Source organism: Hemitrygon akajei, chromosome 14, assembly GCF_048418815.1.
Source record: "Hemitrygon akajei chromosome 14, sHemAka1.3, whole genome shotgun sequence".
NCBI lineage: Eukaryota > Metazoa > Chordata > Chondrichthyes > Myliobatiformes > Dasyatidae > Hemitrygon > Hemitrygon akajei.
This window is the reverse complement of record NC_133137.1, coordinates 19,975,121-20,119,299: the sequence shown is the minus strand read 5'-3', so window position 1 is coordinate 20,119,299 and position 144,179 is coordinate 19,975,121. Positions and strand designations below refer to the sequence as shown.

At 39.5% G+C, this 144,179-nt stretch overlaps 4 protein-coding genes across 7 annotated transcripts in view; all 4 read left to right on the top strand.

Annotated features, from left to right (window-relative positions):
* The window catches only part of LOC140738353 (C-signal-like), an 18,930-nt gene extending 18,205 nt beyond the window's left edge, over window positions 1-725 (top strand). For both annotated transcript variants that reach the window (XM_073065576.1, XM_073065575.1), the window contains exon 6: window positions 445-725. In XM_073065576.1, coding sequence (XP_072921677.1) covers window positions 445-558 — 114 coding nt within the window. In that variant the 3' untranslated portion in view covers window positions 559-725. The remainder of the gene's footprint in view (window positions 1-444) is intronic.
* Window positions 726-6,540: 5,815 nt separating this feature from the next.
* psmd9 (proteasome 26S subunit, non-ATPase 9) lies at window positions 6,541-24,069 on the top strand. Its single transcript, XM_073065573.1, has 6 exons — window positions 6,541-6,714; window positions 11,754-11,856; window positions 12,685-12,878; window positions 14,359-14,460; window positions 21,658-21,746; window positions 23,288-24,069. Exons 1-6 carry the CDS (start codon window positions 6,604-6,606, stop codon window positions 23,313-23,315), a joined length of 627 nt encoding a protein of 208 aa, XP_072921674.1. The 5' UTR covers window positions 6,541-6,603; the 3' UTR covers window positions 23,316-24,069.
* A 4,591-nt stretch (window positions 24,070-28,660) lies between these two features.
* cfap251 (cilia and flagella associated protein 251) lies at window positions 28,661-99,750 on the top strand. Of its 2 annotated transcripts, XM_073065571.1 has the most exons (23): window positions 30,408-31,594; window positions 32,650-32,860; window positions 34,397-34,939; window positions 36,989-37,240; window positions 38,578-38,718; window positions 40,386-40,495; window positions 49,103-49,211; window positions 55,295-55,375; window positions 61,735-61,812; window positions 64,935-64,979; window positions 65,900-66,108; window positions 68,903-69,097; window positions 72,474-72,724; window positions 73,720-73,871; window positions 76,284-76,449; window positions 78,360-78,540; window positions 80,054-80,168; window positions 81,579-81,742; window positions 88,593-88,683; window positions 91,920-92,063; window positions 92,696-92,924; window positions 95,475-95,576; window positions 99,078-99,750. In XM_073065571.1, exons 3-23 carry the CDS (start codon window positions 34,406-34,408, stop codon window positions 99,218-99,220), a joined length of 3,492 nt encoding a protein of 1,163 aa, XP_072921672.1. In that variant the 5' UTR covers window positions 30,408-31,594; window positions 32,650-32,860; window positions 34,397-34,405; the 3' UTR covers window positions 99,221-99,750. The 2 variants fall into 2 exon arrangements, with proteins under 2 accessions (XP_072921673.1, XP_072921672.1); XM_073065572.1 differs by lacking the exons at window positions 30,408-31,594; window positions 32,650-32,860; window positions 64,935-64,979 and adding exons at window positions 28,661-29,032; window positions 65,046-65,090.
* Window positions 99,751-109,047: 9,297 nt separating this feature from the next.
* Window positions 109,048-142,143, top strand: bcl7a (BAF chromatin remodeling complex subunit BCL7A). 2 transcript variants are annotated; one of them, XM_073065570.1, is made up of 6 exons: window positions 109,048-109,213; window positions 116,206-116,287; window positions 117,256-117,352; window positions 124,644-124,811; window positions 134,387-134,511; window positions 137,043-142,143. In XM_073065570.1, the coding sequence occupies exons 1-6, from the start codon at window positions 109,179-109,181 to the stop codon at window positions 137,115-137,117; spliced, it is 582 nt and encodes a 193-aa protein (XP_072921671.1). In that variant the 5' UTR covers window positions 109,048-109,178; the 3' UTR covers window positions 137,118-142,143. The 2 variants fall into 2 exon arrangements, with proteins under 2 accessions (XP_072921671.1, XP_072921670.1); XM_073065569.1 differs by having other exon boundaries at window positions 109,048-109,224.
* Window positions 142,144-144,179: the final 2,036 nt, after the last annotated feature.

Here is a 144,179-nt window from a genome sequence, read left to right as displayed (position 1 = left end):
TCAATTTCCTCTGTAATTATTTTAATATTTGCCAAGCTTGAGTTTTAATGAAAGTTGTTACATCAGAAAATGAACTTTTTGTTTTTGGATTATGCAGCATTTTGTCCTTTTAACCCCCCCCCCCCCCCCCATTTCACCATCAGTGAGTTATGTTGCCATATTCAAAGTAGTTCATTGCAGTTCATCACTTTAATTAGGCTTTTGCCTTTGGCAAACATCACGTTTGTTGTCGTATTGTCTCCTGCTGTCCAGGCTGCCTCACTGAGGCCACTGATACGAGGGGTCTGCAAGTTCATTCCAATGCAGATTTTTCCCCAAGGTCCGGCAACTAGTTTGGATATTGATTCAGAGCTGCCCTTGCCGGACAAAATACCTTCATGTCTGGGGATCTTGGTCTTTGTACTTTATTTCTATCTAATCTTTTATTTTGTTTGCTTTCACCAGGCACCACTAACCAAAGAAGAAAGTATACAAGGATTACTCAGGGTGTTTTCGAATCTGTCAGACAAAGACAATGGATCGTTTATAGACTGGAGAGGTGAACGTGTACCTTGGTGAAGACTAACTTGCACGAATTAACATGAAATAGAAGTGGAATTTAATACCACTGATTTTTGAATTTATAAGTTTAATATTGCATATTGGAAGTAATGAACAGTATACTAGATGTACTTAACACTTTAATAAATATAAATTCTTAATAAAGTTATCACAATTTAACTGAATTACGTGTATTGAATTTCTTGCACTTCATTTGAATATACACCCAGTGGCCACATTATTAGGTAGCTCCTGTACCTAATAAAGTGGCCACTGAGTATACGATCATGGTCTTCTGCTGCTACAGCCCATCCACTTCAAGGTTTGATGTGTTGTGCCTTCAGAGATGCTCTTCTGCACGTCACTTGTATCACGTCATTATTAGCTACTGTTGCCTTCCTGTCAGTCTGGCTATTCTCCCCTGACCTCTCTGTTCCAGCTGCTACCATCTGGGAAACGGTACCGCAGCATTAAAGTCAGGAACAACAGGTTCTGGGACAGCTTCTTCCACCAGCCCAACAGACTGATTAATTCATGCTGATACAATTGTGTTTCCATGCTGTATTGTTATACATACATTTATTACAAATTACTATAAATTGCACATACAGATGGAAATGTAAAGATTTTTAGTCATGTATATGAAGGATATTAGAAATAAAGTCAAATATTCAATTCATTGACAAGGTGTTTTTGCCCATGGAAATGCCTCTCATTGGATGTTTTTTGTAATTTATCTTTTTATTGAAGTTCATCATCAAACAAACATTTCCACAAGATGTATTTCAGAAGTTGTACATATCTATCATATAATCATATATATCACAAATCTCCACAAAGTATTTATCTGAGGTATACACATAGAAAAGAGTGGAAAGAAAAAACAAGCAAAAGGAAAGAACTATGTACAAGTAGGGAGTGATCCTTTTTTTTACAACAGATTCATTGATTTGTGAGAATAAAATCAGGCCTATGAGGCATTATGTAGTTAAACCATTTTTCCCAGTATGAATCAAATTGTTCCAAATTAGATAAAATTCTCTTACGTTTGATTGGATTTAATAGCCCATTGACATTAGAAGAAATGAATTTTACCTTGTCCTTAGCCATCTGTATTTATCTGTCAATGTACCATTGAAATTAGAATAAAACTTGATTGATCTACTCCCTGAACAAATAAGAACCAAGAAGTGCAAATAACATCAAAAATGGCAATGAATGTGTGATTCCAAGGCTGAGGTCTCTAGTAGATGACCCTGCGTTGAGCTACAGGAAATGTCTAGCTGTGGGGGATAACCCCTCCTACTTGTGAGTTGAGGGCCCCCAATGCAGTATTCATAAAAGTCAGTGAACAAATCCATTACACAGAAAAGATTTCCCTGTGTACTCCTCCTATATATATACATACACACACATATACATATATATATATATATACACACACACACACACACATACATACATACATACATACATACACACACATTACATACACATATATATTCTCATTTTGGTGGGGAAAAAGGTGTAAGTGAGAGAATAAAGAATAACAACTACCGTAAGTAATATAAAATCCACATTATAATAAATATTTCTCGAGATAGGTATATCACCGTGTACTTTTGCTTCCATTTAGCTTCTCAACATTTTTAAAGTTAGCCAAACCTTATGGCTCTTCTGAAGGGGGTGAGGACTGTCTTTGGGAAACTCCCGGTCTCTTCCTGATATATTTCTCTCGGCCTCCTTCTGTCTCCTGCCTTCTCGTTTCTCGCTCTATTTCCCAAGCGGAGCGGGATAATTCCTCAGTCAGGCTTTCCCTCGTTTTGGTGACACTGACGGGCAACCCTCTTGTCTTCATGACTGTAGTCGCCTCTTCCACCGTCTGGTACAACCACGTCCCGTTGTCATAAAACACTCGAAGTTTAGCAGGGTACGGAGTTTGAAATCTAATCTTGTTTTGGTTTAGTACTCGCTTTACTTCAGAGTTTTCTTTGCGTTTCTGCAGAACCATGGGGGGGGTAATCTTGGTCGAGATATATTAATTTATCGTCATAAAACACTCTCTTCTTACCCCTGGCCCTTTGTAGAATCTGCGCCTTGGTGCTGTACTGCAGGAATTTTATTATTATTGAGCGTGGCTTTCTATCCTGGGTAGGTTTCAGAACGAACGCGCGGTGGGCTCTCTCAACTTCCAGCTCCATAACCGAGGGAAGATCCAGCGCGTCCCGCAGTAACTTTTCGACAAATTCCGTCATAGATGAGCCCTCCGCTCCTTCGGGAACGTTGTAGATTCTGATATTTCCCCCGCCGTGATCTTCCCTCCAGGTCAAGCAGTTTATCTTCTTGGTGATGTATTATTTTTATTGTCTTGCTCAGTATCCACTCCACGTTTTGAACGCGATCTTCCACCTTCTCAATGCAAGTTTCTGCCACCGCTATTTTTTGATTAACGCTGGCGAACTCTGCCTTAATATCACGGAGCTGCTGCTTTATATCTTTCTGGACCTCCATTATTTCTTTCAGGATTTCGAAGCTGTTCGCCACTTTGCCTGAACGAGGCCCAGCAGCCGCCTCGCTAGCACGCGGTCGGGTCGTAGAGACGCTCGCTGCACTCCTCTCGGACGCAGGCTCCGCAGTGTCGCTTTTTTTATTTCCATTTCTTCTCCCCATTCTTGCCCCCCTTTTCAGTTCAAGTATTTTTCGAAAAATATTATATTTGATGGGTTATTGGGGCTTAATACGTGCTTTTCCGGAGGAGCTTGTGACTTAAGCTGCCATTCTCGATGATGACATCACCGGACTCTCGCCTCTGCTTCCACATTGGATGTTTTTTGTTTTTCTCAGTATTCTCTGTATAGTTGAGAGACTGTGTGTGCAAATCCCAGGAGGTCTGCAGCTTCTGAGATACTCAAACCACCCCATCTGGCACCAATAATCACTCCACAGTCAAACTCACTTAGAGCACATTTCTTCCGCATTCTGATGTTTGGTCTGGGAAAAAAAACAACTGAACCTCTTGACCATGTCTGCATGCTTTTAAATACTGAGTTGCTGCCTTGCGATTGGCTGATCAAATATATACATTAATGAGCAGGTGTACTGGTGTACCTAATAAAGTGGCAGCTGGGTGTAATCTTCAGCGGCATTGGCAATGTAGTGAAATCAGATTTTTTTGGTATCGATAATTTGTTTATTATTGTCACGTGTGCCGAGATAGAGCAAAAGCTTGTCTTGTATACAGTTCATACGAATGAAATGATCATCGGGAATTGGGGGAGATTGCAAGTTGAAGCAGAGTTCACGATTGGAGAGTAATAGCCAGTAAGGATCAATAATAAACTAACATTCAGAGGGCAGTTACAAACTCAGTGAGAGGAACGTGGGTAAAGCAGATGCAATATATAGACAATAGGTGCAGGAGTAGGCCATTCGGCCCTTTGAGCCAGCACCACCATTCAACGTGATCATGGCTGATCATCCACAATCCCCGTTCCTGCCCTCTCCACATATCATTTGACTCCACTATCTTTAGGAACTCTATCTAACTCTTTCTTGAAAGCATCCAGAGAATTGGCCTCCACTGCCTTCTGAGGCAGAGCATTCCATAGATCCACAACTCTCTGGGTGAAGAAGTTTTTCCTCAACTCTGTTCTAAATGGCCTACCCCTTATTCTTAAACTGTGGCCTCTGGTTCTGGACTCCCCCAACATCGGGAACATGTTTCCTGCCTCTAGTGTGTCCAATCCCTTAATAATCTTATACGTTTCAATCAATAGCCTTATATGTTTCAGTCATTATATATAGGGAAACTTGTCTGGGGGAGTCAGCAAGAGATGAGAACAAATTTGATAGTTGGTCTCTTTAGTAGTGTTATGATCCCAGCCCCCTCCTTCCTGAGAATCGCAAGATCGCTATTAATTCGGGTCTTGGACCCAGGAAGTGAGAGAGAATCCTCAGCAAGACAACGCAACGGATTTTGACCATTGTTTCTTGGAGACACCTTTGTGGATTGCGACCCTATGCTACGTGCCAGCTCTCAGGGCTACGTGCACACCCTCAGGCAATGTGGTGTGGGGATTGTATCACCCCACCTTGATTGACATCTACAACTCTGCAAGTTAAGATAAAAGAGGGGTGGCAGGAGGCAGTCCCCTATCGACGCACCAGAAGGAGACACCATCGCTCATCGCTCCCGTGATAACGGGAAGATATTCGGAAGCCACGTGTGGTTCGTTTCCCCTTTGCCTGGGGAACGGGTGGCTGATAACACTGAAAAGGACTTCGAACTGACAACGGGGAACCCACGTTCCCGATTCAACGGTTTGCGTCCAAAAGACTGGCAAGTTTATTTTCTCACCAAAAATATCTCTCTCTCTCCAACAAGTGAAACTCAGCGGTCCCCAAAAGGCTAAAAGCCTGCATGAACTTGAAAGACTCTTATATTTCCATCGGACAATATTTTTACCCCTAGACAAAACGATAGAGCTACTTCTTATTGTTGATTATTACTATACCCGCGCTTTAGATTGAGTATTGACGACGTATATTATCTGAATGTTTGTATTAACCTTACTTTTGTGCCCCTTTATAAATAAAAACGTTTAAAAATAGTACCATCAGACTTCAACAGACCTCTCTATCTTTGCTGGTAAGTGACCCAGTTACGGGGTTCGTAACAGTAACATGTATCAATAAACTGTTAACGTGAAAGGATTTCTCCAGCAGGTAGCCCATCATCCAGTTGGGAAACTGTCCAGAGGCTGCTCTATGCAAGATATCAATCTGTGGGGGAATTCTGCAGGGTTTATAATCCAAATATGCAAGGACTCTCGCGCCTGAACATTATTTAGTGTATAAACTAGCGAGCCTCCTTCCCCCTCCCGCCACCTTTTCATTCTGGCCTCTTTTCAGACCTGAAGAAGTGTCTTGGCCCGAAACGTCGACTGTTCATTTATTTCTATAGATGCTGCCTGACCCGCTGGGTTCCTCCAGCATTTTGTGTGAGTTACTTGGATTTCCAGCGTCTGCAGTTTTTCTCGTGTTTTGTCTTCCACCAGATTGGTAGTTACGCCAGGTTCCTGTGTTTGCAGCCTCTTGTGTTTCACTTGATCACACACTCTTGTTGCAATTCCAATGCAGTACCGACGAAGGGTCTCGGCCCGAAACGTCGACAGCGCTTCTCCCTATAGATGCTGCCTGGCCTGCTGTGTTCCACCAGCATTTTGTGTGTGTTGTTGTTCCAATGCAGTACTGTTGTTTTCTGGGTGAAATGTTTCATCTGCTCTTTGAAAAGGATCTAAAGATTCAAAGGCACTATTTTGAAGAGTAAGTAATTTATTCCTTATGCCCCTCAAGTAACTTCATTGAAACTGTTTATTACAGTGCTGTTTGTGGGAATTTACAGTTTGATTAGCTGTTATGATTCCAGCATTACAATAGTTAATAAATATTTAACTGCAGAATGTTCTGGAAAACCCAAGATTAAAAAGGTATTGTAAGAAACAAAGGTCTTTTGTAAACAGTTTATGAATTAATAATGCAGTGGTCACATTATATTTTGAAGTTATCTGTTAAGTCAGTTGTCATAATGTAAAAAAATACTCTCCACAGCCTTAATTGAAAACCAGTGGATCTTTTAAGCTGGAGAAAAAAACGTGCAAAAATGCAAGATGCAAAAATAATTCGACAACCCTTAAGTTTACGTGAAAATTGACCAGGAAATATGGTTAATGTTGAAATATTGAGACGCTGTTCCGAGAGTTTTGCTTCAGTTTAAGATGCACGGGTGAGTAGAACATTGAAATTAGGTGAAAAAGGATTCACAATCCTGTGGCGTTGGAATCTTGTCTAGTTGAGTGAAGGCTATCAATAGGAACAGAGCCGGGTTCGATAAAAATGAAGCTAGCGAATAACGTCAAGGTTATTTAACTGGAGCCGGTCAGTGACCCTGTCCTGATCGGGTCTGGCGCTCGCATTTTGAATTACGCGGTTGTGTTTTGAGGCGTTGTAACGAGGAACAGTTTGACAGCTGCTGAGAGCCGTACCCGATCAGCGGCGGGGAAGATGTCGGACGAGCTGATGCAGAGCATTACAATCGAAGAAGTGCTTCAGCTGGTGAAAAAGAAAGATGCTATCGAGGCGCAGATCAAAGCTTACTATGACATCCTGGAGGGGGTGAGTGATTTAAGGGATGTCTTGGACCGGCCGTTGGTATCGGAGGTTTTAGTCTCCATCGGGCTCTAAATCCTGTTGTTAAACACTAACTCTGACTACAATTCCTTGGTTTGTTCAAATATTATAACGTTATTTACTCTCTTTCTGGAGCGTAATCCAGCTCCCCGCAGTGGTTTTGTGAGGACACTGAATGACTGTGCATCATGTAGTGTAGGTGACACATTCCACTTTTACTGAGAAGGAAATAAAGGCAATGGTATTTTTCACCTTTAAATTTCTGCCTTTCTCATTTACAGGATACTGTCATCTCAATTCCTGACACAGTAAGCTTGCAGATGATACAAAAATTGCTGGCATTATGGATTGTGTAGACAATTGCCAAAAGATAAGGCACGATGTAGATCAGTTGCAGAGATATGAATTCATTTACTATTTTATTAGGTACAGGAGGTACTGAGTGTATGCTTGTGGTCTTCTGCTGCCTGCTGTAGCACATCGACTTCAAGGTTTGACGTGTTGTGCATTCTGAGATGGTCATCCGCACACCACTATTGTAAAGTGTGGTTATTTGAGTTACTGTTGCTTACATCAGATTGAACCAGTCTGGCCATTCCCTGACCTCTCTCATTAATAAGGCGTTTTTGCTAACAGGATTGCACCTCACTAGATGTTCTTCTCTCATTATCCTCTGGAAACTTGAGAGACTGTTGCTTGTGAAAATCCCAGGAGATCAAGCAGTTTCTGAGATACCACCCCCCAACGGTCATTCCATGGTCAAATTCTCTTAGATCACATTTCATCCCCATCCTGATGTTTGATCTGAACAAGAACCAAACCCTTTGACCATGTCTGTATGTTTTCGTACATTTGAGTCACTAACACCATGATTGGCTGATTAGATATTTGCATTAATGAGCAGGTGTACCTAACAAAGTGGCCACTGAGTGTGGGTGGAGAAATAGCAGACGTGTGAGGTGTTGAGCTTTGAGAGATCATATGTAAAGGTGCAGTACACTGTTAATGCTAAGACTCCTTAACAGTATTGATGTACAGAAGGATCTTGGGATCCAAGCCCATAGCTCCCAGAAAGCAACTACATAGGTTGATAGGGTGGTAAAGAAGGCATTTGGTGTGTGCTTGCCTTTATTAGCTGAGGAATTGAGTTCAAGGGTTAGGAAGTCACGTTGAAGCATATTAAACTCTGGTTAGGCCCCATGTGGAGTATTGCATTCAATTCTGGTTGCCCCATTGAAGGAAGGATGTGGAAGCTTTGGGGGGTGCAGGAGAGTTTATTAGGATGCTGTCTGGATAAGAGGGCAAGTATGATGAGGAGAAGTTGGACAAAATTTAGTTGTTTTCTCCAAAGTGGTGGAAGTTGAAGAGAGAGGAAGGGCACAGACATAATGTCTTTATTTGTCAAAATGTCTGAAACTGGAGATCATGCTTTTAAGTTGAGAGGGAGTAAATGCAAAGGAGATGAATGGGTCATTTTTTTTGTACAGAGTGATGGATATCTGGAATGTGCTGCCCGAGAGAGGTGGAAGGTGGCAAATGTGACAGAGGTGTTTAAGAGGCTTTTTGATTGGTAAATAAATATGCAGAGAATGGAGGGATATGGATGTGCAGGCAGAGGCACTAATTTGGTTGTGTTTTCATGACTAGTTTAAATAGTTCAGCATACAACATCATGGCATGTCGTATGTTCCATGTTCATTCGTTCGTTACATGCTGCGTCATATGACGTGGGTGATCATGGTCTTTCCATGGCCATGACTGTTCTTGGCAAATTTTTCTACAGAAGTGGTTTGCCATTGCCTTCCCCTGGGCAGTGTCTTTACAAGACGGGTGACCTCAGCCATTATCAATACTCTTCAGAGATTGTCTGTCTGGCATCAGTGGTCGCATAACCAGGACTTGGGATATGCACCAGCGCTCACACCACTGTCCACCACCTGCTCACTTGAGTTCACTTAACCCTGATTGGGGGCTAAGCAGGTGCTGCACCTTGCCCAAGGGTGACCTGTGGGCTAGTGGAGGGAAGGAGTGCCTTACACCTTTGGTAGAGACGTATCTCCACACTGCCACCCATCAGTGCTGTTCAGAAGCAAATAAGTATAATCTGGCAATCCAGTTATCAACGGAATTACAGGATTTGCCTAAAGTTTTAAAAAAATGAACAGAGGGAATGTGGGCTTTATTTTTTTCTTACAAGGAGCTCATCGAAATGGAAAACAGCAATGTAGTGCAACTAATTGAATATCTTGAGAATTTTAAGGAGAATCAGGTTTATTATCATTGGCATATGTCGTGTGAAGTTTATTAACTTAGCAGCAGTTCAATGCAATACATGATTATAGAAGAAGAAAACAGTAAAATCAATCAAGCAATCAATTACAGGATATGTATATTGGAGATTAAAACTCGTGCAAAAACAGAAATAATACATATTGAAAAAGTCAGGTAGTGTTCACAGGTTCAATGTCCATTTAGAAATCGAATGGCAGAGGGGAAGAAACTGTTCCTGAATCGCTGAGTGTGTGCCTTCAGGCTTCTGTACCTCCTTCCTGATCATAACAATGAGAAAAGGGTATGTGCTGGGGGTCCTTAATAATGGACGTTGCCTTTCTGAGACATTGCTCCTTGAAGATGTCAAGATGGAGCTGACTAAATTTACGACCCTCTGCAGCTTCTTTCAATCCCATACCAGGCAGTGATGCAGCCTGTCAGAATGTTCTCCACAGTACATTTATAGAAATTTTTGAGTGTTTTTCTTGACATACCAAATCTCTTCAAACTCCTAATGAAGTACAGTCACTGTCTTGCCTTCCTTATAGCTGCATCAGTATGTTGGGACCAGGTTAGGTCTTGAGAGATCTTGACACCCAGGAGCTTGAAGCTGCTCACTCTCTCCACTTCTGATCCCTCTATGAGGATTGGTATGTGTTCCTTCGTCTTACCCTTCCTGAAGTCCCCAATCAGCTCTTTCGTCTTACTGACGTTGAGTGCAAGGTTGTTGCTGCAACACCACTCCACTATTTGGTACATCTTGCTCCTGTACGCCCTGTTGTCTCCATCTGAGATTCTACCAACAATGGTTATATGATCAGCAAATTTGTAGATGGTACTTGAGCTATGCCTAGCCACACAGTCATGGGTATATAGAGAGTAGAGCTGTGGGCTAAGCACTCACCCCTGAGGTGCACCAGTGTTGATTATCACCAATCTGCACAGATTGTGATCTTTCGGTTAGGAAGTTGATCCAATTGCTGAGGGAGGTACAGAGGCCCAGGTTCTGTAACTTCTCAATCAGGATTGTGGGAATGATAGTGTTAAATGCTGAGCTATAGTCGATGAACTGCATCCTGACGTGGATGTTTGTGTTGTCCAGGTGGTCTAAGGCCGTGTGAAGAGCCATTGAGATTGCGTCTGCCATTGACCTATTGTGGCGATAGGCAAATTGCAGTGAGTCCAGGTCCTTGCTGAGGCAGGAGTTCAACCTAGTCATGACCAACCTCTCAAAGCATTTCATCACTGCAGATGTGAGTGCTACTGGGTGATAGTCATTAAGGCAGCTCAGGCACTGATATAACTGTTGTCTTTTTGAAGCAAGTGGGAACTTCCGCCTCTTAGCAATGAGAGGTTGAAAACATCCTTGAATACTCCTGCCAATTGCCAACCAGGTACTCCATTGGGACCACCTGCCTTATGAGGGTTCACCCTCTTTAAAGACAACCTAACGTTGGCCTGCGAGACAGAGATCATGGTCACCGGGTGCAGCAGGGATCTTCACAGCTGTAGTTATATTCTCCCTTTCAAAGCGGGCATCTGGTAGTGAAGCGTGGCTGCCATTCATGCTATTGGGTTTCGCTTTGTAGGAAGTAGTGTCTTGCAGACCCTGCCAGAGTTGTACATCCAATGTTGCCTCCTACCTCGTTCAAAATTGTCTCTTTGCCCTTGAAATAGCTTCCGCAAGTCATACAAGAGGTGCTAGAATCATTTACTTTCATCAATGCTGCACAAACACTGAAAATGTGATTGCCTTTGAAATGAGAATGATTAAAATATTAAATATCAATAGCATCTTCTCGTCAAATTGTTTAGGGTTTTGAGAAGTTAAATTCATTATGTCTCATGTATTGAAGCACATTCTCTTTGATGACTGTCAGAAAGCTTTGCAGCCCATTGCTGTTCGATTCATCGATGATTTAGAGGTCATTTTAGTTCAGCCACAGACAGGGAGATTATAGCACATTTTTATTTGGCACTTACATTGATCTGTTGTATCAATGTGGTCATACAGGGACAAAGAGAATATGTCCAATTTTGTGCCTATAAATTATATGGATTCCTGATCCCTGCACAAGGATTATAGATGTGGGGTTTTGATATATGCTTTGATGGTGTGTTTATGTATCTTCTCTTGCTCAAAGTACTTGATTATTCTGAAAAAGGACCTAGTGCTTTCCCAGTGTTTACGACGAATAAACCCTTCTTGGGTTTCCAGACTGGTACAGATTTTGGTTTTAAAACTGATACCTATACCTGGCTGGAAGCCCGAGAAGAGTTTATTCGAATTGATTTGATTAATCTGTCTGGTGCTGCAATATGTTCAATAATGATGAAAAATAATAATGTAGACATAGAAAATTGCTTTACCAGTGGTAGCATTGCAGTTAGTGCATCGCTTTACAGCACTAACATGGGGTTCCTCCCACATTCTAAAGAAGTGTGGTTAGGGTTATTAAGTTGTGGGTATGCTATGTTGGAAGCAGGATGACGCTTGCAGCTGCCCAGCACAATCCTCACTGATTTGATTTGATGCAAATGATGCATTTCACTCTGTGTTTTGATGTACAGGTGACATATAAAGCTGATCTGTCTAATCTCTCTTTAGATCTTGTTGCACAAGTTAGATTTGCATGATAAAGATTAATACAGATTTATCCTTTATGGATTTTTGTTCCATTTTCATATGTGATTCTGAAAGATATTCAATGTCTTATTTGCATTCTAACTAATTGTACTTGTTGCTGTTTTAGCAAAGCCATGCTGGAATGGATGAACCACTAGTTGATGTTGAGGGATACCCACGATCAGATATTGATGTTTACCAAGTTCGAACAGCTCGACATAATATCATTTGTAAGTATTGTTGACAGTTTTAAAATGTTTAAGTGTACTAAAGGAAAAGATATTTCTTCTAGCTTCTAATACATTGCACTGTCAATATACTTTTGCTGGTTGTATGAACATTCTGGATGCATAATTATTAGATAAACGAGTTTACTATATAAACAGTTCTTTCGGTTAGTCCTGACGAAGGGTCTCGGCCCGAAACGTCGACAGCGCTTCTCCCTATAGGTGCTGCCTGGCCTGCTGTGTTCCACCAGCATTTTGTGTGTGTTGTTGTCTGAATATTATGGTTAGGCTAATAGATTCTTTTAACATAAATAGGCGTGATTGTAATCAAGACTTTTGTTCTTGGTGGGGCTTGCAGGATGTTCATTTAGTCAAGATCTTCAGTCCTTCCTCACGAGTGAAACACTTCCTCCAAATGGCACCATCCTAGTGAATCTCCTTTGCAGCTTTATGAAATCTATGCTTCATCTTGGATTAAAATTAAATGACTGATCCTCGTCAAAAGATTTCTTTTCAGTTTGATTGTGGTTGTGGAAAAGCAATTGTTAATGATTGTATTTGAAGATGAGGTTTAGAAGGTGGCAAAGGGGGTACATTTAAAAATGTTCACATTATGCCTTTTTTTTGTCTATTGAAGATTGGAGAAAATTAGGCTTAGCTTTCCATCTTCTGCAGGAGTCTTTTATTTTGCCTTGTGTTGATGAGAAGCCTGAAAGTTATGTTGAAAATGCCTTCACACCTTTTACAATGGGTTGGGTATGGCAGTTATTGTTCTGACCAGTGCTCCTCTGGCTTTGTAAAAATGTGATGCGGTTTTTTTTCTTTAAAAAGGTCTACAAAATGATCATAAGGCTTTGATGAAACAGATTGAAGAAGGGCTGCATCAGTTGCATGCGCGTGACAGGGAAAAACGCAGGCTTGATGAGGCAGAGGCTCATCAAGAAAGACTGCAGCAGGAAAGTCGAGTATTACCTGCTTTTGCCAAAGTAGACACTGTTAGTCCAGGATCACCAGCCAGTATGTCAGTAAGTATGTAGAAGTAATCAAGCTTATTTTTCGATGTTTGATTAAATCCCTTGTGTTATTTTCTATGCTGCATTTCTCAGTGCAGATAGCTGCTTGCATGGGGAGAGAGATACTGTAGTATCTGGCTCTTGCCAGTGCACTGAGAGCCATTATTTCGGAGAAGGTTGCACCCAGGATTACCATAGAGTAAATGGCTTGGTCTAGGGTGCACACGTGTCTGATCTCGACTGATTAGAACTTCCCTGCCAATGACCTTGGTCTACGCTGTTTAATGCATGGAAATTATTACTCAAGACTAGCTGTTGGAAAGCAGTCTATCAGGATAATGGCAGTGGAGTGCTTGAGGTTGGATATTAAAGTTACACCTGTATTTCACCAACTTGTATATGGAAGTTGACCCCTTTTCTTTGGATAATTTAGGTAAGGGAGAATATGTGGATGAGAAATAACAGGAGCCAGAGCAAGTTAATTAGGTAGTTCCAGAAGTCAAGTTGGAAGGAGGATGAGGAGCCCTTGTTGAACATCCTCTGGCTATGGGCCATAAAAGGTGAATCATGGAACTTTTGTAATGTGAAAGGAGGCATTCGTCATACCATACCTGTGCTATCTTATACACTAGATAACTAATGTCCTGAAGAAGGGTCTCAGTCTGAAACATCAACTGTTTACTCATTTCCATAGATGCTGCTTGACCTACTGAGTTCTTCCACTATTTTGTGTGCATTGCCTAATTTTATTCCACCTTCCAGTACTAGGTCCATTGTCCTGTTGAGCACAGTTTCTCAAGTATGAACCTAAATCCATTTTAAATGTGAATAAGGTTTTCTGCTGCCACCACTCTTTCAGGTAGTGAGTTCCAGACCCCAGCTTTCTGGAGAAAACTTTTTCCTCATCTTCCCCCCACTCCTTATACTGATAATTTTCTAATTAAGTCTCCTCTTTATGTAAAATGTAAAAAGAAAGGTCCTATTTTGATCCCTCTTATTCAGCTTAATTAGGTCTCACTTAGGTCTCCTATATTCTAACCAATGCAAGGCAATTCCGTTGATCTGAACAGTCATGGAGAGATATTAAAATAACCTGGAGAATGGTCATGGAGAATGTTAAATGGAATATTGCATCACAGAGATTGTCGTGGGTTTGTCAGTGTAAATGTGTTTTGAGAGATTTAGATAGAGGTAGTAATAAATATGAGAAAGGGGTGACTAGAGATGGAGAGAAAAAAATCATAGTATGTAATGGTATGGTTTTCCAGCACTTTATATGACTGGAACAGAACATAAGGTTTGGTCTTAAAGCACAAATGTGATTGAGAATGAGATGAGGTCGTTGTAGTCGAGTGCCATTACTTTGTCAATCATTTTTTAAAAAATTGTTTTTGAAAAACTGCTGCACTAGCCATCCAATGGCTATATATTACAAATACATTGGCATTTGTAATGGGAGGCATTTTATTCATACATAATATGTCTCTTCTAGGGTTTGCAGGTTGGTGACGAAATTGTGGAATTTGGTTCTGTAAATACACAGAATTTCCAAAACTTGCAGAATATTGCCAAAGTCGTCCAGCATAGTGAAGGGGTGAGTGGCTGCATCCTTTGATGACAAACACTGATTTGATTGTAATTTTTGAATATATTCTGCAAATATATTTCAAGCGGTCTCTCCTTGTGTGCTTCTTTGAAGGTTATTTGTTTTTCATGTGTTATATTGAGCCTGAATCATTATCTGGATGGGAAGGATGAAAAGGAATCACAAACACCTGACATAGTTCTCTTGTATTTTGCCCAAACTTCTCTGCAACCAGCTTATAGAAAGTGTTTTAATTGCATCTTTTAATCTCTAGTCTAATGAAAAACCTTCAGAATCATCTCTTGCCTTTCCTGTTGCATCCTGATAACACTCCCCTCCTATATAGCTAGACAAGATTATAAAGTAGAATGTAAAGTGGGAGTTTATTTTTGCATGTAAGATCATGAAGTTATCTGTTACAATACAGTGGTTGAATGTAGGATGGAGGTGTAAAGAGGTTGTACGTCTATGGTATAGGTGAGCCTGTTGAGGTCAAGGAATTGAAAAAATGGTCATTGTGGTGGAGGGCATCAGAGATATCACGGATGTAAATGGGAAGGGACAGGATCAGAGAAGAAAATATAGACTAAGGGTTGGAAGAAATAAGTTTGGGGCAATGACATTCTGCCAGGCGTCTTTCTGGACTTTGGGCGGGAGATAGAAGTGCATTTTCTCTGCTGGGACACCATAAGGCTGAAATCTGCGGAGAGATCTGAGGATTCAAATGTTGTTTCCTCAGGCTGAAGACTAGAGTCATCAGTGTATACTCAGGGCATGAATCAAGATCACTATTCATTTTCTAAACTCCAAGCAGAGTAGGTCAGTCTTACTCAATCTGGTCTCATAGGACAACATAGTCATCCCAAAAATCAATCTAATTAATTGACAGTACATCCCATCTAAGACAAGTATAACTTCCCTAGCTATTCAGTCCACTCTAGCATTTTCTGATTTTAATTCAGATTTCTAGCATTAGTAACATCTGCTTTTCTAATTAATTTATTTTCAGATATGGGAACTTGAATTATAAAATCAGTAAAGCATTACATAAATGCAAATATCTATAAGGAGTTTATACTTGCTCCCCGTGCCTGCGTGGGTCTCCTCTGGGTGCTCCAGTTTCCTCCCACTCTCTAAAGATGTACCAGTTGGTAGCTTAATTGATCATTGTAAATAGTCCTGTGATTAGGTTAATGTTAAATCGGGGTTTTCTGGCTGGTGTGGCTCAAGGGCCAAAAGGGCCTGTTCTGCGCTGTCCCATTAGATAAATAAATAAACAAATTATCCTCATGATTTTCAAAGTTTAAGACTAAAAAAGATAGAAATTATTTCAAGTTATATTGATAACATTTTTAAAATTGAATTCAATCTATAGGTTAAAAAATGAAACATTCACCTAGTAATGTTCTCCCGTGACTGGGTTAAAGAACCAGCAGAAATAGAAAATACATTGGAGTCTGGTATTACTATGAACTAATAGTGTTTATTAGTAACTAAGCAATACAGTAATATAAATGCAAATATATTGAACAGGTTAGCAATGATATATATATATGTGTGTGTGTGTGTGTGGAAATAGGAACAAAACTAGGCTCTTTCAAATCTAGGGGTAAATGGGTACAGTCTTACAATGTGATGAAGAGAGTTCTGTTCAGTTTGAGATAGTTAGTTGAGTAACGTTGGAGAGAGAGAGAGGTGAGAGGTGATGCCGTCGATCTTCCCGTTGTCTTCCAAAGTCCTGTTGTGGTCACCGACTATTACCATAACACGTATGACCTCTTCAGTGGTGGAATTATCACCCAGGCAAGGATGGACACACAAGTAATTCCCCACCGGTCGCACCTTTTCACACTCTGAGCCAGTGATCGATTTCCCCCAATCAATCCTCCAAAACCCCACCTTCATGTGGGTGCAACAAAATTTGTTCAGTGTCCGAACCTGTGTGTCTCGTGGTGTGTCTCTCTGTGTAACAGCGGACCTGGCTTTTATCTCCACATGCTGGACACCAGCTGTCCATCAACCTGCTCCGCCCTGCTCTCTGTGCAGGAACTTTAACAAGCAGGCAAGTGACCTCGGGGAAAAGGTAAACAAGCTGGCAGGGAAACCATAACATCAATCTTTCGAGTAGTTTCTGTCCCTCTCTCTCTCTCTCTCTCTCACTGCGCTGGTCGCCTTCCTCTCTCGCTCTCTCTCTTAATAGCACAGTTCATAGGGTCTATTCTGGACCCTGTTTCAAACTAGGTTTTCCCATGACACCCCCTCCCTTTTAAGAAATTTTTATGAAGGAAAAATTTTAAGTTAGCTGTATATTACAGAGTTTGAAACAATACATAAGTAATCATCAGACAACAGTAAAACGGGTACAATTTTGAACTTAACATCTAGATAAACAATCGGCTATAATGTTGTCAGTACCTTTGACATGTCTTATTTCTAGGTCATATTCCTGCAATATCAGACTCCAATTCAACAACCTTCTGTTCTTATTTTTCATATTTGTCAGAAATACCAACGGATTATGATCTGTGTAGACTATCAGTGGCTTCTGGGCAGGACAAATATAAACCTTGAAATGTTGTAACGCCAGAATAAGTGATAGTAACTCTTTTTCCACAGTGGAATAATTTTTCTGGTGTACATTAAACTTCTTTGAGAAATAAGCCACTGGGTGTTCAATGTCATCCACATCCTTTTATAGCAATACTGCCCCAGCAGCCTCGGCACTAGCGTCTGTTGCTGTAGAGAATGGTTTTGAAAAATAAGGTGCTTTGAGCACAGGATGATAACACAATATAGTTTTCAGTCGTTCAAATGCCTCCTGGCAAAGGTCAATCCATACAAATCTCTCACTCTTCCCCAGGAGTTTTTTAAGGGGGAGAGCGCTATCTGCAAAGTTTTTACAGAACATCCGGTAATACCCCACCATTCCTAAAAACCTTCTCAAAGCTTTCTTGTTAGTCGGAACAGGAACCTCAGCAATAGCCTGTACCTTGGCTTGTACAGGAGCCAGTTGCCCCTGACCTACCACATACCCCAGATACGTGACAGTAGCGTGGCCGAATTCACTTTTAGCGAGGTTCACTGTTAGATTGGCCTCAGACAGCCGTTTGAACTTTTTTCACAGCCACAATGTGCTCTTCCCACGTGTCACTCCAGACCACTAAATCATCGATATAAGCCCCTGTGTTTTCTAAATCTCTAATTACTGAGTCGATCATTCTTTGAAATGTCCCAGGAGCATTTTTCATTCTGAAAGGTAAAACATTATATTCATACAGCCCTGAAGGTGTGACAAACACCGAGATTTCTCTAGCCCTTTCAGTCAAAGGAACACACCAATATCCTTTCAGCAAGTCAGTTTTTGTGAGGTATTTAGCTTTTCCCACTTGATCAATACAATCATCTACTCTCGGGATCTGTCTTAGTTACTGCATTAACTTTCCTGTAATCGGTACAGAATCTCATACCCCCATCCGACGTAGGGACAATCACGCACGGTGAAGCCCAGTCTGAAGTGGTGGGCCTAATCATGCCAGCTGCTAGCATGTATTCAATTTCTTTTTCCACCAACTTACTTTTCTCTAAATTCATTCTGTAGGGATCTTGTTTAATGGGCTGGGCTGAATTTACAATGACGTCATGCATCGCAGCCATACACGGTCTTAGAATGTCAGGGAATAAACCTTTATACTTGTTAATTAAACTCTTAAGTTGTTTTTGCTGCTTTGACTGCAAATGTTGAATCTTCCCACCAAGATTTTTCAAAACATCAGACTTTCTGAGTCTTGTGAAAACTACAGGGAGTTCATTAAAATGATCTAGTATTTCAGTACCAGACACTACAATCTCCTCCGTTGTCGTAACAGTACTCACTGGTGCAGGGTCGGGGTCATGATAACACTTGATCATATTTACATTCTGATCTGACCATTGCTCTCTGAGTAAGGTCAAAAGTGACACAATATGCTTAGCTCTCAACTCTTTAACTATCCCCTGGATTGTTTTCCAAGTAAAGTTACTACCCTGGACAGATTGGATTTCTTTAGGTAGACCTACCAGTGCGGAAAATTTGATAAGTGCTTTTACCACAGTCTTGGCCTTGATGTTCCAGAGGGGCACCATTCCATGGAACCTAGACACAACACACATGATAGTTAACAGATACTTGTAGCCAGCTGCAGTCTTTGGCAATGGTCCCACACAATCCACTATGACCCTGGAAAATGGTTCACCAAAAGCAGGTATCGGCCTAAATGGTGCTGCTGGGATCACCTGATTAGGTTTTCCTGCACCCTGACAGGTATGGCAAGTCCTGCACAAGTTTACAACATCCTTCCTTAAATTAGGCCAGTAGAATTCCTTCATAATTCTATTTACTGTCTTTCACACTTCAAAGTGTCCACCTAAAGACATACTATGAGCCACGTTTAAAATCTCAGCCCTGTAAACTTTCGGGACCACCTCTTGATGTTCGATAGCCCAATCCTCACTTGCAGGCACAGTAGGTGGTCTCCACTTCCTCAGTAACACCCCATCTTTAAGGTAATACCCTACTGACTCTCTCTGAACCTCCTCTTCTGTGAGAGCTGTCTCCTTTAACGCAGCAATTTCAGAATCTGGACTTTGTTCTGCTATTAATTCATCCCTGGACAAGGACAAACCTTTCTCATCCTCCTTCCTGTCCTCAGCCTTACTCCCCAAATCTTGATGTGACATTAAAGGTAGAAAAGTCTCTGACAAATTCCCATAAATTAAATCCCTGTCTTTGCTAACTGCGTCAGTATCTGTGTGTGTCAGTATCTAACAAGCTTGCTTGTTAGCTGTACTGCTGAATAAACATCACCCTGGATAGGTGCCAATCTATCACTTAAGCTTACCAAACTCAGCACCATCACTAAGCTTACGAAGACCATGTTTACATTCTGAAAGCTTCCAAACAACCCATCGATTCTGTTTTTCTGACCCATACTTCGATTCATCTCCATAGTAACCCAGTCAGGTGGTCTCTCAAAACCGAAACTTATCTTTTCTCCTCACGTCAGTATTGTGAAAAACAGCTCAATGACCTTGCAGCTGCTTACTTCCAGATGCGAAAATAAAATTCAACAGAGTTTCATATACTTTCTTAACAGGCCATTGTCCTGCAAGCAGGGTCAAAGGTCGCAAAACCAGTCCAAACTTCTCAAGTTCTTTATTTAAAAATCCAGAAACAGCCCCTTTCTCACTATTGTCCATAAAATTCACATCACCAACTTTTAACTCATCACCAACTTTTAGGACTCTGTCTAACACGAATGACTGAGAATCGTCAATTTCCACTGGCACCAAGGTTAACCCTTCATTCACTGAACCAAGTCCATCTGACACAAAAAAACTGCATTCCTTTTCAACCGAGTCAGACACCTCAGACCTTAACTGAGTTTCAACACAAGTTTCAACACCCTGGAAATTCACAGATGCTTCAACAACCTGAACACAAGCAAATGGGACAGCTACCTCTTCTAGGCTTTCAATACCAGTCCCAGTTTCAAATTCCAGGTTCCCCTGATCCTCCCAGCTACTCTCTGGGCAACTCCTATCCGGAGTAAAATCAACCTTCTGGGTTAAAACAACCTCGTCTGCCAACCCAGCAGACTCCCGCAAGGTAGTGACATCCTTTTCATCTCAGAATGCCCTTACATCATCGGGAACACACTTAAATTCTTTAATTATAACCAGCTCTTTCAAGCTAAAAAAATCACCAGGGTCCAACACTGGACCTCCAGCTGCCACATCTCCCTCTCAAATTGTCTCTGTCTTTCTGCTTCCTCTCTATGTTTCCTTGCTTCTTCTCTCTGCCTTTCTGCCTCCTCAGCCTCCAGCTGTTTTACTTGTAACTCAAACTCATGCTGTTGCGCTCTTTGCTTCTCCTCAGCCTCGATCCTTAATCTTTCCATCTGAAACTGGGTCTCAAACCCGCTAGGTTTACTTTCAGGAAACAACTCCAACTCCTCTACTTTAAACACTCCCTCAGATACATAAAACTCGGCTATGACCCTCTGCATCTGTGACATCCTTATTGTCGACTTCACCTTCGAATGTTTCAACCTTTTTGCAATATTCAACAGCTCTAAATTTTTGGCGTCCTCTAATGCCTCAGAGGTTGGCTCCTCCAAAAATTTATCAACCTCCATTTCTGCTGCTTTTCCACACAACCAAATCAAATAAGGGAATTTCCCCAATCAATTCAAACAAGCCCCCACACAATTTTGTTCAAATCCCTGATGCAGGCCCCAATTTTGTCACGTACCTCATGGCTGGGTTAAAAAACCAGCAGAAATAGAAAATACATTGGAGTCTGGTATTACTATGAACTAATAGTGTTTATTAGTAACTAAGCAATACAGTAATATAAATGCAAATATATTGAACAGGTTAGCAGTGATATATATATGTGTGTGTGTGTGTGTGGAAATAGGAACAAAACTAGGCTGTTTCAAAACTAGGGGTAAATGGGTACAGTCTTACCATGTGATGAAGAAAGCTCTGTTCAGTTTGAGGTAGTTAGTTGAGTAACGTTGGAGAGAGAGGTGAGAGGTGATGCCGTCGATCTTCCCGTTGTCTTCCGAAGTCCTGTTGTGGTCACCGACTATGACCATAACACGTATGACCGTTCTTCAGTGGTGGAATTATCACCCAGGCAAGGATGGACACACAAATAATTCCCCACCGGGTGCACCTTTTCACACTCTGAGCCACTGATGGATTTCCCGGAATTCTTCCTCCAAAACCCCAACTTCATGTGGGTGCAACAAAATTCGTTCAGTGTCCGAACCTGTGTGTCTCGTGGTGTGTCTCTCTGTGTAACAGCGGACCTGGCTTTTATCTCCACATGCTGGACACCAGCTATCTATCAACCTGCTCCACCCTGCTCTCTGTGCAGGAACTTTAACAGGCAGGCAAGTGACCTCGGGGAAAGGTAAACAAGCTGGCAGAGAAACCATAACATCAATCTTTCGAGCAGTTTCTGTCTCTCTCTCTCTCACTGCGCTGGTCGCCTCCCTCTCTGTCTCTCTCTTAATAGCAGCACAGTTCATATGGTCTATTCTGGACCCCATTTCAAACTAGGTTTTCCCATGACAATTTGGAGTCTGATTTGTTCTTGCAATAATGGGTAATTTAAATTCATGTATTTCTCTGGTTTACTATAGTAATATTTTCTTACAGAAACCCATAAGCATTACAGTTACTCGAAACGGACAGAATGTTCATCTCAGCCTCACGCCTCAGCGATGGAGTGGAAGGGGATTGTTGGGGTATGTTTTTTATTACATTAATATAACTGATTGAAAATTTATAATGATTAAATGAATAAGTACTTATGTCTTTCATGCATGCAGTTTTTTAGTCTTAATGGCAGGACTGAAAGAGTGATGATTCTCATTGGTTACCTGATTCTTACTGCTTAGGAGCAAAGACACCAATAGTCAGTTCAATGTGTCTTTATATATTATCAAAAATTAATGTATACACTAAAATTCTCCAACGAACTTGGTTCTCACATAAAATGATTCCTAATCGCTAATTTGGATTTTTAATTCTTTACTTATGTGTAGTTTACTGAGAAATGACATGAAACCGAATTTAAGAACATTTCAATTGCCTTTTGTCTTTGTTCCATTTTTAAATTAATTTTAAAAGAAGCATATTTTATAAGGAACTCTTTGCTGATGATATTTACCATGTGATCACAGATGGGAAAGGATTGAGAGGATTTGTCCCCATCATTCCTTCCACTTTTTTTAGTGATTAATATCGGGGTTAGCAATGGCAAGAATTGATTCTTAAATATGGCTCCTTAAATCTTATGATGTGTGGGTTTCCCAGAGCTGAGAAACTTAGCAATGGAAAAAAATAGCTGAAACATTTAGCTGCACTGTTTAAGGCTCTTGAGACCTAAAAGACAGCTATGATTCAGCTGGAAGCACTCCTGTCCCTGAGTCAAAGTGTTATTGATTTAAGATGCACTCTAGAGACTAGAGCACTGCAGTAGCCTGCCAAGAGTATTTTCATTCAAACACTAATACCAGCTGATTGTTTTGTAATCCCAAAGCATTGTTTCAAAGAGGATCTGAGGATTTACTGCCATACTCTAGATCAGAGGTTCCCAACCTTTTTTATGCCTTTGACTCCTATTACCATTAGGAGCCCCTGTACTAGAAATGTATATATTGCTCAACCGACACCTTTAAAAATATTTATTTGTTTCTCTGTTGCTATTTTGTAAGGGTTTTCAATGTACAAATCTGTTGCTGAAGTTCATTCATTATAACATGGACCACACTTCAAACCTGTTTCAGTCGCTGTAACGTACTTTGGTATGTTCCAGGAATGTGTAAATTTGTATTTCTCTCTTGCAGACCAAGAGGATTGGGAGTATATTCCACAATCTCTCCATGAAGTGCCTGCCTTCCCTTTGCCCTTTACAATCTCTGTCTCTCCCTAGTGGTTGCTTTCTTATCCTTGCTGCAATCTTTTGCCAACATCTACTGGCCAAAATCAGTGGGTTCCTTCCCCATTTGCTTAGGTCCATCCTCTGGGTTCTTAAGTGTGGCTTCCTGCAAAATTTGTACAGTTGGTCAAAAGCTACATTGGGTTTTTGGCTTTGTGCAATATATTTAAAACTGGCTACTTTATCTTCAGCCCATCAGTACAGCACAGTTGCAATTCTGATAGCAGAGGGTAAATTTTCAAATATTTTAATTTGTATGTAAAAATGTAGGCTAAGGCAAGTCTATCACAGAAGTGTATTTAAAATTTGAGCAAAAAAATTCACAATCAATTTCTCCTTTTCCAGATGCAATATTGTTCCTTTGCAGAAGTGAATATCATTGATTCCCATTGAAAACTTATTCAACTGCAAATTGTACGCTGTTATGAAAACAGGAGCAAAGTTGGGTCTTGAAACAATAGAATAGTTACTTCTGTTATGGGTTTTGAAATAAATCCAAATTGAATTTGAATAAGAATTTTTTTTGAAACTGCTATATCTTTAACTTGTTGTATAAGGATTTTTTTCATATATTTTTATTTTTCGGATTTAATTATAAATTCTTTCATCATTTTTGTTATAATTTCATTCTTTAGCTAAGCTGGTATTGAGGATGTGTTTTATTATAATTAAACACTTGGCATGAAGTGATTGAAAAGTTAAGTTTGACTTCTGCTTGTTATTACTTTTCTTCCACTCCAATATGAAGAAAAGACAATATCTAATTCCAGTCAAGGATGATAGTTAAGCTCACATAATGGGATGTTGAGTTCAAATATTTTGGTAATTTTTGGATGTTGGTGATGATCTATTCTTGTTTTGATTAATTAAATTAAAATTTAATGCATGCACTTATTACACGTTGAAAATGAAATTGTAATTTTTTAAAAAAGAAATTGGTAATATTTAGTTTTTGGACTTTGAAATGTGTTAAGCATCACAAAAGTTTGATGTGACTACGCTTTGTTATTTTGTTTAAATGTATGGGATCTTTACACTTTAAAGTCCTGAATATTCAAGTGAATATAGGTGGTGTTGAGGAATCAAATGCTAAACAATTTAAGAATAAAAATAAATATTTATGTTAATTTGTTAGCATTAATGTCTGCCTTAACTATTTATTTGAAATATAGGGTTCTTTGGTCAGCCAAAAGGTGCTGCTAAATCATTATTTATCCAGTTATATACTGCTCTCTTTCCTTTCAATAAGAATAATATAGTTTTTAGTTTTTTCATATGTTTATAGATCTAATCTTGTTCCCCAAACTCTAGTTAATCTAACACATTGTGGATCATGTAATATCACTGTGGAATTTTCTAGATCTTATGCAGAATAATTTTTCATTTTTTTTGAGAAAGCTTAAGTTTGTTTGAGCGTCTAGTGTTTATTCACAAGATGAAACTATTCAGATCAAGGGCAATATAAATAAGGAAAAAATAGACCCAAGCAATTCTGCAGATGCTGGAAATCTTGAGAAACACACATTGAGTGCTGGAGTAACACAGCAAGCCAAGCAATATGTTTGGAGGGGAATAAACAGTCGATGTTTTGGGCAAAGACTCTTCATCAGTACTGAAAAGGAAGGTGGCAGAAACTAGAATGAGAAGATGGGGGAAGGGGAGGGGTACAAGCTGGCAGGATAGATGAGATCAGGTGAGGGGAAAGTGGGTGGTTGTGGGAGGGGGAATGAAGTTAGAAGCTGGGAGGCAGAAGAGGTAAAGGTCTGAAGAAGAAGGAACCTGATAGGAGAGGACAATGAGGAGGAGAACTAAAGGGAGGTGAGGGTAACCAAAATGGGGAATAGGAGAAGAGAGAAATGGGAGGGTGGAGTAATTACCAGAAGTTAGAGAAATCAATGTTCATGCCATCAGGATGGAGGTTATCCAGATGGAAACTGAGGTGTTGCTCTCAAGCTGATTTTGGCCTCATCATGTCAATAGAGGAGACCATGGCCAGATGCATCAGAATGGGAATGAAAGGGCAAAGTGGAGGTGCTTGATGAAGTGGTCCCCCAATCTGTGTCTGGTCTCATTGCTGTAGAGGAGTGTGCACCAGAGGCACCAGATACAAAAGATGACCCTGACATCCTCACAGATGAAGTGTCACCGCACCTGGAAGGACTGTTTAGGGCCCTGAATTGTGGTGTGAGAAGAGTTGTAGGAGCAGTGTAGCAATCTTATTTGCAGGGATAATTTCAGCATTCGATTTTATACAATCCTTGCATTCATTGTAGATAGTAAATTAGAAATAAGCATAGTTAATTTCAAACCTAGATCCCAAACATTCATTTGGACCTACTGTTACCCATTCCTTTAACTGTTTCATGAATCATATGTTTCCTAAAACCTCCCTTCACAACTTTCCTTAAGGTGCTGTTCTCAACCAGAAATTTGTTTTACAGTAGTACCAGACAGCACAACCTTTTTAAAAACTGTGCTATTTGTTTAGTGATGAGATCATGATAAGCTAGTTACTAGATTTTAGAATTTAGTTATGATTGCCAGTTCAGAGGTGTGTTTTTTCTTTTGAAAGAGGAAGAGCAAGTTGTTTACAATCCAACACATGCAAATGCTGGTGCGTTTAACTGAAGATTTCAGTTTAATTTAAATGTCTCCATTCAGTATTGATAGTGATTAGAACTGTCACATGACTGATAACATAGAAGGAGCCCGTGTGTCAACTCCTGTCTGTGGTAGCAGTTTGAAAAAGTAATCCTGTGTAATCCCACAGCCCAGCCTTTTTCCAGTATGGATGGATGGATGGTGAATGGTGATACTCTTGTTTCTCATCCAGCTGTTTGCCACTTATTTTAAAAATGAATTTCATTTTGTGTCTCCTTTCAGAGGGAAATGGTTATTACTTTTTGGTTATTAAAACTGTATTTAATTTTGATTGTGTATCCTGATGAAGGGCCTTAGCCTAAAATGCTGACTGTTTATTCATTTCCATTGTTGCTCTCTGACCTGCTGAGTTCCTCCAACACTTTGTATGTGTTACTTTAGATTTCCAGCATCTGCAGCATCTCTTGTGATTTTAATTTTGATCGTGTTGGATTTCTAAAAATGCAGCACTCCTTAGTTCAACTTTATAATTTCAATCTAGATTAATATTAAGTCCCAGGGAGTTACATTTTCTGATTGAAGCAAGGTTATGCCGACTTGTGGTGCAATGACTTATTCAAATATTTTATGGGTTATTATGAAATTTGTTGCTGTGTTAGAAATCCCCAAATTGGAAGTGGTACCAGATTTTCATCCATTTGAATTTGTGTACATTAAGTGTTTGAAGATAATATTCTGAAGTCCCTTGGAGATGCTCAGCTGCAAGATATATAAATTTATCAATTTTGACTGAAATAAGTTAAAAATTAAATATTAATTTTAACCAGACTTGGTTACCTCTGGTAATGGTTGTTTACAGTGTTTTACTAGCCATCATTTAATCCTAAATTTCCACATTGCCACTGTTAATGCAAAATTTAATCAGAATGAAAGTACTAAAACTTACAAAAAAAAGTATAGATGACCTTGTAGTTTGGCAGATGATTTATTGAAGGACATTTGATGTACATACTGTATATCTAATTACTGGATTAATTTATGTACAAATTGTTTGGTTATTTGTATATGGTGTCTCATGTGGGTAAATCGTTAACTGATGGTCAGTTACATACTGTTTCAAAGTTGCCCTTTTTTTTCAGAGGCATCCTTTGCACATCATGCAAATATAATCAAATTATTTGCTTTAATTTGCAAACGGACAATCCATTTTCATAAAAGTAGCTAGAAGGTGAAGCCATATAAATATATGTTGTATTTAAACATTAAAAAAAATATATCATCTATCCAGGAACTTGCACTGAAACATTCTTGCATCTGGTATTAAAACAGAGCCCCCTTTTAGCCCCCATTGTTAATAATTGATGGAGTACAGCTGTATAAATTGAGTCCTGTGGGACTTATTTAGTGTTTCCAGGATTTTATCTGCACATTGTTCAGTTCACTGCAGTCCTCATGGCAAAGAATTCCCTGAACCCAACAACAGAAGACTTGAGGAATACACTGCATTTACCAACACTCCCAGACTTACCCCGCCAACCTCAAGTAGGTGGATGCCCACTCAGTGGGTCAGGGGAGTGATACAGCTAAGTCAAGCCAACATTTGATCAGAATCAGGTTTATTATCACTGGCATGTGATGTGAAATTTGTTATTCCAATTAATATTACCATGACATTAGTTATCGTTAATACACAATCCTTAGGCAAACAGTTCATTGTGTTTTAACCCATTTCATCTACCTGCTACACATTGGCATGAGATTTTAAACTCTAGTCCTTATCCATAAAGCCTTTGCAGTGTTTGCATCCAAGTTCAGCGTGTCCCAGACCAGAAGACATCTTTCATTAAGTGCTCCAGCAGTCATTGATCCCTAGATTTTTCTCAGTGGCAATAAGTGTATATGGCACAGAGTTCTGTGTTAAACAGTTGCATGGACAGACTTTCCAGATCTTCTTGCAAAGTCATTCTAGAAGAAGTGGACAAAGGTTTTCTTAATTTTCTTAAGGTTTTCTTGGAATATGGCTGTTAAATGAAAGTTGGCCATTTTCAACATTAGGAAAGCAAAGTCTTGGTACTTGCTTAAAAGGTTTGCTGATGACGCGTTCTGTCAAATGAATTGAATGTCCACTTTATGATTGTGTGTGACTGGTGAAGTTTAAAGCGATGATTCACTCCTGCCCCTGCTGTCATTATATAGCGGTGGTAGTAGTGGAAAAGCCATGTGGGGTTGAATGTAATGCATCCTGTTAATGCATGTTATATTACTGCGGTTCAGTGATGACGGAAATTAATTGTTAAGGTAGCAGGAAAGTTGCCCATTTGGGATATTCCACGAAGAGAAAATCACTTGTTTCCTCACGTCTCCAGTTATGAAGAAGAGTCAATGACCCCTCTCTACGCACGCCGAGTTTTTCCACCACTTTTGTGTATTTATTTTAGATTTCTGCCGTTTGTTTAAAACGAATCAATCACTTTAATTGCTAACTGTTGTTTACCCGGTTTCTTTTACTGTACCTCAGAATCAGATTTAACATCACCGGCATATGTCATGGAATTTGTTAACTTTGCGCAGCAGTACGATGCAATACATGACACATATAAAAACTGAAATACTGTAAATATATATATATATTATATATATATAATGTATAATAAATAGTTGTTAAAATAAGTAGTACATACCAAGAACAAAAATTAAAAAAGTGGTGAGATGCCGTTCATGGGTTCAATGTCCATTCAGAAATCTGATAACAGAGGGGAGGAAGCTGTTCCTGAATCACTTTAGGCTCTGTACCTCCGACCTGATGGGTAACAGTGAGAATAGGGCATGTCCCGGGTGATGAAGGTCCTTAATGATGGATGGACACCGCCTTCCTGAGGCACCGCTCCTTGAAGGTGTGTTGGGTACTATGAAGGCCAGTACCCATGATGGAGCTGACAACTTTCTGTAGCTCCTTACGATCCTGTGCAGTAGTTTCCACGCCCCCCCCCCATACCAGACGGTGATGCAGCCCGTCAGAATGCTCTCCACAGTACATCTGTAGAAGTTTTCTAGTGTTTTAGGTGACAAATCGAATCTCCTCATACTCCTAGTGAAATATAGCCGCTGTCTTGCCTTCTTTATAGCTGCATCGTGACGTTGCGACCAGGTTAAGTGCGCAGAGATCCTGACACCAGGGAACATGAAATGGCTCACCTTGCCGAATTTGTAAGGATATCTGACTTTAACCATCACTGGAACAATGTATTGTCTGAGTGTGGCAGACCAACTGTTGGCGGTGTGTTCAGTCCAATCAGCTACATTGATACTGTGAAGCTGCTCTTCGACTGGCCTCTGGCAACCAGTTCGTTGTTACTTGTATCCTAGCAACAGCGGCGAGCTGGGAAACTGACTGAGACTTAGTGTGAGATTAGAAACAACTTGCTCCTCCGCTGCCAAAATAAAAAAAAAACAGCCTTATTTTTTGGGAGTGAACCACAGAGGTTTTGGGTAAGTAACGTTTATAATAACGCGGGAAACGGTTGGCAGTATTATTGATATCGAGATGTGAAGCAAAAACTTGGCGAGCTGAAGAATGGAGGGGAGACCATCAGAGTACCCGGGGACAGAGCGGGCTGGGGGCTGGAGACTTCCTCCCCCGGCTCTACTCGCTGTGCCACCATGAATACGACCAGACGGGAAATGATAAGGTGTCCTCGACCTGTTGTGTTTCTCTTTTCACAGATGCAGTCTGGCATGCTTCCCCCCACCCCCGTACCGTTTCTATTTCGGATCCCCAGGGTTCGGCAGATCCTTTTGTTTTAAAAAATTATTTTTGTGTGCTGGATGATTGCAATTCGAACAACTCAAGAAAATCCACGTCATCCAGGATAAAGCTGGCCTCTCGGCTTGCAACTTAACTCCCACTAACTTAAGGTTCACCCCCTCGAGACTGACGACAGTTTGTTGCGGCTGCATTAAACTGCCAAAGTTTGTTTACCACTTCTAACCCCTGAGGGGTATATGGGAACTCCTCCAAAGTTCGCCACCAATCCCATGATATTGGACATCCTTTGCTTTTCCTTTGCCACTGGGACAAATTCTCGAAACTGGGTGGCGTTCATCGTTTCTGCGTGTAGAGAATTAGTACGGGGGGGTGGGGGAAATTACTCTCATTATCACAAAACGACCACGTTCTGTACGTGATTTTTAAAAAATCGTCAGCATTGTGATCTCAGAATGATAAAAAAAAATTGGTTACCTTTTTCATGGCTATTCCGTTTGAGAAACATTTTTTCTCAACCTATATATAGTAAATTCCCAAATGGATTTTAATTAGGAATTACAAATGCGGAAAATAATCAGCTTAAAATGTGAATGCCCAGTAAAGCTTTGGTCTACATTGTTTAGCGATTTGACGATAGTGTGATGAATACCAAGAGATAGCGTACTGTGTATTTCCCTTGATCTTGGTTAATGGATTCCCTTAAACATGGTACCCTTTACCTTCAGTTTAATCAAGGCTGCTCAATGTTACACTTGGTCAAGAGCAGTAACTCTCGCCTCATCTCCAGAATTCATCTTGGTTCGTGTTCGTTCATGTTCAGTTCTGGTCACCTCACTGCAGGAAGGATGTGGAGATTATAGAAAGGGTGCAGAGGAGATTCACAAGGATGTTTCCTGGATTGGAGAGCATGCCTTCACGTTTGTAGCCCAGCGGCGGCGGTTGGTGCAGTGTGGACAGGACAAAACAATAGGTGGAGCGGCAGAGGATGAGGTGACCTGATAGATGATGAGAGGCATTGATCGTGTGGATAGTCAAGAGGCTTTTTCTCAAGGCTGAAATGGTTGCCACAAGAGGGCACAGGTTTAAGGTGCTTGGAAGTAGGTGCAGAGGAGATTCAGGGGTAAGTTTTTTTTACTCAGAATGGTGAGTCTGTGGAATGGGCTGCCGGCAACGGTTGTGGAGGCGGGTACGATAGGGTCTTCTAAGAGACTCCTGGATAGGTACATGGAGCTTAGAAAAATAGAGGGCTATGGGTACCCCGAGGTAATTTCTAAAGTAAGTACATGTTCGGCACAGCATTGTGGGCCGAAGAGCCTGTGCTGTAGGTTTTCCATGTTCTAGACGGAGGTCTTGCGAAACGCAAACAGTATTAGTGAGCAGGTTATTGGCAATTTTGAGTGTTACCTCGTAGTACTTTTGATAACACTTTTCATCACTTTGCTGATGATTGACAACCAACTGTTGGGGTAGTAATTTGTTTTTTTAACAGAGTAATTCTCCACATTGTTCGGTAGATGTCAGTGTTGTAACTGTCAGTATTGGAACAAATTGGGAGCGTCTAGTCTGCTTTGTGCCGTTGGTACAACAGCTAGGGTGCCGATGACGCTATAATCTTTGCTGTATTGTGTCCTCGGTCACTTCTTGGTATCTCTTGGCATATCTAGTTAGTTGAAGAATGGATTTAGTGGTGGTTTGGATCTCAGGAAGTAATCATTTTGGAATATCTGGTTGGCGCTGGTGAACATGGTTGTAAATGTTTCAGCCTTGTCTTTAGCATTCACGTGCTGGGCTTCACTATTGCTGTAGACCGAGATTTTCAGGGGCCTTCTTCCATCGTGTTATTGCCTGCCACCGATTCTAATTGCTAGATTAATTGGGATCTGATGTCAGAATTACTTCTTACAGTTCCTGCAAATCATTAACACCTCACATTGAATCAGGGACGATCCTTTCGCTTAATTATTCATAGCATAATAAATAGGAGTTGTGGTAGACCATTCAGCTCCTTGTTCCTGCTGCACCATTCAATAAGATGCATTGTTCATCTTTTATATCTGTGCCACATCTCTGGATCTCCTTAATATCTAAATACCTGTATCTTGATTTCTGTTTTAATTGTGCTGAGTTACTGAGCCTCTGATCTATTACGGGCTCTAAAGATTGGCTATCATCTGTATCAAGAAATTTCTTCTCTGTCCTGAATGGCTGACTACTTACCTTGGGATTTCCATCTGAACATAGAAAGCAGGAGAAACATCAGCTCCCTATCTACCCTCTCAAACCCTGTAAGTGTTTTGCGTGTTTCCATTAGGTCACCTCCCATTCTTCAAAACCCAAGACAGGGTCTGCATTATTTCTCCCCATATGACAAATCCATCATCCCTGGAATCAATCTTGTAAATTGGGAGAGTGGAGTTCGTATACTTTTAACTTAAAGGGATACAGTACACATAACTTGTGAACAATATATTAATTATTTAATTCTTAGTTATTGTGTGTTTACTGTCACAACTCGTGTTGCAGTTATCTAATCAGCCATAGCCATCTCACACATCATGCCATTACGTTCTGCTTCATTAAAATGGTTTGTTAGGAATTAAAATGGTTGGCCTCTGGGAAATTCTGCTTTAGGCGGCTGGAGCGGAGGTGCTTGACAAAGCGGTCCCCCAACTTACATGGGAATTACCAGTGTAGAGGAGACTGGTTTGGGAGCACTGAATGCCACGAACAACCCCAACAGATTCACAGGTGAAGTGTTGCCTCACTTTGATTTTGTTGCTGTTTGGGGCCCTGAATGAAGGTGATGGAGGAGGCACTTTGTCGAGCACCTCTACCCCATCGACCAAAAGCAGAATTTCCCGATAGCCAAGCATTTTAATTTTGGTTCCCATTCCTGTCCCAACATTTTGGCCCATGGCCTCTTTTTGTGGCACGATAAGGCTACTTTCAGCGTGGAGGGGAACACCTTATATTCCGTCGTTATCCTCCAACCTGATGGCATTAACATCAATTTCTCTTATTTTTTTCCCTTCCATAGAACCATAGAACATTACAGCACAGAAACAGACCTTTTGGCCCTTCTTGGCTATGCTGAACCATTTTTCTGCCTAGTCCCACTGACCTGCACCTGGACCATATCCCTCCATACCCCTCTCATCCATATACCTGTCCAAGTTTTTCTTAAATGTTAAAAGTGAGCCTGCATTCACTTTTGTTGAGTTTTATTCAGTCTTGTTGAGGACTTTTCCTCCTCCACCTAAAGAGCTTTATTTTTATGTCTGATCCCAAAGAATTTCAATTCCATGCTCACTTGAAATCATACATCTGCTCTTTGCTAAAGGAGTCAACAGCCAGCAAACAAGATTTGGTTTCTGATGCACCATCAATAACTCTCGGAGACGGGAGGCGAACGATAGGCTTTTATTAGCAGCAAGAGACCACGACACAACATCCTGGAGACTGAGGGGGGAAGCAGTGCCTCCAGTCGCCTTTATACAGGGGTCTGTGGGAGGAGCCACAGGAGCAGTCAGCAGAGGGGCGTGTCCAGACAGGTATACATAGTTTGCCACAGTTTCTATATTCAAATAACATATTATTAGATGTATAGGATTTTCCTGGCAAGTTGAGCTACAACTATCTCCCTATTTTAGACCAGAAATCCAAGGTAATGCTTTCTGATAGGTATAAATTGATACCATGCCAAGTAGTGCAGCTACCCTTTAAATAATGAGACCATAAGAATTAGGCCATTTGACCCTGCTCCGCCGTTTCAATATGGCTGATACATTTTCACTCTCAGCCCCGATCTCCTGCATTCTCCCCATATCTCTTCATGCCCTGACTAATCAAAAATCTATCAATCTCTGCCTTAAATATACCCTTCCTCCTTCCCTCTTCTTCTATTCCTCACTCTGGCCTGTTACCTCTTCTCCTCACCTGTCTATCACTACCCCTGGTGCCCCTTCACCTTTCTCCTGTGGTCCACTCTCATCTCCTAGCAGATTCCTAGTTCTCCAGCCCTTTTACTTTTCCCAGCCACTTGGCTTCATCTATCACTTTCTAGCTAGTCCAGCTTCCTGTCCCCCACCTTTTTATTCTAGTGTTTCCCCCCTTCCTTTCCAGTCCTGAAGAACTGTCTCGACCTGAAACATTGACTGTTTATTAATTTCCATAGATGCTGTCTGACCTGCCAAGTTCCTCCAGTGTTTTGTGTGTGCTACTCTGCTAAATATATCTACCACTTCTTGTTTATAACTTCTAATTTTATAATTCCTTCCATCAAGCATGGTGAGCTTGACTGTTACGTCCTTGTAATATTATTCAATGAGGCCTGGAGATGTAGGGAAGGAATCCAATGTACTGGGAACATAGTGGTCCAAGGCCGTAGGATCAAATCAACCAATGAAACACAGGAGGAGTTGTACCCACTTAATTTAATTGGTTACTCCATAGTGCTTTAAAAAAACAGTCCTCGTTTCACTCCTAGTTCTGGAAAATCACCGATATACATTTAAATGAAAGTCAAATAAATGCAAATTGTTGTTGTTATCATACATTTTATTAACTTTCTCCCAATGAATTAAGATTTGTTCATAATTATTTTGTTTAATCATGGAAGTTACAGAGTAAGCCAATCAGTTGTTTCATTCTTATTCACAGTTAATGTAAGAAATGTGATACTGTTGGTGTGAAACTATCTTCCAAAATGCTGAATGTTCTGCCTTTATAATGTCATAACGAAAACATATTTGCCTCTTATCATTCTCATTTCACACTACCTTTTCATTTTCTTGCATTCCATTATTTCCTAATTGTGTTCAAGCTTTGTAACTTCTAGTTAGTAATCCCTGTTGTCCTCCCTTTGTTTTGAAATGTTCTCAATAGAAATATTTTCCTTCCCCATCCTTGCTTTACCCCATTCTCTTGATAGCTAAAGTTCTAGACAAGTGGCCTGACCTTGTAACCATGTATACAAACCATCCGCCAATTTCCCTGTCATTTCTTTCTGCCTTGTATCTCGAGTCAGCTGCAGATGACGAAAGAGATCTGCTATATGGGGAACTATAATTTATCACATTTTCTTTTAGTGATTAAATATGGATGAAAGTGAGCAAGATCCAGCCACAAATGCATCAGAAGAAGAAGTAAACATAATCTCTGAAGAAACCCAAGAACTAATGAAGAATGTTGAAGGACATTTGGACCAGGAAGAACCGATGAAGCCGGAGAGTTTAACTCAACTTTCCTCTGAAACTGCCAATGCTCTGGAGAGTGAAAGTAATTCAACTCCTGAAGGGACAGGGCAGCTCGGTAGTGATGACGTGAATGGAAATGAAAACACTGTAAAAGCAAATGACAGTACTGATCAGCAGAATGAAATGGTCTCTGAAGATGTAGCTGATGAACAACACTCATCTTCTCCAAAACCAGACACTGAAACATATTCAGCTGAATATCAGGAAAATGCACAAGGCATTGAACTTGGAGAGCAGATAAAGAATGATGATCAATCTGATGTTAACCCAGAAAACCAAGGTCCAGCTCCAACCCCAGTAGCTGATCAACCTCAAGCTTTTCCTGACAATCTTCCAGAGACAGAGGGAGGTACAATTCCCGTGAACACAGAGCAGGTAGATGCAGAGATTATAATCTCATGTTTACTGCAGGGTTGGCTTGTTGGGAGCTCAGGGGAAAGGAAAACGTGTGGGTGAGGAGAGAAAATGGTTGAAGAGGATCATGAATGGGCAAGGGAGATCAGGGGAAAAAGATAGAAAGGGAATTAGAGATAGATAGATAGATAGATAGATAGATAGATACTTTATTCATCCCCATGGGGAAATTCAACTTTTTTTCCAATGTCCCATACACTTGTTGTAGCAAAACTAATTACATACAATACTTAACTCAGTAAAAATATGATATGCATCTAAATCACTATCTCAAAAAGCATTAATAATAGCTTTTAAAAAGTTCTTAAGTCCTGGCGGTAGAATTGTAAAGCCTAATGGCATTGGGGAGTATTGACCTCTTCATCCTGTCTGAGGAGCATTGTATCGATAGTAACCTGTCGCTGAAACTGCTTCTCTGTCTCTGGATGGTGCTATGTAGAGGATGTTCAGAGTTATCCATAATTGACCGTAGCCTACTCAGCGCCCTTCGCTCAGCTACCAATGTTAAACTCTCCAGTACTTTGCCCACGACAGAGCCCGCCTTCCTTACCAGCTTATTAAGACGTGAGGCGTCCCTCTTCTTAATGCTTCCTCCCCAACACGCCACCACAAAGAAGAGGGCGCTCTCCACACTGACCTATAGAACATCTTCAGCATCTCACTACAGACATTGAATGACGCCAACCTTCTTAGGAAGTACAGTCGACTCTACAAAGAGGATCACTTGCTGGGTGAAAGGGGATTGAATAAGGGGTAAGAAGATTGACAGAAGATTCAAAAGCTCAAAGGTTCATTTTGTTATCAAAGTACGTTTGCAGAATACATCCCTGAGATTAATCTTCTCCAGATAGCCAGGAAACAAAGAAAAACCATGGAAGTCATTGAAAGAAAAGACATCAACCCCACCCACCCCTGCACAAAAAAAGAAAAAGCAAAAACTCACAGACCCCAAACCCCCAACCTCCTCCCTTGCACAAAAAACTAACACCTCACCCACATGAAAAATGGCAGCTAGAACATCAAACCCCAAATCCCCAACCACTTTCCTCGCACAAAAAACTAATGTATCACCAACTGGAAAATGGCAACAAGACATCAAACCCCAACCACCACCCCCAACATGCCAATTGGCAACTAGATCAAAAACACAGAAAACTGAAGGAGATCCATATAAACTACAGTCCACACAAATAATCACAGAATTCTCAGAATTCTAATAACATCCTCCATCAGTGTCGAGGAGATGGCTAAAAGTACTTGGGAGAAGAGTATTGCAGGAGGATGGTATCATGAAAGAGCAACATGGTGGATAGTACAGTGGGGAAGGTGATCAGGATGGTATGAGAGGGATCAGAATGAGGTTCATAAAGGAGCCAAGATAACTAGAAAAGGGAATTGCAGAGGAATGAAAGTGAATGGGAGAAAAACATCATGAGGGAATTTTGATGGGGGCATCCTCGAGTGGAGCATTGTGGAAACTCCCTAATGAGTGCCAATGTTGGGTGGAGTGCTGGGGGAGTTCAGGCATAGAGAACATAAATCATAACTAACTCTTTTAAAATTTGCATTCAAGTGGTGGATAAATATGATGCAGATTGAGATTTTCATCATTGCACAAGTCCTGTTCATACAGTGAGAATGATTTTATTACGTCCTTAGTTGATGCATTATGTTCACTGAGAGAGTCATAGAACACTACAGCACAGAAACCAGCCCTTCAGCCCATCTACTCTGTGCCAAACCTTTAATCTGCCTAGTCCCGTTGATAAATTGTTAAATCAAAATAAAGTATTACAAACTAGTCAAAAATAATTTCAGATATTATTTTGATGACAATTGTTTTTAATATTGGGGTAAATCAAATTGAAGATAATGTGTCCATTATGAACCAATGTTTCCCAATGGTTTATAACACCAGTTACTCTGCAGAAAAAATGGATGGTTGGGACAGATCGAAATTATCTGTACACATTTGGAATTCAGATCAATAATTTTAATTTTATTTTGCAGTTAACAAAGGATGATTTAGGATTGTTTAGTCTTACAACAGAGGGACAAAGGCGGATTGTTCCAGCTTCTCCAAGACCAGCTTCTGATATATTTTGCCAAGATGAAGTAATACACAAGGATATATGCTGCCATGCAGTGGCAGTTGGAGCAGATGATACTATGGCAATATGTCCACCAGAGTCCTCTTTGGTTGATACTGCGGTTTGTGACTCTGTGTTTGAAGAACACTCCTACATTAAAAAAAATTCTTTGGTAAGAACTGCCTTTGAAATTGATCTGATCATTTTAAAAAAACATTATTTCTTCCGTCCTTCACTAATTTAATTCTTTTCCCTCTTTTAAACCCTCCCTCCCATGCTATGCCATATCTCCTTCAAGAAAGCAAACAAATCTTAATAATAATTTATTGATGCAGCTTTTTAAGATGTCATTGGGGGATGCAGTATTTGAGGTAATTGTAGATGAATGCCCTCATGACCATAACTGGATAAGATAACAAACTTATTGAACAAGCAAGTCATGTTAGAAAAGTTGATATTCCAATACACTGCACCAGCCACAACCACCTTCTATCATTTTTACCTTGTTTCTTTAGTGTGATTAATTATTAATTACATCTTAAAAATAATTCAGCCTCATTTTTCTTTTGGCAAACCTGTTCTTGATAAGTACTTCACAGAGAAAAAATCAATTGAAAAATGTTTACATGCAGTTCACGCAAACACAGGCAATATTTATTTACTTGCAGTTAATATGTGTCCATATTATAGTGACACCAAGAACAATATCTGTTGAATTATCACACCCAACACATTATATTAGATATCATTGTGTGCAAAGGAGATTGGCAGGTTTGCGTTACCGAGGAGCCATCTCACAAAGATCCTTTATATAGGTTGTACCTCTGAGTGACCGCACAGAATATTCTCCTGAAATTGACGTGTGCTACTCCTCAACACTCAAACCTGGATGATTCCATCCACAGGGATGTAGTAGATTTTAATACAGAAGCTTTTCCCGTGGTTGATGGTCTAACGTAGTACAGGCTGACAGCCACAAATCTGGAATGGTTGGGAGCTGTGCAGTGCTGGGTTAGTGATTTTGCCGATTCATAGGCGGTTAGGTTAGGAGTAAATAAATAAACACCTCTAACCCATTTGATGATCACCTCACCCTAGCCTTAAAGTGCCCTGTAAATAGTCCAAGTTGGATAATAAAGAAAAAAAGAAACGACAAGTGGAAAACAAGTGACTTTTATTGAAGTACAGGACAGGCTAAATACCTTACAAGGCATCTGTATTTACTTGCATCAGGCTGCTTATTGCCACTTCCAAAGTGAAGAGTTGGATTGTACAACCGAGCAGAGTTACATGTCTGAAAGTGGGGGGAGTCATCAGGATTGTCTTGTGTTTCATCTTAAAAGATGATTGAACCTCCATGACCTGCCACTGGCGATGAAGTTGGTGGTGATGCATTTGGAGTATGAATCTATACACTATACCTTCAAAATTATGTTATCTTGCAGAATAGTTTAATATCTGGAAAGAATGGCAACTGAAAGACAGAACAAATTTATTTTCTTTTAACAGAATTTAATATGGTCATTTGGAATTAATTCCAATACTCCAGTACATGCTCTGCATATTGACAACAGGAGGCTGATACTTTATGCTTCTTCACATACTGCAGTTATGAATAACTTTTCAATTACCAAGCAACATCTCTTGCAGGCAAGTAACTTTAGATATAATTTTGTGTCTTTAGTCCATAGAATCATAGGATAACACAGCGTGGATATTGACCCTTCAACCCAACTCATCCACGTCAAGCTAGTCCCATTTGCCATACCCTTCTTATCCTTTCCTCTCCATGTACCTGTCCTTGTGTCTTGTAAATGTTATTGTACCTGCCTCAGCCATTTCCTCTGGCAACTTGTTTGATATACAACCCCACCCTCTACAAGAAGAAGTTGCCCCTCAGGTTCCTTTTAAATCTTGCTTCTCTCATCTTAAATCTACGCTCTCTGTTTTTTGATTCCTCTTCACTGGGAAAAAGACTGTCTATACCCCTCATGATTTTACAGTTGTCTATTAAGCCCCCCCCAACCCCCAGTCTCCTACGTGTCAACGAATAAAGTCCCGGCTGCCCAGTATTTTCTTATTACGAGGCCTTCAAGTCCTGGCAACATTCCCACGAATGTTTTTGCACTCTCCAGCTTAATGATGTCTGTCTTAAAGCAGGATAATCAAAATTGTTCTCCAATATGGTGATAATCAAAATACACCAGGTGTGATTTCACCAGGGTTTTGTACAAGTTCAACATAATGTCCCAACTCCCATACTCAGTACCTTGTCTGACAAAGGCTAGCATGCCAGACACTTACCTTACCACCCTATCTACGTGTGATGGCACTTTCAGGGGGAACTATGTACTTATCCCTCTGTTCTACAACGTTCCCTGGGGCACTACTAATCCCTGTGAAAGATGTACTTTGGTTTCATCTCTCACTTATTTGAGTCATGTGACATTTATCATTCTTCAAACTACTTACCTAGCTGATCAAGATTCCCCTGTTTTATTGATAACCTTATTCATTGTCTATGATATCGTCTATTTTAGCGCCATCTCCATACTTGTTAACCATTTAATAATACAAATGATCATCGACTCAAACTTACCCTGAGAAAGTGTTTCACACAATGACTAAACAGTCTAGGTGTAGCTCCCCATCTCCTGCATTCTCAACCAAATTGTTTATATAAATGATAGACAACAATAGGACCAGCACTGACCCCTGTGGAACACCACAAGTTACAGACTTCCAGTTGAAAAAAATATCCACTGTCACCCTCTGGATTACACTATAATCAGGGTAATTATGGAACAATTTTGTTAGCTCTCACTGGAACCTTTGCAATCCAACCTTAAGTTCTTAAAACAAAAGTTTGTGATATCTCTGCTACTTTTGCTCACATTTTTTCAACAGACAAGATGTAAATTTAATGAAGGAAATGACTTAACTATCTTAAAGTACTGCTAACAATTTCATTAAGAGCCCTTTCTAAAGGCATTTCATTTGTTTCTCCTCAAGTTGCCCCGTATTTTCAATCAACATACTGCAAAAGTCCATACGCTATTTACTTAATGTGGATACCCTTTCTATTTAATGTATTTAGATTTTTTTTTGTATTCTTGAGTGATCCTACTACCTTCTATTTCAAAATCTTTTAAAATGCATAGTTAAGCAAGGGACTTCCCATTGAATATTCGAGTAACTTCAACTACAGGATTGCTAATAATAAGTAGTAATGAGTTGGTTAGTAAGTCTAAAATGCTTTGTTCTGTGTATCAGCTCCAGTTTTTGTCTCATTGTACTACTTGTAATTTGTTCCCCAGGGTCATTCTAAGCCCGTTACGTGCATAGCTGTGTGTGGCAACAGGAGATGGGTAGCGACAGCAGACAAAAGCCCAGAGAGTTTAGTCATTGTATGGGACACTTTCTCAGGGTAAGTTTGAGTATTATTAAATGAACTCTGTCTCCATTCTACTGTACATCTAACTTGCTGCTCTAAATTGTTTTATTTACATATTTCAAATAACTTGGATTTTCATCCTTTCCTATTTTACTTGGCTTCCACATTGTTTCTGTAGAATAGTAGAAGTCCTTGCCAGACTGTTAGATAACTGGGCTGTTAGATAATGTAAGGGAGTCCTTTTGGCAGTGCTATTTTCATCCTATCCACTATGGGGATTCTCACGGTCTTCATTTTGCTGCTATTGCCTGTTTAAAAAGAATGTACTCCATCACACTGAGGGTTTGGAGGCTAAAAGGTTTCTATTTAGGAGAAAGCAAAAAATAATGCTGATCTTGAAAATATATTAAGACCATAAGATATAGGAGCAGAATGAGGCCAATTGGCCCATTGAATCTATTCTGCCATTTCATCATGGCTGATCCATTTTCTCTCTTGGTCCCAATCTCCTGCCTTCCCAATCTCCATATCCCTTCATGCCCCGACTAATCACATTTGGAACAATCCTTCTGGTAACAAAAGTTGTATGAATTAGAAATGTGAACTGACATTATTAGACCAAACAATTTCGAAGTCAAATTGCTATTTTGTAGTCTTAGCAGCATTTACAAAATGTATTGTCCATTAGAGGAGAACGTTACATTGTTGTTGATTACTTGCTTGGTTTCTACATTAATTACTTGTTTACCTTTTCCAAAGCTTCAGTGTAATGTCTTCAAACTAGGTTAATGTGTAGTGTACGTGTGTGTGTGTGTGTGTGCGTGTGCCCTTAACTCCTGGTGGATTCGTCGGGGTGCCGTCATGACAAGCTTTTTGCACCGATCTTTTTGGTGATTGCTCATCATACGGCGTGTCTTGGGCATCAGAAACCTGGCGGAGCCCATCCCTCTCCAGTTAATGTATAGTCATTTCATCCAAAGAATATAGGGCAATAATAAAGATAGTTTTTTCCTGAGGTCCTCCTATCACAAAAGCCAGGCTTTAGCCAATTCTTTTTTTTTTTATTTTTTTTTATTAGTTTTTCAAAACATTTTACAAAATTAAAAACCCCAAATCCCAATGAGGAGCATTAATACAGTGCAAGATTAAGCATACAATAACAATATGCTACAAAGGAAGAGAATTTAACAAAAAAGCACCTAAATTAAAGACAAGTGAGCTTAGCGTCCTCCCCAAGCCCCACAACACAAGAAAAAAACAACAACTCCAGACCAACCACCACACAGTATAAAGAGTATAAGTCCGGACAGTTAAACTCCCAGACTGTGAATACACTTAGCAACAGAGGATAATAATGCCTACTACCAGAAAAAAAAGGGAGCTGAAAGCAAGGGACCGAAAAGAAGAAGAAAAAAAAGAAAAAAAAACCCTAGTCAAGAGGAAGGTTATGAAAGTACTCGATAAAAGGTCCCCAGACCTTATGGAACTTTAGATCCGAATTAAGAACCGATTGAATAGCTAAGGCAGATTTAGTAGGTGATCTGGTAACAGAGGACGATCGGTCCAGTTTAGGATCCAACCAACAGTTGAAGTCACCACCCAAAATAAGAGAGTATGAGTTTAAGTCTGGTAGTGAGGAAAAAAACTGTTCAAAAAAGTTAACATCATCAAAGTTGGGGGCATACAGGTTTGCTAGTGCAACTTTAGTGTTATATAGTTTACCAGAAACAATAATAAAATGGCCATTTGTATCAGATATTTTATTATGGAGATCAAAAGGAATATTTGAGTTAATAAGAATGGAAACTCCCCTAGCTTTAGCGGCAAAGGATGAATGAAAATGCTAACCCGCCCACTTTGACAGAAGCTGGGAGTTATCAAAACAACGAATATGAGTTTCTTGAAGGAAAGCAATGTCAGCTTTGAGTTGTTTGATATGTGAGCATACCTTCCTCCTTTTAACAGGGTGGTTCAGTCCCTTTACATTCCAGCTCACAAATTTAAGTGCACTAGCCATTATCAATTACTAATGCATAAAAGGCAGCAGGCATATAAAAAGTCAAGCAGTACAATAGCAGTCTGGGAGCAGAGATGTAAACATAGATTCGTAAGGTCAAAATATAAACATGTCCTAAGCAATAAAGAGATGTTGGAACTGGAAAACCCACCCCATCCGCACAACCCAAAACTAGACGGCTACCAAAACAAGTAGCAAGCTCTACCAAAAAAATTAACCCAAATACAACTTCCAGATCTGTGTCATTAACAACATTTCCATATAAATATTATAGCAAATAATAACTAGTTTATGCACTAGAAAACATAACTACAGATTAGAACACCTTCTGCAGAAATATACAACTTAATACAGAGAAAATCGGAAGAAAACCAAAACTAACCTACCCGCGAAACATTATAGAAGAATAAAGTAAGAGAAAGGGAAAAAAAAGGTAAGAAGGAAAAAGAAAAAAAGAAGAGGAAGGGGAAAGTTATAAATTCAAGACGAATGTTTATCAACCATTTACAGAGAAGGGAGAAAAAAATTCAGAGATTAGAAAAAAGGGGTGAAGAAAAGAAAAAGATAAAATAAATAAATATTTAAAACAAAGGAAAAATAAATCAGCAGTTGAACTGTGAACCGACAAGCAGGGAGGCCTTCACTAAAGACTTCGAACCTCCAAAACAAGTTAGAATTAGTTGCAGAACTCTGTGGGTAAAGTTATACAAGAATAAAAATAGATTACACACACACCAAGTCCCGGGAGAGATTGTCAACAGCCCTTAAAGTTTCAATGAATAATGTCTGAGTGATTCAAGTGAATTCCGAGTCCAGAGAAAGTAATTTTACTACGAGGAGTACTTATCCACCATTTTATGAGGTCCGATCAGATTCCGAAGATGGCTGGATAGCCGGAAGACTTGCCACAAACGCTTCAGCTTCCTTCGCTGATTTGAACCACTTATGTTTCCCGGTATTAAGCTTGATTCGTAGATCAGCAGGGTTACGAAGGGAAGGTTTGAAACCACGATCAAAAAGCACTTTCATTGTGCCTTTAAACTCAGCACGCATCTTTAAGGTCTGGGGTGCAAAATCTTCCACAAAGCGAATGGTTGTATCCTTGAAAGGAAGAGACCCCCTGCGATGCGCCTCTACGATCAGACTGTGTTTTACCTGGTATTGATGGAAACACAAGATTACTGGTCACAGGCGGGAGCCCAGAATTCCGGGGGGAACGTAAACTCTGTGTGCCCGTTCGAGCTCGGGTGGCTTCGGAAGCAAATCTTTCCCGAATAACTTACAGAGAAACTCGGCGAAAAACTTCACGGTTGATCCCTTTTCAGTCACCTCTGGTAATCCCAGAATTCTGATGTTACAGCGTCTGCTGCGATTTTTGAGATCCACCATTTTGGAAAGAAGTTTGTTAGATTTTTCCTCTAAGCTGGAACAGAGAGTCTCCAAGTATCGAACATGACTTTCTAAATCTTCAGAAGTCGAATCGATGCGCGATAAGTGTTCAGCATGTTTGTCCACTTTATCATTGATCCGATCCAGTTTATCTTCTAACTGTTTGAAAGCGGTTTTAAATTCCTTTAAGATTTCGTCTCGGAGCTTTCCAAGCGCAACCAGCGTCTCGTCCGACGGGGTCATAGCTTCTTTTCTCCCGGGTTTAAAACTCTTGCAGAAGTCCCCAGCGGTTTTAAATTCCTTTAAGATTTCGTCTCGGAGCTTTCCAAGCGCAACCAGAGTCTCGTCCGACGGGGTCATAGCTTCTTTTCTCCTGGATTTGGAACTCTTGCTAGACATTGTAAGTTAGATATATTCACAGGCAAGTAAGAGATACCGAAATAATTCCTAACTAAGGTTTAAAAAATGGAGACATTTAGTGCAAAGGTAGCGACAGTAACGGAACAAAAGTTTGGAGCAGCTAAACAATCGCCATCTTACCGGAAGTCGGCTTTAACCAATTCTATTCACTTCACGTGATATTGATGAATTGGTAAATTGATCTATTATTGTCACATGAACCAAGGTAAAGGGGTGGCACGATGGCGTAGTGGTTAGGACAACACTTATAGTACCAGCGACCCGGGTTCCATTCCTGTTGCTGCCTGTAAAGGAGCTTGTATGTTGTCCCCATGACCGCATGGGTTTCCTCTGGGTGCTCTAGTTTCCTCCCACAGTCCAAAGACCTACTGGTTGGTAGGTTAATTGGTCATTGTAAATTGTCCCATGATTAGACTAGGATTAAACAGCAGGATCACTGGATGGCGCAGCTTAAAGGGCTGGAAGGGCCTACTCCACGCTGTATGTCAATAAATAAATAAATAGATAAATAGATAAAGTGAAAAACTTCGTTTTGCATGCCATTCACACATTATGACATCATTTCTTTATAACAAATTATTTCATTATAACAGTGCATTGAGAAAGCAATAACAGGATGCAGGATTAGGTGTTACATTTACATGCAGCCTCCTTGAGGATGTTCTCTGAAGGGGAGGATTGTGCCCAGGACAGAACTTGCTGACTCTGCAACCTTCTGCAGCCCCTTGCAATCCTGTGCATTGGAGGCTTCATGCCAGCTGGTGATGCCACCAAGTCAGAATGCTCTCCATTGAAATTTACAAGGCTCTTTGGTGACACACCAAATCACCTCACACTCCCAATGAAGTCGAGATGCTGGAGTTTGAGATTGTTTGAGATTGCATCCATGTGATAGATGTTGACACCCAGAAACTTAAAGCTCCTCTCTCTTTCTACTGCTGACTCCTCAATGAGGACGAGTGTGTGTTCTCCCTTCCCAAAGTCCACAATCAATTCCTGGGTCCTGCTGACAATGAGCCCAAGGTTACTGTTGTGACATCACTCAAACAGCCAATATATCTCACTCCTGTATGCCTCCTCATCGCCATCTGAGTGATGGCATCTGCAAAGTTGTAAATAACATTTAAGCTGTGCTTAGCCATGCAGTCATGAGTGTAGAGAGTAGAGCAGTGGGCTAAGCAAGCATCCTTGAAGCGCACCTGTGTTGGTTGTCAGTGAGGAGGAGATATTATCACTGATCCGTACTGACTGTGTCAAAGTTGACATTGCAGTCGGGGGGGAGGGGGAGGAAGAGACACACTCAGGCTTAGAAACTTGGTTACTGATGAGGAGATGGTAGTATTAAACGCTGAGCAGCAATTAATAACAACGGTCCTGATTAAGCTCCCATATCTTACGGCCTAAAACATACATTAGTCCATTAAGCCCATTGAGACTGCTCTGCCATTCAATCATGGCTGATTTATTTTCCCTCTTGACACCATTCTCCTGCCTTCTCGCTGTAACCTTTGACGCCCTGACTAACCAAAAACCTATCAACTTCCACTTTAAATATACATACTGACTTGGCCTCCACAGCCATCTGCGGCAATGAATTCCACAGATCCAGCAGCCTCTGGTTAAAGACTTTCCTTCTCATGCCTAAACCACACAGTTATTTGCCAAACCACATTGTACCTTTTTACCTAACACAGGAGTTCTCTGGGGCAGGGGCGTTTCTACGGAAAATAGCGCCCATGGCAAGCACTGAAATTGTGCCCCTGTCCAAACATCTAATACCCATCTTTTAGATAACTTTACCATAATATCAGCTCAAAAATACATTGCAATTTGCCTATCACCACAATAGGTCAACAGCAGACGCAATCTCAATGGCTCTCCACATGGCTTTAGTCCACATGGACAACACAAACACCTATGTCAGGATGCTGTTCATCGACTATAGCTCAGCATTTAATACCATCATTCCCACAATCCTAATTGAGAAGTTGCAGAACCTGTGCCTCTGTACCTCCCTCTGCAATTGGATCCTTGACTTCCTAACTGGAAGAACACAATCTATGTGGTTTGGTGATAACATCACCTCCTTGCTGACGATCAACACTGGTGCACCTCAGGGGTGTGTGCTTAGCCCACTGCTCTTCTCTCTCTATACCCATGACTGTGTGGCTAGGCATAGCTCAAATACCATCTATAAATTTGTTGATGATAAAACCATTGTTGGTAGAATCTCAGGTGGTGACGAGAGGATGTACAGGAGTGAGATATGCCAACTAGTGGAGTGGTGCTGCAGCAACAACCTGACACTCAACGTCAGTAAGACGAAAAAGCTGATTGTGGACTTCAGGAAGTCTAAGATGAAGGAAAACATACCAATCCTCATAGAGGGATCAGAAGTGGAGAGAATGAGCAGTTTCAAGTTCCTAGGTGTCAAGATCTCTGAGGATCTAACCTAGTCTCAACATATTGATGCAGTTATAACGAAGACAAGACAGTGGCTATACTTTATTAGGAGTTTGAAGAGATTTGGTATGTCAACAAATACACTCAAAAAATCTTCTATAGTAGATGTACAGTGGAGAGCATTCTGAGCGGCTACATCACTGTCTGGTATGGGGGGACTACTGCACAGGACCGAAAGAAGCTGCAGAGGGTTGTAAATTTAGTCAGCTCCATCTTGGGTACTAGCCTACAAAGTACCCAGGACATCTTCAAGAAGCAATGTCCCAGAAAGGCAGCGTCCATTATTAAGGACCTCCAGCACCCAGGGTTGTCCTTTTCTCACTGTTACCATCAAGTAGGAGGTACAGAAGCCTGAAGGCATACACTCAGCGATTCAGGAACAGCTTCTTCCCCTCAGTCATCTGATTCCTAAATGGACATTGAACCCTTGGACACTACCTCACTTTTTAAAACATGTAGTATTTCTGTTTGTATACTATTTGTATCATATTTCTGTTTTTTGCATGATTTTTAATCTATTCAATATATGTATACTGTATAAAGTATACTGAATAAGATTTATTTATTTAATACTATTATTATTTTATTTTTTTCTTCTATATTATGTATTGCATTGAACTGCTGTTACTAAGTTATGTCACATGCCGGTGATAGTAAACCAGATTCTGATTCTGATTCTGATCTCCCTCCAGTTGTAATGTGCAAATTAAACAGCAGGAAAACTACTTGCTCCAGGACTGTATCATCCTTTGGAGCATTTCACACAACAGGGAGCTAATTGGAATGCCTTTCAAGCAGCAGACATTTTAAAACAAAAACATGCTCTGTGCCCATCGCGTGCAAACTTACAGTGTTCCAGCTTGGAAATCCTGTCCCAACAGTTTTCAACAACATATCACGCCCAATACCAGTACTACCACTCTGGTATTCTTTCTTTCTTTATCCAACTCTGTTTTTGTGGATAGTCTTTTACATTATACCAGTAAAGTTCTGATAATCCAACACACCTGTGACTTTGGAGGTAGAAGATCTGCAGGTTTTTTTGGACAGTTGTATGTTATTTTTATTAGTATCCAAACAATATTTTAAATGTTGTACTGTAATAAATTTTGCAGTGAGCCTTCTTTAAAGAGTGCATAGGAATCTGCCCCCTGTAAACTTAAAGGGAGTGTGGGAAGAGGGCTGTTCTGCTGTTGTCTTGGTGCTGCAAAGCAGAGCAGAGTGCCAGTAAGACTGTGTCCACGACAGAGCTGTTGTGGTGGGAGGTGTATTGCAGTGGTTCCAGGTCCCTGTTCAAGCAGGAGGTAATTCTAGCCATAAGCAATCTCTCAAAGCACTGTATTACAGCAGGTGTGAGTGCTATTGGGCAATAGTCATTGAGGCAGCTCACCCTGTTTTTTGGGCGCTGGTATAATTACTGTCCTTTTAAAGCAGGTGGGAAGCTCAGACCACAGCAGCAGTGATAGGGAGAAGATCTCCTTTCACACTACTGCTGGTTGATTGGCACAGGTTTTCAGTTTCCAGCCTGGTACGCTGTTGGGGCCTGATACCTTGTGAGAGTTGGCCCTCTTAAAGGATCATCTGCCATTGGCCTCCAAAAGGACGTCCTTTTACAACTGAGGTGCAGAGAAATTACTTTAGTCAGAGGGTGGTAAATCTGTGGAATTTGTTGCCACGAGCGGCTGTGGTGGCCAAGTCATTGGGTGTATTTAAGGCAGAGATAGATAGGTTCTTGATTAGCCAGGGCATCAAAGGGTATGGGGAGAAAGCAGGGGAGTGGAGATGATTGGATGAAGTGGATCACCCATGATTGAAGGGCGGAGCAGTCTCGATGGGCTGAATGGCCTACTTCTGCTCCTATATCTTATGGTCTAATGGTCTTATGATTGATGGTGTGCTTAGTTATCTCTGTTATCTTAGCCAATATTTATCCTTCAGGCAACCTCATGAAAACTATAAAATTCTTACTACAGTTCTGTTTGGGTGAGTTTGCTGTACACAGATCGGCAGTCGTACTTCCTACATTATAACAACAACTAAAATTCAGTAGAACTTAATTTGGTTTTTAACATGGTGGGGCTGGGGGGCATGACAAGTGCTTTGTGAGTTCAAATTTCTTTTCTCAGTAAGAGAATCTGAAAAACAGCTTTCGTGTGAGAATTAGGGAAAGTGGATATGACTGGCATCAATGTCTATTGCTTCTAAAGTATATATTTTTGCATCTTCAAAAAGATGGACTTTTCCTTTCAAGTAACTTGCGGTAACTCAATTTTCAACGTTAACTGTTCTTTTGTAAATAGTGTTATTGAACTTAGTTTATAACCACTAAATATTTACTTCTTGGCTTGCAGTATACCTGTACAAACACTCTTTGACTGTCACCCAGAGGGTGGAATTGAAGCTTTAGCTATGTCTGATGATGCCAAGTACCTTGCAACAGTTGGGACAGGCTCAGTTCAGGTGCACAACTAATAATTATTTTTCAATCCGTTTTATCTCCTTCGAATATTTTTTAAATATAATAATTTTAACATAATATATAAGGGAATATTTTAACCTGGTAAGTACAGATTTTTTTTAGTGAAGAACTCATCTTTAATTACTTTTTTAACATTCCCCAATATTGTCATAATTTTCAAGGCGTCAAGTAAGCTATAAAATTACACCAAATAATAACTGAAATCATGTACTCCAGTAGAATCTCATACTTTAAGAAGGGAAAACACAATGTCATGAGCCACTGAGAGAAATGATAGTTCAGCTAATTTTTGTTATCTTGCAATCTCTGCCAGAGAGTACAAGCACTGAGTGTTTGGATGAATACTGCTTGCACCTGGATTATTGCTGAGCTTGACTAGTCAGTTAATCCTTGATGATTAGCCACGTTTAACAAGATTTGTCTGTATAGATATGTGATTGCTGATACGTAGACCTGGAGCCCAGAGCTACTCAAAACCTTCAGGAAAACAATGTAGAGTGGACAATTAAAAGATTCCAAGTACATTTATAATCAAAGTACGTACACAGAATACAATTCTGAGATTCATCCTTCCCCAGTTAGCCATGAAACAAAGAAACACAACGGAACCTGTTCAAGAAAACTTCAAGCACCCAACGCGTGGAAAAAAAGAACAAGTAGTGCGAATGGCAAAAAGCGAGCGAACAGTGCATAGAATATCAAACATCAAACCAGGAGTGTTCAGTTTAGTTCAGTTCAGCGCCATGCTGCTAGCCCACTGCAGGCTGAAGGGCCTTTCTTCGCTGAAACGCCCCCAGTCCACATTGATCAAATCGCTCAAAAGCTGGAAAAAAAAGAGTAACCGGGTTCCAGAAACACATGCAGCAAGAACCTCAAAGCCCCCAAAACAAGTCCACAGCCTCTCCAATCAATCGTTGCAATGTGAATCCCAAGATTCCTGCACTTTCCTCCACTAGAAGCTAGCGAGAGGGAGAGTAAGACTGGTTAAATGCAGGCAGACGGTGCCAAACCCTCGCCCGTCCCCAGCTCTTGTCCTTATCGACTTCACCCTTTCTTGACTCCTCAGTCAGAGAGAAGCCATGGAATTGATCAAGCAATTCCTGGCTTCCAGACCTCACCGAACTCTCCCGGAGACAGCAAAGAGCAAGATCGCTCTATTGGCCCTAAAACATATCATCAAAATGCAAATCACGGGTTCCAATCGCTTAGTTGTAGAATCATATTTGAAAGAAGTACCGGTAGTTGTTTTGTGAACTGTCTGCAGGGCATCACCATTGGTCATGTTGTTTGCTGGTGCAATCTTGTTCTGAATTAAAAGACAAAGGATAGAATAAGTGGGCTCATTATTCTGCCTCATCTCTGTTCAACATTAGATAGATAGATAGATACTTTATTGATTCCAAAGGAAATGACAGTGTCACAGTAGCCTTACAAGTGCACAGATATACAAATGTTAGAAGAGAAGTACGAAAGAATAAAAAATAAAGTTACTTCAAAGTATAACAGGGCAGGGGGGGTCATCACTTCCCCAACTATAGGTTGACACATTATAGAGCCTAATGGCCAAGGGTAAGAATGACCTCGTATAGCGCTCTTTGGAACAGCGCAGTTGCCTTAGTCTATTACTAAAAGTGCTCCTCTGTTCAGCCAGGGTGGCATGCAGAGGGTGAGAAACATTGTCCAGAATTGCCAGGATTTACTGTAGAGTCCTTTGTTCTACCCCAGCCTCCAGTGTGTCCAGTTTGACTCCTATAATAGAGCCAGCCTTTCTAATCAGTTTATTGAGCCTGTTGGCATCACCCGTACTGACGCCATTGCCCCAGCACACCACTGCAAAGAAGATTGTACTGGTGACAACAGACTGATAGAATATATGAACTGAAGACTGCATACTCCAAAGGACCTCAGTCTCCTCAGCAAGTAGAAGCAACTCTGGCCCCTCTTGTACACAGCCTCTGTGTTGGTGCCCCACTCAAGTCTGTCACCCAGGTGCACCCCCAGGTGCTTGTCTTAGCCAGAAGATAGGTACTCTCACAGCATTTTTGATAGGCAAATTTTTAAATAGCATCTGGATGAGCACCTATGCGCTATTGACCACGTGCTGGTAATCGTGATTTGTATAGATTGATACTTTAGCATGGACGTGCAGTGCTGTGTGATTCTATGACTATATTCAGTATCTCCCAGGAATTGCTTGGTCTACAGATGACTACAGTATGTAGGAGGGTTTCAGTGGCAGATAAACCAAGATGAGGATGGAAATGGTTGATGCTATGCATGTGAAAAGAAGGAGAGTTTGTGCTGAGGTTTTGAGGATGAGGTAATTTGTCAGGGTTCACGTCAGTCTCAGTTTGATGCAGAGTCAGGTTAGAAGGATGAAATTGCAGATGAGGATCCGCAGTTTGTAGCAATTGATTTAATCTTTCCCTTATTAAGCGGCAGGTAACTGCAACTGATCCAAAACTAAATCCTGGCAAACTCGCTAATGATATAGGTAGTGGAGGAGGTAAATATAATATTGGGAGGCAGTGGTGGTTTTCATGGTTCTGTGTGGCAGCATGACTTTGTGCAATGTTGCCAAAGGGCAGCTTGTGTATAATTAAGGGGTCGGGAGAGAAAAGTCATTTTGAGTTGAAAAGCTAAAATCAAAAGGATGAGTAAAGAACTCATTGCTGGGGATGCTCTCACAATGATTTTATTTAATGAGTAGAATCAAACGCAAATTATCCACCAAACTGGATAACGTGGTTAAGCATATATTGAGTTTAGAGAAGGTGAGGAAGTATAAAGCACTCTTTGTAGAACCTTATGCATTGTTAGCATTATGCACCATAGACTCAATCGCAACCAGGGGCGTATCTAAGGAAAATAGCGCCTATGGCAAGCACTGAAATTGCGCCCCGTCCAAACATCTGACATACATCTTTTAGATAACTTTACCATAATATCAGCTCAAAAATACAAGTCAAGCTTGTTAATCTTTTAATTAACAAATTATGGCACTACATGAAAATTATAACTGCACCTTCCTTGCTTTCACTGATGCAAATTGGTCTATGATGTGATCAAAGTCAGTTTTTTCAGTTTCTTCTCTTTCTACACTCAGCAGAGCAAGATCACAGAGTCTGCCTTGACCCATGGAGGCTCTCAAATACGAAAGTATTAGTTTTAACTCGCTGAATGATCTCTCACAGCTGGCAATAGAAACTGCGATGGTTAGCATTATCTGAATAGCAATGCGAAGATTGGGGAAGATGCTCTCATCTCCATACTGAACAATAAATTCAAGAAGCTCTTCAGGTCTTGATATTTTCATGTTGACCTGCCTTGATATCAACGTTCTGCAATCCAAAATTTCTTCATACAGCTGCTGTCCATCAACATCAGAGCTGTACAATTTGCCCAAATTTTTGCACTTCTTCTTTAGGTCATTACTGTCGGCGCCGGAACACAGTCCCTCGACATCGAGAAGGAACCCAAACTTGGTGTCAGTGTTGTATAAACGAGCAAACCTTTTGTCTATTTCTCTGTGAAGATGGTTGAGTGTTCCCTTCATGACTCTTTCCATTTCCTCCTTAGCTGTTAACCCAGTGTCTCCCGAGTTCTCATCAGCCATTCGTTTCTTTCGTCTCTGACATCTTTCAACTTCAATATTCCATTCTTGGCAGAGACCGACTCTTTCTTCGAGTGACTCACTGGCCAGCACTTCCCTTTCATCATAAAAATGATCTCGGAGGGCTTTCAAATCCAGGGCAGCATCGTGGAAGTTCATCCTAGGATCCTGCAGCCTCTTTTGAATATAGTCAATGTGAATGAGTATTTTGTTCCAAAATTGTAGCAAAATCAGAAAATCGTAACTCAACATGCAGTTGTACGGCTGCCTTGCTCTTGTTTCACTGGTCTCGTTTTCATTGTCTATCATGTCCTGGAGAACATGAAATATCTCCTCAAGTTACTTGTTGACGGGCTTCACTGCTTCTGTCCTTGCACTCCACCTGGTTTCGGACTCCGACTTAACAACCACAGGCATGGCGTTTTTGAGTTTTTCCCAGCGCTGTGTTGAACGAGAGAAAAACACATAGAGAGCTTCGATGGATCCAAAAAATGTGACCATCATTGTATCCTGCTTGGCTGCATGTACACCCACCAAGTTGAGTGAGTGAGTGTTGGAATTCACAAACACTGCCAGGTTGTTTTTCTCACTTATTCTTTGATGAACATCATTTCTGTGTCCAGCCATCATAGCAGCATTGTCATATCAGTGTGACTGACAATCTTGTAGCTCCATTTCGTCCTTCTCTAGCTGTTTCAAGATGTCTTCAAACAAGCTCTCAGCATCCTTCTGGCTTATCTGGATAAAACCAAGGAAGGACTCTCTAACACGGACTGTTTTCCTCTCAAAATCAACTTCAACATACCTCACTACTTCTGACATCTGCTCACGGTGTGCCTGATCAGGAGTCGAGTTGAACATGAGATTATAGTACTTGGCTTTATGAATGCTCCTCAGTAAACTCTGGCAAATAGTGGGTGCCATCACCTGGATGAATTCGTTCTGGACACCCAGTGAAAGATAAGATGTGGATCCAAATGAGTGAGGTGTTCTTTTATGACAGGGTCAAAGATGGCCAGTGGTTTCAGTAAGCCAAGGAAATTTCCCACATTGGAGTCATCGTCTAGCTGAAGTGACTCCCTGTGTCCTCGCAAAGCCAGGGTTCTGAGTCGCAAGATATTTTATGCAGTGAAGGATTCTTGTCAAGATATCACGCTATTTCTGCTTTTCCTTCTCAATCTGTGACTGAAATACCGCGTCAATAACTCCTCTGTTTCCAGCTAAATTTCTTTCCATTTCTTTCCACTGTGTGAAGCATTCCCGATGATTCTTGGCATTTTCAAGAAAACTAATCCTTTCAGGTGCTTTCCTCTGGTTGAATCCACTTTCCTGCTCCAATGAGGATTGATGGTCTGACCAGGAATAGAGAAGACAACAGATACAAAATGCAGACTTTTTAGAAGGGGAATAGACCAGCCATGAGCAAGTCACTTCCTCACCACGACCATTTCCCAATTTCCTCTTGAACCAAGTTTTGTTTATTGGGCGGTTATTTGTTGGTAGGAAAAGCCCCTCACTGTTCTGGAAATACTTCAAACCCAGCTTTATTATTTCTGTTCTCAATGCATCAGGCAGAATTGCTTTTCCAGTATCCTTGTCGCACTTCAGAAGTCCAATGTCGTGCTGTTCAATCACTTCTGGTATGACAGTTTGAGGCTCTTTGACACCATCCAGTTCACTGGGTTCAGTGTCGTCGGGTTCAATCTCGTCAGGTAAAATCTCGTCAATAAACTCAACATCACCACCACCACCATCGTCTTCCCCTCCTGTCATGTCCACGTTCTCTGTGGCAGCCTCACTCTTAATCTCATCATACTCGGATTTATCTGACTTGACTTCCTCCTTGGCTTCTGACACAGTTGTACTTGATCCACCTTCGGATTCTAACAAACTTGTAGCAGGTGCAGGCAACTCCATGGAACGTGTCGAACTACTTGTTCCGGGCTTTTCAAAGAAGGGCATGAAGAACTTATTCGACTTCTTGGCTTCCTCCACCTCCAACTTTCGTCTCTTCCATCTTTCAGCTCTACTTTCCTTCTTCTTCATGAAGAAACGTTTCAGGGTCTTCTTACACAATGCTCTGAAATAAGGCCATCCTAGTGCTTCTCACCCATGATAATCAAGGACAGATCATACATCTGAAGAAAATTCTTTTTTCACTATCTGAGGATGGCTTGTCTGACTTTAATAGAAACTTCAAGTGGCGCCCAGGGCACGTGGCATGCCTGCCATACCTTAGATACACCACTGATTGCAAGTAATCATTTGCACACACAGTAGATTTATAATTTGTGACTTTGGTTTGAGATGTTTTAATGCTTGGAGAGGGGTCTGAACAGGGAAATAGAAATTATAAATTCAGAGCTGTGAAATTCGTTAGAAATATTTGCATCTTCTTCAGTGCTTCTTTCATTGTGACTAAAGCCATGTGACTTATGCTTTTCTTTTAAGCGAGTATCTATATGGGATTGGAGTTCAGAAAGTAAAGAACCACTTTGTTCTGTGGACCTGAGTCCTGCCTTTGGCCCTCAGGTATGCTTTACGTTATACATTACGATGTTTTTGCATCTGTTCATACAGTCACAGAGTTCTTCAGCATAAAAACAGGTCATGATGACCACGATGTCCATAATAGTGTTCTACACCAATCCTTTTTCTCCCCATAAGATCCATATCCTTCAACACCTTGCCTAACCTCTTAAATCTGATTCACCACCTTCTCTTGTAGCAAGTTCCAGACAAAGGCCATCCTTTGTGTAACAACAAAGTTCCATAAAATCCCCTTTAAAACTCCTTCCTCTGACATTAAACCTACACCAGAAACCTTCTACCATTAGAAAAAGTCTTTGAATATCTACCTTATCTAAGCCTCTAATAATTTTGTGTACCGCTATCAGGTTATTCTCTCCCCCCCCCCCCCCAACCTTAGCCTTCTGCACTCCAAGCAAAATAAGCTCACCCTATCCAACCAATCATCATAACTAAAGTCCACCAGTCCAGACAACATCCCAGTGAATCTCTTATGCACTGTCTCAAGTTCAATCTTATCCATCCTATGGTGTGTCAAACCTGAACTGCACATAATACTCCTAGTATGACCTAACTAGTGTTTTGTAAAATTGCAACATAATATCTCAACTTTTAAACTTTGTGCCCAAACTATGAAGGCAAGAATGACTTATGCCGCCTTCAACACCCTGTCTTCTTATGTTGCTGATTTCAGGAACCAATCAACTCGAAGGTCAAGGTCCCTTGTAAGTTAGAGTCATAGAACACTACAGCACAAAAGCAGGCCACTCGGCCCATCTAGCCAGTGCTGAACCACTAATCTGCCTAGTCCCTTCATCCTGCACCCAGATTATAGTTCTCCATCCTCCTCTCATCCAAATTTCTCTTAAAGGCTGAAATCAAACCCACATCTGTCACTTCCATTGGCAGCTCATTCAATACTCTCATGACCCTCGGAGTGAAGAAGTTTTCCCTCATGTTTTAATTAAACATTTCACCTTTCCACCTTAACCCATGACCTTTGGTTGTAGTCTCACCCAACCTCAGTGGGGAAAAAATGGGCTTTCATTTACCCTATCTATACCCCTCATAATTTTGTATACCTCTGACAAATCTCAAGTCAAGTCAAGTCAACTTTTATTGTCATTTCAACCATAACTGCTGGTACAGTGCATAGTAAAAACGTGACAATGTTTTTCAGGACCGTGGTGTTACATGACGCAGTACAAAAAACTAGACTGAACTACGTAATTTAAAAAAAAACACAGAGAAAGCTACACTAGACTACAGACCTACACTGGACAGCATAAAGTGCACAAAAACAGTGCAGGCATTACAATAAATAATAAACAGGACAGTAGGGCAAGGTGTCAGTCCAGGCTTCGGGTATTGAGGAGTCTGATAGCTTGGGGGAAGAAACTGTTACATAGTCTGGTCGTGAGAGCCCGAATACTTTGGAGCCTTTTCCCAGATGGCAGGAGGGAGAAGAGATTGTATGAGGGGTGCGTGGGGTCCTTCATAATGCTGTTTCCTTTGCGGATGCAGCGTGTAGTGTAAATGTCCGTGATGGTGGGAAGAGAGACCCTGATGATCTTCTCAGCTGACCTCACTATCTGCAGTAGGGTCCTGCGATCCGAGATGGTGCGATTTCCGAACCAGGCAGCGATGCAGTTGCTCAGGATGGTCTCAATACAACCCCTGTAGAATGTGATGAGGGTGGGGGGGGGGGGGTGGGAGATGGACTTTCCTCAGCCTTCCCTCAATCTTCTATATTCTAGGGAATAAAGTCCTAAACTATTCAACCTTTCCCTATAACTCAGGTCCTCAAGTCCCATCAATAACTTTGTAATTTTTCTTTGTACCATTTCAATCGTATTTACATCCTTCCTGTAGGTAGGTGCATAATACTCCAAATTAGGCCTCACCAATGTCTTATACAATTTCAATATAACATCCCAACTCCTGTACCCAGTACATTTATTTATGAAAGCCAATGTGCCAAAAGCTTTCTTTATGACTTTATATAGCTGTGATGCTACTTTCAAGGAATTATGGATCTGTATTCCCAGATCCCTCTGTCCTGCTGCACTCCTCAGTGCCCTGAGGCCCCATGTGCCACCTAGGCACTAAGGGGTCAGATGACGACGATGATTCCCAGATCCCTCTGTTCTACTTCACTCCTCAGTGCCCTACCACTCATTGTCTTAGACCTCCCCTAGTAATGAAGTGCAACACCTCACACTTGTCTGCATTAAATTCCATCTGCCGGTTTTCAGCTCATTTTTCTAGCTGGTCCAGATTTCACTGCAAGCTCTGATAGTCCTTCTTGCTGTCCACTACACTCCCAATCTTGGTGTCATCCACAAATTTGCTGATCCAGTTTCCCACATTATCATGCAGATTGTTGATTATAGATGCCTTACAACAATGGACCCAGCACCAATCTCTGCATCACACCACGAGTCACGGGCCTCCAGTCAGAGAGGCAACTATCTACTACCACTCTCTGGCTTCTTCTGCAAAGCCAATGTCTAAAATAATTTACCACCTCATCTTGAATGCCCAGCAACTGGATCTTCTTGACTAACCGCCCATGGTGTATCTTGTGAAAAGCTTTGCTAAAGTCCATGTAGACAACATCTACTGCCTTGCCTTCTTCAACTTTTCTGGTAAGTTTCTTGAGAAACTCTGTCAGATTGGTTGGACATGACTTACCATGCATAAAACGATGTTAACTATCCTTAACATCCAAATAATTATATATCTGGTTCCTTAGGATACCTTCCAGTAATTCTCCCATTACTGATGTCAGACTCACCAGCTTATAATTTCCTGGTTTATTCTTAGAGCATGTCCAAGTGGTGAAGGCATTGGTCTAGTGATCTGAAGGTCACTATTTCGAGCCTCAACTAAGGTAGCATGTTGTGTCCTTGAGCAAGGCACTTAACCACACATTGCTCTGCGACGGCACCGGTGCCAAGTTCTATCAGTCCTTGCCCTTCCCTTGGACAACATTGGCGGTGTGGAGAGGGGAGACTTGCAGCATGGGCAACTACTGGTTTCCCATACAACCCTGCCCAGGCCTGCGCCCTGGAAACTTTCCAAGGCGCAAATTCATGGTCTTGTGAGACTAACGGATGCCTATTATTATTCTTAGAACCCTTCTTAAACAGCAGAACAACATTAGCTATCCTCCTACACTCCAGCACCTCACCTGTGGCTAAGGATGTTTTAAATATCGCTGTTTGGGTATTTGCAGTTTCTGCACTAATCTCCCACTGTGTCGGAGGGAACACCTTGTCAGGCCCTGGGGATTTATCCACCGTAATTTGCCTCAAGATGGCAAACACCTCCTGCTCTTGTAAACTGTATGGGGGTCTATGACCTCACAGCTGCATTTCCTCACATCTATAGGCTCTGTGTCCATTACACATGCAAAAAATCCACTTAAGATGTCCTCCACCTTTTTCAGCTCCACATGTACATTACCACTCTGATCTTCCAGAGGACCAATTTTGTCCATTGATAATCTTTTTGTTCTTAATATTTCTGTAAAGGTATATCACCACAGTTCGCCTCTTCTGTCCCCTTCCCTTCTGAGCCACAGTGCCAGACTCAGTGCCAGAGATCAGCTCACTGTGGCTTCCTCCTGGAAGGATGTTCCCCTCCCCCCACCACCCCAGCAGTATCCAGAATGGAATACTTATTATTGAGGGGGACACCACTGGCTGCCTATTCCTATTCCCTTTCCTGACAGTCACCCAGGTACCTACCTCCTGCCACTTGGGGGTGACTACCTCCCTGTAGCTCCTATCTATCACCTCTTTGTTCTCCTGTATGAGCTGAAGGTCATTGAGCTGCAGGCTCCATTTCCTTAACACAATCCCTAAGGAGCTGCAGCCCGGTGCATTTCGTGCAGATGTAGTTATCAGGGAGACTGGAGGTCTCCCAAAGTTCCCACATCTTGCATAAGGAACATACTGTACCACTCTGGACCCATTCTCAGTGCACTAGTTATGTATTAACAAAGTAAAACTTACTGGAAACCTACTTAGCTCCTGTGTCTATGCTTGTCCAAGCCTATTAAGCCAAAGCCAGATCACTCTAAAACTGGCCCACTCCAACGATGGCCGCTTCAACAATGGTCGAACAACACATACAAAATGCTGGTGGAACACAGCTGGCCAGGCAGCATCGATAGGGAGAAGCGCTGTTGACGTTTCGGGCCGAGACCCTTCGTCAGGACTAACTGAAAGGAAAGATAGAGATTTGAAAGTAGTGGGGGGAGGGGGAAATGCGAAATGATAGGAGAAGACTGGAGGGGGTGGGATGAAGCTAAGAGCTGGAAAGGTGATTGGCGAAAGTGATACAGAGCTGGAGAAGGGAAAGGATCATGGGACGGGAGGCCTCAGGAGAAAGAAAGGGGGAGGGGGGAAGCACCATAGGGATACAGAGTTGGGGAAGGGAAAGGATTATGGGACGGGAGTACGGAGCTGGAGAAGGGAAAGGATCATGGGACGGGACCCCCTTTCTTCTCCCGAGGCCTCCCGTCCCATGATCCTTTCCTTTCTCCAGCTCTGTATCACTTTCGCCAATCACCTTTCCAGCTCTTAGCTTCATCCCACCCCCTCTGGTCTTCTCCTATCATTTTGCATTTCCCCCTCCCCCCACTACTTTTAAATCTCTTACTATCTTTCCTTTCAGTTAGTCCTGACAAAGGGTCTCGGCCCGAAACGTCGACAGTGCCTCTCCCTATAGATGCTGCCTGGCCTGCTGTGTTCCACCAGCATTTTGTGTGTAAAGTTTGAATTTCCAGCATCTGCAGATTTCCTCGTGTTCGCTCCAACAATGGTCGCTCCACTTACACTTCCTTTTTTCTATTGGTTCAAACAATGACTAACTCTGGACAGGACTTGCAGTTTTCAAATGCCTCCTGCCCTGCTATTCATCAATAGACCTTTGTCACTTGCCCTATCATTTACTGGAAGAGTCCTACCTCTACTTGACTTCCCAAAGTGCATCACTTTTTGGTGGTTGGGATTAAATTCCAACTGCTCAACTTTCCATCTGACCTGAGTCTTGCTGCAGTGTTTGACAACCTTCTCTCCATCTGCAACATCGCCTATGTCCATGTCATCCACAAGCTAATAATATAAACCAGATCACTGTCTGTACAATACAGAATGTGTAATGTTCTCAAGCCACAATTTTTGGCCAGTTTCTACCAGCCCACTACTACCATTACATAAGAAATCAGACATCTTCCAAAAAGCTTTACTTTTAAGTGTGATATCTATTCTAAATGATTAGAAATATTTACATTTCTATTGTATCTTTCATGGCTTCAGGACAACCTAAAGCACTTGACATCCAATTAAGTACTGAGAAAGTTTTGTTATTTTGGTCATGTAATATATAACAGCCAAATTGTGCAAAAGCTCTCTCATAAACATTTATAGTAAATAATACATATTTTGTTTTTGTGATATTTTTTGAAGGAAATTGTTGTCATAGGACGCTAGGGAAAACCTTTTTTCCATTGATGATTATCACATATATCTTTGTCCTATATTTACATTTCTGTATCTTAGCTATACTTTTGATTATTCTAAGGTTTATTTCCCTTGAATTAAAAATCATTCCAATGCTACGTTTAAAATATACTTCATTTATCTTGAGTAAGAGGCCAATTGGTCATAGGTTATTTATATTTTTTATTCCTATGTTAATTTTCTTTATGTTGTCTATTTTCACATCTAAAATCATTGAAAGGGATTGTTTTTGAAACTGCAAAATCTTGCTTGATCTTGCAACCATGTTTATTTTTTGTAATTGTTCCTTGGAAAGCGATTATATAACAGCACAATCTAAACATGCCTCCAAGAGGACCACACCTTGTCGTGGGGTTCAGAGGGTTGTGTGCCTCAGTGACCCTGAGTCAGGCCTCGTGCTTTGGCTCTTGGTAGGGTCACCCATGCCAAGCAGGTCAAAGGGTAGAGACCAGACTAAGAGTGGCCCACCGGCCCTCCTCGTTCGGAGGTTCAGCTCAGGGCTAACAACCCTGACTGGCCAATAAAAAATTGTTACAGAAACAGCAATGATGATTCCTTCTATGTGGCCAAGGACAGACAGAAGTGGAGGACCTTAACTGCTGCCCTACACATCAGCACTGTAATGGGCAATTATGTAACAATAATCTAAACATGACAAAAACTAATTTACATTTGAAACTGTTCAGTTGTTCAGTTATAGGGAACGAATCCACATTGGAATTGGATTTAGGGTTTTAAATTCATTTTAGTTTAAATCACATGGACTTGACTTGTACAAAACTAAAAATTAGCACGATGGCATTTTTAAAGTTACTGTTTTGTTCTTTCTAGACGTTTATAATATTTAATCCTGAAGATAATACTGAGTTGCTCAGCAATAATAAAACTGAAGTTGTATTCTATCGTTGGGTGAGTATTATAGAATATTAGTGGTGCATGATCTGTCTAGTTTCTTCAAGTATTTTTATTTTGTTTGATATACAGCGGGCCACACTCAGGTTGGAGGAGTCTGGGTAGCCTCCAGCCTGATAGCATGAACATTAACTTCTTGAACTTCTGGTATTTGCAACCCCCCCTCACCATTCCCCATTCCCGTTTCCCTCTCTCACCTTATCTCCTTACTGCCCAACACCTCCCTCTGGTGCTCCTCCCCCTTCCCTTTCTAACATGGTCTTCTACCCTCTCCTATCAGATTCCCCAGCCCTTTATCTCTTTCACCAATCAACTTCCCAGCTCTTTGCTTCACCCCACCTACTCCCCTCACCTACTACCTGGTACTTCTACCTCCCCTCTCCCCACCTCCCTACTCTGACTCCTCATTTTGATGAAGGGTCTTGGCCAGAATCGTCGACTGTTCACTCTTTTCCATAGATGCTGCCTGGCCTGTTGAGTGTGTGTTTCATGGTTAATCTGCTGGCTACTTTATACGGTAAAACACAGTATAATAATTTAAATTATTCTAAAGTTTATTTCTTTATTAAAAGTTTTACCTTAGACATCTCTCTATTTGTATTTGCAGGTTGACTTTATTTTATATATTCAAATTCATAGAATCCTACCAATGTACGACAGAGAAATTGACCTTTATGGTCCATTTCATTCATGCTGACAGAGATGCTTATCTATGCTAATCCCATTTGCTGGCATTGGTCCCTTATCTCTCTACTCCTTTCCTGTCTAAGTACAAGTCCTCTCCAGTTTACAGTTGTTAGACATATATACATCCCATACATGTGAACATTTGGGAGACCAGTGGTATGCTTTTGGAGCTGCAGCAGGGCTGTGGGCATTGTCTGCTGTGTGGGAACTCAGTGTTGCAGCCTCGATTCTGGCTTGTGGACTGTTCATAGGAATGGAAGCCCCGCTGTAACTTGGGAAAGATCTACCAGTCCAAATGCCTCTCAAGCACTGTGACGGTATCTGCCTGCTCTGCTTCCTTTGGCAGCTTGTTCCACATTTTCACCACTCTCTGTTGAAAAACAGACCCCTCAGTTCTATTTTAAAATTTATCTCTTCTCACATTAATCCTGAGCCTCCTAGCTTTAGGCTCCCCTGTCCTGAGAGAAAACTTGTGATGGTTTATCTCTGCCCCTCTTAATTTTGTAAACCTCAGTAAGATTTCCAGTCCAGTGAGAATAAACCCAGTCTCTTCAATCTCTGCTTACAATTGCAGCCCCGGGGAACATCCTGGGGAATCTCTTTCTGCATTCTATCTATTGCTACCACTCCATTCCTTTATTAATACCACAAATGATCTTATTTGTAATTGCTTACACGTAATCAGATGCATGGTGCAAATGTGCCTTTAATATCGCTGCATTTTTGAGATCAAGCTTTTCCCATGGGCCAAAGCTCTAAATTGGAAGATCCAGATTACTCTAGCCACTTGTTTTTTCTTGAGGCCAAAAGAGACATCTGTAACCTTTTATAAATTCTATCTCCAGTTCGCATACTAACGTCCTGGGCGGTGCGGTAGCGTGGTTAGCATGCTTTACGATTGAAAACTGTACCGGGTTCAATTCCCGGTAAGCAGTTTGCATCTTCTCCCCGTGACCATGTGGCTTTCAGACAGACAGACAGACATACTTTATTGATTCCGAGGGAAATTGGGTTTCGTTACAGCCGCACCAACCAAGAATAGTGTATAAGTATAGCAATATAAAACCATAAATAATTAAATAATAATAAGTTAATCAAGCCAAGTGGAAATAAGTCCAGGACCAGACTATTGGCTCAGGGTGTCTGACACTCCGAGGGAGGAGTTGTAAAGTTTGATGGCCACAGGCAGGAATGACTTCCTATGACGCTCAGTTTTACATCTCGGTGGAATGAGTCTCTGGCTGAATGTACTCCTGTTCCTAACCAGTACATTATGGAGTGGATGGGAGTCATTGTCCAAGATGGAATGCAACTTGGACAGCATCCTCTTTTCAGACACCACCGTCAGAGAGTTCAGTTCCACCCCAACAACATCACTGGCCTTACGAATGAGTTTGATGATTCTGTTGGTGTCTGCTATCCTCAGCCTGCTGCCCCAGCACACAACAGCAAACATGATAGCACTGGCCACTACAGACTCGTAGAACATCCTCAGCATCGTCCGGCAGATGTTAAAGGACCTCAGTCTCCTCAGGAAATAGAGACGGCTCTGACCCTTCTTGTAGACAGCCTCAGTGTTCTTTGACCAGTCCAGTTTATTGTCAATTCATATCCCCAGGTATTTGTAATCCTCCACCATGTCCACACTGACCCCTTGGATGGAAACAGGGGTCACTGATGCCTTAGCCCTCCTCAGGTCCACCACCAGCTCCTTAGTCTTTTTCACATTAAGCTGCAGATGATTCTGCTCACACCATGTGACAAAGTTTCCCACTGTAGCCCTGTACTCAACCTCATCTCTCTTGCTGATGCATCCAACTATGGCAGAGTCATCAGAAAACTTCTGAAGATGGCAAGACTCTGTTCAGTAGTTGAAGTCCAAGTTTCCTCCGGGTGCTCCGGTTTCCTCCCACAGTCCAAAGACCTACTAGTTGGTAGGTTAATTGGTCATTGCAAATTGTCCCGTGATTAGGCTAGGGTTAAATTGGGGGATTGTTGGGTGGGGTGGTGAAGGGCTGGAAGGGCCTATTCTACACTATATACAAAAAAACCTGATGTTTATTACTGTTGAATGTAAGAGATAAATGGAACATAACTTAGTCTCCATTTAAAGGCATCCATTCTGTCCATAGCATATGCTCTATGTTAATGTTTAAAATAGTATCTGTATTTTGTACAAACAACCCTCCTCTTGTGAAGATAAAAACTGTAAGGAGAAAGATATACTCGTAGCCCTGATTGAAAGACTCTCCTACTAAAATCTGTAATAAACAGCAATCAAAGACTGATCATTGGCACCAAGAGAATTGCATAAGGAAACAGATTTAGTTGTCACATTTTTTTGCTGATAATTTATACATATTTGAAAATGTAACTTGCATTTTTAAAATATCAACATTTTATTAATCTATGTCTGCATTGAATGACTTTAGAAAAAGAACCAGCTGGAATTTGCATCCCCAGTTCTTACAGATGAAGTAAGTATTGATAATATTTAAAATATCAATATTTTATTAATCTATGTCTGCATTGAATGACTTTAGAAAAAGAACCAGCTGGAATTTGCATCCCCAGTTCTTACAGATGAAGTAAGTATTGATAATATTTTGGAACAAGCTATACATAAGCAAGATATGTCAAGAATGAACCCAGGCTAGAATTACTAAAAAGAATACTCCCTGTACTTTCAGTATTTTTAGTTTCTGTTCTCTTTCAAAAATGTTCTGAATTTTAAAATGAACATACCTCAAATGAAACAAGAGATTAAGAGATTTTGGTTGGTGCAGGAATGTGATAATGAGCTAAAAAATCTATCATTTTATTGGATGGCAGAGTAGGCATGAGAGGCTGAAGGTCTCCTTAAGCTTCTATTTCCAATGTTCTATTCTAACTGCTCAGAACTGAGCAAAATCTTTTAATGATGTGTCAGTTAACTCACTTACGGCCCACATTGTAAGTTGGTGCAGAGGTGCTGAATGTCAGCAAATGACTGTGATTTGGTGGGAACAGGGATAGGTTTGCATCTTGCTTTGATCGGTTTCTGATCTGAAAAAGTTAGAAGACAAAGAGTCTGACCTTTCCTTGAAATGGAAATGAGAGTCAAAAGAGACAGCCAACAAGTGGTCTCTAATGCGCCCTGAGAAGCTGCTGAAGCTGCTTTGTGCAAGGCATTCAGCCAAAAGATAAGGGTTTTGTGTATATAAAACAAACATAATGTAAGCTACATGAATTACTATTAATCAGTGATACTGACATTTTGCTCAGTAATGTACCAATGACTTGCCGAGAATAAATGATGCCTGTTCAGTTCCCACGATTAGAGGAAGGATAGCATTTTCCTGTTTGTATTCATTTGTTAACTTTCCAAACTTTACCACTGTGACCTTTTTATTCACAGACATTTGACAAGGTTGTGGGACTCTACAGTCAGTCAGTTTTCCATCTTGTCCCTTCACAAGTACTCACTGCTACTTCAGCAGGGAATTTAGTTATCTGGGCCACTGTGGGTGCAACTCAATTTGATACTGTGAAATTATACAAAAAGAGACCTTTTAAACTGATGAATCTACAGAACGATAGTATTACAGTGGTTACTGTAACTGACAGGTAAGGAAGAAAGGGGTGAATTTCTTAGAGAATGCAGAAGTGCACTTAACTTTTATTGTAATCACACAAAATTGCATTCATAAATAGTAAAATAGTTTGTTTGCTTACTGTTCTCACACGCAAATTTTGAGAAAACACATATTTTGAGGCTGAACAATCCAAATATTTTTATAGTGTTATTAGTGGTGGAGAGCAGCCAATACTTCCTTTTTTTACTATTTTGGATTGTAATAATAAACTTTATTCCTTGTAGGAGCCCTAATGCATTATGGAATCTCTGATCCAAATTTTTAAAAATCAACAATATGTTTAGAATTTTGCTTCAGTAAACCAGAGAATGAGATGTACCTGTATATTTTTTCAGGGTTTATGTCAAAGACAAAATATAATTATTGTATATGTATTCCTGGAATGTCAATTTTTCTAGACACGTTTGAAAATAAAGTGAACTGCAGTAACGATGATTCCACATTCTGTTATGAGATTGTTTGGAAATTCCAATGGATCAAAGTTCAAAGTAAAAATTATTTTCAGAGTACATACCTGACACCAAATACAACCCTGAGATTCCTTTTCTGCGGGCATACTTAGCAAGCCTATAGAAAGTGTAAACAGACTGTGTGAATGTAGATTATAAATTGAAATAAATAACGAGCATGAAATAACAAGATAACAGAGTCCTTAAATGAGTGTAGTTATTTCCTTTTGTTCCAGAGCCTGATGGTTTAGGGTTAGTAACTGTTCTTGAAGCTGGTGGTGCGAGTTCTGAGGCACTTGTACATTCTACCTAATGACAGCAGTGAGAAAAGAGCATGGCCTGGGTGGTGGGGATCTCTGATGATGGATGCTGCTTTTCTACAGCAACGTTTCATGTAGATGTGCTGAACGGTTGGCCCCATGATGTACTGAGCCGAATCCACTACCTTTTGTAGCATTTTCTGCTCAAAGGCATTGGTATTCTCATACTTAGCCTCACAGGTGTAAAGCGAATAGTGCAGGGGGCTATGTACACATACCTGCGGTTCTCCTGTGCTGATGGAGATTGTGGAAGAGATGTCCTTGCCAATCTGAACTTTTACCAATTCTACCAATTACTGATCCATTGGGATTCCCAAACAATCTCATACCAGATTGTGGAATTATTGTTACTGCAATCCACTTTATTTTCAAACATGCCTAAAAAATTGTACCAGAGCTGGAGTTCACATGCCCCCTAAAATATACTGGAACTCTATTTCCCGTGATCTCTTTAACACATTGGAATCCCGTTTTCCTTCTCCCCCCCCCCCACCCTTGGCCTTCATCAGAGCCCCGTTTGAAACTTGTCCAGTTTTATTCCCTTCCCTCCCTTTAAACTTTTTTCACTGGAATAACAAAAAGAAAAGAAATTAAAAGTGTGTTAGGTTATTAATTTCGAATATCATCTATATGTCTGGGTAAGTGTTTACAGCTGCACATTAAAGACAATAATTATGTCAATTTACAAGATTATTGCAAAATATTTTCTAAGAAAATATGATTAAAATTCAGACTAATGAATAACAGAGACATTCTCCAGATGAGAAACTGAGATGTCATCATGAAGCATAACTCAACATATGTGCTAGAAACATAAAACCATTCACTGGTATCTGACACTGTTTTGTCCTGTACGATGTCTGAAACTCTGAACATCCCATGTTGTTCTAGAGTAGTTCTTTACTGGCAAAGTTTACATCAGCTGTTCAAAAGTACCACAAGTAGTAGCATACATTTCATAATACTTACCACTGTGACAATTATTGGATAACTTAACCAGTTTCCAAATTTCATGTTATTTTTAGATTTCTGGTTTACCAAAGGAAGTTGCAAAATGATCCTAAGTATCATAACATTTTTGTCGATGTACTTCTATAAGAGGAATTTGAAGAACAATTCAGCTCTGCCAATTACACCTTAGAGGAATTGACACCAAATTTATTAATTGCTGGTAACCTGTGCACAAGGTTTCAGGGAATTGAAAATGACAGGATAAAATGGGCCAATGTTCTTGACCTAGGATTATGTCAGAAATTTTAATTTCAGCATATTTTTATGACATCAAAGTACTGGGAACACCAGTTTCCTGTGGTATCAGGAATCTCAGGACAAGTAAGGCAGTTAACCTTGTTTTTAACCTCTGACTCAGGCTCTGTCACTGCTGCAAGTGAAATATATGAGAATAAATTTTGTCCGATGAGAGAGCAATTCATGAACACTAATTCTAGCCACCATCTTCAATTGAATTAGAGGACTCTTCTTTTGGAAGGAGGCTGTGGAAGGAATGATATCTTTCCCTCCCTTGTTAGTGAGAGAGAGGGTGCCTGAGGGATGTCAAACTGTTGGGAGGAATAGTGGTTTTTAATAGACTGTAGATGATGATCTCTCTTTGGGCCTTTGCTGTTGCTTGCATGGTGGGTGGTGGGTGGGTGGGGGGAGAGCTGATGCTGCTTGCTGCCACTTGTGCGTGAGAGGGTGGCAGGGGAGCTTTGGGGTTTTTCTTCTGTTACAAGGATGTCTGTGGAGAGTAAGAGTTTCAGATTGTATATTGAATACATTCTCTGATATTAAATGGAACTGCTGTGCATACAGATTGAATGCACAATGACTTAGCGGCTCCTTTGCCTGAAGGTTGAAATGACATGGTGCAATTGTTCATGGTTTTACATTTGTTATTGGGTTGTTTTTAACTATTATTTAAGGCAAATCTAAGCTAGTGATGATACTATATAAATTGTTTATGGACAGTAATTGTATCTTTTAATGTTTATTACAGGTACATAGTGACCTGTGATGTCAAAGGTTGCATCAGATTTTATGATGAACATCTTTGCTTACTTAATTGGTATAGCAACTTTAACCTGGGACCCATCCATTCAATTTCCTTCTCCAGTCAACCAGCTCCCAAAATCAGTGAGAAAACATCTTACCCATCAGAGTCTACCATCAATGCTCAACAATTTGTTGTCAGGTTGGTAATGATAATATTTTATTTAGTTGCTATCTGCTTTATCAATGTAACTTAGAATTCCCTGTCTAATAATTTCTTAATTATAGGATCCATTGCAAATTTCTAATGCATGGTAATATTTTGCATAAAACATATTAACACCACATATTAGTTTGTTTGGATGGCAGGGTGGAGATAAATCTCCACTGTAGGAGGCGCCTCTTCCCTCTGCTAGCATGCAGGTCGCCCTTGGGCAAGGTGTAGCACCTGCTTAGCCCCCTCCACTCCACCCCCGATCAGAATCACATGAAGCCATGAGAGCTGGTGGTAGATGGTTGTATGAGCAGCTGCTGCATATCTCAAGTCCTGGTTATGTGACCACAGATGCCAGGCAGACAATCTCTGAAGGGTATTGATAATGACTGATAGATAGATAGATAGATAGATACTTTATTCATCCCCATGGGGAAATTCAACTTTTTTTCCAATGTCCCATACACTTGTTGTAGCAAAACTAATTACATACAATACTTAACTCAGTAAAAAAATATGATATGCATCTAAATCACTATCTTAAAAAGCATTAATAATAGCTTTTAAAAAGTTCTTAAGTCCTGGCGGTAGAATTGTAAAGCCTAATGGCATTGGGGAGTATTGACCTCTTCATCCTGTCTGAGGAGCATTGTATCGATAGTAACCTGTCGCTGAAACTGCTTCTCTGTCTCTGGATGGTGCTATGTAGAGGATGTTCAGAGTTATCCATAATTGACCGTAGCCTACTCAGCGCCCTTCGCTCAGCTACCAATGTTAAACTCTCCAGTACTTTGCCCACAACAGAGCCCGCCTTCCTTACCAGCTTATTAAGACGTGAGGCGTCCCTCTTCTTAATGCTTCCTCCCCAACACGCCACCACAAAGAAGAGGGCGCTCTCCACAACTGACCTATAGAACATCTTCAGCATCTCACTACAGACATTGAATGACGCCAACCTTCTTAGGAAGTACAGTCGACTCTGTGCCTTCCTGCACAAGGCATCTGTGTTGGCAGTCCAGTCTAGCTTCTCGTCTAACTGTACTCCCAGATACTTGTAGGTCTTAACCGCCCATCTGGTCAAGACACTGCCCAGAAGAAGGTAATGGCAAACCACTTCAGTAGAGAAACTTGCCAAGAGCAATCATGGTCGTGGAAAGTCCATGACTGCCCACGTCATATGACTAGGCACATAACGAATGAACAAATAGTTAGTAGGTTAATAAAGGTGAAGTCCAGCCTATAATGTAAATTGGTTTATTATCAATCATCACATGTACTGAGCTATGGTGAAAAACACTATCCAGACAGATCACCTCACTACAATAGTGCATTGAATTAGTACAAGGAAAAGCAATAACAGAATAAAATGTTACACTTACGGAGTAAATGCAGTACAAGCTATTAATAAGGTGCAAGCCCAAAATGAGTTGGATTATGAAGTCAATGGTCCATCTTATTGTACGAAAGGAAATCATTCAATAGATATCAATTGGATTGAAGCTGGCCTTGAGTCTGGTGGTATGTGCTTTCAGGGTTTTGTACATTCTGCCTGATGGGAGGTAGGAGATGAGAACTTATCTAGGAGAGGAATGTTTGATACGTTGGCTGAGGTGGCAAGAAGTGCAGACAGAGTCCAAAGAAGGGAGGCTAGTTTATGTGATGTGCTGAGCTGTGTTCATAACTCTCTGCTGTTTCTTGCAGCCTCAGGAAGAGCAGTTGCCGTACCAAGCTGTGATGCATGTTACAGAGATACAAGGATTTTTTTATTTTTTAAGGATTCAGGACTGTTGTTTTTCCTTTTTCTGCCTCTTTGTCCTCTGCCTTCTATCCTGTCCTGAAGGTGATGCTTTCCTTTTTCACATGGTCCATCTGTAGTTTCTTGGCACTAGTGTCCACCAACATCATACCCTAGTGACTATTCTTATTCTCATCTAAAACAAGAAGTTCCTTTGCCATCACTGCCAAACGCGTGGTGGTATTTAATAAGAGTTTGTAAAATTATGAGATACATTACTTGAACTAGCTGATGAAAGATGTGGAATGTGTCATGAACACTCCAACCTTCAAACTAAACCCTTTGTGGTCATTAGCAAAATTACTTGTAAAAAAAATCACGGCTTTTCAGTGGCCTCTCAATAATACAAGATGAATTGGAAAGTCAACTAAAGTAATGCAGATGGGTAAGCCAATTGAAAAAGAAATATTTACAAGGCTTCTTATTGATACAGTGTGGAAATAAAGTAAAAGCAACAGTTTTAAACGTATCTTCTCAATCCTTTGCTTGTTCCCTTGGCTTCAGCTATGCATCAAAGTTAGTATTTAGGACTCCAGGAGGCAGGGTCTCTCTGATTGATCTATATCCTGTTGTATCTGTAGACAACCTTCCTCGCCATCTGCAATTATACCAATTTTATGCCATCTGCAGACTTGCTAATCATCCCTCCGCATGCACATCCAAGTCATTAATAAGCTGCACTGAGGCCTGTGATACACTAGCTGTCACAGACTGCCAATCAGATCTACCACATTCTGTCATTATTTTCTAGGTACTGTATATTTCCATACAGGCAATGCAATTTTATAACAAAAGAAAAATTGCTATGAATAAATGAATAATCACAAGAACTATTATTGAAAACTAATACATTCACTTTGAAATTTAAAAATACAACCATTCCAAGATAAGAGAAGATACTTTTTTTACTTGTAATTATCTAGCTTCTCCAAACGTTTTGCATTTTGCCAGAGCCGAACATACTACAGGGTTCCTTGACTTACAAAAGGGTTGTGTTAAAAATGTTTCCCAAAGCAAAAATGTGTAAATCAAAATTTCCAGGCAAAAGACATGATTGGAATTTTGCTGCAGTTTATTTTTATGCACAGGGAGACACACTATTTATCTTGGTGAAAAATAGTTTTTCTAACTTGAGGGCATACACCCTAAATATAATTATGGTGCAATTTTGTAAATTGAATGTTTGTAAATTGAGCAATCCCTTTATTATAGTAATAGCATAAAAGACTGTTTTAGAAGGTTCATTATCTCTTCCTTGCACTCAGTGCCCCTATTTATAAAGCCCGGGAACATGACTGCTTTTTTTAAAAAAATCCATTTTTCAATCCATCTTGTCCCTTTCAACTTCTGGGTTTTGCATGGACAGCTTCTATTGCTATTTCCTAGAGTTCCAAATTTATCATGTAAACTGGGAGATGATCATTGCTGCAAGAGGTTTAAAAAAGTTTCCAAACTTTTGATTCCCACAAGTTTACTGTTTACATGTTTGCCGTTTGCATTTAAACAGCAAAATTTCACTTGATTGCGAAAGTATTAAAATATGTTTTTATGTCTCTTTATTCTGTGAAGAAACTTTGTCATAGCTACAATTGATGGTACAGTGGCTCATGTAACTGGAGATGGGTGCAAGCTTGAAATGTTACTGCAGGAGCACTGTGCAGCAGTACAAGCCATAGCATGTCATCCCTCTCAGCCTCTCATCTGTATAGGAAGCTATTGTGGACTTCTGAAGGTCTGGGACTATGAGAAGAAGAAACCTATTTGCAGCAGGCTGTTTGGAACTGGGAACTATATTCAGTGCGCAACTTATAATAAGACGGGTATGAACATTCATTTTAAAATGTAGATATTTTAATTTTTATGATTTCAAACTTCCACAGTTAGCATCAAACTCTTTGATGTCACCTCGAGGCATAAAAGCAATGCAGTTGCATAGTTTAAATTGGCATCACGGTTGGCACAGACGTTGTGGACTGAAGGACTTGTTCCCTAGTGCTTTACTAGTCCACGTTCTGAACATTTAAATGAGAATGTTTTCTCTAAAGCAGGGTCTCCCGATCTTTATTATACCATTGGATCCCTAGGACCCCAGGCTGGGAACTCCTGCTCTACAGAGAGCTTTAGGATCAGTGTTCTGTCAGAGAACCTGCTCTCTCTCAGAGCATTCTGCTGCCATTCAGGATGATGCTAACAGAAGCTTGGCCCTTAGAACTTGCACCAGATAATTCTGGGCCTGAGATGACTGTGAGCAGCAATAGTGAATGTCAGACTGATTCTGGTAAGGTCCAGCTTCTGTCAATTGTAACTTGTCAAATGGTTTTACACTTTACAGAGCTGGACAGAGTAGACGTGGAAAGGCTGTTTCCCTTGGTGGGTGAGTCCAGGTCAAGAGGTCACAGTCTTAGAATTAGAGGGTACCCATTTAAAACAGAGATGAGGAGAAATTTTTTTAGCCAGAGGGTCATGAATTTATGGAATTCGTTGCCACATACAGCTGTGGAGGCTCAATCATTGAGGGTTTTTAAGGAGGAGATTGACAGGTATCTAATTAGTCAGGGTATCAAGGGATATGGGAAAAAAGCCGGAAATTGGAACTAGACGGGAGAATAGTTTAGCTCATGGTGGAGTGGTGGAGTGGACTCGATGGGCCAAATGGCCTGCTTCTGCTCCTTTGTCTTGTGATCTTGTGATCTTTACCCTATTTCCTTTCCACACCCTTAAAAATAAATGAATCTTTAAATGAGAATGAAAATCAGTTTTTTATTTTCATTCCAGACTATTTTCATTTGCTAAATATTCTTCCTTGTTTCCAAAGGTTCACTACTGGGAGTTGGACTTACTGATGGATGCCTTTACATCCTCGATGCACTTACTCTGATTGATGAGCGTTCAGAACCTTTCCACTATGCCAAAGATGCTATTACTGACATCGCCTTCTCGCACAACTCAAATTACCTAGCAACAATTGTGAGTTGGAAAATCCATTGAAGTAGTGGATGCTACTTCTAAATTTTATTAATCATGCTAGATATAAGATGGGCTTTCTACAATTAAATAAATATTTTAGACTATTTAGTTTTATTTTTCTCTTTCAAATAGCTTGATAAAGAAACAGGTAATATTTCTGAGCTTGCTCCCCAAAAAGTGATTTATTCCAATATCTTTTGTGCCGCTGATATAAAGAGGGGTGTGATTGGTATTGAAGTCCACGACCATCTCAAAGGCTCAAAGGTCCAGTTTAGTGTCAGAGAAATGTATATAGTGTACATCCTGAAATGCTTTTTCTTTGCAACCATCCACAAAAACAGAGAAGTGCCCCAAAGAATGAACGATAGTTAGATGTTAAAACCCCGAAGTCCCCCCCAGCTCCCCTCCCTCCTGTACTTAAGTGGCACCAAGCAACACTCCTCCCTTCCCCCACTGGTAAAAAAAACAATGGTACTGCTGCCAAACACCCAGGTGTGAGCAAAGTAACAGCAAAGAGACAGACTTGCAGTTACCCCAAAGACTTCGCGTTTCACCCGATATACAACATACCACAGGCTCTCTCTCTCTTCCTTCTAAGGAGAAGGAGGTGTCTCTGTTTTCCCGGTGAGCGGGAGGCATAACAAACAACTCGCTGGTTTACAATGTTAAAAGTCCGTTTACGTCGCTTTTTTCAAGCTCTGTGCCAGAAGAGCTCAAAGATCTCGGGTCTTTGGGCACACAACAAGCAGATATCACGACTCCCCCGATGACACATGGGTCTCCTGCCGTGACACTGACCCTCGATCTGCCCGTCTCCAGAGCCCTGAGATCCTAGGCTTCCAAACCCAAGCCGGACTCTTGGGCCGAGCCCTTGGTGTGCCGAACAACAACGGTCGGTTATGAAACCCTGAGAGCAGGTCCCATTCCTGCAAAGTGTGTAGCTCCAGGTCAGGGTCTTCAAAAGAACCCTGAAAGGGAAAAATAAAGATATTGAAGATGGCAGTAGAGCTGTTTCTGAAGATACAAGCAAAGGAGTTGTGGATTAGTGCCATCATTGCTCCACTCCACCTCTTTTGTCTTGGTGGCATTGAGGAAGAGAAATGTGTTGTTTTTGTGGCAGCACTACAGTGTAATACATAAAAAATTATATAAATTACAATAAGAAATATATATAAAATTAAATTAAAAGTAGTGGAAAAAGAGAGCCAAAATGTTGAGGTAGTGCCCATGGTTAGTTCATTGTCTGCTGCCGGAGGGGAGGAAGCAGTTTGTAAAGCTCTGAGTATGTGCCTTCAGTCTCTTGTTCTTTTTCTGTGATGGTAGTAGTAAGAAGAGAGCATGTTCTGGGTGCTGGGTGTCCTTAATGATGGAGCCACCTTTCTGAGGCATTGTCTTTTGAAGATGTCCTCGTTGCTCGGGAGGCAGGTGCCCATGATGGAGGTGGCTGAGCTTGCAATCCTCTGCAGCTTTACTGATCCTGTGCACGGGCCCCTCCATACCAGAGAGTGATGCAACTACTTAGAATGCTCTCCACAGTACATCTACAGAAATTTGTTAGCGTTTTTGGTGACATATCAAATCTTCTCAGACTCCTAATGAAATATAACTGCTGATATGCTCTCTTCAGTTATGATAGATCTTCAGAGATGAGGACAACCAGGAACTTGAAACTGCTCACTTTTTCTACTGTTCATCCCTCAATGGGACTGGTGTGTGTTCCCTCGGCCTATCCTCCTAAAGTCCACAATCAGTTCCTGGGCCTCAACTGACTTTGAGTGCAAGGTTGCTGTTGCAACGCCACTTAACCAGCCAACTTATCTCACTCCTGTACGTCTTCTCATCACCATCTGAGATTCTGCCACAATAGTTGTGTGATCAGCAAATATTTAGATAACGTGTAGAGAGAGTAAAGCAGCGGGCTAAGAATTCATTGTTGAGAAGTAATGTTGATTGTCAGTGACAAGGAGATGCCATTTCTAATGGGGAAGTCAAGGATGCATTTGCACAATCTGGCATTATAAAGGCAACTTGCGTCACCTTTCTTGTAACTAAAATATTGGAGAAGAGCAAATCTACTATTTGAAGATTTTCAGTGAGACACCACAAGTTGTGCTTAACAAGGGAACAGCAAATTTGAAGTTGTTGCATAGACTAGTTGATGAAAGTAAGATAACTAGTTGGGAGAAGTTATAGTTTAACATGGTTAACCTTTTAAGTAAAGGGCATTGTTGAGATGACTATTGGCAGCTTTACCTGATAACAGTATTAACGTTTAATTTCCAATTTCCGATACTGCTACATTCAAAGATTTCAAGATAAATTGACTAATAATTTATTTTGTCCAATGACCAATTAATTCCCGATAAATAAAAAATCTTGGATAACTCAACAGCTCTTGTGTTTTTGTTGCAGGATAGTAAAACCACAGTGACAGTGTTTCATTTCCTCAAGAATTCATGGATGTATCTAGGAAGGCAAAATGCACACTTTAAACCAATCAAATCTCTTATGTTTGGGATATATCTGGATAGTAACCAACCCAGACTATTATCTCTTGGAGAGGACAGAGTACTGGTAGGTGAATATTTAATGCTTGAACTTGGATAGAATCTTTTATGAGTTTAAATAAAAGCACACACTTTTAGATATAATCCAGAATGTTAAAGGAAATGCTAATGTGTGCAATAAAACTGTAAATATCACTTGGCTGGGAATAATTGTCTCTTGATGGCTAGCAAGTTAGAAACCAAGTAAGAAATATACAGTCCTGCTGCAAGGGTCATAAATCTGATAGTCTGGATCCCTATTTAATGAAATTAGCTTGTTTAGGCTATTTAAGCAAAATATAAAAATAAGCAGAGAAAAAATCTTTGTAAATGTTTCATCTTTTTAAAAATGTTGTTGATAGTGATATATTTCCACTATCGATTCAGTTAGTATAGTGGTCGCCAACCTGTCGATCGCGATCGACTGGTCGATCTTTTGAGACTTTACCAGTAGATCCTGAAAAAAAAAAGAAAAATAAATGCACAAATACTGTTGAGAGATTGTTTCCGGGTTGCGGGGTTTTAGTTCCGTTCTTTCTGTCCAGTGCGCATGCGTGTAGCTCCTCTGCACTACACAGTATAATTCAGTGGTCCCGAACCACTGGGCTGCGAGGAAACGATAGGAGTCAGCTGCACCTTTCCTCAGTCCCTGTCACGGCCGCTGTTGAACTTGAATGTACGCGAGGTCATTGGTCGCTGAAATGCAGTGACACCCTTACGCCAGGGATCACTGGTTGGCCTCTAGTAGCTGGCCGGCAGGAAGTGCTGTTGCTACTGGCCTGGAGTGCGGACAGATGGGCGCCGCCTCTAAACCTGTTCACCACACCGAATGTTTGTGGGGAACCCGGTGCTAAAATAGTCGCAGATGACCTAATTCGGGCTCAGCGTTTCGTAAGTAGCAGAGCAGCTAACGTGCTGCGATCTACTGAAACAAACTTTTGTCGGCCACTAGATCCTACGGGGGGGGGGGGGGTGGGCGCGTGTCCTGTCGCATTCCTTGCTCGGTTGGTCAGTCGCTCACTCCGGACTGCGACTGCCGCGGCCCCAGCACGGGGACCTCTGGCCCTGACCTTGTCCTCTCATCCCACCCATGACCAGCCGCACCTGGCCAAGGCGACTGGCGGAAGGCTGCAGTTCGTGCCCGGAGGCTGTCTAATGAGGCAATGAAGCCCTCAAAACTGCTTTGGTACCTTGAATCCAAGCACCCCACACTGAAAAACAAACCCATTGAGTTTTGTGAGCGGAAAAAACGTGAGCAAGCGGGATAGAAGCTAAGTGCTGAGAGCCACGAAAACTAAATTGCGGAATAGACTGGACATAAGGAACCCGCTTCGAATATCGCTGTATTCCCGTCGTGTTTAACACCCCCCCCACCCCCCCACCCCCGTTGGCCGGTCCGCAAGAATATTGTCAATATTAAACTGGTCCGCGTTGCGAAAAAGGGTGGGTATCCCTGGTGTTTATACATTATTTCTACTTCCGGGTTGCGAGGTTTTACTTCCGGCCGTTTCTGCCCTGGTGCGCATGCGTGTAACTAATCGATCTGGGATCGATCTCACCTTTCACAAGGCTGAGGAAGGGGATCTTGGGCTTAAAAAGGTTGGTGACCAGTAATTTAGTAGATAATGCACATCTGGATTCTTCTCAGAATTAATGTAATCCTGAGCACTGCCCAAAGATTTCATAATTAATAGCATGGATCTAACAATTTCTTATGCAACTATTCAGTTTCCAAAACTTTTAATCATCCTTAGTCATGTTTTCTACTCTGTTATTGATAGTTCACTTTGTACTTGTTGTTACCATTCTATGTCATTCATTTTTTGTTTTATGTTTACTGTTAGTTTTGTTTCTGCCATAATTTTTAAGATAAAAACACAGTGATACAAATAGTAGCTGTAGACCTCATACAATAAATTCTGTATTTTGACTCCTCAGGTAGAGTATGATCTGGCTAATAGTACTGAGGATGATCTGCGGATCTTGTGTAGTGACAGAATAGAACAGAGTGCCATACCTACATGCATGGCCTGGTATCCGCCCATTGATAAAGAGAGCTTCATTATCACCGCCAACAACCAATATAAACTAAAACTCTACAATTCCACCACCAAAATGTGCAGGTTTGTTAAAACCATTTATTCAGACGTGGCAGAATGAATCCTTTACTTAAACATGAATCCTTCCAAGGTTACTGTCCTGACAACTGGATTTTGCTGATGGTTCACTTCCAAACAACCAACAAAAGATAGATAATGTTTTGATTCAAAAGCATTTGGAATTCTCTACTGCAGCAGTCGTTCAAGGCTGAGATCATTTTTTTGAATTGAGAAACAAGGAATGTAAGAGTTGGGTGGAAAATGGATTTGAGGCACTGGAAAGCTGATTATTATTTTGAATGACAAAGGAAACTCAAGGGGCATTTAGCTTACTGCTACTACCGTAGATTTCGCACTACAGAGCGCACCTGATTAAAAGCCGCTGGCTCTAATTTTAGAAAGAAAATCAATTTTGTACTTGTACAAGCCGCACCGGATTTTCGGCCGCAGGTGTCCCACGTTGTAATATGAGATATTTACACAGAAAGATATTATACGTGAGGATTTTTTAACTTTTAATTAAATCCATATGGTAACATAAACAAATACATATTGCAAATGCTTTTTTTCGAACCGTGCCTGTAACGCGGCTACTTTTAAATATACGTTGCGTATACTTTTTTACTGAACAACATTCCAATATCTCCTAACGACTGGTAAAAAATATATATACTGCAGCCTACCAGGAAAAGTTATTGATCGCCTTTAACTTAAAAGCAGCGTTCGCTCAGATCTAATGCCGCTCGCGTAATGCGCTCGCCCCCCTCCTTCCCGTTTATCGCAAACTGGTATTTTTCCCACAAGACGCGGCGAAACCGGGTGTGACGTCATAGCATCCCGCGATGTAGTACAGAAAACAAATATAGTTAAAACACTTCTAACTTTAACTAGAAAATGAATTACTAAGCGAAAATATTATAAACTAAATAACTGCCATAAAGGCAGCACAATGCTTTTCTTCGACTGTTTTCCATGTTGATGAGGGTGAGTACAAATGACTGATTTACAATAATTTAATTGTGAAAGTGCGCTTGATTTATCGTACAATTTCATTGGACCTCTGTGAACTACTCATCAATTTTATTGGTCTACTGTTACGAGGCAAAATGTTTTTGGCGGCATGAAAAAAAATCATGCATTAGCCGCACCGTAGTAAAGGCCGCAGTGTTCAAAGCTGTTCAAAATGTGGGAAAAAAGTAGCGGCTTATAATCCGACATCTACGGTACTTCCTCTGTTCTTAATGTTATTTTATTTTACACTTCTTGTTTTGACATGTTAATTTCACCTAAAAAGAATCAATGCCCATTCATATATAATTTCAAGTAGGCTTCATTTCCTTTGTTCTTGCACTATACGAAGAAGCCAAATTTTATCTTCTTTTGTGAGTTATTTGTTAGTCAATATAAATTCCCACTTATTTGCTATGAGGTTAAATAAAACCAGATGACATTTTTTTTTACACTTAAACACACAATACACATTGGCATCTTGCAGTTCATTTATTGTGATGTGTTTAGGTTGTTTCTTTCTTCACAGGAAGACAGTACTGAGTCCAATCTATGGATCTCCTTTGAGGAAGATGGAAATCCTCCCTTTCTCAAGCAGCAGCGAACCCAACGTTGGTTACTTAGCCTACATCACAGATGACAAGGTATACATTTACCCACTATAATAACTGCCTCCTGTGATGCAATTCTCAGTTTTCACTTCAAGAGATAATATTTATAATATTATTTTTAGGTAACTGTAAGGTTTTGAAAATAATTCTTCATGAACATTATAGTTCAATGCCTAATTACGTTCATTTGAAGTGCAGTCGTTAGATCACATTCCAGATTTTTTTTGTTGTTAATTGTGCTGAGTGAACTTCAGTGCAGCAAAACTATTAATCACTAGACGGGGAGCTGCTAACAACAATAACAGAAGCCACTCTGACCTTTGACCACTTCTCCTTACCTGCCTATCACTTCCCCGGCGCCTCTCCTCCTTCCCTTTATCCCATGTTCCGCTCTCCTATTGGATTCCTTCTTCTCCAGTCCTTTGACTTTTCCACCTATCATCTGCCAGCTTCTTACTTCATCCGCCCCCCCCTCCCACCTACCACCGACCTGGCTTCACCTATCACCTCCTCCCCCCCCAGCTTTTTATTGTGACATCTTCCTGCTCCCTTTTGAGTCCTGATGAAGGGCCGTGGAGCAAGATGTCGACTGTTTTTTCACTTACAGAGATACTGCCTGGCCTGCTGAGTTCCTCCAGTATTTTGTGTGTGTTGCAACAACAATTCCCCTCCTTGTTATCATACTAGGTGACTTCTCCCAAACAAATCTGCTTTAAAAACTTGAAGGGAAATAAACCTACTAATGAAAAGCTGTTGTAAGCAAAATAATTGAAATTATTTATAATTTAGCTTATGTATTTAATTAAAATATTAATGAATCCATTCCTTTAGACTTGGATGTATTGGTATTGTTTGACAATGACAGGTATGGCTAATTTAATAATTTTACTATTTAAAAAAAGCTACCAGATATTTCTATTTAGCTCTTCTAGTGAAAATCACTTGATAAAAGGCTGAAGCATCATCCATTTACTCTAGTCTCGCAGTGTTTTCAGAGCTTTGATTTTGATTCATAAGTGATATTGTCAAAGCCAGGATTTATTGCCTTCTATAAGATGATAGCAATCATTGGAGAACACCATGGGAAACTTGGGGAATAAATGTTTTCATTTGGAGAACGATTGAGGGATTTATTTTGAGAACCTAAGCTCTTGGAGGAGATGACATACCAGTGTATTGATCTGCTGTTTGGTAATATAAAGATATACATTCCAAAGCCATAAGGGTTAGGTTTGGTAAGTTGTAGGCATGCTATATTGGGCACTGGAAGTATGGGAACCTGTGGGCTGCCCAGTGTAATCTCCATGAATATATTTGACGGAAATGATGCATCTCAGTGTATGTTCTGATGTACAGTATATATGACAAATAAGCTAATATTTTATCTTTTAAAAATATACATATGAGATCTGAAGTTGTATTTTCTTGCCTTGTGTTATCTAGGTGGGTTTACAAACCCTACCACTGGACGGAAATCCCCACAAATCCTGTGCTCTCATCTGTCACGGAAATAAGGTGTCCAATGTTGCTTGCTCCTATGATGGTTGTTATATTTTCACAGCAGGAGGAGATGATTGTACTGTGCATATGTGGAAAGTTGACCTGGTGTAAGTACATTAGTACACTGCTCCTAAGGAAAATTGTTCTTGACTATAGTGTTGCAGTTTCATCGCGGTTTGTGCGATGCCATTTCAGCTCGGGGAGTTCCAGAGTTCAGAGTTTCAATTCTGGTGCTATCTGTAAGGAGTTTGTTCATCTTTCCCATGAACCCCACCTGCATTTTCTCCAGGTGCTCCAGTTTCCTCCCACAGTCCAAAGACCTACCGTTAGACTATGAGACATACCTGTAGGAGCAGAATTCAGCCATTTGGACCACCAAGTCTGCTCTACCGTTCCATCATGGCTTACTTATTATCTCTCTCGATCCTGTTCTCCTGCCTTCTCCCCATAACCTTTGACATCCTGTCTCATCAAGAACCTATCAACCTCCGCTTTTAATATACTCAGAAACTTGGCCTCCACAGCCATCTGTGGCAATGAATTCCACAGATTAACTACCCTCTGGCTACAGAAATTCCTTCTCATCTCTGTTCTAAGTGGACATCCCTCTATTCTGAGACTGTACCCTCTGGTCCTTGATTCACTTACTGTAGGAAACATCCTCTCAACATCCACTCTATCTAGGCTTTTCAATATTCTATAGGTTTCAATGCAATTTCCCCTCATTCTTCTAAACTCCAATGAGTACAGGCCCAGAGCCATCAAACGCTCCTCATATGATGACATTTCCATTCCCAGAATCATTCTTGTGAATCTCCTCTAATGCCAGCAAATCTTTTCTTGGGTAAGGGGACCAAAACTGCTCACAATAAATCAAAGTGCAGTCTGACCAATGCCTTATAAAGGCTCAGCATGACATCCTTGCTCTTATATATAATCCTCTCAAAATGAATGCTAACAATGCATTTGCCTTCCTTACCACCAACTCAACCTGCAAGTTAACCTTTAGGGAATTCTGCACATGGGCTCCCAAGTCCCTTTGCATCTATGATTTCTGAAATTTCGCTCCATTTAGAAAACAGTCTACAGGTTTATTTCTGGTACCGAAGTGCATGACCATTCACTTCCATGCACTATCTGTCCATCTGTCACTTCTTTGCCCATTCTCCTGATCTGTCTACATCCTTCTGCAGACTCTCTGCTTCCTTAACTCCACCAGCCCCTCCACTTATCTTCGTATCTTCTCCAAGTTTGGCCACAGAGCTATTAATTCCATCATACAAAACCTTGACATATAACGTGAAAAGCAGTGGTCTCAACATCAATCCCTGCGGAACACCACTTGTCACCAGCGACCAACCAGAAAAGACCCCTTTATTCCCTCCTGCCAGTCAGCCAAACTTCTATCCATGCTAGTATCTTTCCTGTAATACCATGGACTCTTATCTTCTTAAGCAGCTTCATGTTTGGCACCTTATCAAAGGCCTTCTGCAAATCTAGGTAAATAATATCCGCAGACTCTCTTCTGTCTATCCTGCCTGTTATTTCCTCAAAGAATTCCAACAGGTTTGTCAAACAAGATTTCCTCTTAAGGAAACCATGCTAACTTTGGTCTATTTTATCATGTGTCTCTTAGTACCCCAAAACCTTATCCTTAATAATATACACCAACATCTTTTCAACCACTGAAGTCAGGTTAACAGGCCTATAATTTCCTTTCTTCTGCCCCCCTCCCTTCTTAAAGAATGGAGTGACATTTGCAATTTTCCAATCCTCCTGAACCATTCTAGAATCTAGTGATTCTTGAAAGATCACTACTAATGGCTCCACAATCTCTTCAGCTACATATTTCAGAACCCTGGAGTGTGGTCTATCTGGTCCAGGTGACATATCCACCTTTAGACCTTTCAGCTTCTCAAGCGCCTTCTCCTTAGTAATAGTGACTACACTCACTTCTACCCTCTGACACTGTTTCACACTGTTAGTGTCTTCTACAGCGAAGAATGATGCAAGATGCTTATTAAGTTCATCTGCCATTTCTTTGTCCCCCATTGATATTCTCCAACCTCATTTTCCAGTGGACTGATATCCACCCTCACCTCTCTTTTACCCTTTATATCTGAAAAGACTTTTGGCATCCTCTTTAACTTTGTTGGCTAGTTTTCCTTCCTATTTCATCTTTTCACTCCTTGTGACTTTTTTAGTTGCCTTCCGTTGGTTTTTAAAAGCTTCCCAATCCTCTAACTTCCCATCAATTTTTGCTATATTGTGTGCCCTTTCTTTTGCTTTTATGCTGGCTTTGACTTCCCTTGTCAGCCATGGCTGCCTCATCCTCCCTTTAGACTACATCTTCATCTTTGGGATGTATCTATTCTATGCCCTCTAAATAGCCTCCAGAAACTCCAGGCAATGCTGTTCTGCTGTCATCCCTGATAGTATCCACTTCCAATCAATTTTAGCCAATTCCTCTCTCATGCTTCTGGAATTCCCTTTACTCCACTGTAATACTGATACATCTGACTTTATCTTCTCCTTCTCAAATTGCAGGGTGCATTTTATCATATTATGATCATGGTTCCTTTACCTTAAACTCTCTAATTTGCTTGCATCATATACTCTCTTCAGTTACGTGATGAGGTAACTGTAGACTTTGGCCAGGAACAGATGTTGTCAGGTGGTGCCCAACCTTCATAATGTTTCGACCCTTAACCACAACACTCTCCAGTTGGTGGGGAAGCAGTGGTGGCCAAGTCACTGCCCACCTGCTCCTGACTTCCAGCTCAACTCCTCTCGCCTGCTCCAGATCCAGCAGGAGGCTTTTTCTGCTCCCTCCCCCAATCTGGTTCAGCACCCTGTCCAGAATTCTCCTTCTCCTTGTTGGGCTCAACCACAAGCAGCTCTAAAAGGTGATCTCATAGATATAGATATGGATAGATATACTTGCAAATGGAGATTCCTTTTTTGAGATCAAGAAGTTGTGTTGGTTACTGTGGTTCTCTCAGCCCTTGTTTCTGACCCAGTCTGACAGCTGTGCCCTGCAGGGTTTGGCCAGCTGCATTAGTTATGGTCTCTTAGAACCATTCTTAGAAATAGATCTTGAAGTTTCCCAACCAAGAGCATAAACTGTACTCCTTTTATTGATTTCTTGAAAAAATAATCTGTACAGATCATGAGGTGGTAATGAACAGGTTCCCTTGCTTGTCTCTACGCTAAAGTCTTGAGGTTTGGCAAGGTTAGGCTCAATGCCAAGGATTCCCAGGGCCACATTCTGACCATGTAGTGTTGTGGCAATATCATTCATGTCCAAGGATGGAAGAATTTGGATGTTGGCTATAGTGTGAGCTTCTTTCTTTCTTTTTTAAAAAATCTTTTAATTAATTTTTTAAACAGACATAAATGAAACATGAATACAAGGTGTTTGAGAGTACATAATTAATAGTTTAAGTAGATATTTGAATATATAATTATCAATATATATAGCCTTCCAAACTCATGGTATTTATGAACAAAAGAGACAAAAAGAAAAAAAAACCCCAAAAAAAACACTAACCAACATGGGCCATTGCATAATGTTAAATACATACAGTAGTGTCAATAACTCCGAACCTCCATCCAAATAATTAAGGATAATCAAAGTGAGGTTTAGGAAAAGACAATTTAACTCATATGAAAATGTTGAATAAATGGTCTCCAAGTTTCTTCAAATTTAACTGAAGGATCAAAAACAACACTTCTAATTTTTTCTAAGCTCAAACAAGAGATAGTTTGAGAAAACCACTGAAATATAGTTGGAGGATTTATTTCTTTCCAATTCAATAAAATGGATCTTCTAGCCATTAATGTAACAAATGCAATCATTCGTCGAGATGAAGAGGATAAACGACTATTATCCACCACTGGTAAACCAAAAATTGCAGTAAAAGGATGCGGTTGAAAATTGATATTCAGAACTCTTGAAATAATACTGAAAATATCTTTCCAGTAATTTTGTAAACAAGGGCAAGACCAAAACATATGGGTCAATGAAGCAACATCAGAATGACATCTGTCACAGGTTGGGTTAACATGAGAGTAAAATCGAGCAAGTTTATCCTTAGACATATGAGCTCTATGTACAACCTTAAATTGTATTAGGCCATGTTTAGCACAAATAGAGGACGAATTGACTAATAGTAAAATTTTCTCCCACTGTTCAGTGGATATAAGACAATGAAGTTCTTCTTCCCATTCCTTCTTAATTTTCTCTGATACTTCTGGCTGTATTTTCATGATCATATTATAAATAACAGCTACTAAACCCTTTTGACAAGGATTCAGAGCTAAAATTCTTTCCGTAATGTCCAATGGACATAATTTCGGAAAAGACTGTAACTCATTATACAAAAAGTTTCTAACTTGCAAGTATCTAAAAAAATGGGTTTTAGGTAAATTATATTTATTAGATAGCTGTTCAAAGGACATAACACTATCATCCAAAAACAAATCACGAAAACATGTTATACCTTTTGTTTTCCATAAAGGAAAAGCTTGATCCATAAGAGAGGGCCGAAAAGAATAGTTAGATATTATAGGGCATGATAAAATAAATTTATTCAAACCAAAAAATTTACGAAATTGAAACCAAATTCGCAATGTATATTTGACTATAGGATTAGTTATTTGTTTATTCAGTTTAGATAAAGAAAAAGGAAGTGAAAGTCCTAAGATTGAAAACAATGAAAAGTCTTGTACAGATTTACATTCCAAATTTACCCATTGTGGGCAAGCAGCTGTAGTCAATTCTTGTGTCCAGAATATTAAATATCGTATATTAACTGCCCAATAGTAAAATCTCAAGTTTGGCGAAGCCAAACCACCCTCCTTCTTAGGCTTCTGTAAATATTTTTTACCTAGTCTAGGATTTTTATTCTGCCACAGATAAGAAGATATTTTGGAGTCAATAATATCGAAAAAAGATTTAGGAATAAAAATTGGTCATGCTTGAAATAAGTATAAGAATTTGGGTAATACCATCATCTTAATAGCATTAATTCTACCAACCAATGACAAAGATAGTGGAGACCACCTGATAGCAAGTTGCTTAATTTGGTCAATTAAGGGTAAAAAATTAACTTTAAATAAATCTTTATGTTTTTTAGTAATTTTAATACCTAAATAAGTAAAATAATCTGTAACAACTTTAAATGGTAAATGTTTATAAATTGCAACTTGCATATTTAATGGAAATAATTCACTCTTATTAAAATTCAATTTATAACCAGAAAAGTTACTAAACTGAGCAAGCAAGGACGAAATAGCAGGAATAGATCTTTCAGGGTCGGATATGTATAGTAACAAATCATCAACATATAATGATAACTTATACGTCCCCTCCCCACGAGTAATACCCAAAATATCAGGTGATTCACGAATGGCTATAGCCAAAGGTTCTAAAGTGATGTCAAATAGTAAAGGACTTAAAGGACAACCTTGCCTTGTACCACGGAATAACTGAAAAAAAGGAGATCTTTGATTATTGGTAAAAACGGAAGCCAAGGGTTTATAGTATATTAATTTAATCCATGATATAAATTTTGAACTAAAATTAAAATGCTGCATCGTATTAAATAAATATGGCCATTCAACTCTATCAAATGCTTTTTCAGCATCTAAAGAAATGACACATTCTGGTATTTTGGGTGAAGGAGTATAAATAATATTAATTAATTTTCTAATGTTAAAAGATGAATAGCGATTTTTAATAAATCCGGTCTGATCTTCAGAAATGATTCGAGGCAATATATTTTCTAGTCTAGTAGCCAAAATTTTACTAAAAATCTTAAAATCTGTATTCAGCAAGGATATAGGCCGATAGGATGCACATTCAATAGGGTCTTTATCTTTTTTAAGAATTAAAGAAATAGAAGCTTCATAAAAAGATTGTGGCAAGTAGTGTGAGCTGACAATGTATGTCAAACCATTTGACTGTGTTGTGGGACAGCTCCTTGTACTTGTGAGGAGATGTTTATCTATGAGTGTACCTTCATGGAAGTCATAGGAAATTTCTGGCATAGGGTGCCATTTGGCCTGTTTTGCATGTGCTAGTTGAAAATGAGCTACTTGTCTAATACCACCTTTAAACACTAGGTTCATAGCCCTAAACAACATAGCTCCGCAGATACTCCGCAGGAACTACTTTTTCAAATGTAATATGGGTTTCTGCCTCAACCCTTTCAGGTTGTGAGTTTGAATTGTGAATTTTTATTTGCCTTCTCTCTTTTAATCTTTCTAACAATTACTTTCTGTCTATACTCCAGGTATTTGGCTCCCCTACTGAGACGAATAATGCGTCCTCTTTATTCCATCTTGGTCACTCATAGTTTTATTCTCAATTAATTTTCCCCTCCACCTCCTTTGTTCCATCAAATTTCCCAGGTTATTCAATCTTTCCTCATTGTTGCTTTATTTTGCATTTTGGCACAAATCCTTGTTATTCTCCTCTGCATCCTCTTCATTGCAATCACATTTTCCCCAAGTTATGCTCAGTGTTCAATGTGTGGCCTAACTAGCATTGTACTGTACAGTATTCTTTGTCTTGGCTGATAAGGGAAAGCACCCCTTAAGCTTATTGTCTCTATTTAGGATCTGTGGCTGTACAGTTTAAGGTCTTTTTATTCCTTTATTTCACTCATGGTTTCCACTCCTGTTTGCTAGTCAATATCCCATGTTAGATTGTATGTGAACAGTGGTCTAGGTCCAACAGTACCATCTGCCCTGACCTCCTTTTGCTCAACTCCCTCCGTGACAGATGTGATACATGTCTCAATAATTCGTGAGAAATTTACTTTCCCTTTAAGGAAATAAAAGATCTTAGAAATATTTTAAGTCAGCAGTTACCTTTACTATAACTACTTGCCTTCTGTCTAATCAGAAGAATAAAGGTAGAATCAACTAAGAATACCTCCTGTTTATTTAAAGGGCTCATGAAGCAGTTACTGCACTTGGAGGTGAGGATTTGATACCATTTTATAGTTTATTGGAAGGCGGAAGAGATGGAGAATTGTTTAGGGTAATAACTTTTTTGGATTTTCCTTGATTTTTTTTGTCAGTTGAATTTTTAAATAACAATGAAAGTGACAGGAAGAATTATATAATCTGTCCACCACTTTTATTGTTACATCAAATAAGAATTATGCAGTTTGTTGTGATAACTCAATGCTGTATTCTGAAAAGTAATTTGTATTATTCATTTTCTGCATAAATCTTCATGTTTAAATGTATGCACACAAAGATGCTGGAAATCCAGAGTTACACACACAAAACTTACCAGTAAAAAGTACAACTCATGAGTCCTGCCGAAGCAGTGACTCTTTATTCCTTTCCATAGATGCTGCCTGATCTGCATTTCCAATTTTGTGCATTTTGTGTGTGCTACTCTGTAACTGTGGAAATTATTGTTTTATCCTTTTTTAGTTATATTGTTCTAAAAACCTAGTCCTTCTTTAACAAGATCTGTCAACGTAGTTCTGTACTGCTGTGTTTTTCAGATATATAATTCATTAAATGTGTTTGGAACTTAATGGCTATTTCCAAAGATCTGTCTTCATAACTGCTGATCATTTCTGCCTCTTTCATCGCATGCTTACAAGTGAACATGAAAACTGGTCACTTCACTAATACCATCCGTTTGGAATTAATCCAGAGGCTTATTGCATACAGAACATTACACTGATTGAAATAGAAATGATACCAAGTTAGAAACCGTGTCAAAGTTAGTGTACTTCACCACTCATTGCCCGTCTGTAGAACCCCTTTCCAGACAAAAAAAGAACATTTTAACTGGGTTCAGGGAAGTACATCTTGTATTCAAACACTTATTGCAGTATCCCTAAGTCATGTGAAAATGCAGTTGGGAATATTTTTGTGAATTCAGCTTCACTAGTTTCTGTATTGATTGTGTTTTGCATTTATTAGGAATTTTTTAAGAATAGCCATAGAACAGTGGAGCATAAAGCTGTGTACTCACTTCTGTAAGATTTTTTTTCTACCTCGACCTATGTCGTACCAATTTTCTTGAGAGGCCAGGGAGATGAACTGGTCACTTAGCCCAGGGAAGGCAGAGAGTGGTTGTAGATGCCGGTCTCTCTGACTGGGAACCTGTGACTAGTGGAATGCCTCAAGGATTGGTGTTGTTCATTTTTATCATCTATATCAGGGGTTCCCGAACTGGGGTCCACAGACCCCCTCAGTTAGTGGTGGGGATCCATGGCACAAAAAAAGGGTTGGGAACCCCTGAATATGAATTATTTAGATAATAATATGATAAACTAGATCAGCAAGCTTGCAGACGACACCAAGATTGGGGATGTAGCGGACAGTAAGAAAGTCTATCAGAGCTTGTAACATGAGCTGGGCCAACTGGGAAAGTGGGCTGAACAGTGGTGAATAAAATTTAATGAAGATAAGTGTGAAGTGCTGCACTTTGGCTGGATAACCAGGGTAAGACTTACATAGTGAATGGCAGGGCACTGACACGTGTGGTAAAACAGAGGGATCTGTGAATGCAGACTCATAATTCCTTGAAAGTGGCATTACATGTAGAGAACATTGTAAAGAGATATCTTGGCACATTGGCCTTCATATATCACGGCAGTGAGGACAGGAACTGTTGAAGTTGCATAAGACGTTGCTGAGTCCGAATTTGAGACTACTGTGCACAGTTCTGGTTATCAAATCAAGTCAAGTCACTTTTATTGTCATTTCGACCATAACTGCTGGTACAGTACATATTAAAAATGAGACAACGTTTTTTCAGGACCATGGTGTTACATGACACAGTACAAAAACTGACTGAACTACGCAAAAAACAACACAGCAAAAAAAACTACACTAGACTACAGACCTACCCAGGACTGCATACAGTGCACGAAACAGTGCAAGCATTACAATAAATAATAAACAGGACAATAGGGCAGTAAGGTGTCAGTCCAGGCTCTGGGTATTGAGGAGTCTGATAGCTTGGGGGAAGAAACTGTTACATAGTCTGATTGTGAGAGCCTGAATGCTTATCTACCTACAGGGAAGATATCAATGAGCTTGAAAGTGTGCAGAGAAAATTTACAAGGACATTGCTGGGACTTAAGGGCCGGAGTTCAAGAGATAGGTTGGAAAGCTACTCGCTGAAACGGAGGAGAATGAGGAGAAATCTTATAGTGTTATGCAAAGTTATGAGGGGTGTACATGGAGTGAATGCATGCAGGCGTTTTCCCCTCAGGTTGGGTGAGACAAGAACTTGAGATCTCGCAACTAGATAGTGGCAGAAGAGCAGACTGGATACAGTGCTTAGGGAATAGGGTTACTGATAGCAACAAATGATGATCGTTTTGCTCTACCTGATACAGGAAATTCTTGCTCATCCTCCACTCGATATCTGGCAGTGTAAACAGTTGAGAGGTCTTGGAGGTAGAGATGAGCTTCAGCTGCATAGATATGCAAAACTAATGCTGGGTTTTTGAATGATACTGCCGCTGATACCCTGTGCTCTTACACTGTAGATCGGCCTACTGTAATATTGCACTTTCAGAATATGTTGGTTTTAGAACTGTAAATGCAGAAAACGATTATAGAAACCTTTGATCTAAATAGCAGAATCACTAAATATATAAAAAAATACTTTTAAAGCCCAGTTTAAATGTTGGCACAGGAACAAATTTCTGCACCCAGCTCCGCAGCACTGTAGGTTCAATGAACAATGACCACCTCCCAGTTGAGAATTTGAAGACTTGTAACATTTACAGCATGCATCATAACAATAATAAGGGATGTAAGCAGGTTTGGAACATTGAGAACAGGAAAGAAAATGTCCGAACAACAGCACACACAAAATGCTGGTGGAACACAGCAGGCCAGGCAGCATCTATAGGGAGAAGTGCTGTCGATGTTTATAGATGCTGCCTGGCCTGCTGTGTTCCACCAGCATTTTGTGTGTGCTGTTGTTTGAATTTCCAGCATCTGCAGATTTCCTCGTGTTGCTCTAAGAAAATGTCCGGTTGGGATGTTGGAAATACAATATCTGATGCCAATCGGTTTTGCACTTTTGTCTTCATCATAATGATCGTTTTTGCTAGTTTATTAAAATACACAAGCCATGTAAAGTTTTATTCAGCAGTGCGTGATAAAATGCAATTCTACAGTCTTTCAGGTCAACAGGTATAAAACAACTGTCTACATTTAGAGGATTTGGTGTTAGTAATATTTCCTTTAATTCTGATCAATTAATATTTTGTGTTTTAATGTTCTATAAAGGAAATGGAGAACTATTTTTATTACTCACAATTGCGTTATCAGCATCTCTCCGCAATGGAGACCAGGGTGGTCTCAACTCATATTCCACTGCAGGAAGTTCCATTTGTGATGAGGGCACTGGGATTCTATCCAACGGAGAAAGAGGTACAATATATATGGTCATATACATAAATGTTGCATACAGTTCTAACATGTTCATGTTAAGCTCCTTGAAACTGAAGGTTAAATCAAAGACTAGGCTGTCTTTTGTGGCAGCATGTGAATAGGATTAAAGCTGTGAAACTCTTGTGCAAAGAAGTGATGAAAAATGAAATCTGGGTTGGTTCCGCCCTGACGAAGGTTCTCGGCCCAAAAAATCGACTATTTATTCTTTTCCTATGGATGCACCTTGGCCTGCTGAGCTCCCCCAGCATTTTGTATGTGTTGCTTTGGTTCAACAAAGACCACTGATGTTTATGCCAGGGAAAAATAGAGAGAATGAAGTTAGAGGGGGTTCAGCAGAAATGCATGTGATGCTTATAGCTTGTGAATAGAAGTTGAGAATAAAAGAAAAGGTAGACCAGTTTATGGAAAAAGCAGAGCAGAACTAAGAGAGACAAAAACAGCTGATAAAAGACCTCACACTCCCAAAGCTGGCATTGTTAAAAATGACCCCTTACTTGGGATATTTCATTCTTGAAGGATCCTGACTCCCAGTTATGTTTGGACCAGATCCTGTATCTTTTCAGCAGAGAAACTCCAGCATGTTAATAATAACTTTTATTTTTTATGTGCAGATAGAGGACATGCTGAATGAGGTGAAGTTCAGTAAATACGTGGATACAGGAAAATATGTTACAGATATTGATTTAGGTGAATTTATTAAACTATATTTAAACCATCGACCAGCTTTTGGTATATCAGCTTCTGAGCTACAGCATACATTGGATGTTCTTGGTTATAAAAATGAGAATGGAGAAAAATCAATTGCCTTAGGAGAATTACTACAGCTTTTGCAAACTAGAGGTGAGCCAAGCTAGAAATACTTATTAAAATGTTCTTGAAATTCAAATTAAAATATGTAAATATGGATGTATACAGAAATAAATCTGTAGAGTACAAGGTAGCATGTAAATCCATATGGTAATGTCATTACTCTCACTTCCCTTCTTACTTGCTTCCAACCTCTTCGAGGCTTAAACAAAGATTCATTTAGTTGCTTGATAGGAGCCTATAGCTCATCTGAGTAGCCATTTGTTCACATACATATTTTAAAGGTATGTGTTGGGGGGATATTCACAGAATCACAGAAAATACAACTGTGCAAAACTTTATATAGCTGGCTGCTGGTGTACTGGCATCCGCACCAGACTTGTGGGTGAGTGGTCCCAGGTTTGAATCCAGCCGGCTCCTTGCACGCTTTCCATCCGTGCTGGGTGGAGCATCGAGCTGGCAACTTGGCTTCATAAAAAAACAGACAGAAATGCTAAAGAAACGGCAAGGTTGCCACCCGATGCGCCACACAGCATGGAAAGGAACAACGACAATTTCATAGTGGAGTATAATCATGTCCTTACAAAACATCCACCCAATTTTATGGGTAGGAAATTTGCATTGATGCAGATATCAAGCACTGCATCAAACCCAGCTTTAAATTGAGTAATCCTGAAAGTGTGAGGGAATCCATATGGATTACAAATGTTTTCTCACCAGTGAATTAACAATGATTTGTGTGGATGATTAATGCTAATCCAATAGGTCATGCCGTTTATGAGCATAATGTTTCTTACTGAGGATACAGCAAATTACTTCTTTCTCCATAATGATGGAAGGGAAAGAGTTTGCTGGCTTTGTGCAGAACTGACAGAAATGAAAATGGGTGTCTTCACATAAAAAGAGCAAAAATAACTTGCAAAAAAAAGACTAAAATTTTGGCAAAACAATTATTGTTAGTCTTTGTTTAGATGTGTAATGTAAGCAATTGTCTCTTACGTTATGAGTTTTATAGATTCAACTCATTTGTAAATGCTTGACACTAAGAAAATGAGTAGAAATGATCTAATTCTTTAAAAGTCAACAATAATTATAATTGTCAAGGACCCCGCAAATGAATGGAATCCTAATTCCTCAAATTAACAGTTTAATTTGTTCAAAGAGCAGAGGTGGAAATTTTCTTGCTTTGATTTGCTTTGCTTCTGGCAAAAAAATAATATATCCAACCTGAGAATAAAATTTGATTGGATAAAGGAAGGAACTTATTTCTGGCACCAGAGAATGTGGGCAAGATACTAGTCAAATACTTTGCATTGGTTTTCACCAAGGAGAAGTGTGTGGAGAATAGTGAGGTCAGTGTGGGCTCTGCTAATAATCTGGGACTCATCGAGATCAACAAGAAGTGGTGTTTGTTAGGTTTCTTGAAGAACATTACGGTTTATAAATCTTCAGGCCGACTCTGAGTTATTCCAGACGAAACAGAGCAGATTGTTGGGCCTTGATGAGATCTTTCCAGTCACAGCCAGCGTCCCAGAGAGGAACCAGTGTTGTTCCTTTCTTTCCAGGAAATTATAGGCTAGTGAGCCTCACATCAATCAGATGACGCTGTTGGAAAGGGTTCAAAATTTGTCTTGCTCTAGAAGACAGAGGGAACGGTGGACAGGTATAGTCCTGGCTGGAGGTTCGTGACGAGTGGTGTTCCACTGGGTCTGCTGTTTATGATATAAATAAACGACTTGGACAGGAATATAGATGGGCTGATTAGTAAGTTTGCAAGTGACACAGAAATTGTAGACACTGAAGAAGGCTGTCAAAGATTATTTTGCAGATATGGGTGGAGAAATGGCAGATGGAGTTTAATCATGAGGCATTGCACTTTGAGAGGTCAAACGTAAGGGGAAAGTTTACATATAAACGGCCGGACTCTTAGGAACATTGATGTATGGAGCTGTCTTGAGATCCAGCTCCATAGGTCCCTGAAAGTAGAAAGGCAGGTAGGTAGGGTAGTAGAGGAGGCCAATGGTCTTCAAGGCATTGAGCAGAAGAGTCAGGGAGCCATAATGTAGTTGTCTAAAGTATGCAGTTCCTGTTGCCCCAGTATAGGAAGGAGAACAGGTTCACCCCACATACTGTCTGGATTGGAGTATTAACTATGAGGAGAGTTTGGATTAACTTGGATTGTTTTCTCTGGAGTCTCAGAGTCCAAGGGAAGACTTAAGTAAAGTTTATAAGTTTATGAGAGGCATAAATAGGGTAGACAGTCAGAATCTTTTTCTCAGGCCAGAAATGTCAAATACTAGAGGAGATTGCTTTAAGATAAAAGGGGTAATGTTTGAAGGGGATGGTTTTTTTTACACAGGGTGTGTGGGTTTCTTGAAATTTCTGCCAGGGATGATGATGGAAGAAGACACATTCAAGGCACTCCAACTGGAGTGGAGAGATCTGGATCATGCGCCAGCAGATGGCTTAGTTTAGTATGGCATTAAGATCAGCACAGACATGGTGGGCTGAAGGGCCTGATTCTGTCTTGTACTGTTTTAGGTTCTATAGTGAGTCTGGGTGTTTTTTTGCCTTGCTTTCTAGGTGAATGCATGTCTGAGTATGAAATTGCAGAAACTCTCTCCATACTATTAGGTTTGAATCCAGAGGGAGGAAGTTCCGAATGCGAAGACTTTGATGCCAGAGGTACCAATTGTTTACATTTTTTTACATTTCTTTTCCCTAAATTCCCCAAATTGAAGTTCAAAGTTCAAAAGTTCATATGCAAGTTTACTATCAAAGTACATATATGACACCAAACACCACCCTGAGGTTGATTTTCTTGCTGGCATTCACAGTAAATACAAAAAATCACACAAGAATCAATGAAGAACCACACATGACGGTGATGACAGGCAACCAGTGTGCAAAAGTCAACAGGCTGTGCAAATACAAAAAGCAGGAAACAAAAGCAATAATAAATAGATAAGCAATAAATATCAAGTTGTAGAGTCTTTAAAAGTGAGTTCATTAATCAGTTCAGTGCAGGGGTGAGTGAGATTATCCCCTCTGGTTCAAGATCCTGATGGCTGAGAGATAATAATTGTTCCTGAACCTGGTGATACAGGACATGGGGCTCCTGTACCTCTTTCCTGATAGCAGCAATGAGAAGAGAGCATGACCTGGATGGTGGGGGTCTTTGATGATCTGATTTTGAGCCACAACGCTCTTTGTAAATGTGCTTAACTTTTGTCATTTTCCTTGTAAATTAGAAGCTGCTGCAAAACAACCAATTTACCAATTTTGTATATTCTAAGACAATAATGATAAATCCATTTCTGATTCTAATTGAGAGAAGTCAGTTCCAATATGCTGTGGATTTTTAATTCAATAAAATTTTAAATAGTAATGCAGTGAATGTTATCAGACAAGGAATTTAAAATGGAAAATAAATAGTTTGAAGAACTCAGTGAATGAGGGCGCCTCCATTTCAGGTTGAGACCCTGCATCAGGTCTGATTGAAAACGTCAGCCATCCCCTTTCTTCATAGACACTACTTGACCACTGAGATTCTGCTGCAGTTAATTTTTGTTTCATATTCCACAATCTGCAGGTTTTTGTATCTCTCAGGAACTTAAGATGTTTCAATTCCTAATCCAGATACCATGAATCCTGATTCTATGACCTTTCAAAGACTCTTTACAATTCATGTTCTTAATAGTATTTTTTTATTTGCACAGTTTGTCTTCTTTTGCATGGTTGTGCATGGTTGTTTGTCAATCTTCGTCTGTTTATGTGCAGCTTTTTGTAAAATTATTTTAATTAACTTTAATGAGTTTTTACAATGCAACAAAACAAAAAAACAAATAAAAGAGGTTTATACAGTGCAAAACAAACATATCAAAGTACAATTCATAACAATTAAGCAAAGCACCCATAGTAGAATCATGCAAAGTTAGTTACCACCCCACCCTCCCACTACCCAACTCCAAGCCAACCTTACGATATATAAAAGAGTTAATCAGAACTATATCACCACAGGGCTGTATTTATAAAAAGAAGGTATATATATATATAGCCTACTACCTAAACTATAATATGTTTACACATAAAAAACCCATAAATCTTAACCATAAGAAGCTGGAAGTAAGGGATTTAAATGCAAACGAAAAAAAGGGAGGGATGCACCCTTAATCTAAATGGGAATTATGAAAATATTCAAGAAAAGGTCCCCACACCTTTTGGAACTTTATCTCTGAATTAAGAAGTGAATAATGAATCTTTTCAAGGTCTAAGCAGGACGTAATATCTCTGAGCCATTGAGCATGAGTGGGTGGGGCAGCATCTCTCCACCTAAGAAGGACTGCACGTCTGTCCAAAAGAGAGGCGAAAGACAATGTACGATGCTTAGTTGAAGTTAAATGCATGTTGGCTTCTCCCGAAGCATTTTGTACCGAAAAGAGCAATTGGAGGGTTGCTTTTAGTAAAATTCTATTGTATTTCTTTTTCCCCTGTAAATGCCCACACGAAAATGAATGTCAAACTAGTACACTGCCTTGAAAACGTATTCAGACCCCACCTCTTTGTTCACATAAATGAGTATTACAACCAGGGATTTTGATCAATTTAACCGAGAATTTGTATTTGTGAATCACATGCTCCTTTTCTCACAGCAGAGCCCCCAAAAAAATTAAAAACACAAAAAGCATTAAAAACTAAAAAAATTCAAAAACTGAAATGTCTGTGGTTCAAAAGTATTCATCGCCCTTTGCTCAGTAGCTATTACAGTCAGTAGTCTTTTTTAGATAAGTCTCTATTTGCTTTGCAGAACTTGATGGAGCCTCTTTGTCCATTCCTCGTAAAGTTATTCAAGCTATGCCAGATTAGTTGGAGAGTAGTGGCGGACAGCAATCTTGCTGTCTTGCCAGAGGTGTTCGACCAGGTTAAGGTCAGGAGTCGGACATCAATTTTCTTCATTTGAAGCCACCCCGTGGTTGCTCCGGCAGTGTTCTTTGGGTCATTGCCCTGTTGAAAGATAAACTTCCTCCTCAGTTTAAGTTTTCAGATAGAGGCAAGCAGGTTTTTATCTAGGATCTCTCTGTATTTAGCAGCATTCATCTTCCCATCAGTCCTGATCAGACTTCCAGTGCCTGTTGCTGGAAAGAATCCCCATAGCATGATGGCGCCTCCACCATACTTGACAGTAGGGATGGTGTTACCTGGCTGACTTGCAATGTTAGCTTTGTGCCATATGTACCATTAATGTTGAGGCCAAAAAGTTCCACTTTAGTCTCATCTGACCACAAGACCTTCTTCCGTATCCTTACAGTATCTTCTGTGATGATTTGCAAAGTCTTTACGGGCAAGGATATGCTTTTTTTAGACAGGGCTTCTTCTTTGCCACTCTTACCTAAGTATTCTTTCTGTGCAAGGCCTTAGAGATTGTGGAGCCATGAACTTCATCTCCAGTTGCAGCCACTGACTTCTGCAGCTCCCTCAGTGTGACTGTTGGCTTCACAGCATCTTCTGTTACAAGTGTTATTCTTCTCCAATGACTAAGGTTAGAGGAGTGGCCTGACCTAGGCAGTGCAGCTGTAGTTTCATATGTTTTCCACTTTATCATGATGAACTACATTGAGTTCCAAGGTATGTTCAGTGCCTTTGAGGTGGACTTGTACCCTTCCCCAGATTTGACCTTCTCTATTATCATTTCCTGACTTGTCTTGAATGTTCTTTTGTCTTCATTTTGGTTTGGTCAGTTGAAAATCTACCATACAGTTGGACCTTGTAGAGAGAGGAGCTATTTACAGTATTCTTATGAATTCATTGAAAATTGGTGATCCTCTATTTTTCTACATCAACAAATTGAGAGGGTGAGTTGGTAGGGTAATATATTGCTACTGAGGAAAGTTAGTTCAGTAATTACAAAGGGAATGAATATACTTTCAGCCTTACAATTTTGGTTCTTAAATTTTAGTAAATCGTTGACAGGTTTTTGAATTTTTCTTTTGATTTGACGTGATGCATAATGTTTGTAGATTAGTTCAAAATCCCACTTCAATATAATTTAAATTTAGAAAATGAGACAGTAAAATGTGAAAGTAGTTGTGGGGGCTGAATATCTTTCAAGGCTCTGTAAATAGATTTTTAAGGAGCTTTATCGAATTAGTTAAATTCATTTTTCTTCTATTTGTTTCGATTTGACAGATACATCAAAATTGCTTGAACAGCAACTTCCCCAAGAGATCACAAGTGAGCTTTTTATATATGATATGCTAGGGTTTCCCCACAATTCATCTCCATCCCCTTGTGATGAGATGATAACCACACCAGAGCCTCCATTAATGTAAATACAGAATGAAATATGGAAAGAAAAATACAGTTAACATTTTCCTGTCAGAAGCATTCCCAATATTTTGTTTTTACTTCAGATTTTTAACATCTGCAGTTTTCTAATGTTCCCCAAGTGATATTTATTGTCTTTATGTTTAAAATAATTTTGTATTTCTTCTTTCATTTTAACTTTCAAGTATTTTTAAAAAAATGTTAACTAACTCCAGAGCTTGTTTGGGTATTTGTTAATCTACTGCTTCAATCTATGCAAATATATCGGATAGTTTTATAGACATATATACTTCTTGGGCCTTGTAATTTTTTTGTATGTCACGATTTTAGAAGTGAGATTATCTAAAAACTCTGAATATGAAGTGGTGAAGAAGACCCAAATGAATGACTGTAAAGGTACATAGGTTACCAATCTCATTGGTGTCTCCTTAAATAAATAACATAATACTTTGTAACTGCCTTATTTCTGAAAAATGTTGTTTTTCTTGTTCTATATGAAGGCTTGAGAAAAAGAGAATAAATCTTTGAATACTTTCTTATCTTATGAAAACTTGCATTCTAATTAATTATTTGTTCACTTAAAACTTGGAAATTGCACAAAACTATTTTCAACACTGTTATAGTTATAAATGCTTGAGGCTGAATTCCATCATCCACTACATCAGCTGAAGACTAGGGTCATGATTTAGAATGATCATTCATGTGAAAGGTTAACTGTTTCTCTCTCCACAGGTACTGCCCGACTTCCTGAGCACCTCCATCATTTCATGCTTGTACTTTACCTTTCTAGTATCGAAGACGTTCTGCTTTTATACTTCAGTGGAGCCGATGCTCTTTCATTATAACTTGTCTTGAAACAGCAGTCAGCAGGACATAAGTACATAGAACACATTACACCCAACTTCTATGCACAAACAGCATCTGAAAGCCAGTTCAGACACGACTTCAAGCAGTAGCATCCACTAATGTTGGAAATAGTGCCCGGACGCTTCCAAGTTATAGTCACCTTAATGTGACAAATGTTTTCCTATCAATGTGTGAGATCTCCATTTCCAAATGTAATGGTATAATTTGGGTCCTTTGGCTGTCGCTCATTACTTTTGCTTTTCATTCACAGTGCCTTATATCTTTGTTTGGGCTTTAAAGGGCCATCAATGATAAAGAGACGTCCAACAAGCCTCCTCAATATCCAGTTCAGCTTCCCTATACAATCACTCACCTAGCACTGGTCCTCACTCACCTGAGCATTTTCATTTGATTGTGTACTGTCTGTATGGTATTTACACACGCTCCTTGTGACCATGTGGGTTTCTTCCAGGCACTCTGCTCTCCTCCCACAATCCAAAGGCATGTGAATTAATTGTCTGATGTAAATTGCCTCCAGTTTGCTAGGGGTGGGGGTCAGAGTTAATGGGGAGAGTAAAATGGGATTGGAATTAGTGTAAATTGCTGTAAGGTGGCTGGCAGTGACCCAATGCCCCAAAGCGTCCTTTCCCATTACTCTATAACTATACAGAATCAGAATCTCTAATTTAAGGGGCATATGGGCACGTTGCAGACAGCTTCCTTATCGCCAGTCCTGCGCCATTAATCCCTGCCTCAGAGTCAGCCGTGCAGACTCAGGAATAACATGACACGGAATGAAACTACCTTCCACAAGTGCAATTAATGCCAGAACAGTAGCGTGTGTACACACTTAGAGTCCTACTGACAAGGTCACAATCTTTGGGGAGAAGGGAAGGAGGTAGGCGTCATACAAATGAAGAATAGCCTGGAGCTACATTCACAAGGCATGTAATATAGTATCAAGCTCTCTGACTGAGGCATAATAGATGCCTTTGCAGTGATGTCAGTAGATTCAAGATCATTTAATATAATTTCCAGTCCATAATGGAGACAAATAATTGTTACTCTGGACCCAGTGTAATACACAAAACACAATAAGATAAAGAACACAATTATAAAAAAACAATAAATATATAAGATAACTTATTTACATTGATTATATGTATCTAAAGTGACACCTCTACAGGAGTACCTCTACCTGGTTCCTTAAGGTTGTTATAGCTGGAGGTGGTAATAGGGACAAGCTCCCACTACCTATTAAATGCTCGCAATGGTGTGCATCTCAAATGGCCTCTGACAGCCAAATCCAGCTCCTGGCCTTCACACATGGCTTAGCTGCTAAGCCCAGTGGAACCATTTCTACTGACAGAAGGAGCAAAAGAGGACTACTGGTGTCCATAGACATAGAGCAGAATTAGGCCATTAAGCCCATCGAGTCTGCTCCACCATTCCATCATGGCTGATCCCAAATCCCACTCAATCATATACACCTGACTTATCCTTTGAGGCCCTGACCAATCAGGAAACTATCAAATTCCTCTTTAAATATACTCATGGAATTGGTCTCCACTGAGGCAAAGCATTCCACAGATTCACTACTCTCTGACTAAAAAAATTCCTCCTTACCTCTGTTCTAAAAGGTCGCCCTCAATTTTGAGGCTGTGCCCTCTAGTTCTGGATACCCCGACCATCCTTTCCATATCCATCTTATCTAGTTCTTTCAACATTCGGTAGGTTTCAATGAGAATCCCCCACATTCTTCTAAATTCCAGTGAGTACAGGCCCAAAGCTACCAAACGCTCCTCATATGTTAACCCGTTCATTCCCAGAATCATCCTTGTGAACCTCCTCTGGACTCTCTCCAATGACAACACATCTTTTCTGAGATATGGGGCCCAAAAATGTTGACAGTACTCCAAGTGCGGCCTGACTAGTGTCTTATAAAGGCTTCGCATTATCTCCTTGCTTTTATATTGGGGCAGATGGGACTCATCAGCCATGGTTGGCAGCTCATCTAGGAGAAGGAAAACTGATCTCAAACCTCTGCTGCTTTGCAGCTATACTCACTCATAGGGAAGGATTCGTGAGTAAACCCCGAGGAAAAGTCTGGAGCTGGAGTCCCTCAAGCAGTGTTATGTTGAATTCAACACTGACTGGCAACTCCTACAATGCCACTGGTACCAACTGTATCGGTCTTTGTTGTTCCTTTGGATTCATCAGCTGCATGGAGAGGGGTAGTCTGCTGCATGGCCAATGGCTTGCCCTCCATATCATACTACCTTGCCTTGCATATTACCCAGGCAGCTAGGATGCAACATCCATGATCGCCCCCGACAAATGGAAGAGCCCCAAGGTACAGGAGTGTCCATACATAAGGTGAGTCTGACAGGAAGTGGTAAAGTAGTAGTGGTGGGTTAGTGGGTGGAGGTGTTGATCAGCCTCACTGCTTGGGGAAAGTACCTGTTCTTGTGTCTGGTGGTCCTGCCATGGATGCTACATAGCCTCCTCCTTGACAGGAGTGGGACAAACAGTCGACGAGCAGATCGGCAGGATCCTTCATCATATTGCTGTCCTTTTTTCCCCGGCACCTTTATGCATACACAGTGACTTGAAAAAGTATTCAACCCCCACAGCTATTTTCACATTTTACTCTCTCATTTTCTAAATTTAAAATATATTGAAGCAGGATTTTTTGAGCTAATCTACAGACTATTGTGCATCATTGTCAAATCAAAAGAAAAATTCTGAGACCTGTTAACAATTTACTAAAAATTAAAAAACAAATTTGTGAGGCCGATAAAGTATTCATCCCCTTTGTAATTACTACACTAACTTTCCTCATGTGCGTTACAGTTTATTACCTTATCAACTCACTCAATTTGTTGATATAGAAAACTGGATGATCATCTATTTTCAATTAATTCAATAGAATAAATACCACTTCTCTCTGTAAGGACCAACAGTATGGTAGATCTTTAACAGAACAAACCAAATGAGGTCAAAAGAGCATTCGGGAGAAGTCAGGGAAATGATAGTAGAGAAGCACAAATCTGGGGAAGGGTAGAAAATCCTCTCAAAGGCATTGGACTTACCTCGGAGGTCAATGCAGCCCATTGTGAAAAAGTGGAAAAAATATGAAACCACAGCCACACTGCCAAGGTCAGACTGTCCCTCTAAATTTTGTCACCTGAGAAGAGTGGCACTTGCTAAGAGAGGCTACAGAGATGCCAACAGAAGTCAGTGGCTGCAATTGGGGATGAAGTTTGTGGCTCCACAACCTCTAATGCCTTGCACAAAAAGCAGTATTGATTGAAAAGTGGCAAGGAGGAACTGAACCCCTGGCTTTGCAAAGCATCACTTAGAAGGTACTGTAAAGATGCGGAAGAAGGTCTTGTGGTCGGATGAGACTAAAGTGGAACATTTTGACCTCATTAAGAATTGAAAATACACTCGGACTAAGATGTTAACTGTCCTGTGCTATCTCCAGTGGGATCATCAGTTGATCTGCCACCTGTCTTCAGGAGCTTCGGCCCGCTTATGATCAAGACTCCCTCGAGGTGGTGGGCCAGCAGTGCTAAAGCACCACCTCCCACTGATGAGCTTAACAACTTGGCATCTGCCTCTATCAGAGTTGTTGGTCGCTTCCATCCAACAGATAGTCTACTCTTCAGGTGTCTATGCAGCTACTGAAGGGTTTGCAAAAGATGGATACACTGTCCGACTATCTGCCCCTCTGGACGTACTTAATCCACACCCATGATGATCCTGTCTCTGCTGCCTCAGCTACAGCCCTGCTGGTTGACTTGACCTCTTTTCTGGTGAAGACAAGGTCACGCAGCCACTTCTGGAAAGTGAACGCAATAAAGCCACGGCAACCTACTTCGAATGGATAGCATGAGACCTTTCACCTCTGTCTCTGCACTCTGATCTTAATTCTGCATACTTGGTTAATTTGTGCTTATGGGCTTCATCGATGTTGTCTTCCCAAGGGACTGTGAGTTCACTAATAACCACTTCTGTACTGGTGTCAGATCATATGATTATATCTGGACGCAATGTGGTGAAAGCTATTTGCTCTGGGAAACTGCCTTTCCCATCCAGGTCGGCCTTGACACACCAATCATTGGCTGAAGGAAGTATGCTTGATCGTGGGCCTGCGCTGTACACCCTTGACTTGGAGCCTTCTTTCACAAAAGATATGCGATGTTCTGTGCAGCATGGGGCATGAGATAAGTTGGGCTACAGTACTCTGCTCAACCGCTTCCGTTACAACTTTGAGAACATTGTTATGTCTCCAAGTGTACATGCCGCTGGAAAGATTGACTCTGCATGCACTCAAAATATGCTGAAGTGTTCCCTTCTCGCCACAAGCAGTACACCTGTCTGTCTTATCTTCATACCAGCTGCTGAGGGTGGCAGGTGTTGGGAGCAGGTCGTACGCTGCTCTGCATAGAAAAGAAATGCGGAGCGGTTCCATCTGCCACAGAACATTCCAAGATAGATGTCGTTGTTCAACACTTTCCCACCAGGTCCAAGCCCCTTGTTTGGCCAGGCCAGCTGCTTTAGCTAACTTCTTCTCCACTTCTCCCTCTCATATTTCTTGCGTTAGAAGCTCACAGCGCTCCTTACCTGTAGAAGGTGACCACCACTTGTGGGTTGTTCATCCAAGTCCTGGGCAGCCTTGCTGGGTAGCCCCAACCGTCTCCTTGTGCTTCAATCTAGACTGCCTCATGAACTGCTACACAGGCTGACCACTTTCTGCCTGATCTCACATCCAGCTGGGTGTTCTTGATGACAGTGTCTTTTGATCTTTTGTATCCATCTTTTGCAAACCCTTCAGTAGTTGCGTAGATACCTGAAGAGTAGACTATCTGTTGGATGGAAGCGACCAACAACTCTGATAGAGGCAGATGCCAAGTTGTTAAGCTCATCAGTGGGAGGTGGTGCTTTAGCACTGCTGGCCCACCAGCTCGAGGGAGTCTTGATCATAAGCGGGCCGAAGCTCCTGAAGGCAGGTGGCAGATCAACTGATGATCCCACTAAGCGGTAAGTTTGGAGTAAATCTAAAACTGCACATCAGCAGGTTACACCATCCCTACTATGAAGCATGGGGGAGGTAGCAACATACTATGGGGATGTTCTTCAGCAGCAAGTTTGATGGGAAGATAAAAACGACTAAATACAGAGAGATCCTGGATAAAAACCAGCTAGCCTCTGCCAGAAAGCTTAAACATCAGCAGGACATCTGCCCAGAACACACCTCCAGAGCAACTATGGTGTGGCTTGAAATGAAGAAAATTGATGTATTTTAGTGGCTCAGTCAGAGCTCTGGCCTTAAGCTGATTGAACATTTCTGGCAAAATGTCAAGATTGTTGTCCACTGTTGCTCTCCAACTAACCTGGCACAGTATGAGCACTTTAGCAAGGAAGAATGGGCAAATCTTGCCCCATCATGCTGTGCAAAGCTAATAGAGACTTATCCAAAAAGACTACAGGTTGTAATAGCTGTGTGAGGTGGTTCAATTAAGTACTGAGCAAAGGGGGATGAATACCTTTGAACTGCTGACATTTCAGTTTTTGAATTTGTAGTTTATTATGCTTTAAAATTTTACCCATTTGCACAGTGGTGTATTCAGACTGAGGAGTGGGGGTTTGGTCACCCAGAATAGTGTTGAATGCTGAAATGAAGTCCAGAAACAGCACTCTAATCCCCTGTCTGTGTTTTCTAGCTGTGTCAGGGCCAGGTGCATGGCAGATGCTGTGACATCTGTCGTTGAGTGGTTCTGTCGGTGAGCATATTGGTGAATGTCTAGTGTGGCAGGACTGAAGTTTTGATGTGTGCTATTACCAGCCGTTCAAAGTACTTCATGATGATTGGCATCAGTGCCATCGGACGGAAGACCTTTAGTTCAGAAGGTGTACTGTTCTTTGGTACTGGGATGATGGTGACTGATTTGAAGCATGCAGAGACAGCAACCTGGATGAATGAAGTGTTGATGATGCCCGTGGTTGGTGTACAACACCCTGAGTACTTGGGGAAGTGAAAGTGCCACGACGCTTTCAGTTACTTCCGTGCAATCAATCAGCAATCAGAGATTAGTCTACTGTACACAGCAGGATGCAATTAAATTCCTTAGTCAGGAAGCTCAGACTGTAAGCATGTATATGGCAACAATAAATATAACAAAAAGTACTGTAATGAGCACAGTGGCTAAAGGTTATAGTGCAGTCTGAGGTAGTACAGAAACAAGTGCCAAAGTGGCAGGAATGGAATTAACGACGGAGATAGAATTAAGAGTCTGAGAATGTGATGGCATCATTGGGAAGAGGATGTGAAAGAGGTAGAGATACAAGAGAGGACAGCTGTTGGAAACTAGAAGAATAAACAACCTGCTGGAAGAACTCGGCAGGTCAAGCAACATCTGTGGGAGGAAAAGAGCTATCATTGTTTCAGGGCCCAAGGGATTTCTCAGCTTATTTCTTACTCACCAAGGGAGGAGAGTCTCTCTCTCTCTCAAACCCCCTCTCCCTCCCCTCTCTTTCTCCCCTCCCTCTCTCCCTCTGCCCCTCCCCCTCTCTCCCCCTGCCCCCTCCCCTTCTCTTCCGCTCCCCCTCTTCACCCCCCTCTCCCCTCCCCATTCTCTCTCCTCTCCCCATTCTCTCTCCTCTCCCCATCCCCCCTCCCTCCCCCTCTCCTCCCCCTCTCTCTCTCTCTCTCCCTCCCTCCCTCCTGCTCACTCCTTGCATTCGAGTGATCTCTCTCTCCCTCAATGCTGTTGGAGGATGGTGCAGGAGCAGGGTTTAATTTGACACCGTTTGTAGATTTGGACTCAAATTCATGTTTCTGGTGTGTTCAAGTTAAAACACAAAATCAAAAGGCATATTTCATTTGAGCTCAGTGCTTGTTATCAGCAGGCTGCCCTGATTGAGATATTGCCCAAAAGGTGTGACCAAGTGTTTTATATTCTGTGTGTTTTGCTCATTTTTTTGGTCACCGTTTGGGTGTTTTTTTTGCGTTGGGGAGTTGATATTTTTCTTTGAACGGGTTGGTTCAATGGTGCTTTGTTTCATGTCTATACAGTATCCAGGGAAGACAATTTTCAAGGTTGTGTGCTTCATACGTATTTAGATAATAAATATACTTTGAATCTACAAATCTTTGGAGGAGGTGCCACATATGGAGGTTGCCTCTAGTGTGGTAAGTCATTTTTAATGATTAGGATATGTTGTGAGTGAGGTATAAAAGTTACTGGCTACTATTTTTGAGTCAGGTAGTGTTTTGCATTGTATGTACTTTAAATATTGAAATTCTTATCTGCTATCTACACCATATATTGAAATTTTCATTTTGGTTATTGGAATCATTGATGTGAGTTCTTGTGCTCCATCTGGTAACTGTTACATGTTGCAATACAGCTATATGCTGCAGATTTTTATATTGAACAAGATGTATATATTAATGTTGGATGAGCAAAATAATTTGTAATAATTGCCTGTCACACCATTAGGTTACCATTTTGTAGTAGTGTAATTCTTTATGTACATTATAGACAAAGGTTTTAATGTTGTCATTGTTAGGGAAGTATAAGCATTAGCTTTGTTTCACTTACCACAGATATTGCAAGATCTGCTCAGTAGTTCCAGCATTTTCTTAACATTTCAGGTCAAGTAAAGAAGTGAAGGAAGACAGGAGACTTGCCAGAAATGAATAATTTGGGACTCACTGTAGTACAAAGGAATATTAAAAAAAACTTGTTGGAAATCTGAAATAAAAACAGAAAATGCTGATAAACTATAGGCAGATCAAATAATGCCTATGGAGTGAATGTTTTGGCTGAAGCAACTGGAAACATGGCTTGATGGAAGAGGAGAAGATGGTCAGGGAATGGCTAGGATAAAGTAAACTCCAAAAGGGTGAAGCTACAGTGGTCATGTGATAAAATGTTGATAAGGCCATCTGCCAACATATTGATCAGAGAAGTCAAAAGAGTGGAAACAACAAACAGATAAATGCTGTGAAATACAGATCAGGGAAAGGTGCAGCAGATGAGGCAATATTACACGAAAGACCAGAATAACCCACATCAGAACCAGCCCATTCCGGTAATAAATAAGAGAAAGTGAGATACCCAAAATTCTCGAATTTGCTGTTGAATCTGGGAGTCTGCAATGTGCCCAGACAGAACACATCACTACAGCCTCACCCTTCTGCAGATATTCTCTTTGCCACTGTAAACTAACTTGCTTGCTTGCTTTTCCAGTTCAACAGAAAGGTCTTCGACCTGAGGAAGAGAAACCGTTTCTCTTTTCACAGATGCTGCCTAAACTACTGTGTGATTTTAGCACTTTCTGTTTTATCTCATTGTCATGCAGTGGGGCTGAATGTTGATCTGGTCAATGAAGTGCGGGTAGCTAGTATCTTGTCTCATGGGATGCAGAGACAAGGTGTGGGCTATGTCAAATAAATAACAAAGGCTTCCTTATATTGTCTGTTTGCCGCTTGATGCTCGTCGATTTTCTGGTTGTGCAGGAAGAACTAGTTATCCTCTGAAAATTAAATGCCCTCCAATTGACCCTGCAAGCTCTAAAAGCGTTTGTGCTGATTGTGAGAGCTCAAGGCTGTTAATTAGTTTCTATTAAAATATTTTAAAATTCTTAACTTTATTAGGATTTATATTTAATTAATTTCTCAACGCACGTTACTCCTTAGCAAATTCAAATACTTCGATTGATCTGCGCTTGGCATACGTGAGCCACGCCGTGGATTAATTGTTTAAATAAACCTGCAGGCGTAGGAAACATCTTTTTAAGGATGACGAGTCCGCGCTCAGAACAGTGCAACTATCAACCGCACAAAGTAAAAGTTTCAGAATAAAGTTTCTTCCCCCCCCACCTCCCTGTGCAAGACGGGGCTTCGGAAACTCGATATCGCGATAGGTGCTGCCTTTGTTCACGCGGCTCTCCTTCCTCGAGCGCTGACAAAGAGGGCAGTGCGCAGGCGCGTTGCGCTCTCGAGCGGGGAGAGGTTCGTTCGCTCGCTGCTTTGTGCCGGCGCCTCTTTGCAATTCAGCATGTCTGGCAGGTCGGTGCGGGCCGAGACGAGGAGTAGGGCGAAGGATGACATCAAACGGGTCATGGCAGCTATCGAAAAAGTACGGAAATGGTAAGGGGGAAACAACAAAAAAAATGGATTTAAAAGGCTGGCGTGTCCCTTGATCTCTCCGTGTCGGCGGAGAAGGATGGAGGGGGGGAGGGAGATGTGAGAATGGCCGGGGTTGGGAGCGCAGTCCGGTTTTAAAGGGGCAAGATTCCACCCCGCGTCCCGGCTTGGCGGCTTTCGGCGCGCCCGCAACCGGACAGCGGCTCTGCCGAGTTCGAATTTCTGGGCGAAAAGGACTTTAAAGCGCCCACGGCTGTGGAGAGCGGCTGAACCCAGAATCCATTTCGCTGCAGTCACATGAAGCCGCTCTCGCTGCTTTGTGTGTGCGAGTCGGTGCCGGCTGCGGGCGGAGAGCCGCCTTTGTATGGCTGGCGGGCCCCGTCGCCGCTTTAATCGACCGACGGCGCTCTAGAGTCCTCTTATTGCTCTATTATTATTATTGTTGCTGTCAGGGTTTTCAAATTTAGCGCTTTGGAGCGCACTTCAGTGGCGGGCGAGGGCAGTAAAGTAGGAGGAAGTGTGGGGGATGGCGATTGCAGCCAGATCGCAATCTTCCGAATGCAAAACCAAATATATTTTGCAATCTTAGGAATGACTAGAAAATCATATACTTATTTAATATCTTGGGTTCCATGATCTGAAGATTACAAATAATTGCATTAACTGGGAAATATATTTTAATGGATTGAAAAATCACGAATAAAAATGTTTTTTTCTTGTATAACTTTGTCCTGTGTATTCTTTTCTTTTAACTTTGAACAAAATTAGACATGACACAGACGTGATAAGTTTAATATTTAAAACCCCTTACGGACTCTGAATGCAGATAATTCGTTGTAGTATTTCAGTAACTTGTAAATAATAAACATAAATTCACGTGTTCCACTCACATTGCTAGTCTTAGTGTCCTGAAGTGACCTCTTACACAGATTTAATGCACTTCATTGTTCAGTTTGTTGGTCTCCCTTAATTTTGATAGGCATTTAATACTTTTTTTTACTTAGTTAATTCCAGAAATGTTTGACAGTTTTAAGAGACAGATGCTTGTGTAATAAAGATTTCATTTGTTTATTCCTTTCAAAAAGCTAAAATATATGTTAAGTAGTACGTTATAAGTATTTCTGATATAGCTACAGTGGAATTGCAGCAGCCAATTAGCCTTTAACAGACTTCACACCGACGGCAACATTATAGTACATTTTAAAGATAATTAGTTTCATAAATATTAGGCAAAATTCTTGGGATAACTTCCATCTTTAAAATAGTTCTGTGGAAACTGTCTACCCAGGACTAGATTTCCTTCCCTGTTATGATTGAGACATCTAAAGTGTAGCAACTGAGCTAAGGCTGACACAGCATAGAGTTCTATCTTAAATATTCCCATAATCTAATTTGGTATGACATTTTAAAAAGCCTTAAATTATCTTTCAAAATACCCCTCAAGATTTTATTCCAGGTGATTGTTTTATAATTGTTTAAAAGTAAACTCCGTGTTGTCGGTGTATTCGTGTAAGAAATGGGTAATGCCGAGTATGATACTACCCAGCATATTTCCATCATGCTTTTTTTTAGTACAGTATTGGATACTGAATGGCCTTTGCCAATGGTTAGTAGTTGATCTTTTTATCCTTTCCCTGGGTGGACCAAACAGCTAATCCCTGTCTGAGATTAGACAGTACACAGACTAAATGTGATGTTTCAGGTCTGTGGTTCAGTGGCATTTTTGGCCAATGGATTGATCCATTGTAGTATTTTCCTATTTAACTTGAAAAACTGTGCAACTTGAAATAGATTTTTAATACCAACTGGGATTGCAGCTAACTTCAGTGCAAAATTGCAGTTTGTTAGAAAGTGAAAAGAACAATGTGCCTTCAGCTGGTAACATTTTTGTTTAGTGTCAGAAGCAAACACCATGTTGGTTAAACTCTTTAGGAGGTGCAATGGTGTGTGGGTCCATCTCTGGATTTGTTTGTAGTGTTCATTTTCTTGAAGTTAATGATTTATGAGTCTATAGCATTTGAGTTCCAAAAAGCTCACGTTAGATACCTTTTCGTAAGGGAGTTTCTTGATTCTTTGATTTCAGTGAAGGCTAATATTGTAATTTAGTCTTTCAGTGCAGTATGTTTCCGTTTAAGATTTTTTACTTTTACAAATGTTATTAACTTAGTGATTATGTTCTGCTGACAATTTTCTGTCAGAGGCAATGCAGTGTCATCTTGGTTTTGCATTTCCTTTACAGCTAAAGAGCACCTATGTTGCAAACAATTATTGTAATTTGGTTGTACTTAAGTTGGAATACAATGCAAATTAATTTGCATGCTTTTTGAAAATCAATAAACCTGCAGTTTCTGGGTTAACGTATTCTTTCCTTTCACTTCATCGCTGCACCTTCTACCTATAATGGTAGTGGAGAGAAATCTACAGAATTTTCAGAAGTCAAAAGATTTTTCACATTTAAAAAAATCACGCAAACAAGCTTGGCTTTTTAAACGTTCCTGCATTAATTTAACTACTATTAACATAATATGAATTCTATATTGGTCCTAAAGTGAGCTCTATTAAGTCATTATATGGACTGAATGCTTTTAGGAACATTATGCCTTGTTCTCAAGTTTATTCAACTCACTTTCTGACTGACTTCAGTAAGCTGACCACCCAAAATTAATGTCATCTTAAAAGTTTCATTTCTGTTGGTTCATGCCACTGCAGTGTGGTTTTCATTGTTTTTCTTTTTTTCATTCCTGGGACCTCAAACCTAGAAACTGCTTATGATTATTCTTATAAATATTTTTGGATTTTAGAACCTAGTGATGTCCTTTTTCCTCTTCGTTGTATGGTTTAAAGTCTGCTTTGGCCCTTTTATACTATGCTAGCTTATCAGCAGTATACAATTTAAAATGGCTTGAATATCAGCTGTAGTCTTGAGCAAATAGAATTATTTACAATTTTGAAGTAATATCTTATATACAAGAAATGTGAATAGTTGTATCCCATACAAACTATTGTATCAGCTCTGCTATTAAGTAAGATCATAGCTGATCTAATCTTGGCCTCGACTCCACTTTTCTGCCAATTATCCATAACCTTTTTCTTCCTCAGTAGTCCAAAAATACATCTCTTAGCCTTGAATCTAGTCAGTGATTTAGCCTCCATAGCTCTATGTGCTAGAGAATTCTAAATAATTGCAACTCTTCTGAGAGAATATATTCCTCCTTGGTCTTGAATGACTGATTCTACTTACTATGAAAGTATGCCCCTTGGCGCTATGATTAACCCACAAAGGAAAATATGTTGGAGGAATGTTAATATTCTTAGATAAACATTAGGCAGACCAGGCTCTGTTCTGTTTTCCTCCCTGGAACATCTGCAACCTAACCAGGCAGTTCCTCTCATCTTGGTATTGTATTTGACACCGAGATACGGCTGCATTTCTACACAGTTACTAAGATTATCTCTTGCTATTTCCCTGTCTTCCTCCAGTTGTATGCGGTGAAACCTTCATGTCTTTTTGGCTTCTACTTTTAGTTGATTTCAAGGTATATCTAGGCTATGTTCCTTCTGCCACCTGAGAGCTGTCATTCAGAACCGTTGCATGTGTATATGTGCAAAGCCTTTTAAGGGAAACTGGCATGAGCTTGTCTTTGAGTTCCTCCACAAGTTTACCACCTCCTCATTGTTTCAATCAGTCTGTGCACCTTTTAATTTTCAGTCTGAGCTCGCTTTTCCATTTAATTGCTTTTCATTTGGCTGTTGTTAGTTCCTTCTAGAGTATCAAAGTGCACTTAGGGTACACTTCCTAGTCTATTGCATCAAGTTTGTGAAATAAGTGATGAATTCCTTGAAGCTCTTAAATTTTCAAGTTTACTAATCTTGCCTAGCATGGTTTCACTTTCTGTAGTCACACTGCATTTGTGATTGATTATAGTGAACGTTTAAGAACAGTATTAAATTCATTTCAGTTACTATTTCTAAACTATTTCTCTTGAGCTCAAACTGGCATTTTTTAAGGATTGGGGAAAAAACATCTAAATGTTGAACTGATGATCCTTAATTACAAGGCTAACTGGATACATAATTTGATTTTTTTTTCAGCTAAGAAGTGGTTAATGTTCTTTGATGTGTTGTGACCTTTTGTCCGAGCAGAGATGCATTAAGAATTGTTTGGTTGTTGCTGGCTGGTGTTTTGGTGCCAGAAGGCAGCAGTACTGAATCTGAAATCAGGGTAAGTTGCCAGATATGAGTAGCACAGAGTAGGAAAATGGCAAAATTAAGCAAGTAGATGTAACATTTTCAAAATATAAGTTTGTGTATTCTGGATGGTATTTGCATTCTCTTTGGCCAAAAAGTACCAATGTTTCCCATATTTCCCTGCGTTGTCATTATATACACCTTCATAGGCTACATCAAGATGCTGGTTCAGACAGCATCTCTGGAGGGAAATGAACAGTCGACATTTTGGCTTGAAACCATTTGTGGCTTCCCTGTTTGAAAAGTGCTTAGCTTAATTGACGTGAAGTCACTTGGAGTGAATTTGGGCTTTTTACAAATTAGTAAAAAGCAAATGGACAGGGATCTGAATCTCCCAAGGTTTTGTTAAATTGGTGCCAATTAATAGTAGAAGGGACTGTAAGCTCTAATAATAATTTAGCAACACACACAAAACACTGGAGTAACTCAACAGGCCAGGCAGCCTCTATGGAAAAATGTAAACAGTCAATGTTTCTCGCCGAGACCCTTCATCAGGACTGTTCTAGTGAAGGGTCTCGGCTTGAAATGTCAACTGTTTACTCTTCTCCATTAGATGCTACCTGGTCTGCTGAGTTCTCCAGCATAGTATATGTATTGCTTTAATTTACAGCACCTGCAGATTTTCTCTTGTTAATAATTTAATGCCTAACACTTGGCAGTAAGCTGCCCGTTTTTGTATGCACGGGTTCAAATCTGTTTTTAAAGTATTGCTATATGTAGTATAGCATAATAGTATCCTTAAAGTTGTACTTGGAATGAATGTGCTGGTTATTAGGAACATATGGCAATAGTCCTTTTTGTGTTATGGAGGGTCTGTCATGGTGCTGATACATTTAATGCCTTAAAGGCAAAATTAATTGTACATTTAAATCGTATTCAGTGGTTGAGTTTGAATTAATTAATTTTATGTTACTATTGGATTTTGAGGTCTGGTGTATTTATCTGGGTTTTGCTTTTAAATGACATGCATAGATATATTGTTGCAAAAACTAATTTCTGCAGCTTTATTTAGGACTGACACATAGATTTTCAAGGCAAAGGGACAAAGTGCATTGACTAAAGTAATATGGGACAAGGGAATAGACATAAAGGGCCCATGTATTATGGGATGTTTGAAAATGAAATTGCCATGACAAGTGATAATAAAACTAAATGTGTGTGACAGATTTTTAGTCAGAATTTGAGGACAATGGAAGGTTATCCAAGGTATTAAGAAAATTCTGGAATGGCAAATTTATCTGTATGGAAAGGTTGAGCAGAGTGCTTTGCTCTTGCATAGAAGAATGAGAGTAATCTTATTGATGCACAGTTTTTTTTAGTGGCTTGATTAGATTAACAGAAGGATAAGTCCTGATGAAGGGTCTCAGCGCAAAACGTCGACTGTCTATTTCCTTCCTTAGATGCTGCCTGACCTGCTGAGTTCCTCCAGCATTTTGTGTTGTTCAAGATTCCCAGCATCTGCAGAATCTCTTGTCTGATTCCTTTGGTTGATGTCTAAACCAGGATTGGCCTAAAAAAAATAGGGGACAGATTTGAGAAGACCCCCAAAGGTTAGTGGATCTTTGGAACTCTATCCAAGGGGGCTGAGAGGCTTGGTCATTGATCTTATTGAATAATCGTGCAGGCAAAACGGTCTGAATGCCCCATTTTTTTGTGTTGTTATATGGAGTTGAGAAATATGTACTGGACTTTAAGTAAAACAATGATCCAAAGATAAAAATAAATGATATGTAGTTAGATGTTAAAAATAAAATGCAGAGAATATTTAGCAGATTAGGTGTCCTATGTCATTAAAGAGAAACTGTTAATGTTTACAGTTATTGTCTCTTCCTCAGAACTGAGAAAATGCCATAATTCTCTCATAAGGAGAGATCATGAGAGCTAAAAGAATGGAAACAAAGACTGTCCACACGATGTCATTGCTCTTTGCACAGTCTGAGATGCAAGTTAATCATAACTAGTCTGCCTTGAATTTAAAGAAAAATGAAGGATGACAGTTGGAGAAAGAAAATGCTGGAACTGAGATGCAAGGCATAGCTGTTGCAGAAGATCTTCTGCCAAAGAGAATGCTTGTAATATTTGGTGGATCGGCTGACATCTTTGTAGAGTCAAACTTAGCATTTATAGGTGAATCACCTTGAATTAGAACTGGCCATTGTTGCCAAGCAGTTCTGTTCACTTTTTGTCATTGCTAGTTGAGCAGTATTTCCAATTGCAGCTGCTATAGTAAAAAGAAAGTAGCAAAATAGTCACTGGCAATTGACTTCTAAATGTAAAAGTTTTTATTTTAGAAGAGATTTAAACCAGTTTTACCTTGGACAGTCTGGAGTGCTTTGGAACTGTTCAGACATTTGAAATTATAGTCACTGTTTTTTAATAGGTAACTTTCAAACCAGACGATGACTGATCTTCAAATGTCAGTGAGACGGCCATCGTGTCATTTGGATTGGTTTTATCTGTTTTTAATGGGTTGGATAAGGACCACATTGCTGATGTGCCTTAATTTAAAGTCTAATATAAAATTTTCTGGATTCTTTCATTGTTTTGATTCTGTTTATCTTCCTTGAAGTTTAAAGCATCTGTTGCATTAGGACTTCTGTATATATTATCAAAACTATTTTCATTTTTAAAGGTAACTTAGATTGAATAGCTGCAACTCTTATAATTCTGTAAAATCAGTATGAAAGTGGAAATGTTTCCTATTTGTATTTTCAATCTGTTACTTTCCTGAAACAGGGAGAAGAAGTGGGTGACTGTTGGGGACACATCGCTACGGATCTACAAATGGGTACCCGTAACAGAACCCAAAGTTGATGATGTAAGTTGACATCTAAGACAAAGGCATTGGAGAATAGAGAAGCATTTAATTTAAAATAGTTGTTAATAAATTGAATTGCCATGACAGCTTTGTATGTCTATTCACAATGGTGCTGCTTTGTGTAACAGTAGTTGATAAATGTAATTCTGATATAAGAATGTTCATATATATGATGAGGAAGAATTTGGGAAAATGCATTTTGTCATTAAGATTTATGGAACTCCTGGGTAACGATGTTAGCATGTTATAATAATTTTCAGTATTCCCACCCCATGTGCTAAAACAAAATTAAGAATTTTGTGAATGGGGGAAGGTTAAGTTTTGTAATGAAATCTGAAATGTTCAGAACATATTTTGAGCAAAATGTATGAATCTTATACAAGACTGACATTAGACATGTGTTTGTTCCTGCCAAATCCCACTTAGAAATTTGGATACTTGTACTGTGGGGTTCTTGAGGAAAGAATAATCTGTGAGGTGTTCAGAAAAGAAGCGAGGGTATATTCAAAATTATTGTCTATAGTTTAATGAATTTGATGTATCGATTAACTAGTTGGTAAAGTCTCATGAGTGGAAGTTGACAGGAAGGAAAGCCATCAAAGTGAAATTGGGATGGAGAGTTTGAGAGTCCAGCCATCAAATGAGTATGAGTAAAGATGATAAATTGTAAATTGTAGCTCAGGTTGCAAATGAATATGGGAGATTTGCAGCTTGTCACCTTTAGATTGAAAGACGGCATTGCATTAAATAATAATGGTTGAGCAATGGGAACACTTCCTGGCTAATGAATGTTCTTATCTTCACCTTTTTCAGCACTAAGCACCATTCATATTTGTGTTTCATAATGTTGATACAAAATCGCTCAAAATTAGAGGAGATTTGTCAGTAGCCAGTGCATTATAATCAAAGTTTAATTTAGAAATGGTATTAAATGAGATACAAAATTCAAAATATTTACTTTGGTCCAGAAAAACAAAAATAAAAAGAAGGGGAAAGATGACAAATGTGGGTCTGAAGTGACGACTCCAGAAAATAGCTCCTCACCAGGCATGATGGATATTCAAGGTATGTGTATTTATTATTTTGGTAAAGTTAAAATGCTAAAGATGATGACTTGAGAAACAGAAGTATCCATTTGTCCTTTGTATTATTCTGCCATCCAATAAACTTTTGGCTAATCTTTCTTTAGAGCTTTTCTGCAGCAGCACCATCTCCCTTGATTCTTTTAATATTCTTTAATTGCTTTCTGTACATGAATGATAACTTTCAGTGATTAGTATGAATGGACACCTGGAACTCTCAGAACATCAACATCTTTCATATTTTCATCATTTTGAAATGTCCTGCATTTCCATTTTATGAATGCCTTCACATTTTCCATATTGTTTCCATCTCCCATGTGCTTGACTATTTACCTGGCACTTTTTGCATCCTTGCAGCCCATTGAGTTGTTATTGCTCATAGACACCCCATAGAAATCATTAATATAAACTGTAAACTGCATTGATTCTACAATGTCTCCTAAACTGAAAACTTCCTGTTAACTCCTGCTTGAAGAGTCTCAGCCTGAAATGTCGGCTGTTCTCTTTTCCATAGATGCTGCTTGGCCTGCTGAGTTCCTTCATTTTTTGTGTGTTGCTTGGATTTCCAGCATCTGCAGATTTTCTCTTGTTTGTTTACCCCTAATTTGTTTGTTGGCTGGCCTGAATCTGCATCAGTGTATTATCCAAATTTTAGTGACCTAATAATTCTTTATAACTTACTGAAGGACTTCTGAAAATTCAAAAACATCCATTGGTTTCCTTTTAATCCATTTTGCTGGTTGTCATGTCAAAACAGCAGTATTGTCAAATATGATTTCTCTTCCCCCCCCCCCATTCATGTTGACTCTGCCAAACATATTTATTTTCCAAATATCCTGATATAATTTCTTTAATAATATATTTCAAGTTTTCTGTCTTCTAATCTTGCTTGTTTCCTCTGCCCCCTCATAATGGGGAAATATTTATTGCCTTGTTATCTGAGAGAGCTGATCTGAAATTTAATGGAATTTTGAATGATGATATGGGCAGCTGCTGCCTCAAAAAAGTGGAATTCAGCTCATCAGATCCAAGGATTTATTGACTTTCATTAATACACCTCGTGCATTTCTTTAAACTATTGTTAATTTCTCTGAAGGCCTTTTTCTGGATTGTAGTCCTTTATTCTAATATTCAGCAGGTATTTTTTATGAAGGAAGACTTTTTTTTATCTTCCTGCCATTTGCTTTGTTTTGACTTAAATCTCTGGTTTCATAAAGAAAAAAATATCACTTCCAAACTCTAGATGTCATGCTCCTCAAGGTCATTTAACCTTTTTTTTTATTGCTCAAAGTAAATAGCTGATACAGACATAGAAAACCGCTGGAAACATAGTGCTGTCCCTTGTTGATTCTTTAACAAACCGTAATAAAATGTCTCTTGTACTCAATTTGTCCTCTTCATTATTACTCACAACTTAGTTTGCCCAGTCTACCTAAAGATCCCTCATACATATTGTTTTGTACTTGTGACTCTAAGCCCTACATTACTCTTTGGAACCTAAAACTTTCCCAGGTTTTTCTGCCCATTGCTGCTTCACTTCATTGGATTATCCATTTTTTATTATTAGGCTTCGCCTCATCATTTTGATTTTACTAACTTCTCTTGAATTATTCTGGGATATCCAACTATTTTATTGTAGCCACATCTTTGTTTCCATATCCATATACACTTCTGTTTCTGTTTATGCCATTTAATTCCTCTTTTTATCAATATTATATGCTTTTAGATAATGAGCCTCATTTAGTTGCCTCTTTTTTTTTGCTACTCTGGTTGTGATTAGAGGTAAACTCTTGTGTTTGCATTCTGTCTCTTCCTACATAATACAGATACAATTACCCATTTCCCCACTTTACACTACAATCCTTTAACTTTTTTCTATATTTCCTCTCATAAGAGCCTGGTTGCTTCCCCACCAGTTAACTAGAGCCCTAGTTATTTGACTCATTAAGACACTAGTTCTGGGTTCATTCAAGTTAAGTCCAATTTGGAGGAAAAGTCCCACTTTATCCAGTTGTCTTAGAACACTATGATTTATATAGTTTTCCTACTGATTTTCATCATGGTATGTTTTATTTAGCTAGCATAGCCATTTTATTAAGGTGTGCCATCAAACTGGTGATCTCATAGAATTTTTATTATTTCTGAAAATGATCAGATTCTTGATGTTTCAGGGAAATTAATTGAAACAGCAAGGAGCTATTTCTGAACATTTGCCTGTAATTTAAATGCTTAACAAATTATTGTGATTTTTGCACTGAAGAAAATTGACCCTTCTGCCAATCTAATGCTTTCTCCTATTAGGATAATACTGCTAATCATAAAGAAAAGTCTTCTGCAACCATCCAGTAAATCTTGACCTATAGGAATTATCTGTGAGAGTACTTATTAAATGTATGAAGCAGACATCATAGAATGGGTAATAGCACAGGAAACTCCCATTCTGTTTATCATGTCTCTATATAAGAAAGTACTTGTAGAAAATAAAAGTCCATGGTGTTAAGGGGTAATATATTGGGGGTAGATAGAAAATTCCCTGGTTAACAGAAAACTGGCATTTTTCAGTTTGTAAATGAATTGGATAAAGGGATGAAAGGCATACTTACTGAATATATGAAGTGGACATAATGATAGAAGAGATTTCGACTGAGTGGGCAAAGATCTGGCAAATGAAGTATAATGTAGGAAGTAGTGAAATTGTGCATTTTGGCAGAAGTAATAGAAGCATTTATGGAGACATCTGCCTCTTCTAGTGCATGATTTGCAGGTGCAGAGACTGAAATGCAGTTGCAGAAAGTAATTAGGAAAGCTAATGATATCATTTATTTTGAGGGAAATGGAATGTGGAAGCAGGACGGTTATTCTTAGAAAAAACATGGGAGTGATTGCATGTGTCATAGTGAGTACATTATTGATCTTAAGCTATTCAGAGATTTACAGAAGTAATAATGCTGGGACTTTGATGTTAAGAAAGATGTGTTGGAAATTTTGAAATACAAAATACAAAAGGTCCTGGGACCAAACAGAATATATCTTGGGTTACTATGGGAAGTGAGGAAAGAGATTGCTGTTCCTTTGGCTAAAATGTTTGTGTCCTCACTGGCCACAGGAATAGTACCAGGAGATTGGAGGATGGCAAATGGCATTGCTTTGTTCAAGAAAGGTAATAGGGATAACCCTGGGAATTTATAGACCAATGAGTCTTACATCACTGGTGGGCAAACTGTTGGTGAGGATTCTTGGAGACAGGATTTAGGAGCATTTGAAGAAGCGTAGTCTGATTAGAGATAGTCAAGCATGGCTTTGTGAGGGACAGGTCATGCCTCCCTTGAGTTAATTAAGGAAGTGGCAGAACAAATTGAAGCCACAGCAGTGGATGGGGTGTATATGATTTTTAGTAAAGCATTTGACGAGGTTCCCCATCAACATCAGATTACTTGGCTGCTTTAGGTTGCCATGGTAGCCTAGTGGTTAGTGCAACGTTATTACATCTCGGGGTGTTCTGGAGTACGTACGGTGGTTGAGGGATAATAACTGTTCCTGGTGGTGCAAGTCCTGAGGCTTCTGTATCTCCTTCCTGATGGCAGCTTGACCTGAGTGGTGGGGGTCCCTGATAATGGATGCTGCTTTCCTGTGACAACGCTCCATGTAGATGTGCTCAAAGGGGGGGGGGGGGGGGGTGGGGAGAGAGCCATATCCACTACTTTTTGTAGGATTTTCCATTCAAGGGGATTGGTGTTTCCATACCAGGCTGTGATGCAGCCAGTCAGTATACTCCACCACGTGTCTATAGAAGTTTGTCAGAGTTTTAAATGTCATGCTGAATCTCCGCAAACTCATAAGGAAAGTGTAGTTCAGTGTAATTTTTGTACTGTTTCATGTAGCACCATGGTCCTGAAAAACATTGTGTCATTTTTACTGTGTACTGTACCAGCAGTTATGGTCGAAATGATTTAACTTGAAAGGGAGGCACTGTTGTGCTTTTTTTTCGGAATTGCACTTGTGTGCTGGACCCAGGATAGGTCCTCTGAAATGATAACACTGCAGAATTTAAAGTTGCTGACCCTCTCCACCTTTAATCCCCTGATGAAGACTGGCTCATGGACCTCTGGTTTCTTCCTCATGAAGTCAATAATCATCTCCTTGATTTTATTGACATTGAGGAGAAGGTTGTTGTGGCACCACTCAGCCACATTTTCAATCTCCCTCCTATGTGCTGATTCATCACCATCTGTAAGAAGTTGTAATTTCTCCCCATGCACTATGTGGGTTTCCTCCAGTTGCTCTGGTTTCCACCCACAGTACAAAGATGTACTTATCAGTAGGTTAATTCACCATTGTAAATTGTCCTATATGATTAGGATAGTGTTAAATGTATGGGTTGCTACAAGGTGCAGCTTATTAGGCCGGAAGGGCCTGTTCTATTCTGTATTTCTAAATAAATTAAAATTAACACTCATCCTTTCCAGTGCCACTACCCATATTAGATTTTTCACAGTTCAAAGTAAATTTATCACCATATGCAGTCCCAAGGTTCATTTTCTTGCGGACAGCCAGTGCGCGAAAGACAACAAATTGTGCAAATACAGAGAAAAAGATGTAATAAGAATAAATGAGCAATAAATATTGAGAGCATAAGATGAAGTGTCCTTGAAAGTGGATCCATAGGATGTGGGAACAGTTCAGTGATGGGCGAGTGAAGTTATCCCTTCTGGTTCAAGAGCTTGATGGTTGAGGGGTAATAACTGTTGCTGAACCTGCTGGTGAGTTCTGAGCTTCCTGTACCAACTTCCTGATGGTAGCAGTGAGAAAGCATTCCATCCACCAACTCATCTACCTCTAATTTAACAGATAGTTAACTGCATTCTCCTTCTAGTTGAGCACTTACTGACGCCAAATAGTCTTGAGTATTCTAACTTAGTTCTTGTATTCATGAGTATGTTTAACCAGGAGTTTGCATTCTGCAAATGTACTGGTCTGATTTGAAGTTTCTGGTCAAAGAAAAATCAAAGAAAAAAACAGCGGATGCTGGAAATCCAAAAGAAAACATTAGGATGTTGACTGATCTGAAACAGTAACTGTTTCTCTTTCCACAGAGGCTGCCTGACCAAATGAGTGTTTCCAGTATTTTTTTTTATAGTCTGCTAGTTTAGCAGTAAAAATAACTGCTGTTATCATATCCCTTAAAAGAGATTGCTGTAGGAAATTATTAAACAAGATCCATATTGGATGTTACAAATTTAGATTATGTACCACACGTCTCTCATCTTTCTTTCAATTTAATTAATTTGAGTGTTGTATTTTTGTGGGGTTATCCTCTCTGCCAAAATTTCTCTCAACTTTGACTTTTAACATTAAATAAAATACATTGTTTGAATTCCCATAGAGGTGATCAAATAGGTGTTTTGTTATCTCACTGTTGTATTTAGCTTGGATCTGCAGGTTGTTTAGCCAATAACTAGACTATTCCTGCCTGTAGGAAGGAACACTGCAGCATAGAATTCTGCTCAGTAGTATATGAAAAATTTGTATTTGACTGCTCATGATATCCAACAAGGCATTACTGACTTCTGCAGATTTTCCAGCTGTGGGCTTATTTTAGTTTTACTGCGTACCAGATGTACTTTATTATAATGCCTTGTTTTACTCTTACCCATACCCAATTGCAAAAACTTTCGTAGTATGGGGACGAAGGTGCTTATCTGTGCTAATGTTAAGTTAATCATGGAAATACGTGGATAGGTGTGGGGAAAGGTCAATTTTAAGAGTGTATCAATATCTAGTAACCTGAAAATACCAGATTATAGAGCATTAATATATAGAAAATAAATTGTTTTTCTGCAGTAACTATTTGCATCTTTACAAAGCCTTCCATGAATTATCTATGTCTGTGTTTTATAAATAAATTTGTAATGTGAAGCACTGTCACTTGTACTTCATGCAGTCAAAGAAACTATGTATGAGCATACCAAGTACTCATCTCAATGTGCATGTATATTTTGTAATCAAAACTTACACATTTGTTCCAGTGCATGGCCTTTGATTACACATCTGAAAAATGTGAAGCTGTTGTCCTTTGATAAATTATCAGAATTTCATATTATTTGAATGTGCCTGTTCAGACCGTTGGTGTTTCAGTAAAGTGATAAAGACTTAATCTTTTACAAACACCATATTAGCCCAGCTTTTCTTTCCCTGCATTCTTTTTTAGACTCTATTAAAGATAGTTTTGGAGCATGCCATTTGCAATAAGTGGATTTTGTTTATTCGGGCCATCAGTTAATGGGGTTTACTGCTTATATTGGCCAACTCTTAGAACAAAATCTAATTGAGAAAATTGGCAGGATTCCCTTTGTTTATTTGGGACATTATGCAGCTTAATTGGGACAGGGGACTGTGGCTGAATAATTTCTAACTAGTGGCTGATGTGTGTATTTGTGTGGCAGTCAGATTCTGCACCATGCTTGTGAAGTTTTTAAATGGTTTTAGTTGCATGTGCTTGTGTTCAAAAAGCTATAAATTTTGTCATGATATCTGGTGAAAAATAGCAGTTAGACAATTTAGAACAGTCTTGCTCACTGTGGTTTCAAGCATTCAGATTTGGAGATGCCAGAAATGACCAGGGGTGACAATGAAACAATTTCCCTACTTCAAGTTAGAAACTATGAAGAATCTGAAGGTATCGGCAATTATCTTCAAAGTTACAATGAAAGTGAAGATTAGGAGGATATAACCATCAATAGCACCAAAAGGCAGTATATTATATATATTCTAGGTATCTTCTGATTTTGTTCTTTTACAGCCAATCAAAAGTGTACACTGAATTCTGCTGTCAATAATTTTACAAACTAATACTTAGTTTTATAGTAGTTATTGGTGTTCTAATTTGTTCTGTATTTAAATCATTATTTGTTACTCAATTAAACAGCAGTATGTGGTTTTTTATTATACCTTTTTAACTATTTCCATGAAACTTTGGCTAATTGGGCGCAAATGTACTGGTCCCAATTAACCAGAATCCACTGTATCCACAAGCTAGCAAAATAAATGTAACAATAGTTGTAGCACTAAAAGATAATTGAATTTATTTTTGGTATTCATCAACAAACTTCTGTATAAATTTAAGTAATTTTTCTGAATCTAGAAACAAATGTAAACTTTTAAGCCCACAACTGCACTTTGCCTGCAACTGATTTCCTTCTCTTCTCCCTCTTTCAATTTGCAGTAATTTGCCAGTTATGTAAAATAGTTGATTTGATTTTTTTTTAAATAATTAGATGAGAACAGTAATCAGAGTTCCATAGCAGATGCCTCTCCAATGAAGCAAGAGAACAGCAGCAACCCAAGTCCTGCACCAGAGCAGATCTTAGTAACTCAAGCAGATGGCTCTGACACCCGGACGGAGGAAATTCATCCCCCAGTCAAAGAACAACCCAGCTCTGATGGTAAGCCTGCAGTAAGATTGGTGGATGGGTCTAGACCTCCAGTAACAATCACATACATTTGAAATATTTCATCTACAGTGGAATAAGTGCTCATAATTGTTGACTGAACTCATTGATGCCTGGGTGGAAAATCAAAATATGTTAATAATATAAACTTCTGTGTATGACATCTTGCTCAGTCTTGTTTATAAGGTAATGGATTGCATTGTTTTTTATAAATTTATCTTAGAGTGGAAGGTTTACAAAATTACATTCTACTAAAAAGTTATAGATTTGGGAAGTGATGATAAATTTAAGTTGGGTTGGGATTTTTGGGAAAAAAAAGTAAATGGTCTAATGTAAATGTAGTTAAATAACTGTTAATAAGATGAATTTGCAACAGAGTTTTACAATGCAGCTTGTCAAGACTGGAGGCTAGTAAAGAGTTACACATTTTGGGTCCTTGTAAAATATTTACTTCAGAACCACTTAGTTGCACGATTCTAGTATTGTTCTATTTAAACAATATGGAGGAGCATTTGATAAATCATCCATCCAAAATATTTAACTAGATCATTGTTACTACATTGTTGTTTGACATCTATAACATGTATAGCACCCTTCAACCTTGGTATGGATTTTATATATGAATTAGACTAACAGTAGTCAGGCATTTTTATACTGATTTATCCTTCAAATTTTTTCCCTTTTGAAATGACTGACAATTGCTGTTTATTTGCATGTGAATTGGCAACTCCTTAGTTCTCCACTTTCTTTGTGTAGTGAAGTGGCTATGTTGTGGAAATGTGGGTAATGATTAAACTCTGGACATTGCCACCAGGCTCACCTGTTAGTCATATACATTTTCACCCACTGGATTTACAAGCCGGAACACTCATTTGCATTCTGGTTTTCTAACGTGCTGAATCTAATTGCAGCAATGTTGCTGCTCAGTGAAAATGTTAATTTAAAACTAATGGGCATTGAACCTGGAATTTTGGCTTATTGGAACATTAAAAGTTTTTGAGAATATTCTTTTGACTTTAAATTGAGTACCAAAACTAGATGTGGGACAATTAATTCCCAAGAGAAATTGCCAGTTAGTGAATTTGGGAACTGTTTGGGTTATTCATATTCAGTAATGTGTACTTGGACAATTAATTATTTACACAGCAGGTGTTGGGACACATGCTTGTGTGTCTACTGTCTTGCTGATATGTGGTGTTCCACTGGAAGATAAACAGTTGTAAAACAAGTTTATTAAACTGTAGTCTGGATGGTCAAATTGAAACAGTGTTTAACTAGAAGCAAGTAATATGCATATGTAAAAGTTAAGATCAAAGGAGTGAGTAAAGAAAACCTTTCCTCTGTTTACCTTTAGAAGTCTTTGTTATTACTGCTGCTGGAGATCTTTTTATGTCCCTTTTGTACAGTTCATTTCCTGTCTTGTCAGTGGAGTGATCTCTAGAAGGCGATCAGGATGGATTTTGAATTGATAATACACAAAAGGAACCCAGGTGACCTGTTCTCTGGGGAGGTCAGCAGTCTACTCTCTAATTGGCAGTAATGGAGTTTGCAAAGTGACCTCTCTGGGAAAAGTCCAAACCTCAATCTCACTTTCACGTGGCCTTGCAGGTGATCATTCTTCTTTTCAACTATTCAGCCTTGCATTAAACTATTATGCTGCTCTCCTGACTTTTATTTCTTTTAACCCCATTACTGAGACTCAAACTAAAACTAACCTGCCTCTAGTATTAATTGCCACATAATTTGGTCCCTCTCAGTACTGTACCTCTAAAAGGCAGAGTGCAAGGGAATAAAAAGAGTATTTATTCTGCTGGTTAGACTTGTAGTGCTATCACAACCTTATGAGCAACATAAAATGTACTTGAATTGACTTAACTCAGCAGTTTCTAACTAGTCTGTGTAGATGTTTTGTAATTTCCACGGTTACTCTGTTAACTTTGCTTTTTCAGAGTGTGTGCAGTGGGATGAAAGATATTGTCTTCCAAATGAATTTCTTTTATTTGAAACACTCAGATGGCTATTTAATGCAAATCGGTGGAAATGTTTAGACCCAGAACTGCCATTTACTGCTGTAGGGTGTTACTTCAAAAAAAAATGTAAAGTCCTGTCTGCTCATGGTTATGTCTAGCTTGCCTTCGTAGGCTCTTGGTTATAGTTTTTGCCCTGAGGTAGATCACTTGAGTGGAGGTTGGGGAGGGGGTGGGAAGCAGAATTTGCACACCTTTCAGTGGATGGCATTCTCATTTTATTTAAATTTTGATTTGAATTCTTTAAGCCATGACCAACAGAAACTTGTGTATTAATTTAAACTAGATAGGTGAACATAACTTTCTCCTGTAATTGTTTTAATTTGAAATCTCCTTTTCTATGCCTTCCTGCCTCCAAGCTGTCCTTCATCTGGGAGGACGGGACCGTCTGGGTAGCAGACTTCTTCAGAGGCACCATGGAAGCTCCTCCATGTCTACCAATAAGAGGTGTGCTTTGTGGGATGGGATAGGTTTCTGTGTATGTATGTGTACATGTATGTGTACTTGTGTGTTTCTTTTCTTTACCACAAAGGCTATCTAACTGCAAAGCTGAGAATTGGAAAAACTCAACTTTAGCAGTATTGAATGATTGGTATGTTATTTTATACTAATTTCCTTTGTTTAACCCACATGAAAGTGGCAAGACACCTTTTGGGATTAGCTTTGAAAGTCTTATTTTTAAAAATAGCCCTTAATTTCTGGGATTATGGAAGGAATCACTCTAATTTTAATTTTGGTACCTTTCCAAAATTTCAGCAGTGTGATTTTTGTTTGGTATGGCTCTAGCTACTTCAATATTTTACCATGCTGTCAATTAAAAATGAAGGCAGCAATTGGAGTTTTTTGATTTGCCATACTTGAGAATGTTGATTAGAGTTGAATAATTTACTTTTCATCAATCTTCTCTCCTTTCTGCCTCTTAAGGAAGCATTCCTGTGCTGTTGTACAGTAATGTCAAATGTCCAAATGTTCATTACTCAAATGTGAACTTAGTCTGTGTGAGCAAATAATAGAGTAGCGTTATAGGTTTGCCTTTCCTAAGACATGGAAGCCATGACGAGCTTTCCTCACACTTGGGGTTGCTATTGAAAAATGTACAGTTGCAAGAAAAAGTTGTGAACATGTTGCAATAACCTGGTTTTCTACACTGATTCCTCAAAATGTGCTCTGATCTTCATCTGAATCACAATAAGACAAACACAATCCGCCTAAACTAATAACACAACCAATTGTACTTTTCATGACTTTATTGAACACATTTTTAATCATTCACAGTCCAGGCTGGAAAAAGTATGTGAACCCTTGTATTTAATTGGTAATATTTCCTTTAGCAGCACAACCTCCACCAAAAGCATCAGGCTTGCACAATGGCGAGGAGGAATTTTAGACCATTCCTCCATACAAAACTGCTTCAGTTCATTGATATTTCTGGGATACCTTGCATGAACAGCCCTCTTCAGGTCATGTCACAGCATCGCAATTGGGATTAAGGTCTGGACTCTGACTTGGCCATTCCAAAACACATTTTCTTCTTTTTAAACTATTCCATTGTTCATTTACTCTTGTGTTTTGGATCTTTGTCTTGTTGCATTATCCAACTGTTACACTTAAGGTGACACTGCTGCTGTGACATTCTCCTGTAAAACGCCTTGATACAATTTTGAATTGATTGTCTCTTTTTCGATTATAAGCTGTCCGGGCCCTGAGGCAGCAAGACAGCCCCAAACCATGATGTACCTTCCACCATGCTTCACAGTTGGGATGACATTTTGGTGTTGGTGTGCAGTGCCCTTTTCCCTCCAAACATAGCAATGTACATTTCTGCCAAAAAGTTCAACTTTTGTCTCATCTGTCCACAGGACATTGTCCCAGAAGCGATGTGGAACATCCAGGTGGTCTTTTGCAAATATGCAATGTGTCACAATGATTTTTTTTTGGAGAGCAGCAGTTTCCTTCATGGTGTACTTGTGTTGGTACGTGGCCAAGTGGTGAAGGCGTTCGTTTAGTGATCTGAAGGTGGCTAGTTCAAGCCTTGGTTGAGGCTGCATGTGTGTCCTTGAGCAAGGCACTTAACCACACATTCCTCTGCGATGACACCAGTGCCAACATTGGACAATATTAGTTGCGTGGAGAGGGGAGACTTGCAGCTTGGGCAACTGCCAGTCTTCCATTTTAAAAAAAACCTTGCCCAGGCTTGTGCCCTGGAAACTTTCCAAGACGCAACTCCATGGTCTATCGAGACTAACGGAGGCCTACCTACCTCCATGAACACCATTCTTATTCGGTGTTTTTGTTATAATGGACACATGAACAGAGATTTTCAGCAAGTTCTGGAGATTTTTGATCTTTTTCCTGTTACCCTTGGGTTCCTTTTCACCTTCAGTATTGCACGTTATTCACTTGGTGTGATCTTTGCAGTACACCCACTCCTAGGGAGAACAGCAACAGTACTGAATTTCCTCCATTTGTAGACAATTTCTCTTACTGTGGACTGTTGAATGCTCAGGTCTTTAGAAATGCATTTGTGGCCTTTTTCAGCTTCATGCATCTCTACAATTCTTCTAAGGTCCCTTTAAAGTAGTTTCGATCGATGCATGAGGGCCGTAAACAGATCTTTCTTGAGAAGGGCAGGTTCTGTCACTAACCTGACTGTGTCTGCATTTTCTATTAGGTAGGGCACGTCTATAACCCACATCTCCAATCTCATCTCATTGATTGGAATACCTGACTCCGAATGGCTTTTGTAGAATGCATGACCCCAGAGGTTCACATACATATTTGAGTCCAGACTGATTGTTTAAATTGTGTACTCGGTATTGATAAGTAGTACAATTGTTTGTGCGTTATTAGTTCAGGCAGATTGTGTTTCTTTATTATTGTGACTTAGATGAAAATCAGACCACATTTTATGAGTAATTAATGCTGAAAGCCTGCAAAGGGTTCACAAACCTTTTTTGGCAACTGCAATTCTGCTGGAGCAGTAAATGCGAGTGAAGCAGGGATTAAATTGGTTTATTCTGACCTCCATAATCCATTAACTTTTGGGGAGAGTTCAACTGGTTTCTTTAATAGCTGTTTAAAAGCACAGTATAAACCCTGCCCTGAAGAGCTTAAAATCAAATTTTCCTAAAATCGTTTGAACCTTACATGCCACCAATTCCTATTTTGTGCTTCAATAATGTTGTTCATTTTGTTTTGCAATTAGTTTAGAGTTGGTAATTGCATTCTTTACAGGATGTCAAAGACAATTTTAATTTTTCATAAAAAGGTAATATTTTCCACTTTGTTTTGTAATCTGCACTCGATATTGTACAAGTTAATTTCTTACTCTTGGCAGATTTGTTATATTAATCCATCCTATTTTGTGGACTGGAAAGTGTAGGAAGATCTCTTTAAAAACTGTTCCTGGAAGCCAAATTCCACTGCAAAACTTTAATAAAACTGAGATTTTCATTACATTGGCAAATGTAGGAATTAGTTTGTGTTGCTGTTTAAGGGTGAATCTTCAAGTATATTAAAGTGATCTGTTACGATCTTGTCCATTCAATATCCTTTTGGTGCTATTTTTGTAAAGCTATACATCAAATGAGTCTTGCAACAGGCACTTGTTAGTATTGCAGTAGGATTTTCTAAATTCTAATTGGTTCCAGTCTTTTGTAGCAATATTGATTTCATTTTCAGAGTTTTATAATACTGAAATTACAATAATATATCCAATTTGCTAATTTTTATATGCAGTAGTTGGATATTTTTGATGGATGAATTTCATATTTATGATTTTAGCATGTTTTGAACATCAGTTGTACTATATAAACTATCCATAGTTATAATTTAAAGAATCTTTTTGTTCACTAAAGCATTTGTTCTTGAATGGTTAATTTTTGATGTATCTTGAATAGTGTCTAGGTCAGTGTTTGGATTAATTAATAAGCTAATTGGCAATAGTTTCATTCTGTAACATGATCTTTTGATCTTTTTCAGTTTAAGGTAGTAGTATTGCATTTAGTTTTGTAATCAAATTCTGGATTTCCTTAAGGTTGCCTTTATATGCAAGATAACTTTGATATTAGTTATTGTACAACAAAAGATGATAACTCGTGCATTGGTTTTGTTGGTACTATACCAGTGGTTTCAATCTTGTAATAAATTGACGTATGAGAAACAATTGGTTCAGTAAAGTGTCTAATACTCCATTTTCAGTGCAGCCTCATTTTAAATTCACCAAAATGTGCAATACTCTACAAGATGGGCCCAACTGATTTAATTCTAATGTTTAAAATATATTTTAATTAAAGCTTGATTCTTCTATAACTTAAGAATTTATGAAGCTGTGGTTTAGTCAGATTGATAAAAATATTCTGTGTCTCTAAAAGTTTGGTTTCAGCTAATATTGGTAATCAGTTTTTTAAAGTTACTGACTAGTCTCAACTTAATTTGCATTGTCCCAGAATTTCCTGGAGTTAAGTCTGTAATTTAAAAATGTTAAATTGAATTATAAATGTAGTCAAACACTAATTTTCTACTTTCATTGCTTAACCAGCCAATCAAAACAATTCTGTAAGGCAAAATGTTAAATACTTGTGCACTTCATTTTGCAGATTTCAGATTTGGAAAGGATGGAAAAGATGAAAGGAAAATGATGTAATTATAGGAAATGGAATTCTGTACCTAATTGGTATAAATACCTTGTTTACTTTTTATTTAAAGGTGTATATATAGTGGGTTCCAGTTAGAACATTGGTGCCACTTGATTGGGATAGAATTCAGTCAGCCACGTGCACTTGTGTGGCCATTAGAGTAAACAGTTGCGTCAGTTGTGTGTGTGCTTGTGTTAATGTTGTCTATTTGGGCTGGTGGATGCTGAATCAAAATGCAGTGATTTTTGATAATTTTATTATACTTATTTTGACTTTAAAATATTTTTGATAACCCTTGCCAAGATGGCATGAAAAGATTTGATACTAGCCTAAAAAAGTTGCCCTACTGTACCAAATAAAAAGCCATCTGCCTAACACCACTTATCGTCAGCTGGCAGAGATAACTGGAGAGCTGAAATCTACAATTGCACGCTTGACACATCAAGATAAACTGTGAGAAGGATGGGCATTACATGAGAGACAACAGGGAACATCCCAAAAATGAAAATGTGAAGGTAAGGATCCAGATGTGGAAGAGGCCCTCAATCAATAGTTTTCCATTGTAATTGGACGAGATGTGCGTGTCAGTGAACCAGTGTTTAAAAACAAGTCAGAGGAGCTGGCTAAGAAATTTGGTCATGACTGGTTGATTTTCTCAATGGCAATGTAGGCACCACATTAAATTCAAGAAGCTACACTGTAAGAAAGGTAGTGCTGAAACATGGAAATCTACAGAACTTCCCAACTTGATTCAAAACTTTTGTGTAGAAGATGTATACAATGCCAGTTAAACAGGCCTTTTATTATGGTGCTATGCTGGACGGTTCCCTTTGTCACTATCCGGTTCAAAGAAAGCAAAGGATATGGCATAATTGTGTTGTGCAATATGTCAGGATCTGATTAAAAAGAAATCAAACATCGATGCTTTAAGGAGCTAAGAATGGATAGTTTTACCAAAAGCACAGATCAAAGTTGTATAATTTATACATTTTTAGATAATAAACACACTTTGAGTACGATGCTAATAATGGATGATTTCTGAAAATTTTAAGAAATAATGAGTTGGGATATGGAGCTACAGTGGAAATCGAGCAAAGTTCTTCCGTTTGTTTTCAATTGTGCAACACGCCCTATTGTAGAATGTTTGAGAAACATCCGCTGGAATTTCTGCCTGTCAATACAATACAACATCCTTGGTGCAGCCAATGGATATGGGTATCGTAAAAAAAAAATTAAAAGACCTTTCACGGGAAGTTGGTCAACCACATTCTCGAAGCAATTGAAGAAAATCTGTTGACGTCTCCTCCAACAGCTAAGCAAGTGAGTTCAAGGGTTAACCTTTTACAGTTTGTCATTGATAGTTGGCGCGAAATAAGCAGCAAGACAGTTCAGAACTGCGGTTTCAAGCATTCAGGCTTGGAGATACCAGAAACGGCCAGGAGTGAAAATGAAGCTATTTCACTACATCAACAAGTTAGGAACTACTAAGAATTTGAAGGTGTTGACTATCATCTTGAATGTTAAAATGAAAATGAAGATTTGGAAAATGTAATTGTTTAAAATTATATGAATGCAATCCATTATCCGCACTGTGCCTGTACTGATTTTGTTCATTTTCAGTCAACCAAAGGAACACAGCAGTGTACTCCAGATGAATTCCTTTAAACTAATACAGCTTTATAGTATTGTAGTAATATTGGTAGTGTTCTAATTTGTTCGGTATTTCATTTAAGTACATAGTTACTCAAACAGTAGTTCGTCTTTTTTAATACCCTTTTAACCTATTTCCATGAAATTTCAGCTAATTGATGTATCTCATTTAACTGGAATCCACTATTTCATTTTCACTCATATTCCCGACCTTCCCCCAAAGATAATGTTGCATTCCTTTATTAAAGTTAAGTGTGGACTGCATTGAAAATATTGTTGGATTCCATTACTGCATTTATAAATGCTGACCTTTTCAAAATTTTTCGAAGTAGTTTCAGATTTATCGTGTTGTCAAATTTGACAGAGCTCTTGTTCTGGATTGCTTTCAATTATCTCAACTTTGAATACTATCATGCTGAATTGGATAAAGAGTCAAGATAACAAAAGGAAGAATAGAAAATATATTTTAAAATTTAATTTTTTTGTAAGAGATCAAGAATGCACTATATTTTCAAAAGTTCAGTACATAAAATCGTGAACTTTGTATTTTACCCTTGCAAAAATTCAGCAGGAATAATTTTCCATGCTGTAGGTTTAGCTTACTAAGAGATTTCACTAGAATGTGAAGATTTTAATCATTATTTAAACTCTATCTCTACTTTTAGGTCATCTTTATTTCATTTAACAGCAGAGAGAACAAGCAAACCTGCTGGGTACCTATTTATCTGCACTTTGTAAATCCTTCCTAGGATGTGCGTGTGTGACTTATTCCACTGGTTAAGAGCATCTGAAATCATGAATGTGATCATGTTACTGCCAAACTATGGCATGCAATGACTGGAAGGGTTATTGAGGAGGGTAACACATTCTCTCTAGTCTTTGGTTCTATTTGCAGATTGATTATAACTTATTTCAAGAAATTTATTTTTGAAACTTTCCAAATTGTATCTAACTCCAAACTGTATCCATTGAGACCAATTTATGCATTTGCTGGTAACATTTTGAAGTACCAAATTTCCAGAAAAGATGTATGACCATTTTTTTTTTGTAGAGGGAATGATTCAGCTGTGTTCTCTTGTGCCAGGTTTCTAGCAAGCTTGAGAGTTTTATTAAATTGTTGGTTATTTACCACTTTTTACAGAATTAAGTATTTCATTAAGAAATCCGTTTCTCCGTAAATACTAGTAATAGTGTTATCTAGGTAAAAAGAAAATGGATCAGATAATTTCATTATTCTTTTTTTTTAATATTGTAGACACATCACCACCAGCAGAGCCAAATTCCCAAACTCCTCCAGAATCATCCCTAACTGAAGTAGAGAAATCAGATGAGCAACCATCAGGAGTGAAAGAGAGCATGGAGACAACCAAAGATACTCAGGTGCATATTATAATATAATGCACAAAATCTAAATAATTAATCATTAGTATTCCACAGTGAGAGCTAAAATATCTTAATATACTAATTTCAGTCAGATTTTTTTTGACTACTCAACAGACTTTTTAAGTGCACTTGAATTTGCGATCCTTATTGAGAAAAATAACTAATAAAAATCATTTGAGTGGTTAATGGATTTGCAAATGTTTTCTCTCTCAATTGGGCTCCAAGGGCCAACTAATCATATGAAATGTTGAAAAATGGCCATTGAAGACTTGATGCACCATCAATAACTCTCGGAGACGTGAGGCGAGATATAGGCTTTTATTGGCTGGAAGAAAGAACAAGCAGCAAGTGACCACCACACTACATCCTGGAGACTGAGGCCGGGGCTGTGTCTCCAATCACGGTCTGTGGGAGGAGCCACAGGAGCAGTCAGCAGGGGGGGCGTGTCCAGACAGGTATATGGAGTTCACCACAAGACTGTTCTGGTTCAGTTACTTATGATGGTAAAGTAGGCCAAATTGAGTACAACAGAGGATTTAGAGGATTCATGGAGAATGTGGACCATACAAATGTGTCGGAAAGGATAGGACAGATTAAATCTAATTGGGAAATTAATGTTGGAGTGCTTCTATTTTAAATAGCAATTGGCATGTGCAGCAAAGATTCATTAGATTGAGATTAGATTAAGTATACTGGGAGGGTGTTTGTGTTTCAGGTTCATTGTCACATGCACAGGGTATAAATGCCATGAAAATTGGCTTTTTATTGCTGAATAAATAGTACATTATAAACATGATCAACGTAAATGAATATAAATTATACAAACTGTCAACAAAATTGACATAACAATACTTAAACAAATTTAGAGAGAAAAAGAAATGTAGTCTTGAGTTAGTTCTGTTCAAGAGCATGGTGGCAGTGGGGAAGATGCCTTTGTTGAATCTTAACGTGTGGATCTTTCAGCCTTTGCATCTCCCACCTGAAGACTGCACGTAGAAGAGGGCATGGCCCAGATGGTGGGTGTCACTGATGATGGATTCTACCTCCCTGAGATATTGTCTCTTGTAAATGCCCTTTATAGTGGGGAGACCTGTACCATGATGGAACTGACTGTCTCTGCTACTCTGTGTAAGCTTTTGCGTTTCTGTGCATTGGAGTTCCCAAAACAGGCCTTGATGCAACCAGAGTTCTGTTAATTAGGCACAGTATTACAGCACAGAAACAGGCCCCCCACCCCCACCCCAGCTCAACTTGACTCTGCTGACTGTTTGGCTCAATGAGTTAGTCTCATCTACCCCCATTTTGCCCATAACTGTGTACTTATCTAGACAGCTTTTAAATGTTGCTTATGTTTCCACCTTAACTACCATTTCTGGCAACTCATTCAAAATTCACACCACCCTTTGTGTGAGGAAGCTGTTTCTGATGTTCCTTATAAACCTGTCGCCTCTGATCTTAAACCTTCTTCCTCCTGTGAAGAGGACTATGTGCTGTCACTCACCCTGTGCTCCTCATGTTGTATACCACTATCAGGTCATCCCTCAATTTCCTATGTTCCAGGGAATGAAGTACTAGTATATGCACCTTCTTGTAACTTAGGCCCCCGAGTCCAAGCAGCTTTGTGGATGGTGCCAGAGCTATGCGTAGCTACATAGTTGTAGAGAGACTAGAACAAGCAGTGCAGCTCTGAAGTGCTCTGTGTTGGTGAGGGGAGGAAATTTTCCAATGATGACCTCTAGTTTCAGAGAGAAGTAGAGGCCCAGGCCTTTGAGCTAGACAATGTTTTGGGGAATGATGGTGTTGAATGCCAACCTATAGTCAGTGATGTACGTGTTCCATTTGTCCAGGTGGTTCAGAGCAGAGTTGAGAGCTAATGCAGTTGATGTAGATGCTATGTATTGTTCTGTGCTTTAGAGATGGAGAAGCAGTCTACCAAAACTACAAAATTATAGGATTTGACAGGCTAGATACAGGAATGGTTTCCCCTTTCTGGACAGTCTAGGATCAACTGCCACAGATTCAAAATAAGGACAGACTGAAAGAGGTTAGAAATTTCTTCATTCCAAGGGAGGTGAGCTTTTAGAGTTCTCTATCCTTGAGAGCTGTGGAAGCTGAGAGATGTAGGAATTTAGTATGGAGAATTATTGATTTCTGGGCTTTAAGAGAATAAAGGAATAGTGTTTCAAAATGGTACTTTAGTATAAGTCAGCTGTGATGGTTTGTGTTTAAAATGTTGGAAGACCGAATTTTTCATGTTGCTTATATGGCACTTGTGACGATGAAAGCTTAAGAATCATTTATTTTATATTCAAAGCAGAATATTTACAATGTACCTGGTGCTGTGTGCTAATGATTTTGTGCAATCAATTTTTATGCCTCACTTGAAGTAAAGTTAGTCCTTTCTGCGTTGATTTTGTGATCTTGATTGAACTTGGTGCAACTTTTTAATTAAAATTCCACTGTGAGTCTTGGTAACAAAAACCGAGGTCAAATTATAATTTAATTTTTGCTTGTAATTTTTCTTACAGGAATCTGAAGATGGGGAGCCTCTTTCAAAAAAGATCAGAACAGAGACCTCTCAGCAGAGTGCTGAGGAGAGTTAGGCTGTTCAGAAAACTGTGGGGTTATCTTCCACATAAAGGTACATCAATGGGCCTCATTTCAGACCAACCTTCTAGAAACTTTCACATATTACTAAACATGGAGGAACCACTGACCACGAAGGAATGTTGAGTCGTAATCCAAGTAAAAATTTGAGAGAAGACTGGACAGATATGAAGCTGACTAATTTTTCTTGTGAAATAACATTCTAGTGATTTATATATTTAAATTACTTTTGCTGTTAAAGTTGGGTGGGGTGGGTGGAAGAAGTGGACTCAGGAGGGTTAACGCACTGGTAGTTTATAAAACTTGTCAAGATCACATGTTTTTGCTGCTGTATTTTCATTCTTATTTATGTTGTGAAATATTTAATGATGGTACAGGTCAGAATTAGTGTATGTATGAAATCCATTATTCATGCCATTTAATTCCATTTTGTGCCTCAAGAAGTAACCACTATCTTGTAGAAAATGCCCTATGTTTGCATAATGCCTTGAAAGTAGTAAGATTCTATTTGTGATCATGTTAATCAATATAACAGTCTAAATTGTTTGGTCCATCTCACTTTTAGCTTTGTAATTTAAATGTAGTGCAGGTATCTTATCTATAAATGAGAACTATTTCCTTGAATACATCCATATATAACAGTTGTATTTATTTATCAAGGGATGAACATAAGACTTTCTAGGTGAGCAGTTTAAAGGTATTTTAAAGTAAAAATATCTACAGTAGTAAGTATTTGAATTGATAGGTAAATCAAAAATTTGAACATTATGAAATTTTCAAATAGTGACTTTTATGGAATATCCACAGTTATGGGCAAGTGGTTTGAGCCATGTATCTGATGGCAACTTTGTCCATGATTTGGAATACCTAACGAAAACCTGTACTGATGTACACATTCCTTTTGATATTCTGCAGCAAATTTTTGTTCTATAGTGTACATGCAGACCTATCAATTGGATGGCCTTTATTGATAATGCATACTGTGAATAGGCCAGTCAAAGTGAAAGAAAATACTGAACCTTGAATCTTAGCTTTCAAGAAATTGACTTATCCAGTTTGTCATTTATCATGTGCTAGCTAATGATAGCTAAATTCCCACTTTAGATACTGTAACTTTATTTCAGCTTCAGTACAGAAGATGCATTGGAAATTATAAACTTTGTCAATGGTAGATGTTCTAAATTTCAGGAAAAAAACAAATTTTGCAAGTGGGCATTTTCTTAAATGACATCACCCTGTACAGTGAAGTACATGTGAAATTCCATGGATTAAATCCTTGTAACCTCAATGTAAAACTAACATTGCAAAATATGGACTTGTGTGAACTATGGAATCCATAAAGCATGATGTCCATAATTAATTTTTAAACATTATTTCATTATAAAATATTGCCACCAGGTGCACTTAATTCTAGTCCTGAAATATTGGTATACATCCATACCTCAATCATTCCTCTTTAAATGATAACATATATTTTAAAATGATTACATTTCCCTGTAAAAAGAATTGTGTATAAGTTTTGGACTAAATAACTAATGAAAATAGTAAAGATGTTACAGCTTTATTTTATTGGAGTCTCTTGATCACTTTGTTTCATTTGAAACCCATTGTTTCAAACACTAACATTTTTTTTAGTGTTGCTCCTCAGATGTTTTGTTCATGATAGACTGGTTGAAGCTGTACACAATTATAATTTCAGACTACTTATAAGATGTAGGAATTTGGAGAAAGAAAATTTTTTTTTGTTGAATATAATATGTTTATTTGCATAATAGTGCTGATGCTTCACAATAGCTTAACTAAGTTAAAAATGTCAACAATTTTCATCTGTACTCGGTGTCTGAGGCTTCTCAGTTAGGCGTCCAAAAATCAGCCAGCATTGATGGATTCCAGTTGCCCTCATACCATTTCTCCATGACTGCAATGTTCTGGTGAAATTTTTCACCAGGCTTGTCACCGATAGTGCGAAGATTTGCAGGGAAGAAGTCAAAATGGGAATGCAGAAAGTGAATCTTTAGTGACATGTTGTATTTCATGGGTTTGTATGCTTGAAGCATGTTGTCAACCAGCTGCACAGAGTTTGGTGCTCTGTAGTTGCAAGAAACTGTTTAACGTAATCCTTAAATGCCTTCCATGTGATTATTTTTTTTCTCCAGTCCCACTATAAGTTCTTTGAATTGCCTGTCATTGATGACCTGTTTAATTTGTAGACCAACAAAAATGCCTGCCTTAATGTTGGCTGACTTGAATTATGAATTGAAATACCAAATATAGGTATTTTTAAAATGGTGTGATATAAAATTGGTGAAAATTTCATGGTGATTTTCATGATCAGCAGCCCAAAATCCATAATACACCCAGAAGTATTCAGGAAACAAAATCTTTGTTATCCAGCGTCATGGAACTTGCATTTAAATTTGGAATCCAGGCTGTATTCAAGGAAGTAAATTTAGAGTATTTTCCTGCATGGATCACAGTTGCACTATGCATATGTTACAAGTGCTTATGTTTATAAAATAAGAATGCATACAATTCTGGAAATTGTTTTGCTCAAGGTTATCACACTTTATTACTGTTATCCCTAATATTCTCTATCTTAGGTGAAGAACTATATGATCACCATGTATAAGAATTTAAGCTCCAATGATTCACCATTGCCATGTATAAATAATCAGATTTCAATAATTCATACCATTTTATTTCTCCAAAATGTTTTAAATTTTATAATTTGTCACCATTTTGCCCAACATTAAATTAATACTAAATCAGATTTTTTTTATAGTGTTCGGTTATACTTGAACTGCAGTGGTTTCCCACATGATATTTAGCTTGTTTTACTTGGACTTTAGTTTCAATATATAATTTGGGAGATTACTTGTAAATCACACAGTATAGAATTTGGGTACTAACGAGTACATAATTTAATGTGCACACCAGTACCAAAGGCTTTTGGCTCATCCTTAAAGGAAATTATCCTTTAAATTTAAAGCTCTCGAGAAATTTAAGTCATGCTGGAACAAAAATGCTGCTCTTCACACAGTTAAAATCTATTATGTTCCTAGATTCTTAACCTGTTGGGATGGGAGGTTAATTTTGATGAGGACTGATCTGCCTCATTTACTTTTTGAGTACGAATTATTTTTCTCAGTTATTTGGCCCTCACCAAATCATAATAAGTAAATTTGGTCTTCAATTGATAATACAATTGGATTCTATTTTTTTGTGTGGGAATTGGATTTAAATTTGTTGCTTGGCTATTTTGGTGTTGCAAGAAATGTAGAAAGGGAAACAACATTGTATGTGGTGATAATATTTGTTATGGAGTAGAACATTCTGTAATGTACTATCTTTGGAGTGAATCATTAACTTTCTGCTTTCATTGTCAAAATCAAAAATAATACTGTCAAAATGCATCCAGTGGATTTTTTTTGGAGATCAGCAGTTTTTATAAGAGTCCCAACTGATTTGCAATTCAATTTTCATGAACAGTTGGGTACATTTCACTTTGAAAGGATTTTTTTGTGATGGAAACTTGTCTGTAATTGAAGTGCCTCCTAAAGCAAATGAAACTTGTTTGCATTAATAAGTCAAACAGTGGCTAAGTAGAAAGGGGTAAGGTTTTTAAAAAGTTTCATTCAATTGAACCACAAAGAAATTAACAAGTGACTGGCAGTTCCTTAAAATTGAGTACCACGTGCTTCTTAACTATATGAAAATTCCTGTATGGGGATCGCAAGGATTTTTTTGAGTCATTACTTTGTTACCTGGTTCAGCATGTTTTTCCCCAACTGTTTCAGCTACCTGTTCCATAAGGGAAGGTCTGTTCATTAAGAAAATCCATGCATAAGTCTCAAAAGTAATTCTATATTGATACAGAACTAATATACATTTACCTTTTTAACTAGTCCATTGAATTAGGGTTCAGTTCCAGTTTTTCTGGGAACCTTTATAAACTAATGGGGACTGACAAAACTCAAGCTAGGTTCAACAGTGTTAATATTATACTTGCATTTTGATTTGGTTACATAGACCAAAATATTCTAACAGTGGATTTACTAAATATGTGGTGTATGACACCCCAAATGGAAAAACCAAGTGATTTTTCTGTAGATATTTGTCAGTTTCATGTTGCTGCAGTGAAAGCTAGTTGTATACCTCGTGTCATGAAGGGGCTTAACAGTATAATTTTTAAAACAATTAGCAACACTAATGAATTTTGTAGATGTGGTATGAGTTTTTTTATATAAAGTTGGGTGTAATCTTGCCTTTCCATAATTAAATTTGGCTTTTGCTAATAGAATTTCTGTACAATGTAATTTTGGTACTGTCTGTTTTTCCATTTGAAACTTGTAAACTTGTATGTTCAAGAAAGCTTCTGGCAAAAGGTATATGAAATGATATCCATTCTGTTGTGAAGGCACTATCATAGCTATAGAAAGAAAATCTTGTAATTTTAAAAGCTGGATGGTGCCAGTTTTCCTTTTGTACTGAGTAAATAATGGAGCTTCTGTTACACCTTTGAAACTTTTCCTCCATGTAAGGAAGGCTTTTCCTATTACAATTTTGATCTATTAATTCTTTAAACAGATATATTGTTGGACTGCGACATTGCTATGACCAGAATGAGAGCTTAACTTTATAAACTAGAAAAACATCGACTTTTGAATTTGTGTCCTTGCAATCTTTTAAGAAATTGAAGCACCACATTCCAAATTCTTTTTTGTAGAAGTGCTGGCGCTTATTTATTAATAAATTGACAGCAGCTTGTACTGCTGCACTATTAACTGCAGAAAACTATGCGATCCTGTCCAGATATCAACGTAAATTTATCTAATTGTCCATATTTTAACCTATTATATTTAGAGATCACAGCTATCATGAAAAACTTAAGTTTCCAATTGAAATGCAATGTGTTGTACAGCAGTGTTTTCTTTTTTATTTATTCCCTTAAGTATGGTTTGTACCATGTACAATGACTGTTTTCATGAATAAAAAATTGTATAATATGGAGATTGTGTTTTACTTAATCTCAGTGTTTTTATTTCTTGTACTTTGATTAAAAGGCTGTAAATGTAGAAGGGCTTTTATAAAACAATTGTCTCACTCAGTGTATTAGATTACTAGTTACTTAGCTTTAATGTGTCACCGAACAACTTGGTAATGACAAATAAAAAATCTAGCAAAATTCATTATAAAACACTGTTTTCCTCGAACCTTGCACTATCTTGAGTGTGCTTTTTAGACTTGTATAAAAGATGTATTTCAGATGCCTCTGTCTCTTCCCATTTTTCCTAACACCAACCCTCCTGAGCCATTGGGGGAATTACATATGCAATAACTTGCCACTTAAGTGAAAAATGAATAAATGAAAAATCCAACTGGTACAGATTAATAAGCACTTGTGCTGGGGAAATGCGGAGTAGTTAAAAGTGAATTGGTTTATAAACTCTGAACCACTACATGCCGATTCTCTAGAAAAGCAATTCGTTTTGCCAATTAACCACAGGTGAGGTGCCAGAGGACTAGTGGATAGCTAACGTTCTGCTGTTTAAGAAAGCCTTTTAATAAATTGGGGAAATTATAGGCCAATGTGCCTGAGCTCAGTAGTGGGTGAGTTATTGGAAGGCATTTTAAAGGACTGGTGATTTAAGAATTTGGTTAGACATGGACTGATTAGGGATAGTCAGTATGGCTCTCTGCATGGTAGTTCGTGTCTAATCTTAGTTGCTTTTGAAGAGGTTACCTGGAAAGCTGATGAAGGAAAGGCAGTGGCTGTTGTCTACATTGACTTTAATAATATCCTGTATGGGAGCTTCAATTGCTTGGCATTCAGGATGCTAAGTTGGATTTGATATGGGCTTGGAGAAGCTAGAGTGGTTGTAAATGCTTACCCCTCTGCCTGTTATTAGAGGTGTGCTTCAGGGATTAGTGCAGGGCCTGTTGTTTGTCATCTACCAACAATCTGGATCAAATGACATCAAGATTGGATGCATAGTAGACAGGAAGACAAAGCTTTCAGTAACATCTGGACCAGCTGGGAAAATAGGCTGTTAAACAGCCGAGATGGAATTTGATGCAGACAAGTATGAGGATTTGCATTTTGGGAGGACAAACTGGCATAACATTTACCCAGTTGACAGTAGGGTACTGAGCAGCCCAGTAGAAACCGGTTTCATTCCTTGAAAGTAGCATCACAGGTAAATAGGGGTCATAAGAGTTTTTGGCACACTGGCCTTCAAAAATTGAAGTACTGAGTACATGTATTAGGATGTTACGCTGAAGATAAGATGCTAATGAAGCTTAATTTGGAGCATTGTATGCGATTCTGGTCACCTACCTACAGGAAAGATTAATAAGATTGAAAGAGTACAGAGAAGATTTACAATGATGTTGCCAAGACATGAGAACCTCAGTTATAGGAAAGGATATTCCTTGGAGCAAAGGAGAATGAAGGGAGATTCGAGAGAGGTATACAAAATTGAGGGGTGTTGATCTTGTATATGCAAGCAGGCTATTTCTACTGAGGTTGAGTGAGACTAGAACTAATGGTTAAGGGTGAAAGGTGAACGAGGTACACGAGGGTGAGTGTTTTCACTCAGCTGCCAGCAGAAGTGGATGTGGAGTTGATTTCAACATTTAAGAGGTTTGAATAAGTACAGAGGAGTGAGGGGTATGGAGGGCTATGGTCCAGATGCAGGTCAATGGGACTAAGCAGAATGATAGTTTGACATGGGCTAAATGAGTTGAAGGGCCTGTTTCTATGCTGTAGAAATGCTACGACTACTTGCAGTTTTTCCAAGAGGTTGTAGGTTTTCAAGACCAAATAGAAGGAAAAATGAGTAAAAAAAATAATAAAACTGAAGGAACTCGAGGATTCAAGACTTCTTTGCTTCAACTGATCGACTTGCTCCAAAATTGATCATTTCTGTAGTCTTGCTTTTGTTTGATAATGCCTTTTAGTGGATATTTTCCATTGAGATTTGGTTTGTGATGGGCTTCTGTTTCTAAAGTAGCATGTGTTTATCCTCAAATGTATTGATATTAAGTATTTAACATTT

Coding starts and splice junctions, on each gene's coding strand:
- psmd9 (XM_073065573.1), top strand. CDS start 6,604: ATGTCGGACGAGCTGATGCAGAGCATTACAATCGAAGAAGTGCTTCAG. Junction 14,461..21,657: donor TCGTCCAGCATAGTGAAGGG/GTGAGTGGCTGC, acceptor ATTTTCTTACAG/AAACCCATAAGCATTACAGT. Junction 21,747..23,287: donor AGTGGAAGGGGATTGTTGGG/GTATGTTTTTTA, acceptor CTCCTTTTCCAG/ATGCAATATTGTTCCTTTGC.
- bcl7a (XM_073065569.1), top strand. CDS start 109,133: ATGTCTGGCAGGTCGGTGCGGGCCGAGACGAGGAGTAGGGCGAAGGAT. Junction 109,225..116,205: donor ATCGAAAAAGTACGGAAATG/GTAAGGGGGAAA, acceptor TTCCTGAAACAG/GGAGAAGAAGTGGGTGACTG. Junction 124,812..134,386: donor AGAACAACCCAGCTCTGATG/GTAAGCCTGCAG, acceptor TTAATATTGTAG/ACACATCACCACCAGCAGAG.
- cfap251 (XM_073065572.1), top strand. CDS start 34,406: ATGGATGAAAGTGAGCAAGATCCAGCCACAAATGCATCAGAAGAAGAA. Junction 34,940..36,988: donor TTCCCGTGAACACAGAGCAG/GTAGATGCAGAG, acceptor TTTATTTTGCAG/TTAACAAAGGATGATTTAGG. Junction 38,719..40,385: donor CCAAGCAACATCTCTTGCAG/GCAAGTAACTTT, acceptor TTTGTTCCCCAG/GGTCATTCTAAGCCCGTTAC.